Source organism: Ambystoma mexicanum, chromosome 1q, assembly GCF_040938575.1.
Source record: "Ambystoma mexicanum isolate Mex_15411 chromosome 1q, UKY_AmexF1_1, whole genome shotgun sequence".
Classification (NCBI taxonomy): domain Eukaryota; kingdom Metazoa; phylum Chordata; class Amphibia; order Caudata; family Ambystomatidae; genus Ambystoma; species Ambystoma mexicanum.
This window is the reverse complement of record NC_090922.1, coordinates 410,051,556-410,195,734: the sequence shown is the minus strand read 5'-3', so window position 1 is coordinate 410,195,734 and position 144,179 is coordinate 410,051,556.

Below are 144,179 nucleotides of genomic sequence, written 5' to 3'. Positions count from 1 at the left end.
TCAGTATTGACCTTAAATCTGCAAAATCGAAGAAGGCAAACTGAACCTCTGTGCGGTAGCCATGAGAACAAACAAGGTACAATGTTAAGCTCTTCCTAGGGGAATGACTCACTGGCCTGGAAGCGCTTCAGTTTTTCTTTCAGGCTTGACACATCTAGAGGATAAAGTGTCACACCCAGTTACAGAGGCTCGCCATGCGTGTTGGTGTAACATGACATGCCAGTGAAGCATTGCACCATATGCCAAAATCACTTTTACATCAAACAGCCCACCACACGTCTAAACGCAGAATTATCTTAACCTGAGGACGAAATAATAGTGGAGCATATGGTAAACTGACACACGAACGGCTTGGTAAAGAGATAGCGCCATTCTGTCAGTATCGTTTATTCACAGCATGGAAGGAACACATTTTAAGATATATTTGGATTTATGATTGGAAACAGAGATTTTGAAAAAGGGTGTAATATATCAATATTTAAAACTAAATGAACATCAGTTCACGAGAATCTCTGTCTCTCGCTCAACCTCTTTTCATATACATGCATATTATAGGGTGGCGGTAGGCGCTCTATAGTTAAGGTGAGTCAGTGACGCAAGGAGCCCCTCAAAATTCTATTCTTAATAACCTTAGATTCGAGTAACGGGTTTGGCTGGAATTTCGAAAGTGAATAAAATTCTCCCCCCCCCCAGACTGCAAAGTTTCGTAAAGATTTGTTAACAAATGAAAAGATTATTAAGCATCAAAGTGCGGCCTACTTACCATTTATTTTCACAAAGACAAAATAGGTCAATGTATGCCAAAGTGCACAGCCTAAACCGCTTTATGGATTTGGCCCAGGCCCAAAACAACTTGGGCATGAAGCCTTGACTCGCCATCGTTTTGTGGTTTTAGTTATTCCGTGCAGTGGTTATTTTAAAATTTGACGGATAAGTGGGTGCCCCGTCCCACCAAAAAAGATAGTTATATATACATATGGTTTATTGCAGGATCATGGTTTTCAGAAATGAAACAATGACCATATTGTTTTTCTGTTGATGCGAGAGATATTTGCGGCTATAGTCGAGGTTATGGGAAAATGGAAAACAGTAAAAAGCTATTTGTAGGTCAAAGAAACATACAAATGTCATCAGGGGAGAAGTGTGGGGATGGCCAGACGGCACTGAGTGAAATTTGTGAGTTGGAAGGGGCATAGGGACCGAATTTACAGCACAAAGCTTTCCGTAGCCTTGGCTATAGCGGCAAATGGCCGACATCTCGATGCAAATTTTGTCAATGAAAAAGCGTGTGTTCTGGGGTGAAAGGGAGAGGGTAGAGGAGGTGAGGAGGCCGCCTGAAGAGTGGGACAAGCTGGTACAGACTAAGGGGGCAATTGGTGAGGGCCTGGTGGGGTAAGGAAGCATTTTTTCTGCCGTTTTGATGATATTCGCATCTATATTCAAGGCTACAAAAGACCTCAGCTAGCCACGGGCATGTGTAGTTCGGAAACGCGGCTATATAGTTTGTGGTGTCAGTGTTTAAGTTCTTTTTTTTAGGTATTCTCTCATCGGGGGTGAAAAATCCCTGGCCATGACCAAAGGCCAAGGACAGCGACTTACTAGGTATTAGAGAGTCTTTTTTATTTTGGATGTGTGTTTTCAGACTTTTGAGCATGTTCGACTTTGGAGAGAAATAGAAGAAAATAGTTTAACAAAATTAATATGATAAGGAGGAATTGTCATGTAGCTTTAGATGTACAATATAATGTATTTTAGGGTGTGTATTTTCAATTGTGGTTTCATATTGTGTGGCTGTGGAATGTTAGCCAACCTAGTTTATTGTTATATATTTGTATTATTTTTCAGTTATTTGATATAAATTCTGTACTGATTATTCAAGTTGTATAGTAGTATAAAAGTTAAAGTCAGTCCCCTTCTCAACTAACTTTTTGTAACCGCGGCTATGATAAAAGTCAGTGAACTAACAATGAACAGTAGTCGCTGGTATAATAAAACATGTTTTTTTAATTAGTTTTTGGTATTTGTGTATTTATATATGATAAGTAGCCCTTAAAAGGACTGTTTGGGTGAACACTGAGTGTAGAACCTTAGCAAATCAGGCATACTGTTTTGATGTTATCAAGGATCACTGCATTTCCTTCATTGGTTAGGTGTACATCATGCCTATAAAAATTGGCCATGTAGCACTGTATGTTGTTGTTTGAAATCCATAATTGGTTGTGGTCTCTCATGAATGCTGAAACTGTTTTATTAATATTTCTGTGGGATTTCACAATTTTACCATTACATCTGGTTGTCCATCTACATTTTTGCCTCTGAGTTAGATTGGAAAAGATGAAGATGGTGTGAGGAAATAGTTCCATTAATTTTCCCATGTCTTGTTTCATCATTAAAGTAAGGGACACCCCTCGTACATTTCCAAAATCATTGCCTCCACAACGAATTAGTATAATGTCCGGGTGGCCTGTACTTCTCAGACTTAACAATTTTGGAAAAACGTGGAACCAATAACCACCTGTCTCCAATGAGCAAAACAGTTTTGAAAGAAGCCATGATATCTGCAGTATTTGTCTGTTTCCAGGAACATGATTTCTACTTTGAATTTCTAGTAGTTTGTATGAGTAGGGTATGTATGATGTGTGTGTGTTGTACGTTCTAATTGGTCGATGGTGCTATTGTTAGTATTCGCGACTAACAAACAGCGCCCAGCATGCAGCATTGCTAGTCACAGGTAGACACCTCACCCAATTCAGCTAGTGACACGTTGTGTGTTTATGGATGTTGGGTAGTCACAGCAATCTGAAATTTGGGGATTATAAGAGACGTGGGGAGTGGAGGAGGATTTTGAGGAGTGGGGGGTGCTGGTAGGCATGTTGGGGACAGTGTTGGGAGTTTGGTGTAGTGGAAATGCAATTTTGAATTCAACGTTTTTGCGGATAGCCGTGGCTATCAAGAGACGTCTTAGAGGGCCTCTTGTATAGCCGCGGCTGTAAAACATCATGGGCCTAATTCATGGAAGTGTTTTATAATGGCAAATTCCCATAGGAAAACGTTCCATGAATCAGGCCCCATGTCTGTAGGTGCGTCGATACTACTTGTTTCATTATCTGCAGCTGGAGCCGTGGGTATATTTAAGGCTGCGTCTATAAATATACATATTCTGTGCAATAATCATACTTTTATGTGGATGATACAGTACAGATTTTTATTTGTGTATGTTATTTCATGTACTTGGATGTTCACTTATTTGATTCAATGGTTTGAAGGCCAATTTAGTTTGATTCAGGGCTTGCAGAAACATTTACATATACCCGTGGCTACAAGTGAGCTTTGTAGCCACGTTCAATATCCGCTGCCACGTTTGATGCTGAGCAGGATTTGTATGTGTTTTAGTGTTTCTAATTGGGTAGTGTTAAACTTGTTAATGTGTACTTCATTTTGATAGTTTGCAGTGCACATGTCGGCCGTTTGATTTGTTTTCTTTTTGTGGTTTTGATTTTGGAAAGTATGAAACTCCCCTTTTTGTCTACTTTTCTCATTTTCACTGCAGAACTCACACTGTGCAGTTCATGTTACCTCTGATAAAATATGATTGCCATGAATCATTTATTGGTGATTGTTGTGTTGGAAGTTTGATTTGATAATATGTTTATAATAGGGCTCTGTGGTTTTCTTTGTTTTTTGCTGTATTTGGTTAACAATGAAGTGCTGCTGCTGTATGCATAGAAAATGTGTGTTAATAATTATTTTAAGTTGTTTATTAGGAAAGAAATTGAATTTTAGTGAGGTGCATGATATACAATCATGAAGTATGCTTGTTGTTTTCAAAATAAAAAATATTTACCACACAGAAGTAGAAATGTGATTTTATCTGCAATGCTTTTTAAATCACTTTTGGTGTGTGTTAAAGTGATTTTTGGGGTGATATAAAAATGTGTTTGTTTTAAAAAGATTTTTTTTTTTTGCTGGTGTGGTGTGATATTTAGTGGGAACATAGTTAAAGGTTCTGACTACTGTGAGGGCTTCAATAAAGACTTTGGGGCAGTATCAGGAATGCCACCTTGACTTTGGGCTTATTGCTATGCAAACTCATATTATGTAAAATGCAGTATGGGTTAGGAAATGCTATTTTAGTAAAGAAATTAGAGGTTGTAAAATGTTGCCCTGGTTTATTTGAAGTTTAAATGTCCAACAGTTTTAAATGCTCTTGTTGCTGTACTGTTATTTGCTTCAGAAATGCTGGCAGAAATACTGGCAGCTGTCAATGGCAGTTTACGGGGCACACAGTCTTAGACACTCCTGTGATGTCCACAAACATTTGAAAGCATTAGCATTAGCAAGGACCTGCAGGCATGTTTGGGAAATATGTGTTGTTGTTTATTTTTCCAAAGTGTAAGAATGTAAGTATAAAAACTAGTGATATACATTTGGTTTCTGGATATTGGGCCTGACCTTTGGCAAATGCACATGTGTACTCTGATTTGCTTATTGGGGAATGCGACATGGCTGATGCCTATGCTCCATGGATTTGAAGACTTGCCATGGTTGCAAGCAATGAGCAGGGGCCATTGGTTACATTATTATGGTATAGTGGACAATGAACTAGGATGCAGGATAGGTGCAGTGAATAATAGGGGTTGTTTGGATTGGCTGGGGCCATGGTGGAGCCTTATGGCATAGGCAATTGAATGATGATTTCCATCCCCGGCATACACTGCTGATAACAACAGACAAAAGTATGTGTTGCAAAAAATATGTTTCTTAAAGGAGCTTTATAGTTCTTTCATGTAAGTGAAGATTGGCCCATCTAATGTTCTGTTTTAAAGCGTGGGAGCATTGACTATGATCAATTGTGTGGTGCAAGTTTCCTGAAATGATGTGGATGATGAGTATTGGAAATTGCATGAGCACTACAACAATTAAAATGCTTGGGGCTCATGTGTTATGTGTATGGAAATTGGCTGCATGTCAAGCAGGTGATTCACCCAGTGAGATGCCACAAGTACTTAATGAACCGTTGATTTTGACAATAAATTATTATTTACGCGGCCCGTGTCTATTTACATGTTCCAGTTTTTCCGTCTGGTAATGTCTAAGTGTTCTAAACAATAGAAATCCTCTCTTTCAAAAATGGGCTGCATGTTTGAAATATCTAATCCAAGAATAAATATACCCTAAAAATAGCACAATCTCCCAAAACTACACACCACTCTTATCTATATGTAAAATGAGACTAACAATAATATTTTAAGAAAGAAATATTAGTCACCAAACACATAAGGATTGTCTGCCTACTATAAATTGTTTATACAACCAACACAATTATTTTTAAAGTGTATTATATATTCAATTTTTTAAAAATGTTTGACACATTTTTTCAAACCGGTGAAGAAGTTATTGTAGTATGACAAAGAATCAAACAAGAAGCACTACAACTACTCACAAAACTGATCATGGATTAATTAAAACAATTAAAAGGACAATTAATGTTGGAAAAGAAGTAAAATCACTTAAAAAGGATATTGAACATTTAAGAGAAACTATGGGCAGTGAAACTCACATTGAGTTATAAAACATGAAGATGTGGCTTTTTAATGTTCTGTCACAAAAATTGCAAACATGAATTATGATGAATTATGTGGTGCAAGTTTGCCAGTCCGGAAACAACAGTGCATAATCAGACATGATCTAGGTCTACTTTCTTTATATAGTTTTTATGCCTGGGAACTTTGCTCTCTATATAGGAAATGCCTTATGTCCACCACTTCAGAATCCCTATTACAGATTCGATCTCACTATTTAGCATCATACGGAAAACCTGAAAATCATGAGGGAGGCAAATATGTCACCTCAACTTTTAATGAAAAATCTGACACCTGCTAAGCAGAAGCTCTACCAACATGACTGTATCTGAACTCAGGTCCTATGCCTGAAATATATAGATTTCCAAATCAACCCATAGGGCTTCAAAAAATATCAATTTCCTGAATCATACCTAATCAAGTTTCCACTCCCCTCATACAGAAGTGCTTTTCTGAGATTTTGGCTTAATTTATGGAGAACAAATGATGTGCTAGCAAAATGGAAACTCATCCCCAAATCCAATAACATATGCAGATTTTGCACAAAATAGATCATCCAGAAAATCTGCAACATCTATTAACAGCATATCTGAAGCTCGTAGTCGAGCAGACTTCTCACTTGAACATGTATTTCAAAGACCTCAGAAGTGTAACACCTGAAATTCTATGGCATAAAATATTTCATACAGAACTTACAAATGTAAACATTTCTATCATTAGATTTCTTCTATCGTTAATTCTCACCTGAAGAAATTAAGTAACATTATAGCTTTGATTCATTGACAGACTTGGACATTTCTAGAATCTTTTGTATGCAAATGTATATATTTCATCATTACTTTTAAATCACTAAATTGGGATATATAGATTATATGCCCATATGAAATAAGATTTTATTTGATTATTTGATCTTCATGGTACACCTTGATATGTATTCTAGAGGAATACAGATGATCTAATTGATCAAGATGATAATGAAAATGCGAAATGGTCTTATATGTATGTTTTGTTATTGTTTTATATTGATCTTATCTGCAGGTTTTGTAAATACTCCTTTAGAATCAACACAATAAAAAAAGAAAATTAAGCATACACATAATACAAACAAAATACACATAAACCATTCATGAGGAAGATATCAAGAGAGAAAAAAGCTGCAAAATAATGCACTAGCACTGTGTAACTCCACCCAGCTCCAGTTTTGATACCTAAGAACCCTCTGTTTAAAGACTATAGGTCAACTCCAGGTAGACAAAATTCACTCTACTGCTACTCACATAACTGTCCTCTGTCCCAACCTTCACCCTCCTAACACCTTGCAATGAGTCCTTCTTAGTCATACTCATCCAATAACATGCAAAGTCAATTGCCTCACCTGTTTCTATCTATTCAACTATAATTGGGTCAATAGCCAGACCCACTAGCCTGCATTTCACCTACACATGAATCACTACTGCTACTACTCAACAAAACATATCAACATGTATGTCCTTCCTTCACTGCCCAGCCCCACTGCACTAAACTTCAATGGTCATGTCACCTAAGCAGACCCAGAAAATCAAGTTGGCAAACGTCATCCATACTACTGTTTCCCCCAACCTACTATGCACTCCCATTCATTTTACATCTCTCCATGTCAGTGCGCTGCATAACAACATATTGCATTACATAGCATGGAACCCAAACAGATTCCTGTACTTCCAAAGCACATCATTTGCACGCAAATTGGAAGCATGCCAAATATGATTGTTCATTATTCTAAATTATTACCAAGAATTGCATGAGAGTGAAACTTCTGCAATATAAAAAAATGTCCCATATACTATGAGACCCTACCCATTTTACCACTATAACCTCACCTTCTTCACTTCATAATTTCACACTTCCACAATTCTAACACAGTAGAAAATCACCAATATAGGGTCACAAGAAAACTGCTTAATATCAAACTACAAAGCACACACACAGACACAAAAGCTGTCAATGGTAGAGTTATACTGCTTGGTTCACACTAGAATTTCCTATGCACCCTCATTCATATCACATCTTCCAATGTCACTGAAAAACAACCTTTATATGTAAATATACTTTCTGGCAAACATAAGCATAGCATACCATGTCATACTGCTTCATCACTCTCATCAAAGCACTGAAGTAAAATATAAAAAACCCAACTTTGCAAAAAATACTTATAGACTTGACCAAATGAGACACTGAATGATACTTGTTATCTTACAAATACAATAATTGCAACTGTACATAAAGTATATATAAACACACTATCACTCATCTTCAGCTGCTCCAAATAATGAATAGATCTTCACCAGAGCCCAACACAGTACAGTACATAGCTTTCACAATTCAATAGTTCAAAAAGGGACTATAGAAAGCAAACAAGTAAAATGGAAAACACATTTCTGTCAGAAGCTATATCAATTAACTCCAACACAATCCTTCAAAGAATACTTAACACAATATTTACACACTACATTAAAAACGTTTATTTTCTTCCTAATATTTCCCAGTAACATACCCGGGGCACGGCTACACAGAAAATGTTCTAATGCGCTCAAAAACACATATCAGAAAAATATCAAAACAATTCACATTAGCCATCAGGTGACAACATCCAAATAGAAACACATGTACAAATTTGAGCTAAAACATCCATAATATAATATGATAACTGCACCAAAATACAAGCGGCTGTAGTCGCGGGTATATCGGCGCGATAGCGATAGTTGCGGCTGCACCCACCAAAAATACATGGTGTGCCATTTGCCTGGCCATAACCATGGCTATCCTGTGGTTCATACCCACGACTATCAAAGACCGCAACATGCGATTGGTACGTTCATACCCACAGCTAGGGCACAACAGTTGTAGCCTCGGCTGTATCCACCAAAAATAAACAATGTGCCATTTGCCCGTTTGTATCCCACAGCTATCAAAGACCGCAATATGCAATTGGTGCATTCATACCCGCGGCTAGGGGCATGGCATTTATAGCATCGGCTGCACCTGTCAAAATACATGATGTGCCATTTGCCTGCTCGTACCAGTGGCTGTGCCCTGTCATGGTCAGTACCCGCGGCTGCAATACACCTGACATGGCACAACATTTCATTGGCTGATACCGTAGCCACAGCTATTTTATGAAAAGGACAACAAATGCTTTTTCCTTTTCCAATATACTTTAAATGTTCTCTGGGTGGCTCTTAAAAGAGCCTTTGGGTTCTTCTTCCAATGCATCACCAACATTTTCAATCAGAGAAATACTCTTCACCTCTATTATAATTCAAAACATTTTTTAAAACTTGTCTGTACTCTTTATTTAGATGATTCATTAATTTTCTTTTTCCAAGGAGAAAAATACCTGTACTTCTTGTCAAAAATATTTCTCCACAATCGCAGCATAAACCTCTCAATTCATACACTCCATCTAATATAATATTATAAAACCAAGTAAACTTGTAAGCCAATGCTTAGAGAACTCATCACCTATGTACTCAACATCACTATTAACCCCATTCTCCCAAAAGAATCCACAATCCTCTGAACAAAGACATGTCTCTCCTTCAGGAATTGGCACCATGTTTCAAATATCAAACACAACAATATATATATACCTCAGAAACAGCAATGGTTCCTAAGGGTGTACCTCATCTGTCTACAATGTTATTGACATATATAAACATCACTCAGAAAAATACATTCTCTCAAAGGCTCTATACAATTGAACAACATCTGAGGTACTTGAAATCCTATTGGCAGCCACTCACCACACAAACAATGAACAATCACAAAGAAAACACACACATTCCACCTTCTCCCCTCATTAATCTTCCTCCATTCCAAATTCTAACTCTGAACTGACAAGAAGTATTTCTCTGTACCACTAGAACAATGGAACAATACATGGAATGGCAGGAGAAGAATGACCCCACATGAGAAAAGATCAGACAAGAAGAGCCTCAAAACAATGCTCCAGGAGAAGATATGCCACAATCAGGGTATTTTGAATGTGTATTATATATTCATTTGTTTGAAACTATTTCAATTTTTTTAAACAGATGAAGAAGTTACTCAAGCGTCCAGAAGATTCACAAAGGAAGCACCACCACAAGGACCCACCCCTCTGATTATGGATTCCTTGATTGACTTAAAATATATAATGATTAATATACAAGAAGACATGCAAGCAATGAAAAAAACGAATTATGGAGAGTAAAATGCAGAAAATGTGGCTACAGAACAGGATATATCATGTATTATAAATAAAACTGAAGGAACACCTATAACAACATCCCATACTAAATAAACTTGTTTTCAACACACTGTGATTGAATATTTATCTACCCCTTTCAAGTATGTACACCTATATGATTTATTATTGATTACAAAGTATTTCAAATGTTACACAAACTGTTTGCAAACACTACATTCAATAGATATTTAAAACAATTTCCAATTTTCTTTTTTAAAAGTGTATCTTTAGCCGCGACATCCAAAATATCCAATCATGCTGTACCATCGATATTGCATCTGGGACACCCACCACCCCGGTCATTGCTGCGGTTACCTAAGTCTCCAACTGCTGATGGCTCATTGGGCGGGATACTAGCCATGACTATCCATCTATGTTTAAAATAAATATGATTTCCTTCTATCTGAAAAAAAAGAAAACAGAATGGGTTCATTGACACACACTTTAATAAACACAATTTAAAACACACATTTCCATGACCCTCATATTTTATATGTTTTATGCAGTACATTACAAACAGTGTAACAAACACAACACTAGTGCACAGTACACTGTTGCTCTCTTTGTACATACTAATCATTGGGTCATTGGGAAAAAAAATCCAACCTCGATAAAAAAAAAAAACATACACAATATAAAACACTATAAGAAAACACCACTACAAAAAACTAACAGGGATATATAAAATGGATGAAAGTAAACAAAGAACATACTTTTAGAATGCAGAACAAATTATGAGAAGCTTAAGAAAACTTGTGAACAAGAGGAAATAGGGTAGGATAAGTAAATGTAGAGAACAAGAGAAAATGGGGTAGTATAATTAAACTCGGAGAACAAGTCACCAAACAAATGTAGTTTATCAAACTACTTTATTTTCTACTTCATCATTTTTGGTAGCATTGTCTTTTTCATGTTGTCATTTTCATTGTTTTATATGTTGCTCACTACCAAAACATTCCAACATGTGTGAACATGAGAGCACAAGTACCTACAATGTCAACATTTGGACAAACAATCCACATGAATGAAAAAAACAGCAGACAATAGGTGCTTCTTCAAAATCAAGGAATACTGCAAAGAAAGAGGCAGAGAAGATACTCCTCACCTTCTACAATAGAACTCTATGCTGCGGACCTTCTAATGTTCCATTGCAAAGTCTTGGAACATCAATAATGATTAATCCATCATAAAAGAAAAATGCATGGGTCCCATTCCTTACATAGACGGAGACAAGCACCACCTCCATCCACTAATGCAACAACGCCAACAGCGGTATCAAATGCACAGACTCCTCTTTTACCAACTCCCGATCTTTCCATGATGCAAATCATGTGTAAACAATGTCAAATCATTAGAAAGGGTGGAAAGATCACTAAGAAAGCTTTACATACATCTGCTGCTTCCATCTCCAACAGTACCACTTTCTTTTGACTATAGGTTGCCCTTTCACAGGAGTTAACTACAGCATCTAGTGCAAAACCACTGGGATGATGATAACAATTCAGCTACAAGAAAATACAAAAATAAGCACATTACAAAAATGAACTTGCACAACACCACCAACTGAATTACCTCACAAAACACTCGAAACACCTACAAGTAATGCATGGCTCAAAATAAATTAGCAGTACAAGATGTACAATCAAAGAAACAATCAGCCTTAATAACAAATACAATAGCTACATGTCAACATTTTTCAAACTAAATACAGTAAAAAATACTTGCCACTCAAACACAGGAAATGAAGAAAATAATAATAAACACTATCTGATAGCAATGGTCACTACAACTAAAACAAACAACATTGCAAACACACCTTCAAATCCGTAAATACAGAGTTACACTTACTTTCACATCAGCCACACTCCTGCCATGTGCACAGTCAGAGCAGAAAATGGTGGCTTTTATATAGTTTCCAAAACAAACACCAAAAAAGAGGACTATATGCCAATAAAATGACTTAAATGGCTGTCACATTTTCATCACAACCTGTCACTAAGCCCTACACAAATGCAAAAGTAACAACAACCAATAACAAACAATGACACTGACACAAACCCACCTAGCATCTTTCCACCTGCAGCTATTCAACACCGATACAGATATTGATGTGAACCCATTTTTTCCTGCAAGCCCCAAATCAAACTAAATTGGCTTTCGAACCTTCAAATTAAATAAGTGAATAAGTAACTGCATCAAATAACACTCACAAATAAAATTCTGTACTGTATCATGCACAGGAACATATGATTATTGCACATCATATTTTATTTATAGATGCAGCTTTAAATATACCCGTGATTCCATCCGTGTTGAATGAAACACAGCATAGTATTGAAGCGCCTACTCACATATTGTATATAGATGTGACTATACACGAGGCCCTCCTACACACCTGCTGGTAGCCACAGCTATTCACAAAAATGTTGAACTCAAAATTGCATCTCCCATGCAAAATATTCCAAAACTTTCCCCAACATACCAACCAGGCCCCCCAAACCCGCTATCTCCACTTCTCATAGTCCTGCACCTCTCCCCTGGGTCTCTTATAAAGACTCAATACACATAAGATGCCACCCCACCTGAAATTACGGGTAGTCATGGCTACCAGACATCCACAAATGGACGACGTGTTACTTGCTCTAGTATACTTGCAGCTACAATGGGGGAGGTGCAGCACAATGAACCAATTAGAAAGAACAACACACACACGCCATACACCTGCTCATGCAAACTACTAGAAATTCAAACTAGAAATAATTTTCCTGGAAACAGAGAAATACTCCAGATACCATGGTTAATTTGAAAATTGTGTGGCTGGTTGGAGACAGTTGGCTGTTTTGGTTACTGGCTTTTTGTGAGAAACTAAATATTAACATGGAGCTGGGTTTGAGAGATTTTACCATTACATGGTTTGGATTGCAGGTAATGCGTTGGTTCCAGGTTTTTCAAATATTATTAAGTCTGAGAAGTACAGGGCATCCAGACCTCATACTAATTCATTGTGGAGGTAATGATTTGGGGAATGTAAGAGAGGTGACCCTTACTTTAATGATGAAGCAAGACATGGGAAAACTAATGGAACTATTTCCTCACACCATCTTTATCTTTTCAAATCTCACTCAGAGGCAAACATGGCGATGGGCCACCAGATGCAATTGTAACATTGTGAAATCCCGGAGAAATGTTAATAAAGCAGTTTTACCATTCATGACAGACCACAACTAATAATGGATTGCGAACAACAACATACAGTTCCACATGGCTAATTTCTATAGACATCATGGAGTACACCTAACCGATGAAGGAAATGCAGTATTCCTGATGTGCTAAAGTTCTACATTCAGTGTACCCCTAAACAGTCCTTTTAAGCTCTATTCATCACACATAAATACAAAAATACAATAAATAATAACCCAAAACATTTTTCAATTATACCCACGACTACAGCTCATTGACTTTTACCATAGCCGCTGCTACAAAAAGTAATTGAAAGCGGGGACTGACTTCAAGTTTCATAGTCAATCCAACTAAAATGATGAACACAGAACAACACTACTCATGTCAAGTAACTGAAAAATAAGAATCATGAAAAAATTACGGAACAGTAAACTAGATAGGCAAACATTGCTCACCCACACAACATAATACAACATCCAAAAGTAAAAAAGACTCTCTAATACCTATCAGGTCACTGACCATGGATCCAAATCTGGAAACATTATATAGATGATGTCCTCATGGTTTGGACGGGCACAGAAGGCCAGCTACAAGATGTCTTAACTTGGTTCAACCAATGTGACAGGAACATCAGATTCACTATGTCTTGGGATAACCACTCAATAGATTTTCTAGATCTACACATCTGCAAAGCAGGGGACACCCACAAGACTGAGCTCTTCCGATAAACCACTGACCGTAACACTCTACTTCACTTTGAGGGCTACCACCCTATGGGACTCAAGCATAATCTACCATATGGACAATTTCTCCACATCTGCAGGAAATGTACGGAGCAAGAAACTTTCCCCAAACATGCAAAAGATCTGCAGCAGAGATTACTGCAAAGAGGATACCCAAAAAAGACAATTAAACAGACATGCAAAAGAGCAGCTAACCCACCCAGAGAAGTATACCTATCCTCCAAACCTAAAGAAGCTCTGAAGTGACTGGTATCCATGAAAACATATAGCCCGATTAGTAATACCCTAAAGAAGACTATTAACAAGCATTGGCACCTCATTAGGAATGAAGGTACACTGAAAAAGAAACCGCTGTTTGTATTTAAGAAAAACAGGAATCTGAAGGAACAGTTGGTGCATACATATAGGGAAACCAGACCACAACCCACTCTGGAGATATCTTGGAACTTACCACCTGTAACTGGACATCATAAATGCTGCAAATGTGCTGCATGCAATTTTTCGTACAAACATTTGTTTTTGAACATGGCATTATCCATTGGAACTTGAATCAACACACGAACTGTAACAGTAAAATATTGGTATATATCATCCAATGTCCATGCAACCTCATCTATGTTGGAAAAACCAAAAGGCCGGTCAAACAGAGGATTTCAGAACACCGCACTTGCATCCTGAAATTGGTGACAGATAAACCATTGATAGACCATTACAAACATAAGAAACATACAGACAAACAATCACTCCTAATCAAAGAGGCGGTGATCCTGAAAAACACTTAAAACACCTCAAACAGCGATGGATCTATAGATTAGACGGTGTTCGCCAGGGCCTAAATGTTGCCAATGAGTGGAATGGCATGTTGAACAGATGAAGTAGAATATACATAATGTTTGTTCAGACTGCATACATAGAAAGCATGCAACCAATCCCGTACTTACTTGGTTGACTTTTTGAACCTGTTAAGGATGTGCAACAGATGAAACATGAATCCTGTACTGGAGGTGTTGCTATGCATTTGTGGGTTACACTTGTAAATACACTGTATATTGAGACTATACATTTATACACACTTTATGTGCAGACTATATGGATTGGAAGTAGTCTATCAACCTCAGGTTTACTTTGTCAATTAGATGCCCACTGTGAACAAGTCCACTGCCACTCTATCTAGAGACTGCGGTATCCAAGGGTAAAGCAAATATGTGTTATTTATAGATTGTATGCATTTAAAGCAGACAAACGCACCAAGTGCCAACCCAACCAATTCTTGATCATAGCCTCCCTGTGTAGGGCTTGCGGCTATGTTGTTGGGGCAACACTGGCATGCACACTGTTTGTTTGTTTGTTTGGACAGGACAATTCTAGGTATACGGTATCACAATAATGCAGGCATGGATAACTGATGATCATCCCTGTGCGTACCTTGTCAACTAGATGCCCATTGTGCACAGGGGGATATGTGTATAAGCACACGAGACTGGACAACATTGCTCCAGCTCACCGTTAAACTCTACCCAGTGTTTGGAATGTTGTATTATAATTATTCAGCAGCACGACACGTTACAGATATTCTATCTCCCAAAAAAATAATAAAAGCGTTTTTGTTCTGAAATTATGTTGTTCTGAAATTATGCCTTCATCAAACATCCTGCAGGACTGGCGGAGTATCTGGGCCTACCGCAACCAGAGGTTGAGCAGCTGGGGTTCTGGCTGAAGTCCTCACGCGACCCTCCTCTCCCAAAACAGGGATTCCACTGCAAACCGATGTAGTCTCCCTAGCAAAGAAGGGTTGGCTTAAACCCCACTCGGCCCAGCCAGACAATTGATGCCTGGATGCCAAGTACAGACAGAGGGGGATACACTCTTGCTCTCGGCCCATTCTCAGCCACATTCCTCAGTGATCGCTGCAGTATCAGTATACTCCAAGCCTCAGTCACCCTCAGCCGCCTCCTCTGCAGCGCAGCTAGGCAAGGGGAAGATCTTGGAGGCGTATGGCAAGAAACTCTATTGCAACACGTCCTTGCATCTTCGTCAGGCCAACACAGACACCATGCTGGCGGCAGCAAACCAAAGGTTATGGCGGGAAATCGCGGACTTCCTCCCTGAACTCCCTACACAGAGCCAATCACGTTTTAAGGTGGGGCTTGCTGAGGCCCAGCTGGTGGCGCAGAACCTCATGGAATCCACTGTGGCCCATATTGACACCTCTGTACGTGCCATCTGTATCGCCACGGACATGAGGACGATGGCCGTGCCATCTGTATCGCGACGGACATGAGGACGACAGCCTGGCTCCGGCCGATAAAATTCAACCCTGACGTCCAGGAATGCATATTAGATCTACCGTTTGGGGAGAAGGGGGGAGGGATGGACGAGGAGCTGGAAAAGAAGAAAAATAGCTCGCAAACAGCCAAATCTTTATCCATCTTGACAAAGACCGCGCCCAAGTCGTACACCCAGTCACAGCAGCGATCTGACAGGGGAGGGCGTACGTATGCAGGGTTCTGTAGGTTCCAGGAACGGAGACCAGGCAGCCAGACCGCTCGCCGTCTCAGAACCGGCACACACAAAGGGGGGTGAGGGGGAGTAAGTGCATTTTGCAGTCCCCCTCTTCCGTGACAGCCTCCATGGGAAAGCAGGCAGGACATGCCCCTTCGGGTCCACGTGTCTCCACTGGGGGGCAGGCTTGCTCTACACAGGCATTTCTGGCACCAGAATTTCATGGACCCCTGGATCCTCTCCGTAGTATTCACGGGTTACCGCCCCCCTATCCCAGCCTCTCCTCCCTCCCCTCCACTCCCACAGGTTGGGACAGCAACTCTTTTGGCGGAGATCCAGTCACATGTAGAGAGCCAGGCAGTGGAGAAAGTCCCAGCCGCCCATCAAGGCTTGGGCTTTTACTCAAGGATTTTCGCCATTCAGAAGAAGAACCAGGCAGGCCTGAGAGTTGTGCTGGACCTTTCCACCCTCAACCTCTCCTTACTCCTGCAAAAATTCAAGCTGGTTACGCCACCTTTTATAGTGGAGACATTGTGCAAGGGAGACTGGATGTGCTCACTGGATCTGAAGGACGCGTACCTACACGTCCTGTTTTGGCAGCCCCATCATTCTTTCCTACGGTTCATGATCATGGGCTACCATTTTCAATACAAGGTCCTTCCTTTCAGGCTCAACTCGGCCCCAGGGTCTTTACCAGGCTCATGAATACGGTGGCAGCCCACCTCATAGCACAGGGCCTCCACATCTACCCATACCTCGAAGACTGGCTGTTCAGGGCTACATCTCCGGAAGCGGTTCACCACTCTTCCCATGCCCTTATGAACACACTGCACAATCTAGGCTTCTCGCTCAATCTCAAGAAGTCACAGCTGTAGCCCACGCAGACTGACATTCTTGGGCCTCATCTGAGATACATGCTCCGAGAAGGTATTTCCGTCAGAGGACAAGATCTCGGCCATCAAGAGGGCCACCACCCACTTCCTCAGCTGAGAAATGACCTCGGCATGGTGGTACTAACATCTCCTGGGTCTATTGGCGGCGGTCCTATTAGCCGTCCTTCACATGAGATGGAGGATGAGGATTCAGCTGCACTTCGCGGCCTCATGGAACCAGGAGCGGGACGCTCAATCCGGGAGGATCAACGTTCCTCCATCTCTCCACCCAGACCTAACGTGGTGGTCCAGGGACTGCAACCTACGGACAGGCAAGCACTTTTGGCCACCCACCCACAGGCCACCATCACCACAGATTCCTTGCTCGAGGGCTGGGGAGACACCCTGGATGATTTCTCAGTCCATGGCACTTGGACTCGATAGGTGCAGGAATAGCACATCAATTGGCTACAGCTGAACACTATCTAGCTAGCGCTCAGGGCATTCCTACTACTTCTCAAATGCAAGGTTGTCCTCATCCAGACAACTCGACCAGCATGTACTATGTCAACAAGCAGGGCGGCACCAGATCCCCTCCTCTGTGCAGACTGGCAATCAGCATGTGGGAGCGGGCCCTGGAAAATGACATCTACCTCACGGCAGTCCACCTCCCGGGGGAATCCAACCTGGAGGCGGACAGGCTCAGCAGGCTGGGAGCAGACAAATTCGAGTGGCAGGTAAACAACCACGTTATTCAAGAGATCAACAGGTGGGGTCATACCCAGGTGGATCTCTTTGCCAGCTGGCACAACAAGAAGTGCCCTCAGTTCGTCTCCTGCCAGGGGCAGGGCCCTTGCTCCCTGGGCAAAGCATTTCAGCTTCAGTGGAATAGCATGAAGGCTTATGCCTCCCCACCCACGCCGCTGATTCACAAAGTAATTTGCAAGATCAAGGCGTCTCACCAACTCAACGTCATTCTAATAGCTCCATGGTGGCCGGCCAGGCCATGGTTTTCAGAGCTGCTCGGCCTCTCTGAGATGCCCCTGTTTCACCTCCCCATGGGCCCAGCACATCTTCTGGCACAGCAGAGGGGCAGTCATCCACCCCCGCACCACATAAACTAGCCCTCACAGCATGGTCCCTGAGCAGGTAATGCTGCAGCACCCCAGCCTCTCACAGGCTAATCTGGAAATCATACAGGGAGCAACGAGCAAGGCTACCAGGGCCCAGTATTAAAGCAAATGGACCAGATTCTGCGACTGGGCAGACTCCAAGGGAATTGACCCCCTGGCATGTAATTTGGATGACATGCTCTCCTTCTTGGCGCACCTCGCTCACTCTGGCGTGCAGGTTGACACTTGCCGTACAGTATCTCTCCTTTCCCAACAGACTCTCTGCTGTCCAATCAATTGTTATATCAAGACTGGACTAAGCAAACTCCCTCTACCTCGGAGTCCACACTTACCAACTGAATAAACTTCAAAGGGCACAAAACGCCCCAGCTAAACTGCTACTTGCGCTCGGCCCGAGAGACCACATCTCCCCAGCCCTTAAGACGCTGCACTGGCTTCCAGTGGCCCGAAGGGTGACTTTCAAAACCCTATCCATCTCCCATCAAGCATTGCATAAAACCGGACCTCAATAACTCCAAGACAAGCTAAAATCTTATCACCTTCCAGATCAAGCTCAGCCGGCCTCCGAGTCATACCTAAGACAAACTCAGTCAGGCTAGACGGATCTTCATTTGCAGCCTTGGCCCCCACGCTGTGTAACGCACTCCCACCCCACATCTGCCTAACTGAGGATCTAATGTCTTTCCGCAAACTACTGAAAACCAGGCTCTTCCACTAAAACCAACCCATACGCAAACTAAGCAAACAGAATAACAGCATCTCAATGACACCAATCCAACAAACCACCAGATGCGAGAAATCAACACCTAATAATCGCTAATATAAACTAAAAGGACAAACAGAATTGAATGATTAAAGTAATGCAAAGCAGTGAGTTGGACAATAAGAAAAAATCGTACGAAAACAGTAACAAGATTTAAACTAATGAAATGGATGTAATGCATAAGAATGCGTTGAGCAGATGAGTGTGTAGATTGGATGGATGGATAATGAATGAACAAAGTGAATGTAGTGGATGAAATAGTTAGAATGGATACAGCGTGTGGAACGAATTAATGCGCTGAGCGGGGAAATGCACTGAGCAGATGAGTGTGTACATCAGATGAGTGTGTAGATCGGATGAGTGTTTAGAATGGATGAGTATGCTGAGCGGATGAGTGTGTAGAGCGGTTGGGTGTGTAGAACGGACGAGCGTGTAGAACGGATGAGTGCGTAAGTACAGAGAAGTGTGTAGAACAGATGAGTGTGTAGAGCGCATGAGTGTGTAGAGCGGATGAGGATGTAGAGCGGATGAGTGCGTAGAATGCTGGAGCAGATGAATGTGCAGATCGGATGAGTGTATATAGCGGATGAGTGTATAGAGCGGAAGAGTGCATAGAACGGAAGACTGCGTATGAGCGAACGACTGTGTAGAGCAGATGACTGCATATAGCAGATGAATGCGTGGAAAGAACGAGTGCATAGAACGGATGAGTGTGGTGAGCGGATGAGTGCGGTGAGCGGATGAGTGCATGGAGTGGATGAGTGCGGTGAGCAGATGAGTGCGGTGAGTGGATGAGTGCGCAGAGCGAAAGAGTGCGCAGAGCGAAATAGTGCACAGAGCGGAGGAGTGCGCAGAGCGGAGGAGTGAGTAAGAATGCAGAGTGTGTAGAGTGGATGATTGAGAAGTGCAAACTAGTGGGTAGTGCCAACGAGTGTATGGAGCAGACAAGTGCGTATGAGTGAGTGAGTGCATAGAGCGGGTGAGTGCATAGGACAGGTGAGTGCGTAGAGCGGGTGAGTGCGTAGAGCAGGTGAATGCGTAGAGCACGTGAATGCGTAGAGCGTGCGAGGGCATAAAGCAGACGAGTGCCTAGAGCGGACGAGTGCCTAGAGTGGACGAGTGCCTAGAGCAGACGAGTGGCCTAGAGCGGACGAGTTGCCTAGAGCGGACGAGCTGCCTAGAGCGGATGAGCTGTGTAGAGCATATGAGCTGTGTAGAGCGGATGAGTTGCATAGAGCGGATGAGTACATAGAACGGATGAATGTGGAATGCATGCAGAGCAGATGAGTGCCTAGAGCGAAACAGTGCGTAGAGTGGATAACTGCTTAGAGCGGATGAGTACGTAGAGCTTCTGAATGCATAGAGCGGACGGAACAGGTGAAGTATGTGGATGGAATGGGTGATGTATATGGATAGAACGAGTGATATATGGGAATAGAATGGATGATGTATGTGGATGGAATGTGTGACGTATATGGATGAAACGGGTGACTTAAGTGGATGAAATGGGTGACTTAGGTGGATGGATGACGTATTTGGATGGAACGGGTGACGTATGTGGATGGAACGGTGCGACCTATGTGGATGGAACGGATTAGAGTACGTGGAACGGATAGGAGTGTGTGGAGCAAATTGGAGTGTGAAGAGTGGATTGGAGTGCGTGGAGCAGATTGGAGTGCGTGGAGCGGATTGGAATGCATGGGGTGGCTTGGAGTGCATGGGGCGGATTGGAGTGCGTGGGGCGGACTGGAGTGCATGGGGCAGACTGGAGTGCGTGGGGAGGACTGGAGTGCATGGGGCAGACTGGAGAGCGAGAATGCGTGGGGCGGACTGGAGTGCGTGGAGCAGACTGGAGCGCATAGTGTTGCATGACTTGCATGGAATGGTTTGGAGTGCAGGGAATATTTGAAAGAGCATATAACCCATCATATCACATCACCACGCTTACTCTCCTCTTTGCACCACCACTCAACTTGAACACAGAGATACTATGACACCATTCGGTATAACTGTTCTCATGCCAATATCTGCCGCATACTCCTCATCACTCTAAGTAAACACTGCTGGTTACACCCCCCCCCCAACCAGGTGTTCTCCTCAGGCCTAATGCAGCTACTTTCGGTCTGGATAAATCCTGCCAGAACGAACACATACTCCTGCACTCTCAACCACTACACCTACCTCTAAGAAGCAGCTATTACACGAATGCCACGCCAGCCGCACACATATCCGGTGCTCACACGTACATTTTGACTCTTTTTTCTCTCTCTACTGACTTGAACTCCGGTTCCCAAAGGCGTTCAACCTACCAGCGCCTTCAGACCATAGCAATGGTACATAAGGTGGTATATAAATGCAAAGTAACATAACATAACATAACATAACCTAACAGATATACCACGCATGTTAGGTATGAATTTTTTTAATCTTTTGAATCACCATACCCTGGCAGGTCACCGGCATGCCTAATTCAAGTACAGACTAGCCTTCCCCTCCAAAATCGAAGCCTTTCCAAGATGGCCGATGCATTTTCTGCCAGCGCCCCATGTCCACATAAAGTGGTTGCTACGGCAATAGATGCTGTTACAGCACACCAAACATAAATCGCTGGCCGACAAGTTTGGAAGAGTAATGCTGCATGGAGAAGCCAAGACAGTGGCATGTTCATGGCGTCGGTAAGATTCCATACCGCATTTAGTCACAATTCAGTGTCCCAGCCCTTTGACATTAGATAGTTACAAATCTTACATGTATTCTGCACTGTTTTCACAGTCAATATGAATAACGTTGTGACGGGTGGCCAGGACAACGTATGCTCCATCGCTGTAGCTTTCCTGTGAACATCTTGTGATACAGCCCATTCAGAAGTCTCATGCCAAAATGCACACTGGGGAAAGCTCCCAATAGGTAGGATAGCGCTTGGGCGCACACCATACACACGGGTCAACATGCTCATGTCACATAGTGATTTCGTCTCCTGTTTGTAAAGGATGAATGACTAACCACTGAGGTGGATCAATCATAACTCCATGAATCACATTAGGAGGACTGGCTAACCATTATTCTGGAGGTAAGACAATATGCCAGGTGACCTCACCCCCACTATTCCAGGGTAGGGCATGGGTTGTAAGCAATCACGAGTAATAAACATCCACACCTGAGGCACTCGGTTAGGAATGTTAGGAGTATGCATGCATGTTTAAATACTCCAGTATAGATTAATATAGGGTTATATCTTCTGAGAAGTAAACAATATGCCGGTTGACATCACCTGCCCTTTCTTGGGCAGGGGGAGTGGAAGTATTGAATCACTATTAATTAACATTCACACCTGAGATACTGTGTCAGGGGTGTTTGGAGTAAGAACACATGTCTAAAAACTCTGGTAGAGATCAATATGGGGATACATTTTTTTCACAGGTGAACACAAACCCATTTTGTTGGCTGCAGTACAACACACACATGCTGATCGTCCTGGTGGCAACATAAACCTTCCGGGCAACTTCATGGAGCACGGTAAACACCGTCTGTCCCAAATGGGGGCAGTTCTTTTCATCTATTCATTGAGATTTGTTAAGAAATATCCCGGATACAGAAAAAGTACCCACTTTTTATTCTTTAACTTTTATAGATACATATCACAGGCAGTGAGGAATCGCTTCCACTATTATAGCTGATCAAACGCGATAGGCCGAAACACCTTTGTGTCAACTTTCTCGTTTGTTTAAGTGTACCAATAAGGCAAAGAACATCATATGTTTTCTGTATATTGTTTCAATGTAACACGTTGACAACACAAGATTTTGTACGTCCAATAGTCACCAAATGATTGTAAAATATACTCGATGTCTCAACATTTTGTTCTATGTGGAATGTGTTAGGCTCGCTGAGCCCTGATGGTATGTTATGTTATTCACCTCAGGTTATTTTACATTTCATAAATACACAGCTATTGTTATTTTGAGAAACTGACTTAGTAGACAGTCTCTTCTTTCATAGTCTGTGCAACAGGGGGCATGAAGTTAAGGTGGCTTTAACTGAATTTCCAGGGTTTTGTTGCATTAAGTTCTCACCTTAACGTCCAGCAACTAATGTTTTTTCCTTGATTATGTATGTAGTCACTGCCCTATATTTAAGGTGATTGACTGGATCCAAAGGAAATGCAAACATTCTAATGCTAATAACATTTCACCTGCAGAACGGATTTGACTGATACATTCCAAACAAAAGGTTTGTCACAGCCTCCCCCAGACTGGACATTTTGGGAAAGATTTGTTGAGAAATGGGTAAATTATCAAGAAAGCAAAAAAACAATACTCCCATTAATTTTCCCATAGAGAAAAAGTCCTAATTGTTTTAATGCACAGCACAAAAACCTCTGAATGGAAGTGTACCAAATGAGAAACAACTTGGGCACGAAGCGTTGACTCAATTTCCAGGTAAGGTTTGTGGTAAATCCATATAGGACTTTTAAAAAATATTCTACAGCAAAGGGGGTGCCCCCTTCTCCCAAGAAAATAGCAATATCTCCCATAGTACGCTGCAGCAGAGAGGCTTTTCAGAAATGAAAAAGCAACCATTATTTGTCAAAATGCTATTACTAATAAATTTTGACTAGCTGGATGGATTTGGATGACATTTTAAAAACAAAACATCTGTCAAGGATCCCCCAAACTGCAAATATTGGGAACAATGCAATATAAAATGAAAAAGTTATAAAGAAAACAAGACCCCACAGTTTGCAGCCCAATAATTTCCCATAAACAAAAAGGTTGCCAAGGGCACCCTCAATCTGGACATTTTAGGAAAAATGTATTAAAACATAAAAGATAAAACTGCAGTTTTTACTCTACTCCCATTCATTTTCCCATAACAAAAAAGTGCAGTTTTTAACAGCTGTAGCGTGAAAACTGCTTGGCATATTTGGATCAAATAAGAAACAATTTTGACACAAAGCTTGACATAAGTTCCTTGACTGGTTTGGGGTAAATTCATCCAGTAGTTTTTAAAATATTCAGCAGAGAATGGTGTGCCCCATGCTCCTTAAAACCATTATATCAGTCTTTGTGCTTTGCAGCCCAGCGACCGAGAGAGCTTAGTAACTTTTGACTTGCTTGATGGATCTGGATACAATTTTCTAAACACAAGGTTTGTCAAGGGTCTCTCCCCCCAAACTGGATATTTTTGTAACAATTCTTAAAAAAAGGAAAAAGTTATTAAGAAAACATAAAAACACAGTTTTCAGTCTACTACCATTAATTTTCCAATGGAGTAAATGTGCAGTTTTTAAACAGCCATAGTGCAAACACTGCTGGACACATTTGGACCAAATGAGAAACAATTTGGGCACAAAGCAGTGACTTAATTTACTTGACGGGTTTGGAGTGAATCCATCCAGTAGTTTTAAAATATTCGACAGAGCAATGGCGGTGCCCAGAGAAAACACAAGTGTCCAATGTTTTTTGGACTGAAGATAGTTCTTCATCAGGGACCATATCTGTGTCAAAACAACACAACAATAGAAACACAAACCTAATGTAATTATCATGATTGATATAAAGTAATTTATAGAAAAATTGAAAACAAGAAGCATTACTTTACCCATCTGTTTTTTAAACATCAATCGCAGATTCGGATGTCGAAAATCCCATTTCTGTCTGAAGGTCTGGATAATGGCCTGGACTGGAATCTAAGTGATGAATGAAAAGCTTTCTCTAGCACCTTAGTGCTGTGTCTCTATCATGTATGCAACGTGAAACCCAAGTGTCTCTGGTTCCAACATAGTTAAAAGTAATTTACAATATGAATGCAAACTCAGTAGCCAAACTGTCAGTGCATACCAAGATGTGCAAAATGCACCCAATAACATTAAACCACTTACAAAATAAAGAAGAACTTTAAAGTAGGAGGTAAAAATACCTGTATCAGTTCACTGTCCACATGTCAAAACACTCAATCTTGAGATTAAATAAAGCAATCAGTTATAGTCATATTAGGTGCTTCCCCTAACCAGTGGAGAAAATAGATTGTGTATAACAGCAGAACAGCTGCTTTATTTGCAAGGGTACAGACAGCACCAGGGGACTCCTCCCTGGGGTCAAGGGTCGTACATCATTTTTAAACACCCTCTTGCATCAAGATTTTAGATATCAGCTGTAATCTCGTGATGCTACAGTACACAGTCAATCGCTGGAGTCCAATATAGACAGAATTGCTGTTATAACTGTCAAGGTTTGGTCAGAGAATCTTCCAATTTAGCTGAGTATCTTCTGTTGTTAAAAAAAAAAAAAATTGTCAGAGTACTGACCTGAGTTATTGATGCCCATCCACAATCCAAGGTCTTCATTACACATGTGGTAGTGGAGGAGAAAGTGTCAGTAACGTGGTAGCAACTGAATTTCTTTCTCTTTACTACCTTTGCAAGTTGGTATTGGGTGAGAATTTTCCATCACTTTCCATCAAGATGTGATGAATTATCATTGGCTGGATTGCCGCCCATAATAACTCCTACAAATACCCATGAAGCTCTGTTGACTCAAAGAACGGTTACTAAAACTGCCGCTTTGCCACTCACAATCATGTGGCTGTGCCCTAATACGAGTGTCATAATCAGTAAATTAGGAAATTCTGCCAAATTCACAATGCGGCTAAAAGTCTTTGCAGAAGCTGAGGCACCATCATATGAGAATATAGCATTGGGCTCCTCACCCCTCCAAGTATTGCCCCTGCTTGCAAATGTTCAGCATCCTTAAATCTAGACCCATCAGACACTACCTAAAATTCGTGCTCAACGCCCTAACCTCACACAGAGTTAACCCTCTCAAATGTCATGTTTAAATACTATAATGTTGATGTTAGTAGGGGCTTCCAAAATACTATATTAAGTAAACTGGTGGTCCTTCCACAAATAGCTTTTAATTTCCAATAGATAAGTATGCTTGGATTGTCCAATGGACTTCCTGTTGATTTTGGTACAGTTTACCCCTAACAAATAGACACATTAACTTTTGTATGTAAGGGATAACACTACTCACCTTGATCCCAACCTAAGTCCGTAGAGACTGCTCATATTCTATTATGGTCGTGTGGTCAGGTCTGCCTTCAGGCGTTCTCAATCCGCTAATGTGCCTGCTGCAGAAATGTTTGTGCTGCTTATATGTCCAAGTATCTGTTCCCCCGGATTTTTTATATTTTGTGGTTTATCACATTGTAAAAATAGTGATGCTACCAATTAGGACACATGATTCTACCGTGTTCTGAAACCCAAGTGATTAGTATTGTGAAATCAGAAGAAATTAGTGTGTCTGTTATGGAGGGAATGATGGAAGGATTCAGAAAAGAACGTGCGTCCTTTTTGCTTTTACTGATGCAGTAAACTCTACCAGTAAAGTGTACAATTCACTGTCTAATTGATCTAATTAAGTGTTCTTGAGTTGACGCCAAAATAGATGGCACCAGAGTGAGCAAGCTCTTCATAAAAAGCTATTATATCACTTCATGATGGAAAAACATAATGCTCTCATTCCTATATGAGGTGCGATTGAAAGAAGCCAAACTTCATTAGATGGAACTGCTGTCATTCCTGACTCACACCTTAATAATGTTAAAATGCACTGTTCAGACACAGCTTTGAATCAGATAGGTATGGTGCCAGGTGGGTATTCTATTTTTCCAAATATGTGTTCCTGCCCAATGAATGGAGGTTTTACTCATGACATAAGGCTTTTAAGCAGCAGTGGGGAGCGGATGGGCAATCGTATCTCTCCCCAGTGTGTTGCACCACAGTACAATAATTCAACAAGTACACAATACATCCACTGCTGTGCATTTGATGAAGGATCTCATCTTTGTTTTGCTATTTGCAATTCTTTATGTTTAACAGAGGCAATAGTGATAGATTTCTGAAAACGGTTTGCTCCAATAACTCCACAATGTTGTCTTGTTCCAAGGGTTAAGTTTAGTTTAGTTTAGGTTATTAATTATATAGCACATCTAACCCAGGTGTAAATGGGTGCTTGTACTTGAATACATAGTAAGGTACATGATGGAATACAATTGAAAACATATTTACAGTTACAGAGTCATAACACAATGGATGGAGTATTTACAGATAGGTTAAGTCACTCAAAGTCATAACACAATTGATAGAGTATTTACAGGTAGGTTAAGTAAGGCAGTTTTTGACTGACTCTAGAGAAAGAGTATTTACAGATAAGTTAAGTCAGGCAGGTTTTGAATGACTTTAGCAAGAGAAATTGCAGACAATCCAGGTACTTGTAGGACAACAGTAGCTGGGGTACATAATCATAAACAGGATGTTCCGTTAGTGTGTGTAGTATGTATAGTATACAGTGTGGGAGCTAGTCTGGTGTGCTAGTTAGTTTGAGAAATGAGCCAGGATACAGTCTTGGCTCTGAAGGTCCAAAATGGATGTTCAGATCTAATGGCTGGCGGGAGTGAATTCCAGCACTTGGCAGCGAGCACTGGAAAGCTGGATCCTCCAGGCGTTTTTAGGTTTTAGTTAGGGATGGTGAGTTGGTACAAGTACCTGGATCTAGTGGGTCTGTCAGACTGGGTTCTAGAGAATTTGTCATTGAGGTATTTCGGTGCTGTGTTCGAAAGACATTTGTATGTGATGACTAGCGATTGTAATGTGATTCTTTCATGTACTGGTAGCCAGAGTGCATCCTTCCTGAAGGAGGCGATGTGGCTGGAGAGTGGAATGTTTGAAGCTGTTCTGCAGGACTTGGAGTTTGTTTAAGTTCCGTGCGGAGGAACGAAAGAATAAGGTGTTACAATAGTCCCGTTTTGAGAGGATCAGTGCTCTGGATAGTGTTAAGCTGCTATTGGTTGATAAGTAAGGTTTACAGGCATTGATAAGTTTGTTGGTGTAGGCTATGATGGATGCTGTACTGTTCACTTGTTTTTTAAGGGATAAGGTGGAATCCAGGTAAACACCAAGCGATTTTACTTCACTGGATACTTTTATGGTGTTTCTGTCAATGATGAAAGCAGAATAGCGTTTGTCTAGTTGGTTAAGTCGGTCATGGGACCCGATGATTAGGTGTTCAATCTTGTCATCGTATGAACAAAGACAGTGGGTGGCCATCCATGATCGGATCTCTAAGTAGATGTTGTTGATCATTTTGGTGTCATTTATATAGCAACCTGTCAGCATGATGAGGATCTGGGTATCAGCCGCATAAATAGTGTAAGTGACACCCAGATTGTCAAGACGATCAAAGAAATGGTTAGTAAATATATTGTAGAGTGTGGGGGATATGCAAGATCCTTGCTGAACTCCACAGTTGATGAGTTCTGGTGGAGCAGATGCTAAAGTTGAGAAGACCCTAGTGGTTCTGTTTGAGAGGAAGGATTGTATCCAGCTAGCGGCATTTGATGAGAAGGCTGCTGCTGAGGTTAGGTGCTTAGTCAGGATTTTATGGTCGACAAGGTTGAAGCAGCTGAGAGATCCAGGAGTACGAGGATGGCTAGTGTGCCCTTGTCCTTAGATTCATACATCTGAATCTTTAAATCTAATAGGGCTGTCTCAGTGCAGTGTCTAGGTCTGAAACCAGATTGACTTAGTTCTAATAAATAATTTTTTTCCAAGTGTTTCTGAATTTGAAGATATGCTGCGCGGTCTAAAATGTTTAGAAGGAAAGGGACTGTTGTTATGGGCCTATAATTAGTGAGGATTCTAGGATCTAGGTTAGGTTTTTTTAGAAGTGGTCTGACCCATACTTTTGAGATTATCGGGTACTGAGTATTTTTTGAAGGATGAGTTTATTAGCACCATAATGTATGGTGCTAGTTCCCTAGCACCACCCTTGATGATCGAGGCTGGGCAGAGATCACCTTGGCAGTTAGAAGGTTTTATCCCAAGTATTATGTTTTCTGCTTCCTTGATGGTGACTGGTTTAAATTGGAAGGGGGTATACAGTGGACTTTGGTGGATGTGGGTTCCAGAGATGTTCTGGAGTTGTTGGCATTAATAGGTAAGTTGTTTTTTTAGTTTCAATTTTCGTTTGTAATAGTGCTATTTGATCTGATAGGCCCTTCTTGTCATGGTGCTTGCCCCCAGACATCAGGAGCAGACCAGCCTGCCCATGGTACTGGCAACCATGAGGACCTTTAAGGCCCCAAAGGATTGCCTAAGGGCTTCCTGGACTCGGTCCTGGCGCTGTTGGCGCCAGGCTCATACTGCCCTCTCAAGCAAGGCAGGTTACAAGGATGGAGAATCACGTGCAGACCAGTCTGAGGCAGGTTGAAGGGACTACTTTACCTGGGGACTACTTCTTGAAGCTATATAAACTACGCCCTCAGAACAGAACACGCTTCGCGTTATTCTGCACTCCTGCAGCGTAACGCTCACTGTGTCTGCTAACTTCAGGCCAGTCTTCAGCCACGCCCATCCAGGTCTCCACAAACTGCCTGTAAGGAAAGGAAGAAAGAGGAGAAAACAGAACAAGGCTCTTACCTGACGCTCCATCTCGATCGCCCCGGAGTCTCCGCATCTGCCGAGCTGAAAAGGAAGACACCAAGTTAGCCGTGCATAACAAAGGACCACATTGAAGACATTGCAACACTGCGCAATGCTAATACTCACCAGAGGATGCTCACTCTTGTGATCTATCGAAGCACCATCACTCGGTCGCCGCTCCGGAGCTGCCACACCTGCTGAACAGAAAAGAAGGCATCAGGTTAGCTGCTCAAAAGGGAAGGGCCTCATTAAAGACTTTTAAATCTTACACAATGCTAATACTCACCTGAAGGCTGCATTTCCTTGCGGTCCCTCGAGACACCATCACACGATTTCCGCCCCAGAGGCACCGCACCTGCAGGATAGAAAAAGAACAGCAGGTTAGTTGCTCAGAAGAACAATACTGTATGTTAAGACATTATCGCATCACGCTAGCATGGAAACTCACCTTGCAATTCAGCTCAAAATTTCTGGGGAGGAGTTCCGCTTCATCAGTTGCACCAAAGGGGAACCTGAAAAGAAGAGACACAGGACTGAACATTGGCAACTTCAACTCTGAAGCAATCCATACCATTGGTATAAAGACTTACCCACTGAGTCATAGTTGTCTGGAACTCTTCAGGATCAGTGAAGCAACTAGCTCCTTGAACTGCTACGCACCCCTGCATTCAGTCGCAGGATGGAGATTCCGCCATTCATAACACTATGGTGAGACATAGCAGAGGGGTGCATAAGGAGATCACGGGAGGTGGGAGTCGGTCCTCATCCTTACGGTTAGGTAACATTTCATTTTAGCATTTCAGGCACATCTTCTTTCATGGCGAAAGGGCAAACAGAGGGGACACGTGGAACCGTTCAATATTCCGCTACGTGTGACCGTCCAGCTCCGTTCAGCGCCCCTGTGTAGACCAGGTGAGCGTAACAGAACGCAAAGCCTTCACACAAACCTCTACCTTGGCGCCATGGAAACCTCAGAGACTGACCAATTTGCCCAGCTTTTGGGGGAACTCAGAGCAGAGGTGCATTCGGCTCGACAAGAGACAAACGCTCTAAGAAGAGAACTGATTGTGGCAAAAGAGAGCACTGATGACCTACCCAGACAATTACTCCAAACCCAGGCTGGCCACACCCGTTGCCAGGAATGGGGGCATCAGTCCCAATTCAGTCAAGTAACCCAGTGCAGGTGGTCCTTCCAGGAGCTATACCTTTGGCTCCACAAGAACGCTTTGCGAGAGACCCTAAACGGTTTGCAGTCTTTATGAACCAGTGCCGCCTACACTTCCTATGCAAGCCAAGGGCCTTTCCGAACGATCAAGCAAAGGTGGCCTTTGTTCTTTCATACCTCAGTGGCAGTGCTGCAGACTGGTCCATACCACTAGTTAATCAAGATGATCCCCTTCTCTGAGATTTCCAGGGGTTTCAGCAGAATATGGAGAAGCTGTTCGCCCGACACTCCCAAGGCCAAGCTTTAGATAACGAACTGCTGTCTCTTCATCAAGGGAACCGGGATCTGTTAGCATATATTGCAACCTTCAACAGATTAGTGGTGGAAACCAGTTGGCCAGAAGACAAAAGAACTACGTTATGTCATTGTGGGCTGAAAGGCGAATTGAAAGATGTCTTGGCTCAAGTGGTCAACCTATCCCGAGACTGTAGGGAATTCATTGACTTGTGGTACAACTAGACCACAGACTGCAGAACCGGAAGGCTGACCGAGCTAGACTGGAGAATCGGGTGTTTGTGCGTCCGAGAGACAACACCTCCAAAACCACAGCCACGTCTGAGCCCATGCAAATTGGAGGAGTACGGGGGCCACTATCTAAATCCGAGAGGTATAAGAGAAGACAACAATTGTGCTTATATTGCTGGACAGCCGGCCATTTTCTCTGAGACTGTCAGTGAAACCACCAAAGAAAGCAGTCGGGGTCGCCGATAAGGTCAGCACTGAACCAGAGCCGGAAAACTACTCCGCCCAACAATCGTAGAGGTCCGCTTGTCGAGCGAGAAGAAGGACTCTTAGACCTTGCATCTAGCCTTACCAATAATCCTCATTAGTCACCAGCACCCATCTCGTATGCATGCAGTCAGAGCTTACATCGACAGCGGAGCCATATATGGATCAAGAATTCGCTTCAAGGATGTGTCTTCCTCTTTGCCAAAAGGCAACAACTGATTTGGTCACCACCGTCAATGGAACAGAGATCTCTTCTGGTCCTGTAACACACTCGACGACAGAGTTGACACTGTTGTGCCAAGACGGGCATCGTGAAACCATTGAGTTTGACCTAATCAAGGCCCCGCAATTCCAAATAATTCTGGGAATGCCATGCTTAGAAATGCGTAATCCTTGCATAGACTGGCATGATAAGAGGTTGACCTTCTCAGAATGTGCTCATACCTGCTATCCAGAAGAATCCCTGACCAAGAAAATTGCAACAGTCATGAGTCTGGCAAATCAGCTACCCCAGGAATACTAGGATTTTCAGGATGTTTTTCAGGAGGACCAAGCCAATACTTTACCACTCCATAGACCATATGATTGCCAGATCGACCTTATACCTGGCGCTCAGATTCCATGCAGTAGAATTTACGCCCTCACGGAACCCGAAAATCTTCATCTAAAACAATACTTAGATCAATACCTGGCTAACGGCCTCATTCACCCGTCCAAGTCTCTGGCGGCCTCACCCTTATTCTTCGTCACTAAAAAGGAAGGAGATCTAAGAATTTGTATTGACTACGGCGCATTATACCAAGTGACAGTAAAAAAAACGGTACCCCCTGCCTCTAATCCCGGGAACTGCTGGACCAAGTAAATGATGCTCAAATTTATACTAAGTTGGATCTCAGAGGGGCGTACCATCTCGTACGAGTCAAAAAGGGGGATGAATGGTAGACCGCCTTCCGTACTAAGTATGGGCTATTCAAATATCAAGTGATGCCCTTTAGGCTTTGTAACGCCCCGGCAGCGTTTCAATATTTTATGAACAATGTCCTTCGAGAGCTAATTGATGTTGTATATATTGATGTCGTATATATTGACTATATCCTGGTGTACTCAGCTTCCGAGCGGGACCATGTGAAACACGTCCGCGCCATACTTTAAAAACTTCAGCAACATAAGCTGTATGCCAAATTAGAAAAATGTTTCTTCGACGTTACAGAGGTCAGGTTTCTTGGGTTCGTTCTAACTCCATGTGGTGTTCGTATGGATTCAAGGAAGGTAGACGCCATCCTCAAGTGGCCCTCTCCAACTTCAATCAAAGGAGTTCAGAGCATGCTTGGATTTGAAAACTTCTATCGCAGGTTCATCCCAGGCTTTTCGCATTTGGTGCATCCCATCACATCCTTATTATGAAAGAACAAACGCTTTCAGTGGTCGGATGAAACGGAAAAGGCCTTCCAAGACTTTAAAAGAAAATTCACCTCAGCCCCATTCCTAAAACATCCTCGCCCAGATCTCCCGTATGTGGTAGAAACTGATGCTTCCATTTTGGCAATGGGGGCAGTCCTTTCTCAGAAAGACCCCGAGACAGGTCAACTTCACCCAGTGGCCTTTTGGTCACGAAAATTCACAGCACCTGAACTGAATTATGCTGTAACAACAAAGAGCTTCTGGCCATGAAGGCAGCATTCAAAGCTTGGTGACATTATCTCCTAGGAGCCAGACACATCATTACTGTGATTACAGACCACCGAAATGTACAATACCTAAAGACGGCCAAGGCCCAGTCCTCTCGTCAGCTTCGATGGGCGTTATTTTTTGCAGAATATGATTTTGTGATTACTTACCGACCTGGTTGCCGAAACGGCAAGGCAGATTATCTGTCCCGCATAGGAATGGAAGAAGCATACTCGAATCCGGATCCTGTACCCATAATCCCAGGGGGGAGAATCATAGGAATTACTACTTCACTGGCCCTGGACGACATCCACAAGGAAATTTCACATCTCCTCGACTCCGAGGCCTTACAGGATTGGTCGACTAAAAGCAGATATCATTCAGTCACTGATCATTTACCTTATTTCCAAGGGCGTCTCTACTTACCTAGTAAGAAACTTCAGAAACAAGTCATATCAAATTACCATGAGTCGTTGGTGGAAGGCCACCGTGGAATTGCAAACACCAAAGCCAAGATCAAGAGATATTTTTGGTGGCCAACATGGCGTAAAGATATTAAACAATGTATGCTATCATGCAGCATTTGTGCACAAAACAAAGCCCAGAAAAAGAAACCATCGGGTCTACTACAACCTATGGATGTTCCACCTACACCCTGGCATACATTGTCCCTTGATTTTATCACGGATCTTCCCCCCTGTAATGGCTTCAACACCATATTAGTAGTAGTAGACTTGTTTTCAAAAATGGCCCACTTCATTCTGTTAAAAGGTTTGCCCTCAGCTTCAATTCTGGCAAAGTAATTCCTAGAACAAATTGTCTGAATACACGGATTCCCCTCTGTCCTAGTTTCAGATCAGGGCAGTCAGTTTATCTCACACTTTTGGAGAAAATGTTGCCAGTTGGCCCAAATTGACGTAAGGCTTTCGACCAGCCACCATCCTCAAATGGATAGTCAAACTGAGAGAACCAACCAATCATTGGAGCAATACCTTTGGTGCCTGTTACATCAAATTGAAAGCAATTGGAAGGACATTTTATGGATAATTGAGTATGCCTACAATAACTCTTTGCACTCCAGCACTGGGCAGAGTCCATTATTTACAATATATGGAATGCATCCACAAACCTCAGAACTCGACCCATCTCAACATTTGGAAATGCCAGCCATAAGCAGTTTGCACACTACCATTACACAAGCCTTCAAGAAGGTGACGGAACATTTAAAGCAAGCTAAGGAAAGATACAAGAAATCTGCAGATCAACATAGGAGTGAAGCTCCAAGATACCAGATTGGAGATGAGGTTTGGCTAGCCTCAAGGCACATACCACTAAAAGGAACCCACACATTTAATCCCAGGTATTTGGGACCATACACCATTAAAGCCATCATTAATCCAGTGGCAGTAAAATTGGAGCTACCTCCGAACATGCAAGTCCACCCCATATTTTACGTTTCTCTTTTGAAACCAGTACAACCAGGACCTCGGATAACAAAACCACCAAGTCCCATCTTGGTAGATGGTGAACCAGAATTCAAGGTGAAACATATTCCAGACTCAAAGTTTGTCAAATCGAAACTTTTCCATCTAGTTGACTGGAAAGGCCATGGTCCACAAGAAAGGTCATGGGAGTCAAGTGACTATGTTCATGCGCCAAGTCTAGTAAACCAGTTCCATCGAAACTACCCGACCAAGCCTGGACCAGCGAGACAAACCACCTTGGGAGGGGCCTTGGGGGGAGTGCTGTCACGGTGCTTGCCCCCAGACATCAGGAGCAGACCTACCTTCCCAGGGTACTGGCACCCATGGGGACCTTTAAGGCCCCAAAGGATTGCCTAAGGGCTTCCTGGACTCGGTGCTGGTGCCGCTGGCGCCAGGCTCATACTGCCCTCTCAAGCAAGACAGGTTACAAGGTTGGAGAAACACATGCAGACCAGTCTGAGGCAGGTTGAAGGGACTACTTTACCTGGGACTACTTTGATAGGGTGTGGTAGGAGGGACTACTTTACCTGGGGACTACTTCTTGAGGCTATATAAACCACGCCCTGAGAACAGAACACGCTTCTTGTTATTCTACAGTCCTGCAGCGTAACGCTCACCGTGTCTGCTAACTTCAGGCCAGTCTTCAGCCACGCCCGATCAGGTCTTCACGAACTGCCTGTAAGGAAAGGAAGAGAGAGGAGAAAACAGAACAAGGCTCTTACCTGACGTTCCATCTCGATCGCCTTGGAGTCTCTGCATCTGCCGAGCTGAAGAGGAAGACACCAGGTTAGCCGCACATAACAAAGGACCACATTAAAGACATTGCAACACTGCGCAATGCTAATACTCACCAGAAGGCTGCTCACTCTTGCGATCCATTGAAGCACCATCACTCGATCGCCGCTCCGGAGCTGCCGCACCTGCCTAACAGAAAAGAAGACATCAGGTTTACTGCACAAAGGGGAAGTGCCTCATTAAAGTCATTTGAATCTTATGCAGCGCTAATACTCACCTGAAGGCTACATTTCCTTGCGGTCCCTCGAGACACCATCACGTGATTTCCGCCCCGGAGGTACCGCACCTGCAGGATAGAAAAAGAACAGCAGGTTAGTTGCTCAGAAGAACAATACCGCATGTTAAGACATTATCGCATCACGCTAGCGTGGAAACTCACCTTGGAATTCAGCTCAACATTTCCGGGGAGGAGTTCCGCTTCATTAGATGCACCAAATGGGAAACTGCAAAGAAGAGGCATAGGAGTGAACTTTGGCAACTTGAACTCTAAAGCAATCCATACCATTGGTATAAAGATTTTCCCTACTAAGTCATAGTTGTCTGGAACTCTTCAGGATCAGTGAAGCAACTAGATCCTTGAACTGCTACGCACCCATGCATACAGTCGCAGGATGGAGAGTCTGCCATTCATAACACTAAGGTGAGACATAGCAGAGGGGTGTATAAGGAGATCACGGGAGGTGGGAGTCGGTCTTCCTCCTTACGGTTAGGTAACATTTCATTTCAACATTTCAGGCAAATCTTCTTTCGTGGCGGGAGGGCAAAAAAAAGGGGACACGTGTAACCATTCAACATTCCGCTATGTGTGACCGTCAAGCTCCGTTCGGCACCCCTGTGTAGACCAGGTAAGCGTAACACTTCTATATATTTGCACACCTTGCAGTGTCTTTTAGACACGTGTCGGCAGGAGGAGCCGGTGACTCTAGTTCCCTAAGTATAGTAAAGAGTTCCTTAGTATTTGATTTAGCGTTCTGGATTCTTTTGTTATACATTCCCCTTTTGGTGTTATGAATGGCAGTTTTATAGGTTGTGGCCGCAGCAACAAAATTCTCTTTGTTGGTGGTGGAAGTTTTTTTTTTTCAAAATGGATTTGGCAGTTCTCTTTTCGTTACAAAGTGATTTTAGTTCTGCTGTAAACCAGTTATTTAGGTGGGTAGTGGGTTTGGATTTTCGCAGCTTTAGGGGAGCGATTTTGTTTATTGCTTGCTCCAATTTATTGTTATACCTTTCCACTAGAAGGGTGGTGGGGTCCTTGTCAACATTAGGTGAGTTGGTGGTGGGCTGTAGCAGTGGCAGTAGGTGTTCTACAGTTAAGTTGCGCTTGTTCCTAGACATGGTGGGAGGGGCAAGGGTTACCCCTATGTTGATGGCGGGATTCTCCCGTATAGAGAATGTGATGCCGTGGTGGTCTGACCAGGCAGGTGGTTCATTTCTTAGGATGTTGGTAGGGCAGTAAGGTCTGCCAACCAATATAGATTCCTACCTTTATTGTGGATGGGTTCAGTAATGTTGAGTTTGAATCTGAGTTGGGCGATAGTATTCCCAAGGGCAGTTGCGTTAGTATCTTTCGGATCATGTAGTCCAAGGTTTAGGTCACCTAGTAGGATGACCTGTGAACTAGGTTTAGTATTTTGTGTTAGGTGAGTGGAGATGTCATCCTTAAAAGAGGATATTGGCCAGGTGGCCGGTAGATACCTCGGCCGATGGCAATGGTGTGCTGGAGAACTCTCTCAGGCCGAGGTGGGTTTTGGCAATAAAGGCAATGCCTCCCCCTTTACCTGTGGCTCTGTCCGCTCTAATGATGGTGTAGTTATCAGGGAGCGCTATCATTACAGCGGGTCCAGAGGCTGGGTTGACCCATGTTTCATTGGATGTGATATAGTCGGTGAGGTCAAGGGCTTGTGCTGCTAACGATTATGCGTTTATAAGGGCTCCTTTGATGCTTGGAGCGACAGGTGAGTACATTTTCATTATACCTGGGTTCTATTGTTAGCAATTATATGTACACATAATTTAATATTCATAAGTACAGTACTATAATTTCACACCAGATACCACTGATGTGACATGCCAAAAGTGAACAGACATGTCCTCTACCTTCCTAGCTCTCGGCAGAGTTCAGGGCAGCTGACGAAGCTGGAACACAGTCCCTGTCCTGCATTACACTTGTGAGAAGGCTTGTGAGGACACCTAGAAAGGGTGAAACATCTCCCACTGTCTTATGGAGGTGTGATACACTCAGCAGCTGGCCTATCAATGCAAGAGAAGTGCTCACTGACAAATGGACACAGTGGGAACCTCGACAGTGAACCTTTCACTGTAAAAAGCCTGCCAAGGAATGCAGCTCAAGTCCATAAAAAGTTATTTTTTTTTCTTCATTCAAATCCAATAAACGTTAACTGTGCCAGACCTGTCACTGTGACAAACCAGCAGGCCCCACACTTTTAGGTAGAAAGGTGACACATGGAGGTAGGGTGAGTGAAATCATGAGGCGGACGGCGGTACGGAAGGTTGTAGGTTACTGGGTATTCTTTTGTGATGTGTACAAGTCCTGATCCCACCCCTTTCCATACTGCACTGCATCCTGATTCGGACAGTGCAGAGAGCTTTATATTCTAATTAAGCTTTCACAATAATATGATTTTATTCTGAACCACTCAGTGAAGTGCATCTCAGCTGTTGATACCTACTCATTGACAGTTTTATACACTGCAGGAAAATGCCCAGCATGAGGTGCTAGACATGAACAATATGCTGTATTGGCATGTGGGGGTTTATATGGTCTGCTTGAAATCTGAGTACAGAAACTGAGAAATGTCTGGTGTGGTTAGGAACAGGTACTTGTTGTTCCTAACACACTGCAAAGTTGGTTTAGCTTCACGTTATATGTAGTTAAAATGTGGACGAGGAAATAACGGAACTGTCAAGCATGTATTTTTTTATCAAGAGTCAAAGCCAGGCTTGCAAACGAATCCTGAGGGTTTCAGAATATATATTTTGTCACTAGGGCACTTTAACTTTTACGATTTAATATATGTTATATAATACAGATAGCGGAAACCACCCCAAAGTCAGCCCATGCAAGGACAAACCTATCTCTACTGTCTGGGGCAGACAGAATTTATATAAACACATAAAAGAGACAGGAAAAACACATTTCATAACCTCTCATGTATGTTTCAGAAATCACAAGATTTTTTGTATTTAGTATTTGATGAAATAAATTTGAGTATGAGATTTTATTAATTTTACTGTGTCAATTTTTTCAGGACTGGTAAGTAGTTGTAATGCTTAAGCGAAATACGAGCTAAATCAACATGGTGCTGGTGCACGCCCATCTTGGACATTCATCTCTCATCACTGTAAAGAAAGGCTACGTTTTTCGTGGGCTTAGCAGAGTAAACGCACATCCCGGCAGCAAAGGCAAAGCAAGGTCACATAAATATTGTTGCTGAGGGGATTTGCTGTAGAGAATAGTTATTGTATTGTCTGCCGAAGGACGAGCCAGAGAGGGAGTCGGAGCGCTCTCTTGGTGCAGAGATAAGGGTTCTTGGGAAAATGCGAGGAGAGGGAAGCTGGGTTTTTCCACTTCTAGCTGTTTTTTTCCACTCTTTGCTCCCTTCCACCTGTGATCTGCTCTTCGGCCGAGGGCAGTCATAATTGAGAAGGGCTGGGTCATGCCCCCATAAAGAGAAGAGGTTCTTCCTCTGTGAAGACAGTTAGAATCTGCACCCCTGGGTGATGCAGTTCCGATGAGAGAGAAGATGCTCTGCTCCAGATCCCGTTTTTACGAGTGATCTCTTTGCCTACATGCTCTGGGACTAAGCAGTGCTGCATGATCCAAGAAGAAGGTGTCTTCTGCTACATTAATAATGGTGATGAACTCTTTTTCTATGTTTCTATATAGCTGACTATATGTGTCTTTTGTGTTTGATGTGTTCATATACATAAGGTGTGAATAAATGGCCTATAACAAGCCATTTACATGTTTTACAATACCTAATGGTCTAAGTGTGATTTCTTGCCTGTCTGAGTTGAATCACTCGTTTTGCCAGGGGCCAGGGGCCAGCGAGTGATAAGTCCCCACGTGACCAAGCAAACGCAAAACAGTAGTATGGAAGAAGACAGTATCTCCTCATGAAAAGGTTATGAAATTTGTTTTTTCCTGTCTCTTTTGTGAGATGGGTTTCCAGGCTGACACAGTAATTTCCTAGTGAGTTGTGCACAAAATGAAAATAAATAAGTGCCACTATGCTTTCATTTTGCACTCCATTACATTCCCTGCTGTTCCAAGCAGAGTAGGGCAGGAAGGTGGGGTTTGCATCTCCTGTGCCAAATTCAGTGAATTTGTCCCTTCTCCCCAAGCCCCACCCACTGTGTCTATTGAGAATAGCCCGCTCTGCAATGCCCTCCCTAGAGGTAGAGGCAAGTGGGACCTCATAATGTGAGACTCCCACTTTGGGTACAAGGACTCCCGCTCCGGTAAGAAACTCCCTCAGGTGGCACATACTCTGGCCTACATGTGATATTCTGATATAACAAATCCAATACATTATCAAGACTGGGATGTAGAAACCACAATAACAGAGTATCAAGACTGGGATGAAGAGACTCCTATTAGATACTATTATCTTATGGAAAAGATTTTGTCTCTTTGAATCAAAATGTCCAATCAATTGGGACGAGTACGTGGTTAAACATGCATTCAGAGAGAGACGGGGGAGAACGAGAGAGAGAGGAGAGAGGGAACCCCACACGGGTGAGGCTCCAAGTTGCATCAGTCCTCATAGAGAAGAAGATCAGGAATCGTGCAAGTATTAAACTCACACAGCATTACAGAATGGGACACCAGCACTACGGCGCAATAGAACAGAAGGGCAGGAGCACAATAGGAGGTGGTGGCTGGACCATGAAATGGAGTCCATTGTGGACTGTGGGTCCAAACAACAACACCGAAACCACCCAGAGCAGCCTTCATGGTGTTCGGTCATGCAGTAGATGACCGCGACACTGCAATGAAGACACAGGAAAACACAATGAGAGTGATGCCAGGAATGAGAAGACATTGAAGGTCCATGAACTGAGAAAGGGCCTTTGAGGAAGAAGACTCCCAAAGGCATTCCAAAACAAAGGTAACAGGGAGAATGGGAAGCCCAGAAGGACCCAAAGGACTCAAGGGAATCATTGTACCACAAAGTTAACTCGTCCCAGTAGAACATATGAAACAGATTCAAAAGTGAAACAAAGGAGATGCAAGTATTGTGAGACTAGAGAAAGAACTGTTGAAAAAAATGAATGATGAGAGATGAGAAGAATCGATAAAAATAGCCTGGGAATAGGGGAAAGTAATTTGACATCTTGTACAAATTCAACAAACTAGGGATGGCTAAGAGCCTAGAGAAAGCAAACCGTTTAACGAAATACCAAGTAAAGCAGAACGAAGCCCAGAGAGCTGTAACCAAGAAGGACACATTAATAAGAGATCCCCAAGAAGGATCCCCAAAGAGGAGCTCAATAACCCAATTAAGGAACTAAAGTGTTTGATCCAATAAGTCATGAGAGACTATTTATGGAATAGGCACTAAAGAAAGCCCACAAACCCAACTAAAGAACTGAAGAGTTCTGGTTCAGGAAGTCATGAGAGACTATTAGTACTAAAGACTGGAACTAGAACTTCCCTCAGGAGAAGGGCGTCATTCTCCTGATTTCATTTAGTTTTGCATAGTGGTAGTGTCAGTAAGGGTTGTTATGGACATCAGACATTCACTACTGACTGACAAGCACCTTAGTTATTAACAAAGGTAGGGAACACCCATAGTATTCGGGAAAGATAGGCCTTATACTTTTATTTGAATAAAATACTCAACACCATATCCTCAATGAGTCTGAGTCCTTCTTCTGACTTATCACACTCCATTTTGCTTTCCACCTCGGTCTTGAAAGAGCACCCGGTTTTATGTCTGCATGAGCCTTAGTGTAAAGTAGGCATGGGTCTTGTTGTAGGAAATTTTCTACGCCTACCTTTTCCTTAGCATGATCATGTAGCGCTTGCAGTATGGTAAACGTGTCTGTGCAGTGTCGGGTCTGAAAAAGGATTGTCCATAGTTCTGTGAAGAAGTTTGTGGGATCTGCCTTTGTCAGTCAAGGGTGTATTTGAAGGCTACTTCCTCTGCTAATTCTCATGCCCTTGAAGATGTACACTTTGCAGTGTTGTAAAGAAGAATGATTTGCTAAGTGTTTAGTTTCACTGTGTAGTTTCATTGTTTTGCTTGCAGCACAATGTGTTTGCCTAATATTTCCTGCTACGGATGATATACTGATTGTAGGGTTGTAAAAGTGTGCATAGAATATCGATTCCATAGTAAGTTGGTTGCTGACTTTGTAAAGAGGTTTGTTGATATTGACATCATCAGTGCAAGTGAACATTGGGCTCAGGGGCTGCCTGCAGGAGAAGGATCATGAGAAATATAATCCAGAGCACCTGGAGTTATGTTGTGTTACAACCCCCTCAATAGATTACTAGGCTTTCGGTTTAAAGCAAACTTAAACAAAATCATCTGCCATGTTATAGCATTGCATAACCACACCCAGTCACATACGTTCAACACACTCTCAGAAATGTTCAATTATCCTCCACAATCTGTGTATCACTGGCCATTGTTTACATATCCGTGGCAACACTCTTTGTACCACACATCAGTGTCTGGTGTCTGCAGGCCAAACTCCAAGCTCACATTTCCCAGGCACTGATGATGGACTGATTGCAATCTGGTAAGGAAGTAGTCAGTCACAATGTAATGTGGACATGGGTTTGATTGCAACACATGCACAATGTTTTCTTGTACTGACGATCGTCTGTTTGAAGTGTTGTTTAAAGATATGTGGAATGGCAGGTGTATATAAAAAATGTTTTATTAGTTTGATAGGTAGTTTTGTAAAAACAAATGTACGTCTTGTAATCACCTTTGCATGTACAAATGGGTACAAGGGTTAATTTTGTTTAGTGTCAGGTTGAAGTGTTGAAATGCAGTATGACTGTACAGAAACCAAAAATTAATCAGAAGTGCAATGTGATTTGGAGAATGTTTCAAACATCTTTTTTACACTGATCGTACATGAAATGTTTTCACAACATTTATGTGCAGCAAATGTGTGTTGTTTTCATATATTTGTAATCATTTGGTCATGCCAGAAAAATCCTAGAAGTATTAAAAATCATACTAGCTGTTCTCACCGTAACATACACCATTCAAGCATATCTTAAAAGTCAGTATTGGTCAGTAATTCATAGGGTTACTTCTGTCCCACTTCTTAAATATCGGTCACTTTGGCTTATTAATGGTCACTGAAAATGCTAAATGTATTGTAAGGAATGTGAGGTATGCTCAGTATAATAACAGTATCTAAGTTCCATCAATCACACGGGTCTCTATGATGTGAGTTTCAAGGGAAGATGTAAGCAACTGAAAGGGTTAAGGGTGACGAGACGTAGCAGGAGGAAAGGGAGGAGCCTCAGGGAGGAAGAGGCGATAGTTAGATTAAAGTATAAATTGAGAGAAGATATGTCCTGTCATCCTTGCATGCGTGTTGAGCTAATTTAAGTGTAATAACTGGCACCAAGGATAAAGGCATCATCCAGACTGGCGTGCAAAGTAGCAGTCTTTCTGTGAGCAGTACACGGACCACTGCCTTCATCCAGGTGTCCTTCTAGACGGGAGCCAATCCTTGCTGACAAGAGCGCCAGCGTCCTTTCCGCCGAGCAGAGCCAGCATCCTTGCAGTTCCACACACACTAGGGACCTCGAACAACCACAAGTAATCTCCCATCGACAGCAAGCAGTAGGGAGCGGCTAAAAGAGCAACGCATGCCAGGAGACCCACCGAAGACAGGACGCCGGCACACCAGCGATCATGGTGGACCAAGTAGGGCGGCAAGGCACAATTCAAAATACCACTGGCAGAATTGCTTTTTTGATTCAGCCTCCAACCGGTGTCAGACAGAGGGCCCAGATGGACTGCGTGGGTCAATGACTTTGCTGGTTTCATCAAGACGGCAGGAGAGGAGAAGTCACTGGTGCTTAGGATAGCTTCACAAATCTGGCAGGGGTAGAGGTCAATGGCATCATCAAGACCATCCCGACGGAGGACAGGGACATGTACAACGCCCTTGTGGCAGCCCTGAACAAGAAACTAGTAATACAGCCGAACAGGGACTACGAACAATATGTGTTCAATCAGTGTCAACGGGCATCCCATGAGATGGTGGCAGACTTCATCACACGATTCCGCCTAAATTTAGTTCACTGGCAATTCTCAGCATTCTCGGATGAAGATGCAATCTGGCTCTGTGTCACCGAAGGATGCATGTCGTCCGTGCTCTGCAAAAAGCTTCTGAAGAAGCCTCTAATGATCAATAAAGTGATTAAGATGGCAAGAGTTCATGAGAGGGTGGAGATCCAGGAATCCACCATAGAGACCCCAAAAAAGAAAATGGAAAAGGACAATGTGGTAGCAGCCATTACCAGCAGCAGGCACACAGAAAGGGGCACACTGGACCACCAAACCCCACCAAGAGGTCTGCCCGCAGATGAGACCAGTACCACGCCCACAGAGACTATGCTACCGATACAGACAGATTTTTCCTCATGCCCTGCGATGAATCAGTGGTGCTCGAGGTGTGGCAGGGAAGGCCAAGCAGTTTGCCGAGAAGGGCGACCATTCCCGCCAACCCGCTAGCCTGAGGCGGCACAAAACATCTTGATATGATATGATAGTTTATTTATATAGTGCCTATACACAATGTGTTTCAAAGTGATTCAAGGCAAGGGAGGGAACAAGGGAAAATACAATTACATTCTTACAGGCCATGAACAGTAAGAATGTGAAATGAACTATCATACTCAGCCTGACGACATTGAGCAAGAGCTAAGACATAAATAAGGAAGAGAGGGGGAGAGTGTGAAGGAAATGGAAGCAGACAGGCGACTACCATTCTAGGCCTGACAACATTTCTGGTAGAGCCGGAGCAAAACAAAAGGTGAGGGAGAGGGCTACAGAAACGGAGGGGAGGAACAAAACAAGCGACTATCATACTAGGCCTGACGACATTTCATATAGTGCTGGAGGGGGGTTGGGGAGTTAAAAACCAGTAAGGGATGGGGGGAGGGAGACAGACGAGGTTGCTATCATACTAGGTCCAGGGACAATTCTGATAGAGTAAATGCCTAGAAGAAAGTAAGGGGAGGAGAAAGGAAAAGGGAGAAGGGAAAGGAGGAGAGAACAGAGAGTTAGTAGTCAAAAGCGTGGAGAAGCAAAAGGGGTGAGTGAATACAATTGCAGAAGTCAGTAGTAACGCATATTGTTGCAAGTCAGGATACAAGATGAAGATGGGAACAGCATGATTTAGGGCCACCTTGAGTACAAGATGCAAAGGAAGTCCAGCATGAGAGTTGAGAAAGGGTGACCGTGAATGAATGAAGTCCATAAAAGTCAAAACTTGAGACAGCATACAGACCAAATCCGTTGACCTTAACTTTACCCACAACAGCCAAGAAGAATAGTGAAGGCAATGGAACAAGGCATGGATTACGGAGACATACCTACAAATGACCTGCCACCACAGCCAAAATATTATGCGGATGTCTACGGTTACCCGGACAACCCAGATGCAAACTGGGACCAATTCTCATATGGACAGGACCCAGAATTCCCGACGAGTTAGTCAATCTCATACATGGCAAAGAAGACAGCAGCAAGCCATCCAAAGAACTGTTAATGATGCGCATAGTCACACACAGATTCCTAATTGACGCTGGGGCCACTGTCAACATTATGGGGGAACAAGAGTTCCTCCTCTCATGAAGCATTCAAGACTTGACACCGTCAAAAACAAGATTTTTTCTATTAGGAGCCAGCGTGCCACTCCAGTCAATTGGGCAATTTAGAAAAACATTTTCATTCACAGGAAGGACGATCAACACCATCATTCATGTACTTAGTAGCCCGGTTCAGGTGAAATGCCTGCTCAGGTACTGCACAGTGAAAGTACTCGGGTTGATAGACATTAAATTTCAGGACAACAACATAGTTGTATGCAGCGGGGACCAGTACAGCAACAAATCCATATGCCACTCAGAGGGATCACTGTCAACAAAGAGATGATCAGGAACACATTTCCTGAACTCTTCAAAGGCCCGGGAAAACTAAAAGACACAGTGATCCACCTACACATCAATGACCAAGTCAAACCTGTCCCGCAACACCCGAGAAGAATAGGTTTTCACCTGCAGGTAGCCGTGTCATGAGAGCTGCAGCAACTCTTGGACAGTGACATCATAGAATATGCGACAGGGCACATGGCATGGATCTCACTGCTGGATGGAAATAGACTCCGGCTCTGTGTTGACATGAGGGTGGCGGATACCACCATCAAGAAAGAGAGGCACCCAGGGCCAAAGATGGAGGACATGATTGTTAATCTGAACTGTGCAACAACGTTTTCCAAATTAGACCTCAATCAGGGGTACCATCATCTGGAACTATACCCTGACTCCAGAGGCATAACGACATTTGCCACCCATGATGGTCTCTTTTGGTACAAGTGGCTGAAATTTTCAATCTCCTCAGCCACAGAAATCTTCCAGGAGACCATCAGACACCTACTCCTCCCGGTTAAGATGACTTTCAACAATTTCAATGACATCCCATTGTACAGTACCACCCAAGAGGAACACGACCAGGTGTTCATTGACGTATGCACCATCCTGAAAGATGTGGAGCTCACCCTGAATTATAAAAAATGCAATATTAGCAAGTACAAGTTGAGGTTCTATGGCCATATTTTCTTTGGGAAAAGGATGCAGCCCGACCCGGAAAAGGTGCCCACCATCAACGAACTAAAGGACCCCATCCATGTGGGAGAAGTGAGATCCTTCCTGGGGATGGCTGGGTATTGTGCGCGATACCTGCAAAGGTAGACCATCACTGCCAAGCCGCTAAGACACCTACAAAGGAAAGACGAGCCATTCAGATGGTCGTGAGAACGCCAGAAGGTGTTAAAAAAAATCAAATCAGAACTGGCAAATACAACGCACCTGGCATATTTAAATCCGCAATGGCACACCATACTGGTGGTCGACGCCAGCCCGGTTGGTCTAGGGGATATCCTGGCACAATGTGAGAGGCCAGGCGCACCTGCAAGCTGCATTGTAGCATACACAAGCAGGTTCTTATCGCAAACGAAGGGTGCATATTCACAGGTGGAGAAAGAGAGCCTGACAGTGGTGTGGGCCTGCAAAAACTTCAACACTTTCTGTGATCAGATAGAGGTTTATCCTTGTGACAGACCTCCTGGCCCTTATTTCACTATTTGGCAATCCGAGAATGAAGATGCCACCCAGAATAATAAGATGGGGCTTTTGCCTCCAGGAATATGAGTATGCCACCACACAGTGATAAGGCAAAGACAGCAATCCTGCTGACTACATTTCAAGGCGCCCGACGACAGAAGATCTTTCGCCATGGGAAGGTGATGCAGAATACTTGTGCTATGTTACGGAACAGGCCCTACCGCCCGCTCTTACCACTGAGGACGTGACCAGGGCGACACAAGTCGACCCGTCCACCAGATGGGCCAAAGAACTCAGTCAGATAAATGCAGAGACTATAAAAGTCTGTTGCATCATCAAGAAGGAGTAAACAGGCAGGATCTGAAACGCATGGCAAATGTCAGCACAGAACTGGCAGTGTCCTAAACAGGGGATACTGTTTAGAGGATGCTGCATTGTCATCCCACCATCCTTCCAGAGAGGGCTGGTGCAGCTGGCGCATGAAGGGCACTGGGGAGTACAAGCAACCAAGAAATGACTTCAACAGTCAGCATGCTTTCTGCTCATGTATGCAACGGTGGAGGATGTAGTCAGAAGCTGCCTCCCATGGCAGTGTGCAACAAGAAGCAACCCACCACTTCCCATGAAACCTACATGTATCCCAGAGAAGGTGTGGCATGGAGTTGCAATGGATTTCTATGGGCCAATCAAGACAGGGGACTACCACTTGGTAATAGTAGATGAGTTTGCCAGATTCCCCATTGTCATGCACACATTGTCCATGTCTTTCGCCCAGGTTGTCGGGGTCATAGACGAAGTGTTCAGTGAGTGGACCATCCCTGTCACAGCAATATGGACAATGGGCTGCCGTTCAGTGCCCAAGACTTTCACAGGTTTGCGGGACACATGGGGTTCACCCACCAGAGGATAACACCACACGCCAATGGAATGGCAGAACGGTTTATGTCATCAATAAAGAGGACCATCCAGAAGGCAACCATTAAGGGCATGCTGATACAGCAGGCCTTATGCCGCATGCTACACCAATATAGGAAAACACCAAATCCGGTGACCGGAGTACCACCCGGGGACCTGATGAGAGCATACCAGGCCAAGACACGCCCTGCCCAAGGGGCCCATGGACCTCAGAGGCAACCGGAAGACTGAAAACATCTACAGGACGAGGTGAGAGACAGAAACAGCCTCTTTTATCAAGGTAGCTGGTGGGACTTTGTGTCCCACAGAAGTAGGCTGTGTGGTTACAGTATTGGTTGAAGAAGATGAGGTAGAGGAAGACCGGCTACTACTTCCTAAGAAAGGAACAGCCTTTTTGAGAGCATTGCAGTGTTTCGATTTGGTGTGGCAGTTCATGGAGGTGGTAATGTAGGAGTACTGCCAAGGTTGTCTGAGACTGAGTACAACATTGCACTCTTGTGCATTTCACTTTTGTAGCTTTAGCCTTTGGTACATTTCCAACAGTGGTAAAGAACTGCCACACCCATGATTCTCTGAGGGTGCTAGAGGTAGGCACTTCCTCCACCTCATCTTCGTGGTCCTCTTCATTGTCTTTTGAAGTATTGTGCTTCTTTTGTTGTGTAGGTCATCCAGTGGGTGGTGATGTTGGTGGTGACTCTTGGGGAGGAGGGATGGCATTTTTTAACATAATTTACAGTTTTGCTAATATTCTTCCAAGTATGTGATGTCTGCTAGATTGTTAATTGTTAATGAGTAAGAATAGGTGTATGAGCTTCAAAGTTCCTAGATGAGCTGAAAAATGCAGTTCTGAACTGTTCGTGAAGCATGGACCCATTCGCAAAGTGGGGACACGTTCGCAAACATGTCATCATGCCGCATGCGTGTGTGCGTGGTAACGTGACACTGTCCGGAAAGTCCATAATGATGTCAGACATTCGCGAACATCGGCGAACACAAAAACAGTGGGAAAAGTTGCAAAAAGTGTATAGAAATGTTAAAAATGATGCTAGAAGTTGGGGAATGGCAGAGATTTAAGGTGAAACTTTCTGAATTGGACTAAAATGTTCGTATATGTCATCGTGATGTCATCAATGATATGTGATGTCATCTTTCATGTCCAGAGTGTTAGTCTCAGCAGTTCACAGTGGTGGTGCGAGTTATGATTGCTTAGCTTACCACAACTGGTGAATTTCTAGGTTTTTTCAGATTTACTTGTAACCATAACTTCCCTTTAACAACGTTTTTTTTATTGAATAAGTATATAGTTGAATCAAACACACCATGTACAAAAATAACTAACTACAAAACACTGTAAACCCCACCCCTCCAAAAGGAACACATAATGTGCAAAGATACAAAAGATGCAGCACTCTGGGTAATAAGGCAGGGGAGAAATGGCAGTTAAAAGACCACAATGTTCATGAAGCTATGTCTTGAGCATACAAAAAGGGATTACAATGACCTATCCAGTCTCTAGGGCCCAAATATGGACCAAAGGGCAGTTAGCAGTCAATACTGTCTTTTTTCGGGGGGCGTGGCAAGCAGCGCAATGGAGCGGACGTGAGTTTGATCGGCTCCGTGACCGCCGCATATATCCTGTCTTTTATAGCCTGATTCCAGAGAGTTCTATACACTTCTGATACCTGCATCGATAGCTGACGCACTGGGGCACCATCGGATGCAAAATTCAGGGAAAATCGGAGCCCCAAGAGCGAACCCGAGGCGAGTGAAGAGCGAAACGGAGAGGGCTCCCGCGCTCCCAAGATGGCCGGCGCCGGCGCGTGATGCAATGCGGGGCCTGTCGAGCTGCAGGGAGCGACGGTACTGCAAGCAGACTTGACGGAACACGCCGGACCATCTCTGGCCCACGAGGAGCTCGGCGGCCGAGCCGGGAAGACTCTCTTGCCGCGACATCCAGCGAGGCTGGTGAGTGGCCCCAGTCGCCAGCCCAAACCCACGCATTGGTAAACCCGAGGTGGAAGCCCCTCTCCGAGTCACACTTGCGAGAGACTTCGGCTGAAAACTCGCCTGACCAGGACTGCCGTCGCACATGCTGTCCTACCCGATCCACAGCAAGCCTCGGTTCCTCCCGGGCACACACAACGCTGCGAAACTGCCTCTCTCCAAGGATGGGCAAAGACAAATTGAAAAAAGCCTCTACGTAGAGCAAGGTGGACCAATTTGCGGTGGCACAGGCCTCGCAGTCTCACACACCACAGACACCCCCCGCCCCCGAGGACGAGACTGCCCTACTCCCTGAGAGACGTGATGGCTGCCATTGCCAGCTCCCGCTCCTCGATGGAGATGAAAATTGACAGTATAGCGGCGGATGTCTCCTTTCTGCGCCACGACTTGCAGAAACTCAGTATGGAGCTCTTCCTGGAACAATGGTTGGCGGACATCTATGCGCCTCACCCCTTCTCTAAGTTCTTCTCGATGGAGAGAGCTCACAGAATGCCATCGGGCAGGCCTACACCAGGCGCACCAACCAGAATGATCATAGCCAGATTCCTTAACTATCGGGACAGAGATGCACTCCTTCAAATGGCTCGCTCTAATGGTACAATCACCCATAACGGCTCCCGAATCGCCTTTTTCGCTGACTACACCCAGGAGGTGCAGAGGGCAAGACAGTCGTTTGAACCGCTAAAGAGGCAACTACTCCACATGAAAGTAAGATACGGACTGCTGTTTCCGGCCCAACTCAAGATCCATCACAAGGGAACCACAGTTCACTTCACGGATCCGAAGGATGCCTGGAGATGGGCAGAAACGCACATTGAAGGGGACTGGATGGCAAGACCGACTGATCGTGGAAGGAGACCCCGGCCTGGGGTGGATTGCCCCCCTCCCGGAGGCCCAGGAACCAGCGATCCTGGAACAAGCGGCAAATCCCGCCAATTAAATTGAGGGAAACCAACAAACACTAGGAAGCGATGGAAGCGATGGAATATCGAATCGAAGAGAGGCCGACCTCATAAGTGGACCCTAAGAACTACGGAATGCTCAAAGGTGGTAGGAGCTGCGGACCAGAGAGGACCCCCCCTGTTCGCCTGCCAGCCAGGACCCCAAGTTTGAGCTGACACTCTAGTTCCGAGTGCCAACGGTGTTCGGGCGACAGGTACTTCGTGTTGGGGCGGTGTATAGGGAGGGGGGATGGGTTAGTTTATGTTGTTTTTGTTATAGTATTAATAGATGTTTATTACGCATTCACAAAATTAATGAATCACGCCACCCAACACACCCGACATATGGTAACTCCATGAAACAAGCCATAATGTCTGCGAACCTGGTACTGTACACAATAAATGGCGACCACACTGACCCACGCATCAACCCCTGAGCGCCCCAGGTCTCTCAAAATAATCACATGAACATGAACGGGCTGGGGTCCGGAATGAAGCGACGTCTTTTTCTGCAGTTCTTGAACAGACATTCTCCTGACGTTGCCCTGATACATGAGACACACTTAGCTGGGACCAGCTGCACTTTCTTTCGTAGAACCAACTACCGACTGGCCCTATATGTGGGATACACTATGGGATCCAGAGGGACTCTTATCCTGATACATAAACGCGTCCCATTCACATCGCTAATAGTTGAACAAGACCCCCGGGTCGCTATGTGGTGGTTATAGGAACACTGGGACAAGAAACACTGGCCATTGCGTCAGTGTACTCCCCGCCAGGACTGGGAGAGGAATTCCTGGAGGAGTTGGTCACCCTTATGGCAAAACATCAACCTGATACGTGGATTTTGGGGGGCGATTTTAATGACGTCATGTGTAATATAAAAGATCGCACTCACATCAGGGACCGTAACCCGAACACTCCAACCAAACTAGCAAAATTTGCGTCGGCCCTGGGCCTTCGGGACGTGTGGCGGCATCTCCACCCTGTGGACGAGGCCTACTTGTTCCACTTGGGAGCACACAGGTCCATGTCCAGACTGGACTACCTCTTCCTCCCAAACACCGATATACACAGGGTGACCGCTGCAGACCTACTCTCCCGAGGAATCTCAGACCACTCACCCCTCATGGCAGGACTGCGCATACAAAGTGAAACCCCACCCCGATCATGGAGGCTGAATAGCTACTATCTGGGCTCCCCTGATCTGGTTGACCACCTCACGGAAGTAACTAATTATTATTTTGAAATTAATACCCCTACGGTCGATGACCCAGTCACGATATGGGAAGCATACAAAACGGTATTGAGGGGGGAGGCGATTTCCTGGGTAGCGGGTAACAAAAGGGAGCGACTTCGGAAGCTGTTGGAGGCAGAAACTGATGTGGGCAACTGGGAAGCCAAATATGTTCGTGACCCAAGCCCGGAGTCTCTCAGATCCCATAATGGTGCTAGAGAACGCCTTCGACATATCGAACTAGACAACGCCAGGCAAGCACACCAAGACTCCAGGGCAAGGGTATATGAACACGGGGACAAAGCTGGGAAAATGATGGCCTGGCTCGAGAGAAGAGATGAGGGTCAATGCCACGTTAGAGAGATCATAACCCCGCAGAATGGGAAATGCCACTCAGACAGGGATATAGCACAGGCTTTTGCTGACTTGTATGCTACTTTGTACGCCACCCCAGTGTCCCCTCTGGATCCCTCCGTACTAGATAATTTCACCCTGCCATTCCTATCGGAACAACAGAGGGCACAACTGGACTCGGCTCTCACCGAAGCAGTCGGGGAAAACACCAGGCCCCAACGGGTTCCCGGCCAAGACCTGGAAGAAATTGGGTGGGGAGAAACTGGCACCATACCATCACAAAATGTTTCTCGGGCCCGCGACCAGGGCGCTCTCCTGCCAGATCTGCGTAAAGCCACGATAGTCGTTATTCCCAAACCAGGTAAACCACCCGAGCAATGTGCCTCCTATATGCATATTTCATTACTCAATAGCGAAACTAAAATCCTTGTCAAGATCCTGGCCAACCAGTTGCAAGCGGTAATTACCTCCCTGGTCCACCCGGACCAATGTGGGTTTATGCCACATAAATCGACACATATTGTCGGAATCGAAATAATATTATACCTCCTATCGCATTGTTTGAATGTGTGTTGGCCTACACCAAGTTGTCTAAAAACATTGTGTAAATAGATTCCGCGGCAAGGTCTTGACCTTAATGTACTGTGTAAATCGCCATCTTGGATTTAGCCGCCATTTTAGGTTCTCTTGCAATGTGGAAGTCACCCTGAACATCAAAATGGAGGCCGAATGACATTTCGAGTGGGATTCTGGCCGTTGTGACCTCTGCACACATGAATAAGTAATATGCCTGCAGGCCACTTGTTGGGGTTGCGAACTGAGACCTTGTCCTATCCCTGACCTATGTGTAAATGAACAACTGTATCAGTGGAACTGATCAAAATGCATACATCATGGGATCGACCTGGCAACGAACTCTAGGCCTGGTTCTAAGAATGGTTAACCCACGAGGGGGTTGGCCGGAGCTGGATAAAAAGTATAAAAACCTGAGTATCCCAATGTACGGTCTCTCACACTAACACGCCGAACTACCGTTGATAGTTCGTTCTGTTACTCTGAGGGCCGAATAGCTATCCGTTTGTCAATTGACTTTTGGTAATTGTTGTATCTTTTGAATAAAGCGCTTTGTATGTTCTTTGTAACCTGTGTTGGTGTGTTTCCTTTGGGCTTCCCGGCCTCATATCAATTTTTCTGTTTCCACAGTTGGCGCCCGAACAGGGACCCTCAAGATTGATGCCGGATCATTGAAGGTTGATGCAGACTATCGAACCGGGATCGGACGGTGTGATTCTGTGGGCCCGACCGATCGAGACGCGATACCTCGGCAGCGCTGCACGATCCGATCCTTGGACGATAGTCGTGTGGTCTGACACGGCATCTTGACGAGGGTCCAATTTTGAGGCGGGCAGATTTGCCGAAACCACCAAACACAAGGTAAAATTCGTTAGGTAAGTTCTTTGGTAAACCGTACGGTCCTCCTTAGGTTTGGTCAGGTGCAGTCGTGACCCGGCTCTTAATTTAACCCTGACAATTTGAATTTGGCGTATTGTATCTGCAGACACAATTATTGACCAGGTAACACCAATTTTTTGTGAAATGCCTGGGAAATTGTCTAGCTGCTTTAGGGCTCTGTTCCGCAGCGATCGATAATCCTTGGAATTTAGCCGCCCGGCACCACAGGAGGGGTCGCCGGCTTGTACTATGTACTGTAAGTATGGCATTGGAAGTATAGTATTTAATGATATTTGGCACAGACAGACCAGACATGCCTCCGAATTTCAGTGGCCAATCAACGGTAGTTTTGAGATCCCCCGTATTGAATACTTAGAATCGATCTTGTTAAAGAAAAAGGCTAGACCAGAAGCCTTTGATGTGTTACAGAATTGGAAGGAAGAAGCATTACAGCAGCTTAAAAGTAGGGATAAACATGCACGTCGTCATAAAACAAACGCTGAAAGCATTATTATATGATAAAGAAAAGCGGTCAGAATCAGTTAAAAATATGGATAGAGCCTTTTCACTCGGGATCCAGAAAATTTACCCCTCTTAAGATTTCCATGTTTCTGAGGAATTTATTGATAAGTTATTAAATGAACGCAGGCCTGATGCTTCAGCGCCACCTCCGTATGCTCCTATTTTGGGCGCTCTGCCCATGCCTGCTGTTGCTCCTGTTGTTATTCCTGTTCCCCCTATACAATCTATTGTTCCTAGTCCTTTTGTTGTTGTTCCTCCGCCTATCGCACCGCCCCTTCCCTCTGCACCGATAGTTGCACCTTTATTAAATTTACCTATACCTCCGCTCCCGAGTGGCCCCGTATTGACTGAAGTCGATCCAGGTGCAGGATCAAAGATTGTGACTCGTAGTACTGTTTCTGCAGATAAGAAACAGGAATTGTTTGCATGGGCTAAGCATTGCATGGAGAAAGGTGATCAAGTTAATGTTTTTTCCACATTATCTAATTTGAATAGTTTTCCCGAGAAAAATGTTTTTATCGAAGGTTTGGGGACTCATTTATGTGTGATGTGGGGTAGATTACAAAATTCAGATCTTCCACAAGGGGTGAGAGATCTGAATGCTTTGGCACTTTCAAGGGACACGGAGCGGAAGGTATATGGACATGTTGAAAAATTGTTTGAGTTTAGGAAAGATTTTGAAAAATCGCGAGATGAGGACGACGAAGATGATAGAATATATGTACAGACACGGTTCCTTCCGTGCCGTAGAGTGGCACCTGAGGAAGTACGAATTTGTACTAAAGATGTGGTTCGATGGATCTCGGATTCATCGATACCGCCAGACGAAGTGTAAGACACGTATAGACAGTATACAGTAGAAATGCAAAGAAAGGTAATTCAGGTGATGGTACATCACCTGCAAGAGGAATGTGTAAGGAAGAGGGTTAGTTGCCCCATAGAATTATTGGGGATTTGTAAAAGGGCTTTTTTGCCCGACACTTCTACAGCTGCCTTAGCGCTCGACCTGGCTCTATTGCTTAGTAAGCGGCCGGAGGTACCTATATCTCAGTTGCCTATGAGAGAGGTTCCTCCGACCTTTGTCCCAAAAGTTGAGATCCCCGCCAACGCTGGGACTGGTGCCCCCGCTGTGGATATCCCTGCACATTATGTATCGCAATTTGTTCACGTCCCGTTTTCACGACAGGAAGTGAACACAATTAGACAATCAGTCCCCGATATCAGGAAAAACCCGACAGGGTTTTACAAAGAAATAGAGTCCGTTTTACAGTCCTCTGTGTTCACCTTGAGTGACATTGACTTGTTATTCCCTGTACTCCTACCCGTAGATGTATGGAAACAGGTTCGGACAATAGACGATGTGCCGGGGTTGGGAGATACGTGGGCTAATATGATTAGAATTGATGGAGAAAGGCCAGCTGGTGAGAAACCACCACAGGTAATACTTACTTTGCCTGATAGAATTGTTGCAAAACTAAAAACTATAATTCCAGAGAAAAGGATTATTTGGGACAAGCTTACGGCCTGTGTCCAAGGGAAAACTGAAGGCGCCACCAAATTTTTTAATAGATTCGAGCAGGTATTTTCTGACTTCAGTGGACAGGATTTAGCTACAGAGTCGGGGAAGAGGTTGTTCGTGGACAAATTTGTACGTGGGTTGTTACCTGACATCCAGTCACAGATTATGTCCTCTGAGAGCGCTTGGCAGGCAAAATCTCAATCTGAGGTTTTGCACATGGCTCAGTATTATGAGAACCGTGTTAATAATGAGAAGGAAAAAATTGAAAAGAGAAAGGGAGATTTGAAAACCAAAGTATTATTACAGCAAATTGTTAGAAACCCCAGAGGAGGCACGATACAGACTAGAGGTCAGTACGTCCCAAAAGGAAATGCTCCTTTGAGTCCTGTGAATATTAATCAATGTACTTATTGCCGCCAGGAAGGTCATTGGCGAGCACAGTGCCCCGTCCTTCGCCAGAGGTCAAACAGTGCGTTTGGGGGTATGGGTAGACAACCTAGGGGCCGCCCTGGAGCAGGGGGCCCTGACAGAGGTCAGCTTTTACAAGATTCTCAGCAACCTTTTTCATGGGAAAATCAGACCTCGAGTATGGACTCGAGGAACATATTTGATCACCCTTCTGCTGCCTACCTTTCTGAAGAGCTTCCTTCTGACGAGGCTCTATTTCATTAGGATTGCCCGAAGCAGGGTTTGGAAACTTCACCTATTCCCATTAATCAGAAAGGCCCCTACGTTGAATTATTAGTAGGGAATAGGAAACACCAGTTTTTGATTGACACTGGAGCACAGAAGTGCTCCATTGATCATTCTCGGGTTCCAAACATCCCACTGTCAGGGCAAACAAATGTTTCCGTAGGGTTTTCTGGTGTACCAACTGTCTGTCTGGTTTCTGCACCGGTATCCGTTTCTTTGGGTCCCTTCACGGACCATTGTCCTTTTCTTCTCACTTCGAACTGTGGAGAGAATTTGCTGGGGTTGAATTTGTTAAAGAAATTGAACGCAGTATTTCATTGTTCTTCGGATGGAGTACGGCTAGCGGTTTCACCACAGCAACTTCCTAATTCTCAGTTCTTGATTCAACCTTTACCTCCCGAGTTCAGCATTGTCCCGGAATGTTTGTGGGCGGTGGATGACAATGATGTCGGAGTGTTACAGATTGAGCCAGTTAAAATAGTTCTGAAACATGGGGTGAAACTGCCACGCATCCCGCAGTATAAAATATCAGTCGAAGGCGAACATGCTTTGAAATGCATTGTCTCCGATTTTGTACATCGTGGGGTGATCGAGGAGATTACAGGTAGTTTGTGTAACAGTCCGATCGTGTCCGTATATAAGAAAGGCGACAATGCAATTCCATACCGGTTCATAATTGATCTTCGTGCTATTAACCGAGTGGTCGCCCCACAATTTCCAATTGTGCCTGATGTGACGACGATATTGACAATGATCCCTGCTACGGCTACGCACTTCTGCGTTGTGGATCTAAAAAACGCCTTCTTTAGTATTCCTATACATAAAGAAAGCAGATATCTGTTTGCGTTCACCTTGGGGGGACGCTCATTTACATTTACAAGGGCACCCCAAGGGTATACTGAAAGTCCCAGCATATATAGTAGAGCTTTGAAAGAGCAGCTCGACACCCTTGAATTGCCACCTACTTGCACGCTGCTTCAATATGTTGACGATTTGCTTTTGGCTGCAGACTCTGAGAGTGCCTGTAAAGAAGGCACTGTACTGTTGCTTGTTCATCTAGCTAGAAATGGTCACAAAGCTTCGCTAAAAAAAATTCAATATTGTTGTCAGGAGGTTGCCTATCTAGGCTACCTCCTGTCAAAGGAGGGGAGAAGATTGACACCTGAAAGAATAAAACACATTTCTGGCATGTCTGTTCCAAATACACAGAAGGAAGTCAGAGCCCTGATAGGTATGGCTTCTTACTGTAGGTTGTGGATCCCGAATGTCGCACTAGTGATAAAACCGATGTTGGCTTTGACGAAGAAGGGCATTTCTCTGCCACTGCCATGGGAATCGGAACATCAACGATCATATGAGCTTCTCAAAACCGCGCTATGTTCGGCACCGGTTCTGGGTACTCCAAATTATGACAAGGCCTTTGTGTTGTTTGTGCATGAATGTGATGGATGTGCTTTGGCTGTGTTAACACAGGAACACGGAGGGAAGAATAGGCCGTGCGGCTACTACTCCTCCGCCCTTGATCCTGTCGCATGCGCTTTGCCAAGATGGTTGTGCGCTGTCGCTGCTGCTGCCGCGTCTGTAAAACAGAGTGAGGGAATGGTCCTAGGCCATGATTTGATTTTGATGGTACCTCACTCTGTTGATATTTTATTGAACAAAACCCAAACGCAACACCTCACCTCTGCACGGTTAACAAGGTATGAACTACTTCTGTTTGCCCCTCATATTCAAATTAAGAAGTGTTGTGTTCTTAATCCGGCTGAACTCTTACCTTTCCCGCAAAATACTGTTTGCGGTGACGAAGAATTACATGACTGCCTGTATACCACTGAACAAGAAACGAAGGGCAGGATAGATCTCATAGATACTCCTTTGGGTAATGCAGAAGGGGAGCTGTTTTGTGATGGCTCCTGCTTCAAACTCTCGAATGGTACATCTACAGCTGCTTATGCAGTTACTACATTGAGCAAAGTTGTCGAAACTAAGAGAATTTCGCATAACTCTGCGCAGGCCGCAGAGATTATAGCGTTGACCCGAGCTTGTGAACTTTCCCAAGGACGAAGAGTAAATATATATACTGATAGTCAGTACGCATTTGGTGTGGCTCACAACTTTGGAAAGCTTTGGTCAGAAAGAGGGTTCCTGACCTCACATGGGACCAAGATCCAGCATGGCCCCTTGATAGTGCAATTACTTTCGGCACTCTCACTCCCTAAACAGTTAGCGATCATGAAATGTGCAGCACATCGGAAAGTTATAGATGATGTGGGCAAAGGGAACGCTTTTGCGGATTTGATAGCCAGACAAACGGCCACATACCTTAAAACGGACATGTATGCTTCAAGGGAAATGAGAGATGCTTGCATAATGGATGAAGGTATTGGGTCTGTGCGAGATATTCAAACTGATGCCACAATAGAAGAATCTAGAAGGTGGGCTGAAGGAATGGGGAAACTGGATGACTAAGGGTATTGGGTGGATACATCCGAAGGGAAATGGTTGCTTCCTGATTCTTATGTATTGGCAATGGTTACGATGGCACACGGTCCTACGCATGTGTGTGCCCAGCAGATCACGAAAATGTTAGAACAGGTTTGGGTAAATGACAAGATTCTGGAAACTGCAAAGAGGCACGTCCAGAACTGTATGATCTGCCTACAGCACAATGTGGATAAGGGGACAGTGACTCCAAGGGGAAGCTTTGGGCCCCCTTCTGTTCCCTTTGAGGTAATCCACTTTGATTTTATTGAGATGGAACGATGTAATAATCTAAAATATGTTCTTGTAATTATTTGTGCCTTCAGTAAATGGGTCGAGGCTTTCCCCGTCAAAGATGCTACCGCCATGACCACTGCAAAGATTATGGTAAAAGAATTCTTTCCTCGATTTGGGCTCCCGAGGATAATCTGGTCGGATAATGGTCCTCACTTTATCGCAGCAGTAGTTTTGCAAATATGTGCAGCCCTATGTATTGAGAAACGATTTCATTCAGCTAGACATCCTCAAAGCGCTGGGTTGGTGGAAAGACACAATGGTATTCTAAAGAATAAACTTGCAAAAACATGTGCTGATACCAAACTAAAATGGCCAGATGCCTTACCTATTGTGTTATTAGCAATGCGTACCACACCTCAGACTAGAACTGGGCTTTCTCCATTTGAAGTAGTAATGGGGAGACCTGCTAACATTTGGGGTCTCCCGAAACCTAAAGCCCTGAGAGAGGTGGAAAATGTATTGCTTGTAGACTACTGTAACCAGTTAACTATAAACCTGTATTTCATTTATCACCAGGTTTACTCAGCTTTACCTGTACGGTTCACGGGCCCAGGACACGATATACAGTCTGGAAGTTGGGTCCTCGTGAAGGCCTACGAGAGGTCTTCCTGTCTCGTGCCTCGCTGGCGGGGACCCTATCAGGTGTTATTGGTCACCAGGACAGCAGTGCGGGTGGCTGGAAAGAAGAACTGGATTCACGCAACGCACGTCAAGAAACTTCCTCACCCGACGCCACACGTTACAGAAGAAGCAGAACCCCTCGCTGATGCTACAGTCTCTGATCTTGGAGTAGCAAACAGCGCTGTGAGTGCGTCAGAGAAGTTCTCTGAGCCTGAGGAGCTTGGGGAACAGTCCATTCCGTCTCCGCACTCTTTTGAGAAATCACTTCCGGAAAACACTGTTTCGAGCTCTGCGACTTCCGTCGCCACCGACAAGTCGCTTCCCTCAGGAAGTGACAATACTTTGCTTCCGGACCAGACAATTTTGGGTACCATCAGGTACAACCTTCGACCAAGGAAATAGAACTACGGCACGAGTTTCGTGCATCTGGAAAAAGGAAGTGATTGGAAAATTGTCTTGTTATGAGAAAGTTTTGTTGAACAAAAAGGGATTCTGCTGGCTAGGGTTGGGAAGGACTAAGAAATCGCGCGACCGTAGCGTCGCCAGCAACGAACATTGGGGCCGTCGATTGAGAAACTACGATGCCTGCCACCTTCACCGCTGCTCCCAGCACTGGACTTGTAAATAAGGGGGTGACCAAATCGAACAATGAACAATGTGCCTGGGCCCCGAAAACGTACTGTTGTGTTTTGATAATGATTATTGTTATTTTTGCAACTGCTGCTGTAGGACTTTGGTATTTTGAAGAAATCTATCCTTTGAAACCTTTATTACCGACCGAGATCGTACCAACTGTTTTGACTCCCTCTGTACACCTTCACACTCTGTCCCCTAGAGACTCCCAACATAGACAAAAGTATCATAATAACACTCTGATGATAGTAATGAATGCTACTCATGCCATTTTCAATAAGAGTAATTGTTGGATTTGTACTCATTTACCGCAACATGGGAACAAGGGACTGGGATGGTATATACATCCTCTACCTTTAACGACTGCTTGCTATGCCTCTCTTAGAGCACTATTCTTTGGCCGATGGAATGATAGCATCTCAGGGAACTTTAATGGAACTAATCTGAATGATTTCGAGAAACGTGAATTGACTCCCCTGGGATGCTCGCTTTTCACAAATAGAAGTAAACCTAACGTTGCTTCTATTAGCCCGTCTGACAAACTATCTCTTCCTTTTCAAACTCTGATTTCCTTTAAAATGGCTCCGATAGGCAATAAGGACGCTGTACCTCCTTCTTATTCTATAAATCATAGCCCTGACTCAGTTCCCTTCTGTGTACAGAGAAATGGCACTAGGCCAATGGGAGATTTTGAAGCTTGTAAAAACTTTGTAAATTTGACTGGGGAAAGCAGGCCTCTGTATGTAGGGGGGCCTGTTTATTTTGTTTGTGGTAGTTTAGCATTTCCCTGGTTGCCCAAGGATTGGCAGGGAACCTGTTATTTAGGAATATTGTTACCCGGGGTATTTGTAGCAAGTACATTAGAGATTTCTAAGGCTCGCCCGCGGCGAGACGACAACGGAGATACCCCTGGGCAAGTATTGGGAGACATAGCGAAATCAGTTGTGCCCTTTTGGGGACAAATAACAAACTCAGAGAACATTAGGGGATTAGCAAGGGTACTGGAGAGAGCGATCAACCGGACCACGGACATACAAAAAGCAATAAGATTGGTAGCACTTCAAAATCGGATGGCATTAGATGTCATTTTGGCGGAACGAGGTGGAGTATGCAAATTAGTGGGGTTCGCTTGTTGTGTTTTCGTACCAGACTCCTCACCAACAATTTTTAAAGCAATTCAGAACTTGCATACTCTCAGTTCTGAAGTCCATATCCCTGTAGGAGACTGGAACCTTAGTACTTGGTTCTGGGATTCTTTGCGATCTTGGGGTTGGAAGGTGCTTTCCGTTATTCTGGTTATTCTAGGGATCCTGTTATTCCTTTGTTGCTGTTTTCAATGCCTCCCAAGTATGTGTGGAATGATAGGGGGGTGTTGTGCTCAAGCAGTGAGCGCAATAGGGCATAAAATATATGCCCCAGATACAGCATCTAAAGAATTCATGTTACAAGAGGTTTTTATGAACGACCTTATGGCTATAGACATTACAGACAATGATGCAGAATCTATGGATGATATCACATGGAGATATTTTCAAAAGTATTAGGAATGATGTTTAGCACTTGGCATAGGCCAAAAGGAGGGTCTGTCGGAATCGAAATAATATTATACCTCCTATCGCATTGTTTGAATGTGTGTTGGCCTACGCCAAGTTGTCTAAAAACATTGTGTGAATAGATTCCGCGGCAAGGTCTTGACCTTAATGTACTGTGTAAATCGCCATCTTGGATTTAGCCGCCATTTTAGGTTCTCTTGCAATGTGGAAGTCACCCTGAACATCAAAATGGAGGCCGAATGACACTTCGAGTGGGATTCTGGCCGTTGTGACCTCCGCACACATGAATAAGTAATATGCCTGCAGGCCACTAGTTGGGGTCGCGAACTGAGACCTTGTCCTATCCCTGACCTATGTGTAAATGAACAACTGTATCAGTGGAACTGATCAAAATGCATACATTATGGGATCGACCTGGCAACGAACTCTAGGCCTGGTTCTAAGAATGGTTAACCCGCGAGGGGGTTGGCCAGAGCTGGATAAAAAGTATAAAAACCTGAGTATCCCAATGTACGGTCTCTCACACTAACACGGCGAACTACCGTTGATAGTTTGTTCTGTTACTCTGAGGGCCGAATAGCTATCCGTTTGTCAATTGACTTTTGGTAATTGTTGTATCTTTTGAATAAAGCGCTTTGTATGTTCTTTATAACCTGTGTTGGTGTGTTTCCTTTGGGCTTCCCGGCCTCATATCAATTTTTCTGTTTCCACAATATGAACTTGCGGCGCCTCCACCTATTGCCGGAAAGGGCCCCTATCATAGACAAACCGCTTGCACTACTTGCTATAGATTTTGAAAAGGCGTTCGACTCGGTTCGCTGGGACAGCCTCTGGGAAACTATGCCAAGAATGAGATTTGGGGACAACTTCCTGGGATGGGTTCAACTTCTCTACACAGACCCACAAGCAGAGGTGAAGGTAAATGGGTGGCCCTCTGAACTATTCCCACTGGGCAAGGGCACACGACAGGGATGCCCCCTGTCCCCCCTTCACTTCGTCCTCGCGATAGAGACACTCGCCCTGTGGCTCCGCCAGACCAAGGACTGGTTGGGATTCAGGTGGCCAGAGGGGCACGAAGACGGGGCGTCTCTGTACGCGGACGACCTCTTGATATACTTGGGTGACCCGATACGAACCTGCCCCATAGTAAATCAAATGCTCATCTGATCCAGAGAATTTAGTGGGCTGAGAATCAACTGGGACAAATCTATCCTGTTCCCAGTAAAGGGTGGTACACTGGCCGTCCCCCAGGAATGCCCATACAAGGTGGAACCAAGCGGGTTCCGGTATCTTGGGATTTGGATATCGGAGGACCTGACGCGCTACGCAGCCCATAACCTTCAGGCGATCATGGACTGTTTTAAAGACGATGTCCGCCACTGGAGGCTTCTCCCCCTGACATTAATGGGCAGAGCCGCTCTCTTTAAGATGATCACCCTGCCCAGATTCCTCTATGTATTACAAAATGCACCACTGGAGATTCAGGACGCCGAATTTGACCGCCTTGACTCCCTCCTTGGACACCTCATATGGGGAGGGGGACAGCCTCGTATTGCACTGGCTACACTCCAGAGATCGGTTTGGGGGGTTATCGGCGTCCCCTGTCTCCGAGCTTACTACTGGGCCTCCCAACTGGCGGTGGTTAATGACCTACTGCATGGGGATAGGGAACTCCCGCACATAAAGGCAGAAATTGCAGCCATCCACGACACTGACCCATTACCCCTGCTCTACCAGCCCCTCCACAGATCCTTACCCCAAACAATGGCAACACATGTCTCAAGGGTCTGGAGAAGAGCCCACGCCTATGTGGGATGGAAAGACAAGATAACCACGGCACAACCCCTGTGGCACAATAGTAACCTGGCCGAACTGGGGAAACTCAGACCATGGACCAAATGGGTGGAGGCCGGAATCACACGGATTGGGGATGTCTTGATAGATGGGGAAATCGCCTCCTTTGTAGCATTGCAGCAGAAAATCCACCTTCCAGCGACCGAACGCTATCACCATACTCAACTGACTCACGCCCCACGAACACATATCCAGTTGGACCCTGCTATTCCCGAGTACACACCCATAGAACGCAATATACTCCCAGCACATATCCCTACTAGAGTCACTTCTATACTATATAATGCCATGTCCTCCTTTGCTACTCTGGAACTTCCTCGTCTTAAATCCAAATGGGAGGATGATGTGGGAGCCATAGACCCGGAGGACTGGATCCAGATCCTAATGCATCCCAGGGAGATTGCTATCTCCTCCAGACTCCGCTTGGTCCAACTTAAAATCCTTCACAGAATATATTGCCCAAGAACCATGATGCATGGCTGGAAACGTGCCCCAAACCCGAACTGCCCCCGTTGTGGGGGGGAGGTCGGTACATTCATACACATCCTCTGGGAATGTCCGCGGATCCAGACTTTCTGGGGAAATGCTGCAATGAACTATCCAGGGTGCTAGGCCGCAATATAACAATGGACCCAAAGGTGTTGCTGTTGGGCTCTCCCGATGAGAACACTACTGATAAATGGGAAGGATTGCTCCTATCTACGGCCGCAGGACTGATGCAGCAGAACATTGCACAAAAATGGGGAGCCCCAGAGTCCCCAACACTGGAACAATGGGCAGATGATATGGACACGCTTGCAATGTTAGAGCACAGAGTTTATAAAGCAAGAGGCTGCCCGACCAAAGCTTCTAAGATTTGGGACAAATGGGAGGAGAGAGAATCCCAGTAACCTCATGATGCCCTAAGACACTAGACTGAACTGTAGATGGAAAGGGCGACAAATGGAGATCATTTGACTCTTATCGTGCCCTCACTTATTGATTCGTTCCTTGAATGCGTATGTTTTGATTTTGTTTTTCTTGTAGTTTTCGTTGATTGTGTTGTTGTTTAAATTCAATAAAATGCAATATAAAAAAAAAATTATTGTCTTTTTTCAGTACTTGGTGGTCCGCTGTATCAAATCAAACTTCTTGGTGCTTGTGCAAAGATCGGAAGAGTGCAAAAGCCAGCAGCAGCGGGTCATGGTGGTTCAATAGGTGTCAAAGAATTCTGGAAAAATGGCTCCAAACTATTCAATTGTGAAAAACACATGACTCTCGTGGTGCTGTGAGTCCCAAACCAGGGAACCAGGGACAAGATGAGTCCCTTTCTCACGCTCCCAAACATGGGGAGGATGACACACAGCTTCAGCGGTCCTTCAAAGTGGTGAGGTCAGGGTACCGCTATTACTGGCAGAGTGCCAGATTTACTTCAGCAGCAGGTCACTTCTGAGGTTGCTGTGAGACCCATTCCAGGGTCTCAGGGAACAAGACGGGGACTTGTTCTTGGGTTCCAAAACATGGGGTAGTCTGATACCAACTGCAGGGGGACTTATACATGGTGAGGTTCTGGGTACTGCTGTGGCTGGCAGAGAGCCAAGTCTTATTTGTCAGCAGCATGTTCACCCCCATTGGTCCCTGGAGATGGTTTGGGGAAAGAGATTGCCTCTGCCTGGGAACACCTGCCTTCACCTCACACCCGGAGGACTCTGGAAAGGAATGCTCACCCAGCAGGGTCCAAATGAAATCTTCTCCAAGGGTTGAAGTCCAAAAGATGAATCAAAGAAGTGGTATGAGGTCCCTTCTTTTAAAGGCGAAAGCCCACATGTGATTGGACTAAATCTAGCCTGCTATAAGGGTCCAATGCCTTCTCTTGAAATTAGTAGACTTTGTCCTTCTGACAACACAACCAAAGTGATTTGTGCTGCAGGAAGTGGAGATGACAGCAAAGAGAAAAAGAGAAAGCGAGGTAGAGCGAATCCAGATGGCAGAATCCTCCCAAAATTGTGGGACGTATTGCCATTTAGGTGCATGCCGTGTCATATGGCATGTTCAACCCGTCTGGCTAGAATACACATCACCTTCTATAGCTGAGCTTCGCTCAGAGAAGCTGACACATGTGTGAGATCACATTGATGTGGTTGTAGTGATCATATGTAGTGCCATGCACCATGCCTTAACCCAAGCATAGCTTTAGTCTTAGATTTTACCCTGCCACCATAATGGGCTATTTATGATCATCATAGTTTGGTACAAGGATGCATATCTTAAAGCATCACTAAAATTACATAATTCATTAGCATCTTTCTTCGCATACAAGCATCTTTACAAAACATGAAGAAATTGACAATTGTAAACCATCAATTGTTGACAATTTCATGCCCTCACAGCCTTCAAAGGACATACAAATTTGTGATCACATTTTTTACCTACTGCAACTCTTGATTGATTTAAAAGGTCGGGCTCATGTATGACGTGATGCTGTCTATCATCATCTCTTCCCTGAGCGCTCTGTTCCTACCCATACAAAGAACAATCTATCATGCCCACTATTGCAGTAGCCATCTCTGAACATGCTCATTTAATTCAGTTTTTGCCTAATCTTTGAACTGCTGAACCTTGCAAAACTACATGGGAAGATGGTGTCTTCTCAGTTACAATAAGTTACTAAAGCAAAGAGTAAATTTCCCTGACTATCACCAGGCGGATTTCCAACCAGGAATGAGAACACAGTGCATTGTAGTCCATGTCCTAGATGATTTAAATGAGATTGCTGACAATTAGTGGGCTGCAGTGTTGGTTCTTTTTCAGGTTGTAAATCACAGATTTTCAAAAATACACAGCCATTTTGTTTAAAACACAGCAATTTGAAACAAATCATATCACACTTTGCGTGAATGTAGGATATTTCAGAGGAGCGCTTATGTTACAAATCAACATATTTAAATAAAATGTTGATAGATGCTATTTATTTTTGTTTTCATTTTTTTATTGGCACGTAGTTTGATACCAAACCTTTACCATCAAAACATTTGCATCATTCCTCACTGGGCATAGAAAGAGAAAGCTAACGATCATAAAAAAGAAGAAAAAAAAATTAAACAATTATTACTCAAATTAAACAAAAAGAAAATGAAAGAAGAAAAAACTGATTTAAAAATAAACCCTGGTAGAGCATAGTTCAAAGTATCTTGCTTGACATATACTCTCCATTTCAACCGCCCCGTTCTTTCAAGAGGTCCCACAGATTACAGGTCATACTTCGAGGCCCTCTATGAGTTCAAAGACTATCTTTAGAAAGGGTTTTAAGGCCAGTGTCAATGACAGTTTTGCTCCAATTGTCAACATGGACCAGCAAGACTCAGCATCCTATGTCCTGTATTCCGATAGGGATTTTCCCAGTACTCGGGTACGCTGGTCCCTTAGGGCTTGACAAAATATCACTAAATGGATGAGGGATTCCATATCACCACCACACAGTCTGCATTTAAAGTTTCTCTCCACTGTAGAGTCCCTGACCTCTGCAACTGCTCTTGTAGGAAACAAGTTTAGTCTGAAGTGCCTAAATTGTTGTCAGAGATTTGCGCTGGGGAATTTGATCAGATAAGTTGGTAGTTGACCTCTTGCCCTTATTTCCAGAATGGGCCTACCATAGACTTCACATTTGCTCTTCGCCTCCAGTGAGGTGATCCAATCTAGGTCTATCCATTTTTTCTTTACTAGTGTTGGATTTTCCAAAATGACCTTTACAGAGGCATTTACACTCTCCAAATGTAAAATGCATATCCTGCTCCATTCATCTAGGATCGGCTCCGCCTGACCCTCATATGCCTTTTTCAACACTAAAAAGCCACCATCGCCTTCAGCACCCAAACATTTACTGAAGAAAGCCAGAGACTTCCACACCACTTCAACGTTAAGTGAGTTCAGGCCCAGTTCAACTCTTATAGCCTGAATGTGCGTAGCATTTGGCTGCCTAAGAACTTTCCTCCAAAAGAGCCCCTTTAGTTTAGGCCATATGGTATGATGTAGTGCCAAAAGAGCTTCATAGCCATAGGTCAAAACTGGCATTACCTTTTTTCGATAAAAATCGATAACTGGAATCAGTGTAAATTTACAATATCTCCTCATGATCACTGTTGCCTGTGCAGCGAGGGTCTTTACCTTACTCCGCAGCATGTTTACGTGAAACACATTAGTCTTGCTGTTGCTTAGTTCCACCCCTAGATATTTTAGAGATTCCACCTCCAGGATTTTTTCTCCTTTCATGTACCAAGTATAGCATTTAGATTTCCATCCTGACCTTCCACCGAGGGTCAAGATCCTAGACTTGTCCACTTAGGTTTGTAAGCAGTTTAACATATCAGTGCCCTCTCAGGATCTGCCCCTGTACTTAGAGCTGTTTCCTTTACTGTCATACACATACTAATGGGACTGTCATGTCCACTGGCAACTGGTATATTTGGGCACCAAGTGCCAATCGCCTTGTTTGTATGCTAGCTGAAATATGTTAATGTTAAAGGTATTTGTACCATGCACCGTCACCAGCAGCTTCAATGTATAGTTCCAAGTCATTAAGTTGGCGTTGTAGACCAATCTTGGTCTGATCCATCAGAATAAGGTAATCTGCATATAGAATTCGATTTAGAGAATCACCTGCAAGAGATGGTGGAAAGCATGTAGTCTTCACGAAGGCTGTATAGATGTCAGAAATGAACATGTTAAAGATTGCTGGGGCCAACCTACATCCTTGCTTGAGCTCATTCTCTGTTGTGATTGAGTAGGACAGGTTACCAGCGCTATACAATCTTGCTTCTATTGTTGTGTAGCGCCTGGATGGGTTCAAGTGTACTATTCGAGCAGCCCCAGCAAACCAATTTTGACCATAGAATATCTCTCTCCACTCTATCAAATGCTTGGGCAAAGTCAATAGATGCCAAGTATATTTGATTTTTTACCTTTCAATTAGCCCTTAATTTTAGCAGGTTTATTATGAACAAATTGAGGGCTGTGCCTATGCCCTTCACAAAGCGGGCTTGCCAGATGTCACGATGATTTGTAGATGCCCTCCATTCTATCAGGTCTTTTAAAATTACTGCTGCAAAGAGTTTACCAATTACATCCAATAGGGCGATAGGCCTAAAATTAGCAGGGTCAGACCTATCGCCCTTTTTGAAAATTTTGTTTGTAATGCCATCAGGGCAGGCTGCTATAGATGTACTAGCAGTACTATTCAAAGTCAGAATCTCGTCTTTGTCACTGTTGAATAGCCAAAGGTATGAAGATACAGGAGTTTTCGACCGTTTTCCCTGGCCCACAGTGCCTTCTAATACGTAGCCCAATTTTCAGCTGAGACTGCGTTACAAAAAACGGATGATTGAAGATTATTCAAATTATTAAAAACATTCTAAATTTCCCGAGTATTTTTGGTGGCTATCAGCTTTAACATCTTCTTTGCGTCTCTTTGGATCATAAGGCATTTATGTGAGCTGAGCCAATTTTTATTGGATTGCTTCCATTTTTTAATTTCTTTTCTGCTATTTGTTAAGCTGTTTTTATCCAACGGCCTCACTTGCCTACGGAGGTTTAATTTCCTGCATGTCACAAATCTAGGCCTCAGGCCCCAAGATTTTTTTTCAACAAATTTAGAAAGGACAGCAGTGTAGTCTTCTGGCTTCCTTACATCTATGTTCCGACTTGCTTGTTTTTCCTTCATAACCTTCACCATTCTTACAATATTCTCTGGAAATATTTGAAGCCTTGAGAGACCTGTGTTTATTTCTAAATGCTGCCTTGTTTGTGTCAATTTGTTCGTAGAACAATGAACAGATGAGACGTTTAAGATGTTATGGTTGCTGTTCTGAGTTTTCACAACCTACATCAGCTTAAGTTTTTCGTGCACAAAGTCTGAGGCAAAGAAGTAGTCCAGAATCTTCTTTTCTGCCCTCCTCTTCCAAGTTGGTGTTGGGGGAATAGCCCCACACAGGTGACCATTCACCAGTCTTATATTTCAGTCTGCCAGTTCTTCTCTCCATCTGAGTCCTCTTTTTTCAGCTGGGGTAGTATTTATTGGGAGAGCAATGATGAGCTTTCCCGCAAAGAAACATTGGAGGTTCATGTCGCCACACACAATGACATCCAAGTTCAGCCTCTTATCCAATGCGTCATACATAAATGGGAGAACTTGGGTTTCAAATGACAGTGCCATGATTGAGGCAAAGTTCCAATACAGACTTAGAACCATAATAGTTCTAAGGGGCTGATCATAAGGATCATTCAGTTGCAACGTCAGTGCCTGAATCAAAGGCGTTGGCTGAAGGATCTCCATGACGGTCAAACCTCCCATATGTTTAATTGCTGTTAAAAGTCCGCCAAGGGGCTACGCTTAGGGCCCCTTGATTGCAGGATTCAAATAGCACGTAAAGCCCTCCAAAACAGGTACATCCCGCAACCAAGTCTCCTGCAAGAACACTGTATCGAATTCTGCAAAGTCAATGTCTCCCGGCACAAGTGGGTGCCGGAAACTCCTAGTGTTCCAGAATCCAAAAATGAATGCCGGTGATTCCAGAGGCTCTTGTTTCTTTGGGCATTTTGATCTCGAGGGCCTTGATGCTAGGGCTCCTGCCAACCATCTCCAATCTTCTCCCAGTGCTTCTCTAGTTTTTCGCACTGGGTTAGACCTTTTGTCTCTGCACAGGTTATATCCGTCCACCGTGATACTTAAATCAAGGTGACCCCTGTCCAATAACTTGTTGTTATTTTTCAATGGCAGTACAATTGTTCTTTGAGGAGTTTTACCATGTTTCTTCATTTTTAACAGAGTCGTATTTTCCTTGGCGTCCGACTGTTACGTTTAATGGGCGGGCTCCGGTTCCCATCGCCTACATTATGAGTTATTTTTCCATTGGTCCTTGCTGTAGATGGGAGCACTGCTTTCTTTGGGAGGTGTTAACTCCGTTTCACCTGTGTTCCTTGATCCTCCTCACTTGAATTGTAAATGGTGAGTGAGAATCCCATCAACAATAACTTAGGAGCTTCTCTTAGAATCGAATTTCTTATTCCATTAGAGGATAAATTAAGGACAACTTTAAACACTCTTCCTGCAGAAACTCAATCAGATGCAGCTCGCCAGTGTCTATCACTTTTAAGGCAGGAATCTAGTGTAAGAGTCTCAAGACGTTGGCCCTGATTACTTTTAAGGCAGGAATCTAGTGTAAGAGTCTCAAGACGTTGGCCCTGTTGAGAGTGAGGTTATCATTCATTTTTAAAACTCTCTGTAAAAGAAGCCTAAATGTTTCCCTTGTTTCCTTGACTTCATTCTGATCCGCTCTGTTTCCTTTTTTTGGGATGTTTAGGAGGCAAAAAAACAGTTTTGTTGACTTTCTAAACCGCAGGCGTAAAAGTACCTACCCACAGAGGGACCTCGTAGTAATGCGGTAAGGTTTTACCAGTACCGGTGCCCTTACCGGTACCGGTAAACCCTTACTGCCGTCCGTGTAATGAAGCCTAATGTATTTGAAGTCATCTTATAGTTTTATCATCATTCAGAGTATGTTATTGGCTCTGAACCACTTAAAGGTTAAGGGAAAGGGGTTTTAACTACCACACAGTTTTTCCACTTTAAATAGCCCTTTGAAAAATGACAAACCTTCAATTATTACACATCATTTCAAAAGATACAGCATTGAAGGGAATATAGTAAACATGCAATTTAAATAGGGAGTTTTCTTTTTGCAACAATTTACACACAGGAATGCCAAGAGGCCTATCTTCGATATAAATGAAAAGTACAAAGATTTAGAAAAGCTGGGATGTTCTGATTTAATTTTGTTTTCCATGAAATAAAAGCTTTGTACTGAACCCTCATTCACTTGTCAACCCATGGTGAATGTGCACCCAGGGTAAACCAAATGTACATTTGGTTAACGGTGTGCTTTTAAAAAATATGCAGCCAAGCTAAATGTAGCTTTGACAGTTGTAATGTCCAGTTTATTGATCATTCATCATTGTAGTAATCACTAACATCAGGATTTCATAGAGAATTATAAAGATGTATAATTTATTTATATTTTAAATTGGTTTGATTATTTATATTTTCTGAAACTGTGCTGTGTATTTCTTGTCCCAAAAGAGGAGGGAGGCTGTAGGGAATCAATACTGTTAGGCGGGCGTGTCCAAGGTTCATAAATAGAACTTTGTTAAATAAATACAAATTGTGCATGTTTGATTTGGGGTGGGTGGAACGGCCCCCCAAATTAGATGTTGCCCGAATAAATCATTTTACATAGTACACCGCACATAGCAGCCAAATTCCAAGGCCAAAACACAGATGTGATGTTGTGCATGACATTTGTGTGGAGGGAGCATTGCGTGCAGCACATTTGGTTTCTTATCCAGCATGTGATGGTCTCTTTCGGGAGTACATTTGGGATTTAATCCAGGGGGGCCTGTAGCATGCTTAGATGCTTGTGATGCTGGGTTATTGTGGTTCATTGTAAAATCATTGTAGCCTACATGTGCAAGTGGTGAAATGTATGATAGCTCTTCTTTGTTCTTTTGCAGGTGAGGATTTCCCACAGGAGGATTAGGGTGTATCATATACCAGCACAGACCAGCTATCAGTGTCTGGTACACATCCCCGATGCTCTCAGGAAATAGTGATCAGGCCTTATGATTCTTGCTACTCAGAGAATGTAGCTACTGATGTGGATGACACATTTTGGGAACTTATGTATGAACCAGAACTTTCCAAGCAAGGTGAGGCAGTTCATGTCAGAGGCTGAGTAAAAGGTGCAGACACAAATGAGCTTGCCCTTCGGTGGTGTGACTTTGGCACACCAGCCTACACCTGTTAGTGGAAGCAGAGACACTGGGCACATGTGGGCAAAGGCACAAATGTGACATGCCCTGGTGTGTCCACAGCTTCAGGGGTTTCATGTAGGTCAGCGTCATTGCCGACAACTTCTGTGGAGACCGCAGTGGTAGACGGGACCAGTAGATCAGGTAAAGAACATCATTCACAGACTGTTGGCTTGTTTCAACAGGGCAGAGCATTTACAGAATGCCTGCCAATGGAGAAACTGTTGTTCAATGCAAGCAGCAGACAGGGCCATGCAGTTTTAGCCGCCATTGGGGAGCTTCACCAGGAGATGTATGCATTGAAGGAAAACATGAACCAGGACATGTTGGCATTGGAAAAAAGCATGCCTTACGGCATTGTGGCGCTGAGTGAAAGCATTCACCAGAACATGGCCGACATTGGCTTGTTGTTGCATGACTCTCTGTCACGCATTGTCATAGTAATAGAGGATAAGACTTTGGTATTGCATTATTTGAGTGGTCTCCCAGTCAAGAATGCCCCAAAGTGCAGAGAGGGGAGGGGCAGTGACAGTGGAAATATTGCATCTCATGTATTGGCTTATATGTGGTAAGCATGCTATTAATGTCGGCCTGCCCTGTTGTTGTGTTGACTTTAAAGGTCGTATTTGGGATGTCTGCTGGTTTAAATGTGAGGGGGTCTGCTTTTGTTGTGGGCACAATATTTGGTAATGCAGTTATGGTCCTCCTAGAAAATGTGATGTTCCATAGCACAGGCTTGACTATGATCAGTCACCTGTAGGTGCTCATATCCTGCCAAGGAGAGCGGACTGCAAGGTCACCAATAAGGGTGCACATGTTGTCCTTTTGCAACATCTGTGTGAGTTATGGACTCTCACAATAATGAAAAAAGTGTTCTGCCAGTGTGATGTGTGGTTATGTGGATTTGTTCCCATCTTAACAGGTTCTGTGTCCTGGTATTTTTGTCAGTGAGATCTTCAAGTGTTGGTTTCAGTGTGTCATCTCCTGATGTATGTTGGTTTATGAGGTTTCTGAATGCCGGATGATTGTTGTTATTTTGGGGTATTTGTATTATGTGCTGATGTCACTGCATGTTGTCCATATGTTGTGAATGGGTAGGGATGTTGTGAGTTATGTGTTGTGGGTGTCCTGTGTGTTTTTTCTGTATGTCTGCAGCACGTAGAATCAGAGGGGCTTTCAGTGTGTTGTTTCTGTCATTGTGCACACACTCATTACCGCTCCTAAACAGACATTTCTTATGTTGGGCAGACATAACTTGCTCTCTTTTATCATTGAAACCCATTGGGGATGAGGGTTGGGGTCTGTTCATAACGGTGGGTTGCACTACACAGTTGTGTGTGGCCTTTTCCTGAGACCTTTGGCCAACTAGGAATGTGGCTGGGGCTATGGCTGGGGCCCATGGGTTCGGCTACAAGCCCTCCTGCACCTCAACAGGTATGCCACCATGTGTTGCTATGTTGTGCAGGACACAACATGCCAGTATGAATTTGCATACCACTGGTGGTGTGTAAAGCAAGGCAAAATAATTGTGATTTGAGCACTCCAAAAATGTGCTCAGCTATAAGGCTAGTGGCAATGTGTGCAGCATACTAATGAGTCTCACCTCGGTTTGATGAATTCTTGAAGGGTGCCAGGAGGAATAGTCAGTGTGTGTAGGCACTGCGCCCTGCAAATAGGTAATTGATCAATATTGGTTATCTTGGTTCCTGTGGTATGTGGTGCTTGGTTGTGTGTGTTTTATTTATTTAGTTATTGGTTATTTGTAAGGTGCCTAAACACAAGTGTTTAGATGTGCCACAAGACAACGGGAGTGGGGACAAAGGAAAAACAACAACAATAAATGGTCCTACTAGGCCTTGTGACATTTGGGGGCATGCTAGTGCTATGACAATAAGTGCAGGGGGGCAGGTCAGGGCATAAGGGGATCGAGAAGGGAGGTGGAGGGGAGAAGTGCAAGAAGGCTAGGGGTAAAGGTCAGCTAGTACGAGGAGAGGGTGGACTAGATTCAAACTAGTCAGGTCGGGGAGTCTGAGGGCAAGTGCTGGTTAAGAGGTGCTGGTGAAGACTGGACGAGGAGAGCCTGGTCCCTATAATGCACATAAGGGACAAGGCACCAGTCGCAGCAGCAGTGGGCACATTAGCTGGGGAGGGGGAGAGGGAAGGAGGAGGAGAAAAGGAAAGCCTTCAGAAGTTTCCAGAATTTAAGGAGATCCGGCTCAAGTCTGAGAGGGGCAGGAAGGCCGTTCCAGAGGGAGGCTCCTGCCGAACAAACAGATCTACCCCCACTCTCTGCTTTGAGAATCATCTGCTTTGATGAGAGTTGGAGCCAGAGGACTGAAGGACTCTGGAAGAACAGTATTTAGGGAGAGAAAGTTGGATGTAGCAGGGTCCAAGGCCTCAGAAAGCCATGTTGATGATGCAGAGGGTCTTGAATTTGATTCTTGCAGCCACCCGGAGCCAGTGGAGAGATTTTAGGGCTGGAGAGATGCGGGCCCTGGCCTTGAGACCAAGGATAAGTCTTGCAACCTTTTTCTGGTGTTGTTAAATGTTCCAGATGCCACAGCCTAATGGATAGGGGAATAGCAGAGGAGGTAACTGTCATGAGCGCATATAGGAAATTTGGCATTTATGTGCATTACGTGGACATTTGCATCGCAGATGGCCTGCATATTGATAGAATGCCAATTTTGTGTTGTGCCTGTTTATATGCTCAGCTTCTCTGGTGTAAGTGTGTAGAAGTAAGACTCTGACTCTGTGGTTGTTAAAGACTTTTATTAATGTCTGTGGTGGGTCCCTGGCCCTGCTTTGCAGACCTGGTTCCCTTCTCTCCCACAAGGAAGAGTGGTTTGGATACTCCTCCTTTTTGTTGGAGGTCCCCGACCTCTGTGGGCAGGCCTGGTTCACTCTCCTGACAGGTACTGCAGTCCCAAACAAGGTTTGACCTTCTGTTTTTTTCATGCACACCTGTTTGAAAGTTATGCCAGGTGTTATTGTGTTTTCCTGTCTCTTGGTTTTGGTATGGGTCCCTGACCCTGCCCTTCAGCTCCCTGTGACTTTCCCACCTTTCCCAACAACCACAATAACTTTGGGTTGAATGTCGGGTCTCCTTGTGACCAACAGTGTCATCAAGTCGCTCCGTTTGGTCTTCCAAGGTCTCGCTCTCACCCTCATGGGCTCTTTGATCTCTGCGGCGGCATAGCAGCGGTATGAGCGGGATAGCCGGAGGCTCTCTTCTTTCTCTGGTTCTGCACCTGGACTCCTGTAGCAGATATGTTCAGGTATCTTCTCTCTATCACTCTCTGGCTTAACTTCCTATGCAGCGCCTCCACAGTACTGACGTGTGGCTCTACTCATGTACTGCTCCAGTAGCTCCATTCAGATCTCAGCTCTCTCTCTCTCTCTCTTGGGCTTGACTTCCTTTGCGGTGGCTCTGCATTTAGGAAGTGGTGCAGGGCTTGTCCTCACTTGGCCTCTGGTTCTCCTCCCTTCCCACCCGCCTGCCGGTTGCAGATGGTGTCGGGTCCTCAAAGGAGCTGCCACTGCGTCCCGGTCATCAGTCTTCTCCCCACACCAAGTCAGATGGCTTCCTTGGCACCTCCTAAGAGGATCTCTCTCTGAGCGGTCCTTCCTTCCTTTTTATTAGTATGATGTGCCTATTGGGTCTTTTTATCTAGACAATTCATATTGGTCATTATTACTCCACACCTTTTCCTTGTCTCAGTGGTTGTTATCAGTGTGTCTTTCAACTCCTCCTTATTCTTCTTTGTCTCAGTTCTTTCTACTTTATGAGTGTTTTAGAAGTACATGGGACAGGAGGGTAGGGATGGAGAGAGTGTGGGTGAAAGAGAGGTGTAGGTGTTAGGCAGATATTGCGTTCTCCCACAATATTCGTCACTGGTCGCATAAGGGGTATCCCTCTACATGAGATCTGCCCTGCTGACTACCACCCCCAGGGGGACTATCAAGTTGCAGTCTCACCTCCCTGGCCCCATGGGAAGGGGCTCACTCTATGGAAGCAGCAACAACATTCTTGGATTCGCCAAACTGGAGTGTGCTACATGCATGCCGTCAATGGCTGTGAGGACTGGGAGCAACTGTGCCATGGCATAGAACTTGTGGACAACACTTTCCCTTGCATTCAGAGCACAGGACATGGCAATATGTCTATGTGGGTGTACGATGATGGACTGAAACACCTGCTGCAAGATGTCAAGTCAGCCTCCCACACCTCAACCATGTCCAGGATAACACGTGAGGGAAATCTTTATGTGCCAAAGACCTCCTGATTTGCCATTCCAAAAATGGTGGTGTGGTTGTGGAAGACCATGGGCCTCCTGCTCCTACTCCTTGCATTTTGTGTAAGTACAAGTGCAAGCAATGTGTGGCCATTTTCTCTGGGTTTCACTATGCTTGCATGGCACATTTGTACTCTGAACCTACTCCAAATATGCAAAAAGCTGCTGGATGTTTTTAGAGTGTACGCAAGATTGCTATAGTATTTGTGAATTAAGTGTGTTTTGCACTTTGGTGGGTGTGTTTGTGTGTTTGCTCTGTACCACCCTGCACACGCCTATGTCACTCCCCTTGTATCCTGCTATAATTAAGATTTGTGTATATTCATCCCCATTCCCCACTCTTATGTTAGCCCGTCCTTTCCACTAAAGTGGTGCTAGCGCCATGGGGTACAGTATACTTGGGTACGGTGCAAGGGTTGCTGCAAGGTCACTTTGTGCCAAAATTCAAGATGCAAATGTTTTGTAAATCAGGCCCATCGTCGTTAATGCAGGCACTTTTATTTAACGACTGTTCATTTCATTCCTTATTGATCAACACATTGAATTTTAAGTGCCTGCGTTTTAACGACATTCTTTAGCAAGAATTATATGCAGTCAGGTTATTTTTGATAAATAACTTGTGAGTGGTTACACTTGAAACATTACATTACAATCACATGATTCAGAGATTGATTGTGTATGTAGAGTTATTTTTACAATTCAAGCAAACAAACGTACCCTTACAAAACAACCTATCTTCTTTTCCAGAGTGTGATGTGAGATTCTTGAATTTGCAACTATTAGATTTGGGTAGACCCAGTTGGGTAACGTAATTAATAATCTGCTTCTGTGGTTTTCACTTTTGGTGGAATGATACATTATAACAAATAAATGCTTCTGGTTAACATATGCTACAATATGTCAGGCCTTGTCTATGGTAACATGGTCCGGTTAAATTGGGTAATTTCTCCCCAACTCTGTACTTCATGTAAGAGGAAGTAAGGATAAGGAGATTACTTTGTACATTTATGATGTAGACTTCCCTGAATGAATGTCTGAATGCCTCAGTCGTCCTAGAATTATTCAACAACTCTGCTATGAAACTGGTGGACATTCATGCTCCCCTAAAGACCAGCCGCAGTACCCCCCTGAGCTTGCCTGTAAAAACATCTCAATCAAAGCCCTAGGGAAATGATGGCACAAAAACCATAACTGTAACTCCGGAGATCTTGCCAGCCTGAAATCTCTCTGTGCAAGCTGTATAACTCTGCTCACCGAGGACAAAGCTGCTTACTACTCCACCACCATCGCTGCAGCCTCTAAAAGTTTCAAAGCCTTTTTCGAAGTATTAAAACATTGTACCAATCCTTCACCCAACCACAGGCCAGCAACTAAAAACATGTGACAGGATCAACAACGTTTTCATTGGAAAATTTGAGAAAATCTGACAGATCATCAAATAAATCTACCCAAGAGTTAGCCCATACTGGCTCCCCAGAATGTACATTACCCCCTGGATCAATATCTCCTCTCACTCCTTCAACCTATTCAAAACACTCACCTCCCTCACACCTTTTTCCTAATCTGACAGTATCATCCCACATTCCATCGGGGTCATTCGGGGACATCCGCAAGACTGGTTTTGTGCAACCTCTTTTGAAATAAACAACCTTATACCCAGACGAGGCAGCTATGGGCAACTCTGGGCAACTACCAGCTCATTACGAGCCTGCCATTTATCGGCAACAGATAGAAACTCCTAAATGACTATCAGTCACATTTCCGTCACAAGAGTAGCATTTAGATAACCACCATCCAGGTGGTGGACAATGTCCTCCAATTCATGTATAAGGGGGCGACTCATGTCTCCTGATCCTCCATGACCTATCAGTTGCATTCAACACTTCGAACCACTGCACCCAGCTCACCCGCCTCACTGACAGGATAAGATTTACTAGCACTGCCTTCATTTGATTTACTTCCTACCTCTTTGGCGGATGCCAGGCCATCCAGATGAACAGATGGCCTTCTAACTGACTATCTCCTGAAGAGTCCCCCAATGCTCCAATACCTCACTAATCCTCTTTAACCTTCACATGGAGCCTCTGGTAACCTCTTCTAAGATCCTGATATAGCCATCAACCACTGCGTGAACAATACTGAGGGCCTGATTCAGAGGTCCATGTAAAAAGAGAAATGTGTTGTTCCAAGCTGGAACAACACATTTCTTAACTGCACGATTTTCTGACAGGGAAAGAATGTGGTGCAATTACATGAAAGCCTAGGCTTTCAAGTGAGCCTGATTTACGGCTTGACATCAGCTGTAGCAACAATGAGGAATGCAGGGCAGCAACATGGAGGTGATTCTCCTCCCAGCAGCACTGGTTTAGCACGTCAATAAAAGGAGTTAATATACAAAACCTCTGAGGTGCCGTTAAACACCACTGCACACTTTTCTCCTTTATAAACATTGCATTTCTTAGACTGCAGCACCACTTCTAGAGGTTAATGAAAGTTTAAGAAAACCTTCTTAAATTAGAAAAGTGGCAGTCTTTAATTAAATGTTCACTATGCCAGTGGAGCACATGTTTCCCCCACAATGGGTTTTTAAGCATCATTTTGCTGCTGGAAAGCACAACATTTCCCCTCCAATATTCCCACCTATCTCAGAATGTTGATGCTGGAAACTGGGGAGGAGAATGTCGGCTTTCCATGCTATATTTAGCACAGACTCATAATCATCCCTGCAGTTGTACATGACAGAAAAAAGCCTACAGTATATCAGTAATCTCTGTTATTACCTAGGCATCATCCAGTCCTGGATGTCAACTGCCTGCCTCAAACTTAACCCCTGAAAGACTGAAGTTGTCATCCCACAATGGCTAAATGATATGCGCATAGAAGTATTTGATTTGCAATTCGTTGATTCAGCAAAACTCTTAGGGTTCACCATCAACACCAACCTGTTCTTTCAGAAAAACCCAGCCAAATGACCTGGCTCCACATCTCCACTCTTTGCAAAATCTTTCATCTCACCACAGGACCTCTGGACTGTAGTCCAGGCCCTTGTGATGTCGCACCTCAATGGGGGAAATTCCTTCCACACAGGGCTCCAAGCCACTTACTTGCCACTCCTAAAAACAGTCCACTACTCCACAGCAGGCCTTATTCCGGGTGACCAAATATGACTAAATCCCCTCCCTCCTACACAAACTGCATTTGCTGCCTCTCCAAGCCAGAATACTGTCCAAGTCTTCACAAAGCATCTATAAACCAGTCATGAGTAGCACATCAGCATACCTGGAGGTTAAGCTCAACATATCTCGTGGCACAAGATCCCCATGCAGCAAATCGTCCAACCTGCTCGAATCACAACTCGCCTGCAAAAAGAGGCCTCGTGAACAATCCTTCTTTTATCACACATCCACCTTCTGTAACTCGTTCCTGGTATCGGCTCGGAATGCCCCCACAATTCTCCAAATTCACTAATCTTTCCAAACCTGGCATTTTCAACAATACTTGATCAAGGACTAATCCTAATAAACTTTCGGACTGACACACAGACCACAGCTCATAGTACTGCACTACTGTTAAAAGATGCCAATCCATACGCTGGTCACCCACACCCTGTACAGCGCTGTTCTGCTCTCGAGCTAGGTCCACACTTTGAACAATAAAATAAAATGTAATAAATGACAGAGGTACTCAATGATTTAGATATTGCACTAAACCTAATAATATAATTATAATCAATCTGTAGATATAAATATGACTCCAGACCATAAAGTTGTTTTCTGATAGACCCTATTTTAAAGTGTCGTTCAACTGCAGTTTGCAGTTAGCAAAGCACTACCTATGCTTGTATTGGTGAGCACATTTGCTGTAACCATCCTTTGGAAATAACAACAGTTGTGAGTGATCTGGTGGTGTTCACCACAGTTTGGACCATTTCACTTGTGAGCTGGTTACTTTATCTTTTACTTTGCTGGGATCTCTGGAAAAGTCATGAATCCCACAGCATTATATTGTGAGATGACAGTGTTCCCAGAAGGTGGCACAGCCGGATTTGCACAGAGCCAATCTACATTGACTCAAACGTCGGGGCCTGTGTCTTTGCGGTTCGTATACACATTATGGTGAAATGGAAGAATTGTAAACTACATCTCACATAATTCATCATACTCACACAGCGAAAACCTGGAGTATTTCTAATAATGTACACAACTGTAGAGGGAGCAAAGAAACACATAAAGGTCACTCTTACCAAATTAAACCTCGGGAATACAGGGCATTTGTATTATGACCAAAGACACCCGACAGAGTAAAAGGGAAACAGTTGAATGTCACACACTAAATTTCTGCGTAAACTGAAAAAGTGAGATGGTTCCAGGATGTTCCCAAATGGAGTGGAATAAGGAAAGATCATAGAGGGAGGCTAGAACAATTTTAGAGCCCTCAATTGCAGAGAATTACTAAGTGTGGGAAGAATATATCTGTTTCCTGTATAAGAGCAACACTTGCATGGAGAATTGCTACTGCGCCTCAGGACAGTAACATTCTGACATGGATAAAACCCAGCTTCCTCCATCACTCAGACGTACTTCAGTACCTAAGAGATTCCTTCAAGGAAAAAAGTACTGATGACACTCCACCCCTTTGTAATCAACTGGAGAAATAATTCCTTCCCCCCTGTTCCATAAAGCTTAGTGTTTCCACTAGCAAAATGTATTGGAGATCTTTTCATCATGTTCACTGACTCCCTGGGCACTAGGTGTTGCCAAAATCACCTCCTGAAAGCAGGCATAATTCTATGTAAGTCTCAGAGTGGGGCAGTTAGACAACACTCACGGGAGCAGCCTAGCCACAACTGAGTCACAGCATGGAGGCAGAGATCACGTTGTATTCAGAAATCCAAAATGGCAGCTAGCACTTAGGAAGACTTCCATTTCGGTTGCAAAATGAACCAGGAAACCACAGCAATCAAAACCACATGAATTAAAGAGGGTCTACTGGTCTCAGAGTTGGAAGGAGCAGAATGACAACTGTGGAGCATAAGAGCTGGAGAATACAGAAGTAGGACGCTAAAACTGGAGCCTTTCCTGACACTGCAGATTTTGAAACCTGGACTACTGAGACCCTGGAACAGGAAAACAACCCCGTCAGCAGGGGATATTTCTGGACAGCAAAAGGAGAGTACATCTAGTCAAGGATGGTGAACCCTAAAGGCAGAGTGGGAAAGTTCAACCTAACAAAGAAAATACATATCTGTTGCTGCAGTGGTAGGGTTCAGTCTAAACTGGACAACTGAAAGTCATCCTCCCAACAGATAGAAGACATGAGAATCAGGGCACACAAGGGCAATCTTCTCAGAAGGAACAAGAAAGTGTTCCAACATGCACTGTTATTAAAGTACTACTTTCTAAATATTTAATTGCCAGCTCCACTAGGCGTCTCCTTGCCCCACCTGATCGTTTTGAGAACATACATAAAGATTGTCAACTATACCTGATGTGCCAGTGTTCTGTTGTTCCTTACTCACGTGTGGAACATTTCAACAGATGATACAAATCTATCAGAGAAACTGGGATTTTTTCTCTAAAGTATATGTCTGAAGAAAAGTGATATGATCCACAATGTTACTTGTTCACATACTATGAGGGGTGCTGATGCAGCCAGCCTCTGCCAGGAAACTTATATGGGTGGTACATTCCAGACACATTGGCACAGTTCAGCCGAATAACCCTACATGGGTGGTGGTTTAGGATGGACAGGTGTCCTTGGAGGGCAGTAAGCACATTTGCAGTGAGGTGTCATAAAGTCACCATCATTGCCATGTTATTTTAACATTTCTTTCACCTCCTAGAATTGGAAATGTAAAAGAAAATGTGCGTGTCAAGATCAGTGCATCCATTTACCAATGGCTGAGCAGGTGAATTGCGCAGGGAACCAGAGTGCTCCACTTCCTTCCTGTACTCGTACTATTCTGCGATCTCTGGAGGGTGGAAGCTTCATAGTCCAGCAGGATGCTGCACCAGGGTGACACACAAGTTCTGCTTTGGAATGCCACACTGTGGGCTACTCCCCACCTCCCCCACTGTGGGTCTGGGTGTGAGCGGGTTCCCTGCAAACCTGATGACTACAGCTACCGGAAGATCTTGCAGCAGAATCAAAACTGGTTGACAACACCTGCACTGGATATGATTTGCGAGTAAGGACTGCCTCCCTGATGTTGTGAGGAGCGCTGAAACTGGTTGGAGAAGAACACCAGTGGCTGGGTAGGTGCACTGTGCTGAGAACCAGAGTGCACGCCTTCCTTCCTGTACTGTTAATGTTCATAGATCTCTGAAAGGTGGAAGCTTCAGAGTCTAATAGGATGCTGCACCAGGGCGACACATGCCCTGCTTTGGAGTGCCACACTGTGGGCTAGTCTCCCCCCTCCCCCACTGTGGGTCAGTGTGTGAGAAGGTTCCCTGCACACCTGATGACTGCAGCTACCAGAGGTCCTTGCACCAGAATCAACACTGATTGAAAACTCCTGCACTGGCTGTGAGTTGCAAGTAAAGACTGCCTCCCGGATGATGTGATAAGCACTGAAATCCGTGGGAACAGAAAACCAGTGGCTGAGTAGGTGAACTGTGCAGAGAACCAGAGTGCACGCCTTCCTTCCTGTACTGTTAATATTCATGGATCTGTAGAAGCTGGAAGCTTCAGAGTACAATGGGATGCTGAACCAGGGCGACACATGCCCTGCTTTGGAGTGCCACACTGTGGGCTTCTCCCCACCTCCCCCACTGTGGGGCTGGGTGTGAATGGGTTCTCTGCAAAATTGATGACTGCAGCTACCAGAAGACCTTCCAGCAGGTCCAACACTGACTGACACCACCTGCACTGGCTGTGAGCTGCAAGTAAAGACTACCTCCCTGATGTGATCAGCACTGAAACCGGTTGGAGAACACCAGTGTGGTGAGTAGGTGAACTGTGCATCAAACCAGAGTGTGCCCTTTCCTTCCTATACTGATAGTAAACATGTTCATCTATACCTGTTGTGCAAGTGTTCTGTTGGCCCTCACTCATGTGTGGATGAATCCATAGATACAAATTTAACAGAGAAACTGGGATTTTTCTACAAACTGTATTTCTGAAGAAAACAGTGGATATGTTACTAGTTCACATAATATGAGGCGTACTGATGCAGCTGGCCTCTGCCTGGAAACCTACGTGGGTGGTGGTATGGGATAGACCGGTATGTATGAAGGGCAGTTAGCATATTTGCAGTGAGGTGTCATACAGGCCTCATCATTGCCCATGTTATTTTAACATTTCTGCCACCGTCTGGAAGTGGACATTTAAAAGAACTCATTGTAACAGAAGGATGCCGGAATTGCATCCACTTGCATGTGCTTTGTTCACTCACATGTGGAGAGCAATGTGTTGTGACAAGTCCTCAGAGTTTATCCACACGCACAGCAACTGAGAGCAACCTACCTGTGACCAGACTACCAAAACTTAGCTCTGGTGCAAAAAAGGAGAACATTAATTTAACAACAATGTTGCCGCTTCTTTACTAAGGAATGGAACAAAACAGGTTTTGCTGCAATATGTATTATCTAAACACATGTGCAGTAGGGTAAAATGAAGCAAACTGTTTGTGTGTAATATGTTTGCTGCTTTTGTGCTACTCAGCAAACATAGTAAAACAAATGTGTGCATCCTGTTTGCCCTAGTGCAAGCATGTTGAAGATAACATGGATTGGTGCAAAATCTGTTTGCTCCATTAGCACCAGGGGCAGGGGAGCCAAGCAATCAGATTGCTTGGATCACAGGCTGAATCCCACAGTCCAAGTCTGTGTTCCGAGCAGCCTAAAGGCATTATAATCCTGCCCCACCATCTTACCCCCTCCTGCCCCTCTGGTCACCATTTCCCTCCCTCTATACCTAATTGCACCGTTCCCCACTCACCTTATTCTTTCGCTGTCACTGCTCAAGCCTCCCGGGCCTCCATGGAAATGGAAGAGGGGTGCAACAATTATTTTACATGAATGAGCGGAATATTGATCGTTTATTTGTTTTTTATTTTCTTCATTTTACAGTGCCAAAGCCCACAGGCATCACAGAGCACACAGAGACTAAAAGACAACACATGAAGCACAGGACACGGCAGAGGAAGTGGCATGAGCACTGGGGCTTATATAAACAGGAAGGTCTTCAAATGCTTACGAACGTCAAGTGGGGTGACTTGCTGATGGAGAGTCAATGGCAAGGTATTCCTAGCTTTTACTTTAGAACACTTGAGCAACCAAATACCTGAGATTCTTCGAGTTCTGCCTGGTTCGTGTTTCAGTTTGCCTGAAAGATAGACGGACACCGTACTGTGCATACTCTTGTGTGCCAATGTAAGTATCTTAAACTGTACACAAGAATTCTTAGGCAGCCAGTGCAATTCCTTCCATATTTTGGAAATATGGGTCTTGCGTGGTAGATTTTTTGCAATGCGAATGGCATCATTTTGTAGTACTCACAGTTTCCGAATGGTAATCTTCCTCGCACCCCCCCAACAAGGCGTTACAATAATCAATTCTGTGGAGAATGGTGGCTCGAGCAGGGGAAATACGGTTTTTTTAGAGAAAAGGTATTATTTGTCTCAGCAGTTTTAAATGATAATGTGCATTTGTGGAGCTACTATTCACGTGAGAATCTCCACCTAATGCTGCTTCCAGGAGAACGCCAAACGTTTTCACTTTGTTGAGAACCATCATTGCATTGTCCTCCATCCTGAAGGTGTAATAGTTTGCCGAGAGCTTTGACCTGGATTGATGAGAGACACATATTAGTAGCTCGGTTTTATTGTTGTTAAGATACATCCAGTCGTCTGACATCCACAGCTTGATAATGCCATAAACTAACTGAAGGTTCTCCATATCTGTTTTGTATATCCACTTAAACTCAAACAATAGCTCCTTATCATGGAGTAGTGTTTAAAAAACTCACCATGTCAGCCAGTATGTCAAAAAGTGGTTTAATGTACATGTTGAACAAAACAGGTGACAAACTTGCAGCCTGAGGGACACTGTAAGCTATTGGAGTTGGGGGTAGAGACAGCAAATCCCCATTGCACGGCAGACATCCTGTTGCTCAGAAACAACTGAACCATGCAGATAGCATTCTCTGAGCAGTGACCCAACATAGATAGAGTTTTTAAAAGAAGGTCATGATCCAGGAGGTCGAAGGACGCCAAGAGGTTTAGTAGGACCAACAGTCCTGACTTCCCATGGTCCATTATGTGAAACTGGACTGTAAGTCCAAAAAGGCACTCTCAGTCTCATGTTGTGGGCGAATGCCAGAATGCTTAGCATATGAGAGAGTGGCATCTACCAAGTGTTTTTGGAGCTGAAGACAGACCATCTTGTCTATCACTTTAAGTGAGAAGTTTGTAATATGTCTAAGGTTGGTCGAGTCCCTTAGGCTAAGTCCTGGTTTCTTCACTAAGGGTGTCACAGTGACTTCCTTGATGTCATTAGGCACATTGGCATTTGAAAATGAGGAGTTAACAAATCTTGTAAGAAATGGGGAAAATATTTTGGTGTTGTCAAGAATTAATTTTGTCGGGATGACATCCCCGAAACATGAGGTGGGATGTGGCTTCTTTAGCACATCTTCCATTTCAAGCGTGGTTATAGGAGTTAATCTGAATTTTGTGGGATACAATAGATGTTTTACGCCCAGGGTGAGTTTACCCTCACCCCCTATTGTCTCATCTATTCGTACAACTGAACTAGGGAGTCCATCCTTCTTGATTTTTTTTTCCTAAGCATTATTTACTTTATTTGCAAAACTTTGTTGAGCCCTGAATTAGTCTAGATCTCATAATTTCCAAGATGTTCTGTGAGTTCCTTTCTGCATGAGTTATTTACGCATTAAAAATGTGTTTTTTTGCATTCTCTGTAGGTAATTTATAGGTTTTAGCACAGCCCTTCCACTCTAGTTTGTTAACCTCTGTTTCGGATTCTCTTTCTGCCCATCGTTTCACTTTGTTGAGGACCTCTAGATCATATGTAAACCACTTTTTGTGGCAGAGGTCGTCCCTAGCGGTCTTCCATTTCAGGGGAGCTAATTGATCACTTATCGTCTGATAAGAAGCGCACAGAATATCTGGGGGGTCTGAGTCCTTAGTGGCTTTCAGTACAAAACAGATTTTGTAGAAAATACATTGCTATCAGCACCCTGTGTTACCGGATTGGAAAACCAGGGGTGCTAATGGCAATAACACCTGATCTGGTGGTGGATTTGGCCCATAACATGGGCCCTGGGCCGTTACCACCCAATCCTGCACACTGGATTGGGTGTCATTGGCACATTCAACACTGTACATGCAGAACAAATGGTGCTAACTTCATTTGCTCATGTATTTGCAAAAGGGGAGGTAGGCTTTAGAGAATGTCACCCCAGGTGGAACAGGTCAAATGATCTTGAATGGTTTGAAGAATTCCCAGTTTTGTTAGGTTCAAATTCGACTACCTAACCTTTTGTTTCACTGATGTGAACAACATATATGTCTATATTCCTGTGAGGAGGGGAGGAGATTTGGTGGGTATATGCCAGTCATTTGTATTACAAAGTTCAACCAAAGCATGACGTGTGAGAAATGGACATTTTTATTTTTATTTTTTATTGGCATTTTCTACGTATATAAAACATTCCCACTCCCCCCTTTCGCAACCCCTTCCCCCTTCCCCGTGCACAAATTCTAGTCCAGTAAGACTGTGTCTACGTGTCCCCTCCAATCATAGCGTAATGTTTACATTATGTCCAGTATTTTATTCATACATTGAACTGTGCAGCATTTTCATTACTATAACTCCTAAAATCTGAATTTAAATATAGAAACGTATAAAAAACAAGTATTCCAAGTAGACTTTCTCAAAGTACAACCAAAGCAAGTAATAACGTGCACATCAATGTGTCATTCGAATTGGGAAATTTCTTATAAGAGACACAATCTTAATATTTTCGCAAGCACAGTGAATACATGTCTGCTCACAGACCACTGCACTTGCAGTTATGGGATATGGTATTTAACGCACTGCTATATTCCAAATAATTAGGCGACAATGCACATTTCTACAGGCTTTCTTTGTTTTTATGCATACTTTTTGTATCCGTCCAATGCACAAAAAGCTCAGCTGTCGGCTTTCCTTGAAGTACTGAAATATTTGGTTATCAGTGCAATACTGTATAATGCTTATCTTGATGAACAGACGTTTTAAGCTTTCAATACTTTGCTTCTAAAACCTGGTTAAAACCGCCATTAATAACACGATCATTAAAATGCCAATACTTTGAAATGACCATGAGGGTCATTTCGTATACAGGGCACTTGCAGGTTTATAGTCATGCATTTAAAATCATAATTTATTTGATACTAAGAATGATTGATAATCATTGTCCATTTGCTGAGGTGTATCCTGTGAGCAGTGTGTGCTCTTTCATGCTCACTGGCTTTTACTTATAGATCGGTGAGACTGAACAAATATGTTTTTTGTCTGCACTACATGTGTTCAACTTCCATTTAAAATGGCTCTTGGGTGTGAATCAAAAGATCAACGCATATTCTAGTAGGAACTATATATGTAAGTGAAACCCTAATGTTTAGCCCCTTAACTAACCGACTTACCTCTAAATCTCACATCACGGTGCACTGCACAGCAGACCTCACACACAGCAACTTCGGGTCTCCCAATTGCATAAGGGAGATATGCTCAAGCACACATCCTTAGGCCTGGCATCCCGGTGATCTATCAGACCATGGGCTCTTCACTGCAGGTTACAGACATGCCCAAGTTCCATTGCCAAACCACATGGAACCATACTGGCATCCAGGACACAATACTTCTAGACTGCACTCATCAACACGTCATGTTTCTCACCTGCACCCGGCCCTCAGTCCCAGAGATACCTGTCCCATCTCTGTTCTTGCAAGTGGTGTGCATGGACGTCATTGCAATAGCAAAGGCACCATACAAGACCACTTTACATTGCATTGCCTTATCAAACATATGCATGCAATGCTTCCAACCTGACCCCCATTGCAACTGATCATGTTACATGGAGAAGGATAGGCACATCTTGGAGTGTTTGAGAAGCAATGCCATGCTTAGGGGTTCTAATGAGTTCTATACGTAAATGACAACAGTCGGCTGTCATGGCTCCTCCACTAATCATCCAAAAGTTTAAAAAAAAGGAGGCTACTGTGCTGTCTGTTGTTAAAGAAATGTCATGATAAAGGTAGTAAGATTCCTATTTGGAGAAAAGCACCCATTAGAGTTCACCTGTGTTCAACTCTCACCAAGACAGCAGCCACCACAAGGATTACATGCTGGGTCTTTTCTTTGTATATTATTTGTTAACTGTCTTCACCATCACCAATAGTCCTATATCGACTTTCTCATACGAACCCTGAATAACCTGAATTGTAGGGGAATTCGATGAGGAGTAGCATAGTAGGAGTAAGGATAGTGTTGTGTTCCATTTATTTTTCAGTCTGCACTGTGTGACAAATTCAGTGGTTCGAAGTGCGAAACAACACAAGTTCCCCCAGCTGACAATAGGCAAAGGGAGTCCCTGAGAGGCAGAGCCACTTGGGTGACAGTGAGAGACACAGGTAAGCAGCGTTTGCTTTTGTGTGACACCTGCAAGAGTCTCGAGAAAATAACAGCAGTTTATTACGGACGTTCAGTCTTTAAGTGACTGGAAATATACTGTGAGAAGACAAAATACTGTGTTCAGGATGGGATTCACCTTAGGGAGGAGCAGAAAATCCCTTGGGGCAGCTAGGCAAGACACAGGCTCACATGATATGTTTGGATTGAAGTTGCTGACATTCTGAGTGGGAGGAGATACCATTCAGTGAGTGAACAACACATTAGGACATGTTTGCTGCCAGAGGTAGGGTGAAGGGCAACCTGCTGTTCATGAAATTTTACATCAGTGGCAGGACTTTCCATGCGCACTGGGAATGCCAGAATTACACGTGGTATTACACTAAAATGAACATACGGGAATGCCAGAATTACACGTGGTGTTGCACTGAAATGCATACGGGAATGCCAGAATTACACGTGGTATTGCACTGAAATGAACATACGGGAATGCCAGAATTACACGTGGTGTTGCACTGAAATGCATACGGGAATGCCAGAATTACACGTGGTATTGCACTGAAATGAACATACGGGAATGTCAGAATTACACGTGGTGTTGCACTGAAATGAACATTCGCCGAGACCTGCAGAGTACCCTGCACTTTCAGTGTCATGCACTATCCAGCATCACAAGAGGGAGAGGTACATATCTCCCCTGCAAAACATAAAGCAATACCACCACATGGTGCATTTTAACAGCATGAGGGTGGTGATACGCTGGACAGACTGTGGTGTTATTCCCTCTGTTCTCCCCTCCTTGCCTCGTTACGACTCCCCCTGCACTTGCACGATCTCAATGTCACCTGACCTAGTAAGATCGTCGTCTATGCCCTCCCTCTGGGCCCCCTTCCTTAATAGCGCCTTGAAAAACGCGTTTATAAGCTTGTTACAAACGCCGTATCATATCATTAACTCCTTACGGAATCAGGAATCATCATTGTTGATGAGACTACAAGAACCCATTGTCATACTTTTTATTTTATCCCGTGGAACGAAGAAGTTTAAAGGAAAGGCTTTAAACATTTTTTTTTTTAAAGAAAGGGTATTGCAAATGCGTTCACAGAGGGAGGAGCAGTTAAGGGACAGGGATTACAAAACAAAGATGCCACATTTGGACCCACATGGTGAGCATGTGAATGAGCTTCTGGGATTGTAGGCTGTAGGCAGAGCTCTTCAGCTCTCCTGAGTCCACTGAATCTCGAATACATTATTAGTTTGACCCTTGAGTTACAGCACTTAGAGGTTCACATCCTTTAGTTAATTTGCTTCAATTCAATAGTCTTAAGAAAAGTGTTTAATATTTGCTCTAGATGCTCTTGTAACTTATTGTTAATTACCCTCAGTTCCCCCGGCCCCCGGTTTTTGTTGGGCATTTCTGTCCTCCAGATCAACAAGGTGATGCTTGATAATAGATCCTAGATCTTTTTGCTGGTGTTGTGAATGCGTTTTTTCCCCCACATATTCATATTCTGAACCTTGGCCGCATAAATGTTGAACTTGGCATATATGATACAAGATTTACCTGTTAAACTCACTTGCTCGTATTTATAATTTTACAACTGTGACTGACGAAATTGTATCATATTTGGGATGAACTGCGTTCTATTTTGCAGCGATTCGTAAAAGGGTAAATATGGCGATTTATAAAAGTATGATACGACATGCATTTTAAATATTTTTGAAACATAGAACAAATTAATCAAATATTATTTTAATTATTATTCTTTCACTCTCTAATCCTTTAATTGGATTATTATAAGGCGGCAGAATTAAAGAGGATAGTCTTGAGATGCTTCTGGAACCGGAGATGGTTCTGCTCAAGTTTCAGAGAGACAGGGAGGCTGTTCCAGAGGGAGCCGCCAGGGGAGTAGAGAGATCTGCCCCAACCTGTTGCTTGGAAAAGCGACTGACCCTCAAAGAGTTGGAGGGGGAGAAGCGAAGAGCTTCAGTAGGAAGATACCTCCGAAGAGAAAGTTGGATGTATTGTGGTCTCAGGCCACAGAAGGCCTTGTGGACAATTCAGAGGGTCTTGAACTTGATCCTTGCAGCCACTGGGAGCCAATGGAAATATTTCAGGGCTAGAGAGATACAATCCCTGGGCTTGATGCCAAGGACAAGTCTCGCAGTCCTGTTCTGGATGAGTTGCAGAGGACGGAGAGTAGAGGCAAGCTGAATTAAAAAGATGCTTTTTGCAGTAGCCAACCCTAGAGTGATGAACTTTAAGCTAGCAGTCTGTAGGACATCAGTCCTTTAATTGATGAGTACCAATAGAGTAATAATTTCTATTAAAGTATGTTTCATTTTTGTGTTAAAACTTAGTTAATTGTCTTTTACTAGACTAAAATAAATGCAGCAACAATCAAATGCAACCGTTAGTGGATTTGAAGAGACCAACATTGATCTTAAAGAAGTTGCTGTCTCATGTTTTGCATTTACAACTTCTCATCCTTTACGAGACAACCTAGGGCTAGTAGACAGACAGTGGCACACCAGAGTGGCATGGGGGATCAGAAGGGAGCAGGGTGGGGGATGAGGCCATCTAACATTTGCAATAGAAACTACCAAGCAACAGCTCAATGAAGCCCTCCCATGTGTCACTATATCTGTTCATATATCTCTTTTTTCCATGGCGATGGATACTCTGGAGACTCTCAGCCAGCTTTTTAAACTGCGTGCGGACTTCTAGTGCCTGTAGATGGCCCTTTCACACAAGTCACCACTCTCAGCATCGAATTTAGGTTGACAGAGATGTCACTTTGTATAGAAGAGGTAGACCCAAACATGCCCAGTTAGCACCAAGCTTAATTGGATCACTGATTGCTAGGTTTATCATCTGATCCACTTCCTTTCAGAATGCTGAGACTTTGCAGAGGTCCCCCAATATCTGCTTCAGGTTTGCCCAGAGGGGGCAAAGTATCAGCAATTGTCTGAGGGATTTACGTCTACTGTGACTGGGTCAGGGCGATGACCTTGTCAGGTGGGAACAGTCACCACTCCCAAACGGAAGTTGTCCCTCTACCAGGTGGTATCCCAGAGCTGATCATGCCCCAGAGGTGGGGTGAAAGAGTTGAGGGGGCATTGGAAAGATTTGTTATCAATCTTCAAAAGGATTAAAATGAGAGGCATAGCCATCCAGTGTCCTGCCCTGTCACTTGGCTCAGCTGGCTGTCTTACCAGAATACACATAACCCTTCCACAGCTGATCTCATAGTGGTGCCTCAGGTATGATACCACATTGATGTGGTGCCTGGCTCCCAGCAGGAACTGGCCTGAGGAAAAAGAATCAAAGGGAACATGCATCCCAAAATGACTAGCCTCACAAAAGGGTGCTTCATACCAAAATGGCTTTTGCTGCTATTGACAAAGAAGGGGTGGTGTTAGTGTAAACAGCGGAAGCTCAGACCAGCTGGAAGGAGATTCCACAATCTTTTTTTTCTCTTTATTTCTCTTCCTTCCTGTCCCATCCGATTCCTTTAATACAAAGCACTTTGACTATCCTGTCAGAAGACAAAGTTCACTAGTTCCAAGGAAAAAGATCAGACCCCTAAACAGGCAGGCTTTTGTCAAATCACCTGTAGACCTTTGCCATGACCCTAGAGCCTGATCCGAAGGTGTCTGCTCGAGACATGCTTGCTGTACATTACACTGGGTGAGGCAACAAGACTCGTGCCCCATCACCTGGGCCATCCCCTAGCTGACGGGCAGTGAGCCAGCCCGATTGGTGAGTGGGGGCACCGATTTCTGGAGGAGCATACCGATCCCCAAGGACAACCCAGACTTCATGAGCTTCCAGACATAGCTTGCTGGAGACCTCCTGATTGACGTCCCATTGTGCCAGCCAGTGATCTGGCTGCTGGTGTGGAGCCCTTGTCTGGCCCTCGCATGCTCCCTGAAATGTTGGAGAATGGGTGGGTGCTCGCAGCAGGACCCCTTCACCTGGCTTGTGTGGCAAAGAGTCATTTGGAGCAGTGGCCCAGGAGTCCCTGGGTGCCCAGCGCAGATTGGTGGCTTCTGGCTGTGATACATAGGCCTGATGAGTCACACTGTGGATGCTGGACCGCATTTCACCTTTTATCAACCTGGGCTGTGGATGGTGTGACTTGAAGTGGCGACCTGATGCTGGCCTCCTGCTCACTTACATAATTGGACACAGTGATTGGTCCTTTCATCGAGATATATAGTTGTTGGTCTACGTATTCTACAACACGAAATTGTCCTCATTTACCACCTATAACTCGTATGGTTATATCTGAGAGCACAGTACCAGAGGCAACACGCTGCAATCTATTCTGTCCTTCTCCCATAAAGATCCCCCAAGCCCCCGGGAAGTGCACCTCGACCTCCAGGATGCCTTCGGTGGGAATGGTCTGCTCAGGGGAGGCTCCCCTGCTCCAGCCCCCTCGGGGATGAGTGCTCAGGACCTCATTCTTTATTTTCCATCACCTTGGCCCAAATGAAATATAGGTTCAAGTCGGTGAATGGCAACCTGGATTGTTTGATCTACAAGATAGACAGAATGCAAGAGTGGATTGAGAAGGAGAGGGGTTGGATGTCGGATTTGGAGCATAGAGTGAGAGTCCTGGAATGTACTAGCTCTGAGGTGACTCTGGCCATACGCACACTGAATCAGGAGGGGATGGGGATCCATGTGAAAAATTAGGATTTGTAAGCCAGATCCAGAAGAAATAACATACAAGTCATCAGAATTCCTGAATCTCTCCTTCTACTAATATGGAACTATCAATGGAAGAATTCATCAAGAAGGTTCTGTTGGGACCACGCTTTTCGGCTCACTTTCTGGTTGAAAGAACACATCCAATATCAGCCACAACCCCTATACTTGGTCAAAGGCTCTTTGCTCAATTGTTGAACAACAAGGACTGTGATCTTATCCTGCGTTGTGACTGGGAATTGAGTGAAATATGCTACCACAATGGCAAAATATCCTTTTATCTGGATTTTACATACACTGTCCAGAAGGACCCTTTTTCATAGCCTCCGTCAAACTTAAATTGTGTGAACAGGGCTTCCACTATGCAATGTTGTACCCCTCTAGGCTGCAGGCTATGCCCAACAACAAGACTCACAACTTCGATGACCCTAGAGAGGCTCATTCTTTCCTGTGATAACCTTTGGCTGGTGGAAGAACACTATGTACCTAGTTCCAATGTTTAGGGTGCGGGGGACTTTTCTCTGTCTGATGCTGTGTGGAGTACCCTTAGAGAGGAGTTTGTGGAGTTGATTTACCACACTGTTTACAGTGTTGTATTCACAGAGGACATGTTTCGGTTTTTTTACTCATGGCTTGTGATGTCTTCCACCCTCCTGATTTTGCTCTACTTCTGCTCTGGGGATTTTGCATATGCATTTCAGAATGTAACACCTGAGTCAATTGTTGGTTGTTTACCTATGCATCAAGTGCCTACTCTCCTCCCCTTGGTTTTGGCTGGCAGCATCTGTGGTCTAACGACGCCCCCAGGCTATTGCCCAGTGTCTATGGTGTGCAGTGTTTGTTGGGGTGGGGTTGCGCACTGCATGTTGGGGTAAGGCGGTGAGGGGAGGATGCTGATTTGGGGTTTTGTTTTACAATTTGAAATTGGTTCACATCAAACACTTGGGACACTTGTTTGTTATTTCCTTTGGCATTGGTGCAGAGTTTGCCAGGGCACCATATGGCTCCACCAAGAATGATGGGCTCTAAGCCTACACCTTGAGATGTCTGTAACCTGATCAGCTGGAATGTGAGGGGCTTCAATAACCTGATGAAAGCCTGTAAGATATTGGCTTTTTGTGCGCAACCTGGGGCCAAAATGATCCTTCTCCAGAAAACTCAATTCTCTGGTGCAGCCAATGATACCTTTGTCAGGACCTTGGGTTTCTCTTGGGTTAAACACCTAATGTTCCACCAATTCATAAGATGATTTAACTCTAGTTCACAAATCCCTCAAGTTCAAGCTGCTGGGGAGTGAACAAGATCCTGATGGCAGATACGTCATTGTCATGGGCACTTTGAACCACACCCACTTAACCATTATCAACACTTATGCCCCTAATGTTGATGATCCCACGTTTCACAGGATTTTGATTGCCAAATGTATCCAATATCTACACACTCATATTGGTTGGGCTGGTGTTAGGAATGCCTTTCCCCTTTGATGCAATCCTGGTCACCTCCTTCCAGGGAACTTATGGCAAAACAGATGGGCATGGTGATACTTTGCTGGTACCTGTAGTCCCGTTATAACAACACACATTATATGCACCAATCAGAACAGTACATCTATCCCACACCAAGATGGCCTTTGCAAACATAGCATTACATCTTTAGGACGGGCTACAGCATTGCAGAAGTACAACATGTAAGTAAGTAAGTCCAGAGGACGAGTGTCTTGCAAACATAAGTTATCCAGGACCTGAAGCTTTTCAGAGTTCCATCCACAGAAACCAATCTCAAGATTACGAACATTTGTTGGATTAGATAATTAGCCTTTACTGTTTTGATTCTATTTTTGCTTTTGGGACTTTAATCATATACAGGTTCCAATGTGTCCAGTTTTTAGTTTGAATGGCTGAGCGTGTTTTCCATGAACATAAGATAGTCGTTTCAAGGAACTGCTTTACTATTCACAGGCAAATAATCTGCATGAAGGGTTACAGTGATACTTACCTATAAGGAGACAGAACACTCACTCTATTCTTCTTGTTTCTCTCCAGTCCCCACCACAACACTGTTAAATAAAAAATACGGGAAATACTCATTACTTCCAATGTTGGCTTTCTTCAAACAGAAGGCAACTCCACCATTAACGTATGGAGCAGAATGTGCGTTAGGATGTCCATCTGACTTATGGAATACATTGGAAAATATTTTCTTGACCAGGGTACTTGCATTACCCAGGGGCACCCGACAGAGTGCCTGTGCTATGAACGTAGCTCAACCTCCATTAATGCGTGAGTATGCTGGAACACATTAGCGCTTTATAGGAAAATTACTTTGGAAGACAGCCTACCACAGTACAAAATCTTTGAAAACCCAGGACACAACAATGAGTCCGCTGTGTTGGACTTATGGGTAGAACGTTGAAAAGCATTACTTTGGAACTAGATACCAGCATTGACATGTTGCATAACTATCCGGACCATGTCAAAAAAAGATTATAGAGAAGAGATTGGTGCGAGACAAGTGGCAGAAGAAGGACGTACACTCTTATGGAAACCGCCCCTAGTGAAAAAGGGGGCTTAAATGAGATTCACAGTGCATGGAAACTATCCCTGATCTCCATAGAAGATGACTATATGTTGTTTCGTTTAAATCTGTTTAAAATGAGAGAAAGGACAAACTTGCGGTCAACTGATAAAACACTGTCTGAACAATGTAGACTGTGTAATATCTCCAAAGAAACATTAAACATCTCACGCTATATTGTGTAGCACTCAATGACCAAAGAAAACTCCACTTTGGGAAATTTACTATGCATAGGACTACAACAAGCGTTGAAGATTGGTGGCAGTTAATGTTCGATGAATCTGACCGCAAACTAAATATAGCACTGACTTTTTTCTTAGAAGCGATGGTCCTCGCCTAGAGAGTCATGTTGACATTGCATGAAACATTGAAATGAATTCACTACCTCTTGTTACTATAGACCACTGAGTGCAGGTTTACTAAGTGCTACATAATGCACTCATTGATTTTCAAAGAAAATAAGAGTCGTTTGAGAATGATTAGTAGATGCATGAATGTGTTTGTATTTCTCTTTTATAAACTTTAGGTTTTTAAAGGTTTGTAATAAACCAAATAAAAAAATAAATAGATAAATAGCTGGGGATTTTAATACTATCTTACGTATGCACCTGGATAGATTTAGTAATGCAAAGCGCACCCTCTCGCTGTCTGCACAGAAATTAATACTGGTATAGATGCCTTGGAGCCACTCAAATTGCAGAGGACACTGCACCCCTCCGACAGAGAGTATTCTTATTACTCATCTTTTCATGACAGGCAGTCACGCATTCATTATATTCTGACATGAACTGGTCTCCTGCATAGAACAAAGGAGCACATATTGCTCCCCAGAACCTTCTCGGATCACTCACCAATTCTATGGAGATTTGGTGTCGCAGACTCTCATACGACCTTCGTGGAGGTTCAAATCAGATGCCCTTTTAGATATTGCTTTCAAAAGTGACATTAAAGAGATTATAAACTCTTTTTTGCAGTCAATGTTAGCTCTGTCCCTGTGATGACTACAGTCTGAGAGACGTTTAAGATGTATCTTTGAGGAGTCTGTATAGGTATTGAGAATGGCATTCTAGAGGCCATTCGTTCAGAATTGTCCAGACTTGAGTCGGACCTTAGATGTTGCAAGCTGTGATCGGAGTAAGCAGAAGAGGAGGGACTGCTGTCAACCAATAAGATTAAGCTGGATCAATCCCACTCTGCGGCCGATAAGGAGTTCCAATTTCTTTTGACACGAAGGCAGGCTCGTAAATATGGTGAGGGAGGAAGACCAGCAAACACCTTGCTCGACTTTTATGTCCAGAGGGTGGTCCTCCTGGTGTGCCCATTATAAGGAATACGTAGGGGAAATTGATTTCAGACTGAGTACCCATCGTTGACACCTTTCTCACATTCTATGAGAATTCATATGCCAAAAGGGATTCTTTCTCCTCCACAGATTTGCAAGCTTACCTGACGGATATACCGTTGCCTACGTTGTGTCAGAACGTGTTGGACCTTCTTAACATCCTGATTACACCCAAGGACATCATTTCTGCAATATCGGCTCTACCCACTTCTAAGGGACGGGACTCTGATGGTATCACTGCTGAATTTTTTTTACAGAGTTTGAGTTCACAGTCACACCACATTTGTTACAGTTTGGGCAGGAATCTTTACATTCTGGGGCCCTTCCACCTACAATGCGAGAAGCAGCGATTGCATTAATCCTGTAGCCTAGTAAACACCCGGCCGATTGTGCCTCCTATATACCTAGATAGCAAGTTCTAAAATATTGGCTGACCACCTCCGGCCTTATGTGTCATCACTGATCCATACAGACCAAGCCAGCTTCATGCCTGGTAGGTCCGCTGCTTTAAATCTTCAGCGGTTATTCACCAGCATTACTCAAGTTAACCCTGGGGTAATGCACTGGGTGCTCTATTGGATGCTGTAAAAGCATTTGATGTGCCCTGGGATAATTTATTTGGAGTTTTGGAGAAGATGGGGTGTGCGGGTAATTACTTGCACTGTGTAAAATGTCTTTACTCTGGGTCCAGTGCAAGGATTGGCCACTTTGGCAAACCTCTTACTCCTCTTTTCCGTTAGGGTGGGAGACAAGACAAGGGTGGCATTTACCACCTTTGCTTTTTGCCTAGGCGATCGAGCCGCAGGCAATTTGTATCTGTATTTTGCATCATGGACGTGGACTGGCATTGGGCAGGGTGAGGGAACTGGTTTCTCTGTACGCTGGTAATATTATACTGTACCCACTGTTGAAAAGTTGCAGATGCTGGGAATCCTGCGCCCCCTTCAAAGGATTGTCCTTTGTTGCTCCCTGTTACTCCATCTAAGCCCCACCCACAAGGAAGAAAAGCCAGGCCCTGTGAGTGGACGGGGCAAAGCCCACAGATAAAGGGCATGGGTGCTGGGAATCCCGTGTCCTGTCAGGGGATTGTCCTTTGGTGCTCGCCATTACTCCAGCTAAGCCTCGGCCACAAGGAAGAAAAGCCAGGCCCTGTGAGCCCACAGGGCAAAACCCACAGGGCAAAACCCACAGGGTAACGGGCGCTGGTGCTGGGAATCACACGCCCCACCAGAGGATTGTCCTTTGGTTCTCACCGTTACTCCAGCTAAGCGCCGCCCACCAGGAAGAAAAGCCAGGCCATGTGAGCCGACGGGGTGAAGCTTGCAGGGGAATGGGCACGGGTGTTGGGCACCCTGCAGTGTGTTTGGTGCCCGTGGGTGCACTGGAGCAGGTGCAAGGACCCGCAGAGTTGTGCTACATGCAGGAGGTGTTAAAGACTATCAGTTGACAGAGTATTTTTATTTTTTTAGGTGAGGTGAGAAGCTTCAACATAGGAGGAGCGGGCGGCACCCACACTGCCTACCTGAACTGAGTAGAACCAAACTGAACTGAACTGCAACTGAACTGTTATTGCATTGAATTGCCACCGAAATTGCTATCCATCCACGTGTTTTTCCCGATCAGCACAATCACCCCGACCCTCCAGTGCTTCCCACTCCAACTCCATATTGATCCATACTGATATGGCTTGGCAGCAACACCGGCCCTTGTGGCAGAGACCAGTTTGCTTTGCGGTGCCCTGCATGATTTATTACGCAGCTTCCTGACATCCGGGCAGCCAAAGCATAAAATATTGACAGTTCGACGCAAAATGCACCCAGCACAAGCACCACACATTTCTAATATCTCTAACAACCCTGGCGGTGCTAAAACGTGGCCCACAGCTCTATTAAATTTACTGTTGAAGCCTACAAACTGTTTAAGGAGATAAAACAGTTCTTGGAGGGTGACTTGACTTTAATGGTAGATAATGCCACAAGCTAAGCAGGAGATGCCCTTCTCAATAAAGATACCTTAGAAACCGCAGTTTGCGGCGGAGCGTCTGCCCATAGCCCAGAGAGCTACAGTCACGCCAATAGAGGGCTAGGGAACTGTTCTGCCTGTAGTACCAGGATCAAGGACATGCCTCCTCAGAACATGGAAAACCTAGGAGGGGACAAGTAGATGTCCCGTCGATGTAGTCCCGGTAACCACTGAGAATACTATTGGTAGTGACACCCTGGAAACATTTATCGACAGCCCAGATGCAACATAGTTTATACAGGGAAAAACCTGCTACATTACGTTTCGTTGTGGTCCATGTGACCGACATGATCAAAGGCACTGAAACTGAGACCCAGACTACAGAAACTACCCCCCCAACCCCTCAACAGGGAAGCAAGAAGGGCAAGGGGAGTGGTTGCTGATATACAGGATTAGCATTCCCCTATTACCAATAGTCACCAAAGATGCGGCGGAAACACACTCAGAAATTAAGTTACAAATGTGCCCCACCTCTCCCTGTACCATTTCCTCTAATAGAATGCCCATTAGTATCAACCTCAATTACACACACGTGGATTCTCCGACTGGATGCAAATGTAATTTAGTACTTGTAGAACTAACAGCTTTAAAGAAGCCAAACAAATGACGAATCCCTAGGAGAGGGGCAGTTTAATATGGGGGGCACATATGCGCCCCCCAGTCAGTGGAGGAAGCCCATAGTAGATTGATGCACCATCCCAAGCCGCCTAATAAAACAAGCAGAAACGCTGGTTATATAAGCATTCAGGCTGAAATGGGGGCCTTGTTCCCAGCTAATTTAGGCACATGCATGCAAACCTCAAGCCCCTGGAGCAAACATGCAATGCCACTAGCGCTGACAACGTGTGGGTGGGCAGACCGGGGGTAAGACTATTCACCCGGATGATAAGGCGTAGCCGACGTTGAACCCAAACATGTCCCCTGTGAAACCAACTATTGGGTTTCGAGACGGCAGCATGAGTGCAGGGCAGATCTTGGAAACATGAAAGAGTCTCTCAAAGGGGGTTTGATCTTTCTGCACAGAGCACCCAAAACAGATATTGCCCTATCGGAATCCCGGGAATCACTAATTAACAAGTGCAGCCACGGGTTCAGAATGGTGTCTGGCTGGGTATACCTAGTACAGGAAGACACTGTAGATTGCAAAATACTACATCACCAGGGGGGGAGTGCCTTCCATTCCAGACAAATCGAATTGAGGGAGAATAGAGTGGCTTATGGCATTTGGGAATTGGGAAAAGGCACTGTTTACCAACTGGGAGCATGATTATTGTTAGTGCCTCACTCTTAAATAACGACGCCCATCGAGCAGGAATCAAGCCACAATATCCATTGCTCTCTGGAACTAATACAATCCCACCGAGGAAAAGAGCCTGGGGCACCACCTGTAGTTGAGGGCCAATAGACAAGAACTCATTGAGGCATGGGGGGCCAATAGTAATTAAGGTCCTGGGGTCGCAGATATCATTCCTATACTCCCAGGAGACTTTGTTGGCAATTTAGAGAATTGTAATTGTGTATATGTTGTACATTTTTGTTGCACTTTGATGGCCTTATGGCCGATTAAAGTTATTGATGATGATTATACTATGGAATTAATCCCCATTCCAAGGGCTGGAATGGGAGGTTATTGCCGGGCAGCCCAAGATATCGGCCTGAGCGAAGCCGCTGGGTTGTCGCTGAACTCGTAACACCGTTCCGCCACCTGATATCCTGGCCTGGGATATAAGGCGGCAGAAAGTGTAAGTGGCAAGTGTAAGTACCAATTACCGTGGAATCCCATAGGGCTCCATGGGAATGGGGACATGGAAGCACCGGCACTGTAGCTAACAATGCTGGTGTTTCTGTGAAGACCATTCATGCAGGGGCTGGTACCTCCCACAAGTCAGATCTGCTGGGAGCAACTGTCCATGCAGGCATACTCAGAGTCTGATAATCCAGAAAGTGTGCTGGTATGTTGCTACCGGCACCCTTATTTTTGGACCGCCAGGCTTGTAATGAGGCCCATTCTGTTTAACAAAGGTGATCATTTTAATATGCAGCTTAATGTAACAGTTTCACAATCTTCATGGAGCCCAGGGAAACCACTGCAGGTAATAATCTGCTTCTTTGTATTCAGCCAATTAGTGGTAGCACTCCTAACAATCTATTTTTAGCATGGCCATTGTAATCATCTTAAACAAATTAGACCATAAAAACCATAATCCTGGAATTCCTTGTGACAATTTTTTTTTTCTCTGATTTTAGAAACAAACTTATTATCACTAGTTAATACAGCTTGGTCCGTGAAATCTCTTACATGTTGAGCAAAGTGAATGGCACTGGGGTCTGAACATTCCTGCTTCACAAAAAAAGTGAACTTCTGCAAAAACAGATCTTTTGGTTTATTTAGAGTTCACAGGTTAAAATGAAACATAATTGATATATTCAAACCGATGTCAAAGAAAGAGGCAATTGAGCCATGTTACTCATATTGGCAAATTGATAATACATTGTTATGTTCATAAATATACTTCATCGCTCATGTGATTTGTACTCACTTTCTGTGTATCATTTCACTAAAGAATACTAATATTCAAGTTTAACAAGTTACTGAGTTCTCCTTTCACTTTGCAGCAAGCATGCAGAAGCACCTGTTAAATTACATGTCTTTAAATAAATCCTACACAGATAGCATATTTTTCTTACTCAAAAATGACAGGTCAATATATCACATTAGTTATGTGATATGTCAACATAAAGCATGTTTCTGGACAGGCTATGCATCATTTAATAGAGAGTAATATATTCAATTAAATAATGTACAACAGTCTCCAGATCCTACCCAGTGCCATCTTCTAGACACAAGGATAGGACTTCAACGCAATATGCTCAATGGAAACTATTTTTTAAGGGAATTTATGGTAGCAAAACAAACCCCAATATCTTACATATTTGCATGTTCTGGTTACCAAAGTACCTATAACTCAACCACCTCTTGATGTAACGTGTTGAGTTAATTAAGATAACAAATAACCATTTGGAAAGCATTGCTTTTTGTGACACACTGGGCAGTAGCTCTGTGCACATTGGAGGATACATTTTTACCCATTGTGCATTTTAAAGAAGACTGATTCAGAACAATTTCTCATGAGTGAATAGGATTTAGAGGTACATTTGCCCAAAACGTTGTCATTGTGCCAATCACTGAGCTGTACTTGAAGCCTCTCACCTGGATCAAGGAAGCAGCTTTCAGGTAACCTGCAATGCATGGGAGCATCGCAAAGTACTCCATTTATCTGACCCTGTTTTCTGAAGCTTGCATTGCCCGGTTTCATCAAGAATAGCCCATACAAAAATACCTCATAGGATTCTTATAAGTAGCTTACAAGTACTTGTAAAAAACGAATTCGGAACACCAATAAGAACTCATAACACCAAAATACATATTTAATACCTACAACATCGAATACTTTTGAAGTAGGATTTATACATGATTGTATAAGATTATGATAAGATCCTTATAAGAAAAGCAATAAGAAAGTGTTGTAGGGAAATGCAAAAAATAAATAACACATCCACTAAAACCTCCATTCAACAATAGGACACACTACAGTGATCACCCCATGTTCGAGGTTCTACAGGGACATTAATGGCCCAAAAGCCTGAATCCTAAGTAGGCCCAAGCAAAGCTTACCATCCCTGCACACCACTGAATGTGATGGTGATCGCTATTCACAATCTGGGGTTCCCTCTGGGGTGTGAATACTTTATAATTATCAATTTCTCCACAGGAGATGGGCTCCATGCAAATTATGTGTGTCCAATCACCCATACAAAAAGACAGTTAAAGGTGGCCACACCATGGAAACTAGAAGGAGTTACTAAGAAGAAAATGGCTGTATGTTGCCCGAAAGGGACAGGAGGAATTACTATTTTGATCATTTGAAGTCCTCTGAACATTCCAAATCAGTTAACCGACAGGTGAAGGGGCAGAACGGGAAGTACAGGAACCAGATGGCATTTGCAAGTTATGCTATGTTGCATAGAGCCTAACTACCAAATTCATGGCCTCAAATCCCTTTAGGTTGTCCCGGGGTTCAGCAGACCATAGTCTGAATACACAGAGTAAATGGTACATTGCATTGCAAAAGAAGGACATCGCATAAAGTTATGCAACCTTAAGACCCTTCGCTAATGCCCCAATTCTTACAAAACGGCTGCTATTCAGTTACAAGAGTTCTAGAATGCAATTCCATCTTACACCCAAGGCAATCTGGCTTTAGGCCAAATCGTGGCACAGAAACCACTTTACTGGGTCTTCAACCACAAATGCTTAACATTGTGGATGAAAGTACAAAGGATATAATAGTATTACTAGACTTTTCCTCTTCTTAACCACGAGCAACTGCTACATACCCTAACCACCACAGATTGTTGTTCTGAAAATGCAGTAAGTTGGCTTCACCTTTTCCCAAACAATAGGATATCCCGGTTGCAATGGGATAATGCTATATCTGACCCAGAGGAGATAACCTGTGGAGTTCCACAGGGGGCATGTCTCTCTCCTGCCCTATTCAGTTTTTATAGCAAACCCCTCTATGATATGCTCACAGGTGTGGAAGTGCAATTCCCCAACTACGCAGACGGCACCTAGCTACTAATGGAACTGAGCCGTGACCATATCAAAGTCCTTGACAGACTTACACTTATTTACAAATCTATTGGTCGCTAGAGGTCGTCCAACTGGATGTGTTGGAATCCATCAGAAACCGGGCTCCTGATCTTTGGATCCACACAAGCAAGAGCAAAACTAGACCGAATGTACTTGCACTTCATCATAGATAACAACAGGGCAGCAGTAGCATAAAAGGTGAAAACACTGGGCATGCACTTTGAAGCCTCTTTGAGCAGAGAGCTCCACGCTGCAAACACTATGAAAAGCACACAATGTCACCTCAGATTGCTGATGCAAATCAAACCTTATGTCTAGCAAAAATTGAAACATTTTGGTGAGGGCAATAATCATGCATAGAATTGAGTGTTGCAACGTTCTTCTGTGCAGAACCAAAAAAGGCATCATCCAAAGACTTCAAATACTACAGAACAAAGCTGTAAGGATTGTTAAAAGCATCCCTAGTTGACAGTGTGTGTCTAATGACAGAAAGGATCTTTATTGGATCCCTGAAGCAGCCAGAATTCCATTCAAATTAAACACCCTGATCCATAAGGAACCTCTGCCCGGACCACAGGAGTGGAAGCCCCTTTCAACACTCCTGCAGCATTGTGCCGCACAGGAGTGAAGCCGGTGCTTCCTCCCTCTTTTAGGTAAGCCATCGGGCTTATTCTACACTCGCACAAGATTGCGTTTTTATTTTCACCTCGTGAAGTGCTTTTGAACGCACATTGCTTTGCTCTGGCTGCTTCACCTATTTCATTCCGACACGATCTAACACTCAGGAATGCGTGGGCACCTTTACATTGTGCCTGGACCTTCCCAAACCTGCTACGCTCCCCATTGGCCACTACTAATGGGCCAATAGCCAACCGGGAGGCATAAACCGGACTCTGCACGAAGGCCTGTCTTCCTGTCCCAGCCTGTCGTGCCTTCCCAGCCGACGGCCAGAAACTCTGCTCAGCTCCGGACTACACCTTGAGCCTTACAGTACCTTTTGACCCTGAATCTGTGGTGACTTGCGTTATTTGCCACTTCGTGGTGAGCCCTGGACGATCACGCCTTGCTGGCTAGTGCATCATAAAGGACCCGCTTAAGTTAGCTGAACTCTGCCTGCTCCCCTTATATCGCTATTTGCATAATTCATTTATGTACTGCTATCACTCGACCGATGCGCTTGTAAATGCCCCAACATACTTTGGCGCATACCCTGTATTCGTTGTACTGTGAGCCGTGCCTCATCGCTGCCTATGCTAACTCTAACACTACTGCCATTTATGTATCGTGCCCCTACACAATCCTCACACTTAACGCTGATGTGTACTATATTGATGCTGTTGTAAATGCTCACCGCCTGCTTCCTTACCTCTGACTTTATATGCTTCTGGAATTAAGTCTGTGCCCCCTTGTGTGTGCTCCCGATCACAGCTCTGCATAGTCCTGATTATCCACACGGAAATCACAGTTTTTTCATTGCAACTTGTCTAAATGGTTTGAAATGTGGAGCTCGTATTATGTTGACCAGGTGCGGACCCTGAGTTGTTATTTTAGTCGAACACTGCTAATGTTCACACCTGCAATGGTCCCTGGGCTCCCACTGTACTGTTAACTATTGTGGCCACACTCTAGCAGACCCTCACTTCATTTGAGTCTTGCAAGGTCCTACGTGCCCTCTAACTACTACAGTGGTAGAGCTTAAAATGCTGCGAACTCCAGACTCAAACTACCTACTGCATCGGTCTCTCCCATTGCAGTTCACTTACTGGCACTCATTGTACTTCAGATCATGGGCCTTACTTTCTCTTCTGTTCCTGATTTTTCCCTCAAGCATCATTATTGCTCAGCTGCACCTCTTGCCCTCACCTGATTCTCGCCCTTCACTTTCACACAATCCACTCATCCTATCCATCATGATTGCACCCAACCCTTATTTAAAAGACCCAGCCCTCTGGATCCGACACTTTGCCACTAAACCCACACCGAATCATCCTTTCACCACCGACACTAGAAATGTGAGACTCGGCGCAAGACGTTGTCGTGCTACCATTAATCAGTCTCCCAGTATAGCCAGCAAAGCTACACCACCCACTCAGCCCACCTCCATCTCCGCCCGCAATCTGAGGCTAGGCTCGAGACTCCACCTGACTCCTACTCATACTCTTCCTCACGCTAGCAACTTCTATCGAACCAAACTGCCGGCACTCACTGTAGTCAACCATGCACCTCACATGCTAGAAACCAGAGACTAGCATCTAGGCTCCCTTTGGGGACGCGCCACCAGGGCCATTATCCTAACATCACATTCCCACAACCACACTCCTACACACAACCCAACCTCAGCACCGGTTGCAGACTTAAATCCATCACTGCTTCTGACTACAGGCCATATCAAGGCAAATTACATGAAGCTCATTGGCGCCCTGATCAATGCCTGTTCTCTTTCAGCACACGCCCTTGATATTGCAGATATGATTACTTCTGGAAAGTTAGACTTCCTGGCCATCACCGAAACTTGGTTGCATAGTGCATCTGGACCTTCACTTTCCCTAGCTGTTCCAGACAACTATTCCATCATTAGACAAGACAGGGACACCAATCAAACTCAGGGTGGAGGAATAGCCATCACCTTCAAAAGCTCACTTGAACTTAGGATGGTCCCTAACGTCCAGCTACCATCTGCTGAACTTCTATCCATCAAGTTACCCCTCTCCCCCAACCAAACTATTACAGTGCATCTCTTATATAGGCCCCCGGCCCCATTATTACATTTATCAATGATTTATCATCCATTCTTGCCGCTAGTACCAAGCCCAACTTGCAAATCCTTCTACTTGGTGACTTTAACTTTGGCTACCAAGATGCAAATAATCCCAAAGCCACAGACCTCCTAAACATACTAACTGACTATGGCCTCACCCAACACATCAAGGAGCCTACTCATATCAAAGGCCGCACTCTTGATTGGGTTGCTGACCTGAACTGCAAGCTTAACCTGATCTCTGTGATTCCATGCCTCTGGTCAGACCACTAAAAATAACCTTTGCAATTAACGCCAGTCCTCTAACTTGCAAACCCAATCTAGCCCCTTCCATCCAAACACGTAATAAGAAGGATATTTCGACTGAGAAACTTCTTTCCATCATTCTCCCTCTACTACACACCACCCTGACCACCTGCTCAGACCCTACAGTTTTAGTGGATATTTATAACTATGCTATGCTCAAAGCCCTCGATACTATTGCACCGCTAAAATTGCATAAACAAAAACCTTGTTCTCATTTGAACTCATGGTTCACCCCCCATCTTAGAGACTTATGTAAAGAAAAAAGAAAGGCAGAGTCCCTCTGGAAAAATATACCTTCCCTTGTTAACAAAAACAACCTAGCTCTGGCCTCCTCCACTTATAAAGCTGCTATTTTTGTAGACAAAAAAGATGTATACAACAAACGTATCAAACAGGCCCAATCAAACACGAAGGAACTTTTTAAGATCCTCAAGGAACTAGAGTCCCCTGTTGCCCCCTTGGTGACATGCTCCCCTGACGCTGCCTGGTGTACTAATATTCAAAAGGCTCTTTTAGATAAAATTGCCTTACTTCAAACAAAAAGAAATGCTAAAAAGAACAACCTTACCGATTCTACCCTGAACACACCTCCGTTCAATCTCGCAGTCCCTAATCACCCTCTAAAACCTTTCAGCTTTTCTTCACTAACCATTGAAGAAGTGGAAAATATTATGAAAAAACTCAAACCATCAAATTGTCAAGGAGATTCTTGCCCTGCACCTATTATCAAGGAAGCTGCACATGACCTTGCGCCCTTTATCACTACCTTTATAAATGCCTGCTTCAGATCTGGCATTGTCCCGGATAAAACCTTAAGGATGCCTGGGTTATCCCATTAATCAAAAAACCTTCCCTTGACCCAAGTAACCCTGCCAACTATAGGCCTATCACTACGGTACCATACCTACAAAAAATTCTGGACCACGCTGCCTACATGCAAATTCAGGACTATCTTGAATCTCACCAACTACTCCGTCAATCTGGTTTCCATCCTAGACACGGGACAGAAACTTCTCTGATTGACTTAAAAATTCAAATTGACGATCTAAATGATGAGGGCAAGATGGCACTCCTCCTACTGCTCGATCTGTCAGCGGCATTTGACTTGGTTGATCATAAAATTCTCTGGCACCATCTCAAAACTGCTGCTCACTTTTCGGATTCAGCATCATCCTGGATTAGCTCCTTTTTGGCGAATAGAACTATGAGGGTCTTCTCTCCTTTAGCCTCTGCAGAACCTGCCCCTGTCTCTTGTGGAGTCCCTCAAGGGTCTTGTGTCTCTCCCACATTATACAATGTATTTACCAAGCCACTCTTTGACATAGTTGACTATCTGGGTGTCTCATACACCAACTACGCTGATGACACCCAGATACTTATCCCTATCACTGGTGACTTGGCCCTTGACACAAAGGCACTTAATAATGTCTACTCAATCATTCAGGCTTGGATGGCGCATCATGGGCTTTGGCTCAATGATGAGAAAACAGAGCTACTCATCCTTGGATCACATTCAAAACTGGCCCAACTTGACCCAGCCTACAAATCATTTACCATAGACGGCAATACCATTAAAGTGTCTAATGTAGCAAAAACTCTAGGCATTTATCTCGACGCTACTGTATCACTAACTAGACAAACAAATGCCATAGCGTCTGCCTCGGCTCATACTTGCAAACTCATTACAGCCTGCAGGCCCTTCCTGAGCACTGAGAACTGCATCATCATAGCTAGAACTCTAATCATGGCAAAAATAGACTATTGTAACGCTCTCTACCAAAGAAATTGACAAGTTACAAGTCACAGAGAATAATGCATTCAGGGCAGCCCTTAATATCCTTACAAGATCCCACATCTCAGACACTAGACTCAACCTACATTGGCTCCCCGTCGTGCAAAGAATATCGCTTAACACCTTAGCCTTAACTTACAAGGCTCAGAACAATCTGGCACCAGCGTATCTGGCCAATCGTTTCACGCCGCATGCCGCGAATAGACCGCTCAGAACAGCCTGTGTCAACACTCTCTTCATACCTATATTTAAACTGCAGGCTTCCCAGTCCTCGCAGCTAAACTCTGAAACAACATCCCTTCCACACTCAGACCAGAACCTACGTTCCACTCCTTCCAAAAAAAAAATCAAAAAAAGCTTACCCGAGTCCCCAGCGGGGGGCGAAGGCAGCCTCTCCGCCGCAGGGAGGCTCGGAGCAGGGATGGCCCCGCTTCGAGCCTCCTCATTGGCTGATAGGCTGTCACGCCCCCCACCAGGGACAAGGCGGCTGGAATCCCGGCTGAGAATCGAAGGATTCTCGGCCGGGTAATGACCCGGCGAGAGCCAATCAGAATGCTTGTTGCCTTCTGATTGTCTCTCGCTGGGTACTAATGTGAATTATGCGCCCAGAAGCCTCAGTGCAAGGTTGCGCTTTACAAATAAAATAAATACAAATACAATAAGTGCCTATATGGCACAGCCCCCTCCTACTTAAAAGATATGACTGGTGCAATACTAACCCAATAGAGCCTTACGCTCCAGTAACACATTCCACCTGATGTGCCCGCATACTAAACGGGTGAGAGGGAATGGCCGTTCCTTCTATGCTCAAGCAGCACTTGTATGGAACTCACTCCATTTGAATCTGCAACAGGAAAGAAATCTCCCCACTTTTAAGAGATGATTGAAGACTCACTTATTTGAAAAATCATTTGGCCTTTGGACCACCTGTTGCCTTTTTTTGGCTTGTCTCTTTTCTATGTTGTCTTATGTATATGCTGTGCCCTGATGCCCGTGGGCTGTGGCGCATTACAAACAAGCAAATAAATACATAAATATGCATTTACAATTGTGTACAGATAATCATTTCTGAAAGAGATGATGAGTACTTTAATGAAATGTTTAGCCTTTTCATTTGTTGGGCGTGGGGTGCTGTATGATTTGCTATGTCAGTGACTATGTGGTTGCTGGCATGAGTATCCAATTTGGTGTTGAACTCAGTCAATTAATGAAGAAAAACTAAAATAAAAGGTGGAGTGAGCACTGTAGGCATATGTGACTATTTGTCCCTAGAGCTAGTTTCAGTTGACAGTTCTGAAATGCTACACATGCATATTACGTGTACATTTACCAAACTTTGCATAGCACATGTTACATTATATTCCATTCTTCCTGGCAGACCGAGGTTCAATCATATATTTGCAGGAAACGACTTGTTGAAACTTGCATGACTTTTTCACTGTACCATTCCAATCCATCTATCTTTAGCAGACCATGGACTGGTCTTGATGGGTGGAAAGTACAATAAGGAAAAAGAAGTTGCGCCATCATTTCATGAGAATGAAATGAAACAAAAAGTCCTATATGTGCAGCCTGTAAGGTTATATAATAGAATTATGCGGTACACACATATATTACTAGCTCTAAGTGTACGTAAGGTTATGCCACCAGAATGTGCCATTTATTTTGGCAATGGGTACATAAAATTGGGCCGTACATTAGGTGACATAAGTACATCTGTGGTTAGGCAACAAAGATTTTGCAACTTATTTGGGAAAGTGCATTAAACTGAGCAAGCTGCATCAAGATGAATTTGAGGCCAGGCCTCTGGTTCCATCTATAAAGTGTTGTTCAAACGAGGAGCCAGAGTTGGTGGTATTTGTCCTGGTAATGCTTTTTTTTCCGGATGGAATTCTCTCAGTTCCTTTGCAAAATGCATTTGCAAGAGTTTTTTAAAAATGGTGTCACTTATGAATGTGATAATTTTTCTGGCTTGAGGAATCCATTGTCATTTTGTCCTCCAATGCATACCCGCTCACCAGAATTGGTGTTGTTTGATAGGAACATATTGACCGATCTAGCCTGACTTGAGACACAGTCTATGTCCAAGCATACAAATTTGAGCCGCCATGAAGTGAATCTACTCAATAAATTGGGGCACAAAACTGACATCATTATACGTCAATCTGATAAGGGCTTTGGCATCGTGATTTTGGATCGGGTGTTTTATATGGAGGAATGTGAACACTTACTGGTTGGTACCATTAGTTACCGTAAACTTTCTAGTGATCCTACTAATGAATTACTAACTTTGATTCAGTCTAAGCTACAGAGTAGAATTTCTGGTTAGGAGAGGGGCACGTACCCACATTTTTTATATCTTATCAAAGATCCACAAGAATCTTTTCAATCCACCTTGTCGTCCAATCGTGTCATGTGTTTCCTCTGTGTTAGAAATGCTGTCCAAATTTGCCAATATATATTTTAGACCCTTTATATCCAAGATGGAGTCATATGTACAGGACCCCAGAAGTGTCATCAACAAAATAGAAGGATTACCTTTTGATTTCAACAGTCAGATTATGATTGGATTAGCCATTGAATCCCTTTACACATCGATACCTGAGCAGGCTACTCTGGAAGTAATTGATGAGGTTTTCTCTGCTAGGACTGATGATCATCCAGTTGCTTACAGTTTGATTTTGTGGTGTGTTGAAACAGCATTTACCAGGAATATTTTTTTATTCAAAGATCGGTTTTTCCAGCAGATAGAAGGAACGGCCATGGGGGAAGCTATGGGCCCTAACCTGGCAAATTGATATGTCCATAAGTTTGAACAGACCAGGTATATCAAAGCCAACCCACATAATAACAACATAGGCAGTTGGCTATGCTACATTGACAATATTTGTATTATCTGGTCTGGTACAAAGGAGCAATGTATTGAATGACTGAACCAACAGAATCAATATTTGAAGTTAGCAACTCCTTGAGCTATATTGATGTGATTTCTCTGAACATTTCTGTGTATAGTGCCAATGGATCTCTACTGGTGCGGCCATATTATAAGTTGACTGATAAAAATGATTTAATTCAGTACCAAAGCCACCATGTGGAACATGTCAAAGAACAATTTGCCATTTGGGCAATTTCTACATCATAAATGTAACAGTAGCAGTAGACAACATTTCAAAAGTGAAGCCATACACTTGAGTAACAAATTGAGAAATAGAGGTTACCCCAATAAACTTGTGAAACAAACCATGAAGAGAGCCTATAATAATAACCGTGAGGCACTACTTGATGAAGACCCTAAAGATAGAAGTACTTCCAAGAGTTTAGTCTTTGTTAATACATACACAGATATGTTGTATCAAATAAAATTGTGTATTAACAGAAATTGGAGGACATGTTTTGATAATTCTCTACCTAAATCTCTCGTGGATTACAAAAAGAGCACTAACATTAGAAAGTTGGTGATTCACAACGATGCACATTTTGGTGTTAACAAACCAAGTACTATCACTGAGGTTTGGGCTTTGAAGTCTATTGTGGGGGACCATCGGTGTAGGTGCTGCTCTGTGTTTGACTTAACCATAACTGCATTAACTGTTGATTCTGCCAGATGTCCGTGCTATATGATTGATGTAGGTAAGACCAATCATAAATGCAAGATACGCATCATTGAACATAGGAGGCGCTTTAAGAACCAGATCGAGATAGCCCCTTTGGTTAGACATTTTATGGACAAAGGCCACTTTTTCATGGATTTCAAATGGATGATCCTGATGAAAATAAAAGGCCCAAATCAGATTATGATTAATGAGAAATTGATACAAGCGGAACTGAAACGTATTTACATGACTAGAAGCCACAAGATGGGCCTCTATGAGAACATTAAGTGGCAGCATGTGTACATTGTTTTACTGTACTGTTAGATGTTGACAATGAGACCTATATGTGTTTTTACGTTTTTGATGTAGTCTATTCTGGTGAAGGCCTTATGCAGCTCTAGGTTTCAATGCCCGCTCCATTTTTTCATAGTGTAGGTGTGTTATCAATTGTAGGCACCCCTTCTAAGGAACAGCATAATTGGTTAGTGAGGGGTACTCTCCTCCGACAGCCAACATTCCCTCCTTATGAAAATCAGCCTGCATTAAGCTGGACATTCCTGTCCCTGCACTCAAATAAATTCCTCCATGGACTCTTAAATGCAGCTGTGTGAGATGCCAAAGTCTTCATGAACAATGAGGGTTCCTGTGCTAAACTTGACACTATGTCAGAGGCCTGTGTGAAAAGGATAGTAGCAAAGCCTTGCCTTAGGGAAAACACAGTGGCAGGCACAGTGGACTGGGAAAGGTAGTAGTGCATTGAGTCGAATTGGCACCTCGGCCTGATCCAAAGATGAATAGCTGCACATTTCAACTGCCAGTCACTAACCCAAACAGTCTTGTCATGTTCAATCTGGAAGGAAAGGAAATAAGGCTACCCACTTGGCAATATGAGGTGGATGCGAACATACACATAATGGCATGAAAGTTAATGGATGTTGATCAACCCTCAATGTAGGGGTGAGGGAAATAGACAAGCACCAGTAAGGGATTCCATTGAATTATGCAGCCAATCATTCCCACTATGTATCCTCCCAGCTCGTGGGAGGGGGGGTATTATTAGGTTTTATTTGTAAATAGAGAAGACTGTCATCAGGAGCAAGCAGTAGGGACCAGGTTCAGAGATGGAAAAAAGTCTAAAAGCCTACTCGTGGCTGCCTCCCAGACATTGACTACGCCCAAACTCTGAGCAAAGGAGAAGATTAAAATCTTTGTGGAGCTATAATCCAGACACTGGATGAGACCTGACCCATTGAGGAGAAGATTCAGATCCTACTAGGGTTTATATACCATACATTGGCAATTACCAATATGCCAAAAGAGAGATAAAAGACCAAGGACCTGATTTACAGAATGTTTTGCTTGGCACAAAGGGAAAAAGTGCACTTTGCCCCATGCAAAACCAAAGTTTCCAATTCATGGATAAGATTTTGCGCAGGTCTGCAACTATTTTGCATTGGTCCTTGCCTACTTTGCACTGTGCTGAGCGCTTTGCACGACACAGCGCAAAGTGTGGGAAGGGCCAGCGCTAATAAACAAATAGGGGGCAGAACATGCATATTCATCATTCTGTGTGCAAAATGAGGAAGTGCTAGAAATACTGTGGGCGTGTTGAGGGACGCAGCATGCAAACAACTCTTCAAGCACAAAGATAACATGGTTTATGGATTTCATCATGCAGTTGTCCGGAGTCCAAAGAAGGACACAAATCTCACGTACTGACCACCACGTGATACGTGTTGCAAAGAAAGCCCAACTATAAACGCGCAATGCAACCCCAGACTAAATAGGACTTCCTGGATGTCGGACCCCGCTTTAGTGGCACTAATCGTTCATGGAACGGGGAGGCCTAGGGTTTTCCATCTGCGCACAATGCTATTTGGGATGCCAGACAAGGAGGTGTATGCAAGGTACAGAATCCCTCCCCATGTCATTCTAGACCTGGCCAGCATGTGAGAGAATGACCTTGCATCACCCACCATTTGTACCCATGCACTGACACCCCTGGAGATGGTGCTAACAGCTCTACATGTTTTGGTAACAAGTTCTTTTCAGTGCACCACTGCCATTGTTTGCATAATAGCATGTGTGCGTAGGCACACATACATGCCACGCACACTGCAAGCAATAAAAAGAGTGTGTGCCAGGAGTTCTTTGTCATTGCACAGTTTCCATGGGTACTGGGAGACATCGATTGTACCCATGTCGTACTACAGCCCCTTCGAGAGAGTTAACTAATGTATCGGAACTGAAACATTGGCATTCCATCAATGAACAGGTCATCTGTGATGCCAAGGGAGTCTTCATGCATGTGATTGCCAATTACCCAGGATGCATGCATGATAGCTACATTTACTGCTGTTCCCCTTATACCAGGCCCTGGCATCTTGGAACCTATGGTAACATCTGGCTCATCGGTGAGTATCAACTATCACGCAAGCAGTAACACAACACACAGAAAAGCAAGTCATGACAACCAATGTAAACAATAACCATGTCCACCTTTGCAGGAGGCAATGCCTACCCGCCCTGACCATTCCTGCTCGCACCATTCAGGAATCCAGCCACTGCATGTGAGGTAAGGTACAACGCAGCACACATAGCCACAAGGGCATAGTGGAGCACATGTTCGGGGTACTAAATTCACGCTTCAGCTACCTTGACCACTCAGGTGGTGTATTGCTATTTGCCCCAATAGTAGTATGCCAGATAATCGTGCCAAATTGCGTTCTCCACAATATTGCCACACATTGTGGCATAGTAGTGGAGCTGCAGGAGGGATAACACCTTCTTCCACAGACACCACCAATCCCCTAGGCACTACAAAGGGCACAGAGATAGGAGACACTTAATCCGGTCATACAAATTGCCCATTTGCAGCATACAGAGTGAATATCTCGGATGCCCTTTAATGATGAAATTGGGTAGATGCAGCATGCCCATAACAACACCCTGATAATGTGCATCTGGCAGAGGCAAACTTTGTGCCCATATACATCAAATCAAGTGCACAAACCACTAACACAGTCATAGCAAGTGTAAACAACACTATCCGTGTCGCTGGCACAACTACACATAACACAATCAATACATCCTGTCACTAGTTTTACCTGCTACCCACCAGAAACCGTGCACTCAACACCCAATAACACACAGGAGACCAGAAGTAGAAAGCCACAGCATATAATGCAAGCAGGACCCAATGACGGGGAGGACGGCTTCACCCACCCTAGACATGTCCCACCCTAATATACAGGTGGAGTGGCTACTCCATTCGCTTCCAAAAATACAGCCCACAAAACAATACTATAAGGAGCGATAAAGACAGACAAAGGCTGCATAGAAGAAGAATGTCCCCATCATGTGGCAGCCTCTGCCATTGAAAGCCTGCTACAGCCGTCCTCAGTCACGTAGCAATGTACTTCCCTGGAGGGTCCCACACCTACACACACTGCCTGAGGTGAGGCGTGCTGGCATTCCAGGGTCCTGTGACCTTGCTTAACAGCAACCGTTTACACTTGCTGAATGACTCACAACAAAGGAAAACACAAGTCAGAGTAGGTAGCACATCCCTGCACCCAATTACACCATACTGTGTGCACCTGTGAGTTCCATGCAACATGTGCAGAAACATACTATTCAGTCACCCATCTTCATCATGTCATCCTCTGCACCATTGCTGCTGGACGTGCTCACCTCAGGCCAATGCACTTCGAAACACTGCACACAGTGATCACGTCCCCACCCACAACACCACCATGCCATGTGCTCCCCTGAGAGCCATGCAACGAGTGCAATAATTGACACACCTGCCTCCCATATACAATAGGGCCTGCACAATCACCTTGTCAGCTTGCATAGACATGCAGTGCATGAATCAAAAACAACTGGACAGCCTTGAGGTGTCCTGCATGGAACAATGAAACATGGCAACAATGGTCGACCCAGCAGCACCAAAGGGTGGGGTTGCAGCCCTCGCCGTCTAATGTCCTGCCCTTGATGACTTTGAGCCTTGGCCACCACATTGGGCTGTGCCCCCCTGGGGAATACTGCTGAGTAATGTGGCTGCTACACTGCATTAGGGGCTGGTGCATAATGGCTGGGATAACACTAATGGACACTGGGGCTGTGGCTGGGACACCTTGGAGCTATGCCCTCCGGAGAGGCCTGGCGACCCTGACTGGCTGTGCCAGTCCCAGTAGCACTTCCCTGTGACACCCACAGGACCCTGGCTCCCACCTGGGCCTACAGCTCCTGGGCTTGCAAACCCTTTCCCTTTGTAGCAAGGCCCGTTAGTCCCTACCTGCTTTGGTGACCTAGAACGAGTGTGGAGTAGCCCGTCCATCTGCCCTGACATGTCCCACAGGGAGACACTTCCAACCTACTATCATGAAGCCTGACTGCAGACAAATCCTGGAGACAGCCATGTCAGCTGCAACTCAAGCTATCTGGTTTGACTGCTGCACCCATTTGTCAAGTTGGGCCCAGCTGAAGGACCAGATGTGTGGGGACAGCCCACACGGTCAAGATTGCCACAGCTAGCTCTCAAACATTAAACCTCTTCCTTATCTATAGACCTCCAGTCCCTATTGGAACCTTCGCTGAGGATCTCTCTACAACCCTGTCCAATAACTTAAAAAACACCTCCCAAACAATAGTGCTAGGCAACTTCAACCTAGGCTATAATGACACCAAGGATATCCAGTCTACAGCTACTGCCTCGATCCTAAAAGAACTGGGATTCTCCCAGAAAGTCAACCTTCCTACGCATAACAAAGGTTGAATCCTTGACTGGATAGCGGAACATAACTGTGAAGTAACCATCACAGATACTGTACCCCAGATCTAGACTGACCACCATCTACTACTATTTACAGTAGCAACGAACTGTGCCACGGCCCAGTCCTCACTTGCCCCTCCTATGCCCACGAGGAACAAAAAACTTATGACAGCGGATAAATTGTTGCCCATTATACTGCCACAACTTAACTCGCTCCCAGCCAATATGGATCCCAATGGGCTAGTTGAACAATTCAATGAAACTATGAATACAGCCCTTGACCACATAGTGCCACTTAAACTACGGAATAGTAAACCAAAAAAACATCTTAACTCATGGTTCACTCCTCATCTAAAAAATCTAAGGCTAATTAAAAGAAAACTTGAAACTTGAGACTCTCTCCTTCAGCCGAATACAAACTTAACCTCGCCAAGGCATCATCCCAATACAAGAAAGACATCCTACTAGCCAAACAGGAAACGTATATTATTAGAATATCTCAATCTAAATCTAGTGTCAGAGAACTATTCAGCATTCTGAAAGAATTGGAAACACCTATTGCTCCCCAAGAAAACTGCACCAAGGATAGAAAATGGTGCTCTAGCATACAGTCTGCCCTAACCAACAAAGTAGCCAACCTACAAACTAAAATTGCCATCAAAAAAGCATCCCTAACGCCTCATATCCCGCAGATTATAGCACCACCACCAAATCCCGAACAAGAACTGCGTTTCTGCTTCTCCAAAGTATCGACCATTGAGGTAGAAAAGGTTATTCTGGGACTTAAACCGTCCAACTGTAAAGGGGACCAATGCCCTGCCCAACTGATTAAGGATGCTGAGAGAGAATTATCGCCATTCATAACTAAACTCATCAACTCATCCTTTACCACAGGCACTGTACCGAATAACTTAAAAGAGTCCTGGGTACTGCCACTTTTAAAGAAGCAAATCCTTGACCCGGCCATTCCCACTAACTTCAGTCCCATCACGACCGTGCCCTTTCTCTTAAAAATTCTCGACAAAGTGGCATACATGCAAATACAAAACTTCCTTGAAACCAACCACCTACTCGGAACCCGCCAATCCGGATTCCGCCCACAACACGGGACTGAGACAGCCCTAATCGATCTTAAGGCCCAAATAGACCAATGCAGAGACAACGGCCAAGCAGCCCTACTCCTCCTGCTAGACCTCTCAGCTGCATTTAATTTAGTTGACCATACAGTCCTATGCAGCCACCTAGACTCTGCAGCCCACTTCTCTAAAGAGGCCATAATATGGATCAAATCCTTCTTGAGTAACCGAACTATGAGAGTCTTCTCTCCATCAGCCTCGGCAGACCCGATTCCCATAACCTGTGGTGTACCTTAAGGATCTTGTGTGTCACCTACCCTTTACAATGTATTCACAAAGCCACTCTTCGACGAAATGGATCATCTGGGTATCGCCTACACCAACTACGCAGACGATACCCAGATCCTCCTTCCGCTTTCAGGAGACTACGTCGAGGATCTAGCCCTAGTGAAAAAAATCTACAGCATCGTTCAGGCATGGATGGCCACACACGGCTTATGCCTGAACGATGACAAAACTGAGCTTATTATCCTAGGCACCCCAACATACATATCCAAACTCAGCCCGGATTATGCCAATTTCATTATCGATGGGAATAAAATAAAAGTAGCAAAGGAAGTGGAGACCCTAGGCTTTTACCTAGATGCCACCTTGAACTTTGCTAAACAAGTTAACTCTCTAGCCTCAACTACTGCATACACATACAAACTTATCAGAGCCAGCAAACAATTCCTCTCTACAGACAGCTTCATCATGCTCGCCAGAGCCCTTGTACTTTCCAAATTGGATTTTTGTAATGGACTATACATTGGGGCTAACAAACAGACCATACATAAAATCCAGGTCCTCCTGAATAATGCCTTGAGAGCAGCTCTCAAGATTAACAGAAATGAGCATATATCCTCGGTAAGAAGAGAATACAAATGGCTATCCACTTCTGATACAATTCAACTCAAAATTGCCTCTCTTACCCACAAGTGCCTCAACAACAAAGCACCACTCTACCTCAAGGAAAGGCTACATCTAAGAACCTCGACCAGACCCACAAGAACAGCAAACGCACACTGCCTACAAGTCCCGCGGTTTAAACTCGCTACTATAGGATGGCACAGCTTCCAAGTCAAGGCTGTGCAGCTGTGGAACTCACTACCACATGGCATTAGAGAATCCCAGTACTTTGTGAAATTCAGACAGAACTTGACCAATTGGTTGAGAGCTAACGACACCTAACTACCCTGACTTGCTTGTATCCGCTGACGATCTTACCTGAAATTCGACTTGCACCCCTTCACCAGGCTATTTGTATCCAACTTTCTTCATGCACTGGAATGTTCAGGGTGCCTGTATATTATTACTGTATATATTATTATTTTATATTCCTCTCAAGAATACCTGCAATGTAAAACTTTGGACCTAGATCCTGCCTTGTATATATCTGCCTAATGTAAATTGTCTGATGACCATGTACTGCCTACTTACCATGTACCTGTAACTAAGCTGAGCATATTCTTGTTGTGTGCACCCTGATGCCCCAGGGTCTGGCACGCTCTATAAATAATAAACTAAACTAAACTAAACACAACCACATGCCTTTGCGACCATGAGTCTGTGCCTGCCTTATGGGCACTGTCCACAGTCCAAGGGCCTGATCCCAAATAGGGTCGTAGCCCTTAAATGCAGTGGTAATGCTAATACTGCTGCATTTAAGGGATGGTCTCATCACAAGTTGGGTGCTAAATGGGCTGTGCTACCTTAAGCTTTTAATGGATGTGAAACTTCCATTTATTGCCCCCGTTTTCGCAGCAGTTACTACCGGCGGGATAATCGTGCAGTAATTGTGCTGAAAATGTCCCATTGGGTCCAATGGACCCAATGAGGATTTCCCGTTATAGCCCAACCAGTTATCCAGCAGTATTTGCGCCGAACCAGGTGGCGCAAACACAATTAACGTTGGGCGGTATACCAGCAGTATTACTGCTGTGATAGCGCCCAACTTGTGATCAGGCCCCAATGCTTAAAGTACCATATGCAATCAAGGCCCAGCCTCAGTGCATGGAACCTGGGGGCCTGTGGGGTACCCTTGGATGCAGGGGAGGGAAAGGGACACCAATGGAGGAGAGGGAGGATCAGAGAGTGAAATTTCAACTGGGGTGGCTGCTGGGAAGGAGGAAAGAGGGTGAGAGAGACAAGAGAGGACATAATGGGCAGCTGGTAGTGGGATGAGAGAAGGAGTGGGGATCGAGGAGGAGAGTAGCGGTGGCAGGGCCGGTCTTACACCAGAGTGCACCCCAGGCGGGAAGCATCGTTGGCGCCCCCCACCCACAGTCCGACCCCTAAAAATGACAACCAAAACATGTGTTGCAGTTGTTGTAAATAGGGCACTTCATTAAAAACCTGATAGAAATACAAATGCAATAGAACATGCATGCACGAGACATTAGGTGACAGTCTTAGAATGTTACCTGTATTATGTGTTCAAAAAGCAACTTTTCTTGACTTTGCCCTTGCGAATTGAAGCACAGCGTCGGATACCAGCGCTTTGAGATCATACCAATGATACATAAGGCACTATACAAATGCCAAGTAACATAACATAACATTTCATTAAATTGGCTTTACATAACCACCCAAATTGCACAGGACCATTGGCATTTGCTTTTTCATAAAATCAACACACACAAAACCAAGAGAGGATATTTTCTTCTAATAGCGTTTTTGAAAACGTTAAAAGGTGTGCCTGTTTTAAACTCTAAGAACCAATACAGATGTTTTCCCAGGAACTTGCAGTACCGAAATGGGACATTTCACCTTTAGCTGTATTTTTCATCAGATTATATAATGCAGTGTGGAGAAGTGTCCGGCCTACAAACCTGATGACTGTGGTCCTTTAATTCATAAATTCAAAGATGACATTCAATGTTTCTCATTTTAGCTGGGGGTGGGGGTGACTGAGTCTACCCTTTGAAAAAAGTGTCCCCGCGCGTCCCCCGTGTACCCTCGACTTCAGCCCTGCTACTCTCAGTCCATGTGCTAGAGTGCCCTGTTCCACGGACGCAAGCAGTATTCCTCAGCCACAACTCATTACTGGTTCAAATTAAGGTTGCCTTTTCAAAAATCAAATGAATCACCCTAAAGTTGTTCTCATGTTCCTGTGGACCTGCACATGTTTGCAATTTCCGAACTCTTAACACATTTCAAAAACATTCAGGAAAGCTATTGCGTTCATAGGTCAGGCGGCATTGCAATGATTGTCTCTGAGATGCAAGTTTACCACGTTCATGGGTTCGAACCCCTGGTGCTGTGCTTAGAGGCTGGTCCCCTCCCTCTCCTCTTGTATCCCCTTTATCTCCCCTCCCTCCACTCCCCGTCCCCCCCTCACCGCCCCTTCCCTGTTTGCCTCCTTCTGCTGAGTGGCGGGGTGTTATAGAGAGCCGAGGACTCCCTGACATCACAGATCCAGGAAGAGGCACTCCTGCTCCTGGTTTAAAAGCAGAAGAGACCCAACTCTCGTCAGCAGCAGCAGTCCCAGGCTCTCTCGCGGTTCACAGGGCAGCCCCCGCACCGTGCTGTCCCTGCTTCTCCCATACTGTCAGGGTACGTGGGATGGAAAAAGGACGTGGGGAGAGATGAAAGGAAAGAGCGGGTGGAAGGGTCTGTGCCCCAGTGAGAGGCTGCAGTGTCCATGCAGGGTGTGTGTGCTGGAGCAGTCTACCTCTCACACACATGCTGCAGCAGTCTGTCTACATGGGATGGAAGTAATACCCTCCATAGCCTGGGGCAGGGGGTGCATTCTACCTTATCTGGGTGCAGACAGTTGAATCCATGGTCTCGTACCATTACTCCACCGCTCCGGGTATACAGGATGGATAATGGAAGCAGGACCCGTGGTACTGCAGTGGGTAGAGATGGCCAGAGTGCGTTAAAGAAAGGCTGGCTGTGTACTTGGCCGGGCTTTCACCTGCGTGTAAGGGATGCAAGCAGGATTCCCATAGGTTTGTAGTGCGTGGAGGGGAGTGTACGCAACTGGGGGCCGGCTGGCGGTCGTTGGGGGGGGGGAAACTGTATTCACCTGTGTCTGCGCAGGGTGCAGCTTAGCACTCATAGAAAAGACCTAGAAACCTGGGTATCTGGCACGGAAGCAGGATTCCCTCCAACGAGTAGTTTAGTGGTGGTTCTTGTGCATCACTGCAGGAGGTTGTCTTTGTGCCTCTTGAGCCTCGGTAGCCAGCAGCAGAGTGTATATATGTCTCGCAAGCCCAGGACTCTCACACGTGCTCCAGCATCTATTCTAGGTTATATGAAATGAAAGCCTGACCGTTTGGTGATATTGCGGTGTGAGTCCCACTAAGGGGAAGGGAGCTGTGGGCAGCATTCACTGCTGTGTTCTTTAATATGAATGTAGATGGCTTCTTGCAGTTCACGTCGGATATTGAAAAACCCAAGAAAAGGGGTTCTGTGTCAACTAGCCACCCAGTGCTAGACGAGGAACCGTAGACTAAATCAACTCTGGGGAAGGGGATGAGGGGATCCTTGGAAGATACACTACACCAATGTCTACTACTCGCTGGGTGCATGTAGAACCCTTTTTTGGATATGTAGTTGAATATAATGCAGCTCGGGCTATGTCTGTGCTAATAGCACGAGTGGCTCTGAATTTTTAGTGTAGATGAGAAAATGCAGGTGAATATGGCCCCTGCCATATACCTGCTCGACTTGCATGTTTTGCCAGAGGCGTTCTGGTCAGTGCAAGGGATGTTTATTGTTGAGAGGTCTTCTTGTGTGTGGTTGATTTTAAAATAGTAATCTGTGAACATTTTAGTAATGATTTGTTATTTACATAGCAATTATACCTGAATGCTGTTCATAGAACATAGTCAAATACATCATCGTCCTCCCAACCGAAGTTGGTATTTATCTACCTCAGGGGGATGACGGGGTGAGGTGGCCTTGCCGGGATTCAAACCTTGCTACCTGTGGATCACACACAGATCGCAGCAGCAAGGGCTCAACCTACCGAGCTATCTTATCAGCTTTTAAATGTTCACGTAATCCAAAACATTTCTTTGAATTGATTGTTCGAGGAATAGATACTTGGCGTACCTCCTCTGCCGTGACTAGTATTGGTTTGCTTTAAGCAAGGGCACTTCTTATTGGTTGATTTTCCTTCCAGATTTGCTTCTAAAACTACTTTGTATTCGTAAGGTCTTGGCTGATGCACGTTTCATGGCTAAAATGTGCTTTTTCAAGTGCACACTAGGGTAAAAAAACAAGCTTTGTAAGACTGGTGCTGGAGGGGCATGCTTACATGATAATGCCACGTTATTGCCTGACTACATTGGACATGTTTCTTTTCCAAAGTGAACATGAGCCACAGCCAGCAGCCCCTCTTCAGCACAGCGCCTGGGCCTTCCAGCATCACCTGCCCCCGGCAGTAACTTTTCATTCTGAGGACCAGAGGGGTAGCAAGAGCTGGGATGAACACTGGGGCGACGAAAAACATCCTCGGAGTGGAAACGGAACGAGACCCCACGGAGACCCCGAGCTGAGAAAAGAGAGGAGTCCACAAGGGGATGAGAGGTGACGAAGATGAAGATCCTAGATCTGGCGAGAGATGAGACACTAGCTGACCCTGCTGCAAACTAAGCAGAAGACCCCCGAGTGGGAAGGGGATGCCGCGCACTTCCTATCACTGAAAGCGCAGAGCCTGGGCCCGAAAGAGTTCCCTGCTGCACCACCTGACCACCGTGAAGAAACGCTCTCAAATGAGAGATTTCAGGACAGAGGGAGATGGCAGTCAATGCATACTGGGGAAATCCGGAGGCAGGTGAAACACCCAAGCCAGTAGACCTTCATTTGTTTTTACGTATTTTTAGTAAGCAGGAGGCCGCACTCTGTGTCTGCAATGCTCGGACATGCACCACCTCTCCGCCTCCTGCAATGCACCCACCTCTCCGCCCAGGCTGTCCCTGCAATACTCTGCAATCATGCACCAACCTATCCTCCTCCCGTTGCCCCCCTTTTCTTCACCACCATATTTCTGGTTATAATCCTGCCCTGCTCTCCCTCCCTCCAATCTCCCATGCCACTTTCCAGCTCTGCCCGTGCCCCGGCCCCCACCCCTATCCTTCCCATTTTGTTCAATGGGACCGGGCCCAGCACTTAAGTTCACGACTTGATAACGGGACGATGGGCCCGCCCCGCCATACTGCCCACTGCCCAAGGTGTTATCTGAAACGGGGGCAGAAAACTGGAAGAACTTGGCTTCGATGTAACCAGACGCAATCACGCTGCACGCATACATGAAACTGTCAACTTGTGTGTCCACACGTCGGCACATGTATGGCGTGTTTGCACATCTTGTCCATGTTACGTATCTGGTGGCCCACAAAGATATGTAACATGGATAAGATGTGCAAGCGCGCCATACATGTGCCGATGTGTGGACACACACACACACACACACTTGAAGTTGACAGTTTCATGTAGTATGCATCGCATGATTGCGTGGTCTTGGGCATGTTGTTCCATGTATGCAGCAGCAGCACCCTGCACCTGTGTCTCATGGCTTGGTGCTGCTGCTGGTCACAAGGAATCGGGATGGGATGCACCTGTTGCTGCATCAACATCTAAAATGTTGCATAGTCGCCCTCGCCCCCAAACACAGTACACTTGAATTACCTGATATTGTGCTGTGCATGATGCATGCATCCTCTCCACTCACTCCTGTTTTCAAAATGGTGGGGGCCGACGCCAGCCAGGCCAGCCCCAATCATCAAGCTATCAGTGCACAGGCACACATAGCCTGCTGCATGTTGCTAATTTATTGTCAATTGCTGCTGCCCTGCCCTGCCTGAGCGCAAAGGCTGCAGCCTGAAGCAGTGCTTACTGCTCCTCCTAATACACGGTGACGGGCGTCAAAATCAAGGCCTGGCTGGTGTGTGGCGAGCCTGTCCTGGCTGGTGTGTGGCCAGCCTGGCCTGGCTTGCACTGGCTTGCACTGATGCAGAGCACCGCCGTTCGGCGCCCCCTAGAGGCGGCTTGACGTCAGGCAGCCGCCTGAGCGGCCTTACACAAATACCGGCCCTGGCTGGTGGGGAGGTGAGGGGAGAGAAGGGGGCTGGTACAGAGGGTGAGGATTGACAGAAGGGGAGAAGAGAGAAAGAGAGAGCGAGACAGAAGGAGAGAGACAGAGAAGGTTGCAGGGACAGAGAAGCCGGGAGGCAAACTGATGGAAAAGCAGAGCAGGTCACAGTGAAGGAGGACACAATGCAGTGAAAGGGAATGGCACAAGGGTACCTGCTGAAGAGGGCACTTCAACCTCTCTGTCACAAACCCACATGGTCAGCATACATGGGCAAGCAAGCCAGAAAGAGATCCAGGTTCTCACTTTCCACATATATACGTCTGTGGCCCCCACTACATAGTCTGCCCTCCCCCTGATGGCCACAATAGTTCAGGGACAGGTCCTCTCTTCCCAGCTGTCATGTCCCACTCATTCAGAGCCCACCCCCAGGAGGAGCTGTTCCCAGGAAGGGGGCAGGAGTCATAGTGTGTAGTGCAAACACATGCAGGGACAACATTTGCTGTGGGAGGGAAGGAACTTTCTCAGGCATGCACCCACAATATAAAGTCACATACAGTGCAGCCACTGACAGTGCAAGTTGAGAATAACATGTGTTAACTGAAAATGCAGGCAATACATTGAAGAATAAAAATATATACAGAAAACCACAGTAAACAACAAGTGATAGATATGGGACACACAGGTAAAGGTCGTAAGGAGTCCACACGTGCCAGGCAGTCAAGACCTAGGTGGATCAAGTGCACTAAATAGGTTGAGTGGAGTGCAAGGAGGCATATGGATAGGCTGCCTGCCGTCAGCATACAAGTCAGCTGAGGGACACCTTTTGGCCATGTACCCTGCTGGTCAGAGAAATGCAGGAGTCCCTGGAATCTACCACCGGCATTACATACACTACAACACTGCCATGGGCTGGCAGGGTGTCCCAGGCAGGTCAAGCTGTGCATAGAGATTGCATGGGCTGTGGCCTTTGTTGGCCTTAGGGAAGGGAAGAGACAGGTATTGAGTGTGTTCTGGAAGGAAAGGATGTCTGCATTGTGTTGAAGCTCGGAAGGACAAAGAGGGGCTTCCTAATGAAGTGGACGTGAAGGAAGGGATCGCAAGAAGGAGACTGCAGACTGATATATGGTAGCTGTTGGATTGGTAGCCTTTGAGTCAGTGTCAGAGAAAGTCTGGGCCTCTTTTGTGCAGCGCACAATGGGTGACGCACATGGACTTGAAGGTGGCGTGTCGGATCATGGCAAGCCAGTGGAGCACCTGAAGGGTATGTGAGATGTGTTCCCTGGGGTCATAGCAGATGATTTGTGGATCCGTTGAAGCTTTCTGAGCTGATAGGCAGGGGTATCCAGATAAATAGAATTGGTGTAGTCTAGGTGGTGAGGATGATGTGTTATATTCCTGTGGGTCATTGAGGGTAGGAGAGATAAGAGAAGATAAATGTAAGGATGCAGAGGTGTAGACAACATGATCCATCGTTGATGTGGTGAGAGATTGACCTGTTAGAATCCCTGGTGCATCCCAGGTTCTTAACTGAGCTGGATGCTGGGGTTGGGGGGCCTAACGAGGATGGATAGGGGTTGCACTGGGGGAACAGTGCTGTGCTACCGCAGATCAGGATCACATTATATCAGGATTCAGGATGAGGTGGTTAGATGTCATGCAGTGGCCAAATTCCGTGAGGCATGAGGTGAGGTCAGGATGGGAAGAAGCCCTGCTCTTGAGGATCTCAAAGATGATGTGGGAATCATCTGTGTGCTTTAGCTTCTTGGGTCTTGTAAGTGGAGAAGGGTGGGTTCGGGCCTCGGTAGTGGTAGAAGAGTAGGAGGAATAGAAAATCCCCTTGTGGGACCACATTGCAGACATGGCGGAGGTGGAGAAGAGAAGGATGGGAGGATAGTGTTCATGGAACGGTCAGTGAGGTAAGATGAGATCCATCCTAATGCAGAGTCCCAATCCCTAGTTAGTGCAGTCTGTCTGTGAGGATGCAGGGGTTGGTGATGTGAAGGCCTGGCATTAGGTCAAGGAGGACAAATTCAGCACAACCGTATGAAGCCACAGTTGACATGGATATGCAACTAGAAACACAAAACACATGCATGGCTGATCAATTAGACATGCACACACACAGACATGTAGGCCAACTCACATCTGCTGCAACTGTCAACATCACCCACACGTCACAAAAGCACATCATTCATGTAAAACCTACATGTGCTTCTGCATGGCACTCTTGAGATCCAAATGTCACCAGCCATGTACATGATCGACTGTGTACAAACTTACCTGCTGGTACAGCTGTTCCGCGGTTAATTCCTCACACATTCCACCTAACACTTTGCTGCCTCCTTATTGGGGGCATGGAGGGCTAGTGTCCAGAGGAGGGTATGTGCACTAGGGTGGAAAAGGAGTGCAGGATGGACCCCCGGGAGAGCAGGCACAGAATGAGTCAAGATACCTGTAATAACATAGGACAATGAATTGGAGCCGGTAAAGGAGTCACTTGTGCAAAGTGTGCATGTGAATATCACTGTGTTAGGTATACTATAATCAATAACAGGGCTTGAGTTAGTCAATCCCTGTTTGTGTCTGACCTCTGAAGTTAAAACACAAGGTCGTGCAGAAATGGGGAAACAACCTGAATGGCGGGCAACCCCTGGGGATGAGTAGTCTTTTCCTGCTGATCCGGTTTGGAACACAGAATGGTAGAAGCTGAATTCTTCTGTCTTTGCAGGAGGTGTTGGTGTCCGTGGGAGTAGTCAGATTAAATGTTGTATAGACTGTAGTGGTAGTCACCTGTAGGGCATGGTAAGTTGATAGGCGAGGAACACTGAAAGCAGAGGGCCAACCACGTCAGAGACCCATTGCAGTCCACCAAAGGCATACTGCAGTGTGTTGGCATGGAATTAAGCCACCAGCTGGAATGCGAGGAGCAGAGAAATGAACCAGCAACCATGGTGGAGACCTGCTACGGAGTGCTGGAGGCAGACCGTAGTGTGGGCCTGGGATTATGCTTTGAGAAGTAGACCACCATGTAACCCGGTCAATTGCACTTACTTTTATTATCTTGTATGTCTATATTCTGCTATAACCTCCTCTTAGTCTCTGGCGCCCAGTTACAACAGTGTTCGGCGCACAGTATAAATAAAGAAACTAAACTAAACTAAATTAGCTAAGCGAGCAATGCGAGGAGCGTGAGAAATGAACAAGCAACCATGGCAGAGACCTGCTACGGAGTGCTGGAGGCAGACCGTAGCGTGGGCATGGGATTATGCTTTGAGGTATAGCGAGGTAAGCAAGCAATGCGAACAGCATGAGAAAGTACTCAGAGTAAGTTGTTAGACAGTAGCAGGAGGGCAGGACTGCGCTGATAGAATACAATTTCAGAAAAAACGAAAAGTCAAGGTGAAGAGAAGCAGATATTCTGTGGGAATAGGAAGGAAAGGGTAGAACGGGAGTGTGCAAGGGGCATGAGAAATAGATATCGTTAAGGAACGGGCAAGTAAAGAGAAAAAGTGGGAAAGTGTTACTAGGATTGGAGTAGCAGGGATTCTGTGTCAGAAATGCCGAGTAGAATGTAGAAGTAACAGTTCCAAGAAGTAGCAGTGCAGCAAGCCATGCTTTTTTACGCTGTGGCTCCTCCTGTGGGAAAGGTTGACATTTGCTGCATTATTTCTGTAAGGTTCACACAGGCGGCCATCTTGGGGGAGGTGGAAGGATGGGAGATCACTGTAATCTCCATTGGTGACAGAGTTTCCAGGATCTGGATCGGTGATTCCTGACAGTATGCCCCCTCTGGGTCTGGGTTGGCCCAGTTTTCCACGGATGAATCCGATGATTCTTTTTTAACAATAAACGGGCATGAATAGAGGATGCAGGTTCCCAACTTCGGTCAGCGTGACCGGATCCCTTCCAATCTAGAAGGTAATGTAGGCGCCCTCTGTAATAAGAGGAATCACAGATTCCTGACACCTATTTTCCAGTCCTTCATTGGTGTCAATGGGGTGTGGTCTGCTTTGTGCTTGGCAATGGAACGATCTACAATATGTGACTTCAATTGGGAGACATGAAAAACGGGGTGTATCTTGGACCATGAAGGTGGCAGTGATAGGTGATAGGCAATTGATACCACTTTGGCCGTAATAGAAAAGGGTCCAAAGAATTTTGGAGAGAGTTTGGATGGTGTCAATAGTCAATAGGGAGAAATCGAGAAGCTAACCATACTTCATCTCCTATGTTCTAGAGTGGTTCTTTTCTTCTTTTGAGATCTGCCCTACTTTTGTCTTGTGCTCATGAAGCTTCAAGGGTGGTCAGGGCTTAAGCATGACCTAAATCTATATCTTGACATAAGGCAGTCACAGTGGGAAAGGTACCTGAAGATTTTATTGGGAATGGCATTCTGGAGGATGGACCCCATAGGTGCATCAGAACTGACTCTTGCCTATTGCTGTGTGTAGAGAGTTATTGTAAGCGTATTCTGCCAGGGGAAGTAGTAAAGTCCAATTGTCCTGGGTGGATGAGACAAAACATCTGAGATAGTGTTCTAATGTCTGGTTCAGTCATTCTGTTTGACTGTCTGTGGATGATATCCTGATGAAAGTGCTTGATGTACGCCCAAGATTTTACATAACTCTTTCCAGACACGTGACATGTATTGGCTGCCTCTATCAGAAATGATGGATTCTGGTAGACCATGCAAATGGAAGATGTTTTCCAGGAAGTGTTGACCCATCTGGATGGCAGATGGGACTTGTGGTAGGGCCAAGAAATTAGCCATTTCGGCCATGGTGTCTATTGAGACCATGATGGCGGTTTTACTGGTTGAAATTTAGTTCAACTAAAAAATCCGAGGAGATGTTTTGCCACAGTCTTGTGGGTAGTTCTGGTTGTGTCAAGAGCCCTGCTGGTTTGGTTTGGGAGTCTTGGTCTGGAGACATTCTGCACAGGCAGCTATATTCTCTTGTCTATCCGAAACCATGCAATGCCACCAAAAATATCTGCGCACTTGTTCCTAGGTAACTCGTATCCCTTGATGTCCTGCCACCAGGGAATCGTGACACATCCTGAGGACTTCCATACGTAAGGAGTAAGAAGGTATGAACACCTGCTTTCCATAAAAGAGAAGGCCTTCTTCTAGTTTTAGAGCAAAGTTTTCAATAAGCTCCTGGAATTTGGGTAGTAGTCTTTCAGTTTCCTGGATGAGATTTTGTACAAAATCGGAGATATGGTAAATGAAGGCTGCTTAGGGAAGCAAGGGTTCGGACAAAAACAAGCCTGTTTTATCTTCTTGGGTGCGTGAAAGGGTGTCTGCGAGCAGATTGTCTTTCCCTGGCAAAAATGTTAAAAGTAGCCTGGAGGAGGAGAAAAAATAGGCCCAGCGAGCATGTCAGCTGTTTTGAGCTTCTGCTAACTGTGGAACTTGTAAGTTGCAGTGATCACTTCGTACAGTAATGGGGTAGTGGATGCACAGAAAAAGTTGTCTCCATTCCTTGCAGGCTCTTTCAATAGCCAGCAGTTCTTGCTCCAGAACGGTATAGTTCACCTCTGAAGTGGACAATGTTTTGGAAAGGTAGGACATAGGATGTTCTGTTCCTTTATTTTCAGTTTGCTTCAGAAATGCCCCTATAGCAGCATAAGAGGCGTCTGTTTCTAGGATGAACCCCCCCTGTTCTGGTCAGGTAGTTTCAAAATGGGTGCCATGGTAAAGGCCTCTTTTAGGTCCTGAAAGACTATTTGTGCCTCGTTGTCCCAGTGGAATCTCGTTCCCTTCTTCAAGAGCGATGTGATGGGTAGAATGCGGTGTGAGAAATTGGAGGTGAACTTGCGATAAATGTTTGCGAAGCCTATGACTCTTCGTATCCCTTTCACTGTTCTTGGGGGTGGCCAGTCCAGAACAGCTTGTATTTTACTAGGGTCAATCATGGTTCCTTGGGAAGAAAGTATGTATCCCAGATAGGAGATTTGGGTCTGGTGGAATGCACACTTCTTATGTTTGGCGCATAGATGGTTTTCTCGTTGTTGCAGAAGTACTGCCCGGACATGTTGGACATGTTCGTGCATCGTTTTGGAAAAGGCCAAAATATCATCCATATATACGATGACGGTGTGCAGCATTAGGCCTGAGAAGTAATGATCCATAAAGCGTTGGAAGACTGCTGGGGCATTGGAGAGACCAAACATTCGTAATGCTCAAAGGGGGTACGGAAGGTGGTCTTCCACTCATTGACCTTCCGTATTCGAATGAGGTTATAAGCCTCTCTCAGGTCTAGTTTTGTAAAGTAGACTGCTCCCTTGACGGCTTCTAAAATGTCCGAGATGAGAGGCATTGGGTATTTATCAGGAACAGTGATTTGATTGAGGCCCCTATACTCAATACAGGGTGTTGCTTGGTGTCTTTCTTTGGTATAAAAAAAGAGAGGCCCCTGCAGGTGACTTGGACTCTGCAATGAGACCCTGATGAAGATTGGTCTGAAGGTAGTCTCTTAGGGCTTCCTTCTCGGGAATAGACAATGGGCCTCATTACGAGTTTGGAGGTAGCGTATAGCGAGGTGAGCGAGCAATGCGAGGAGCGTGAGAAAGTACTCAGAGTAAATTGTTAGACAGTAGCAGGAGCGCAGGACTGTGCCAATAGAAGACAATTTCGGAAGCAACAAAAAGTCAAGGTGAGATGGTATGCTCAGTCAGTGATGGAGGTCCCTGATCCTCTCCTGCGGATCTCGCTATGTTGTGTGGTTGCTTGCATCATATGCTGCTCCCACTTAGTCTGTCCGGAAGGGAAATGTCCACCACATGTGGAGGGTCTACGAAGCTGCGATGCAGGAGCCCAGGTACGTCTCAGTGAGTGCACCATTATTGGCTGACAGTCGGCAACTCTTCGAGGGATCACCAGCCTCAGCTGTTGGTCCAATCATGGCCGTTGGCAATCTTGCAGAGGCCACCAGTGATGCAGGGCTTCCCAATGCTGGCCTCATGGTCTCCTGGCTCTCTTTTGACTCTGCAGACTCAAGGAACTCTTGGAACTCCATGGCATCCGGACTTCCCATTTGGGAATCCTCTGTATCCCTCATTATGTCCTGCACATCAGATTCAGCAGCATCATCTGAAAAGTCTGCAGTCCTTATGACATTTGACTGCATCAGGAGGGGATTTTCAGTGGACACCACACCCTGGGCTACACTGGTGGATGGTTGCGTATCCTGCTCCTCCCTGTCCTCTTCCTCCTCCTCCCCTTCTGCTGGGTCTTCACCTGCACAAAGACAGAAAAAAACATACTGAAGTAACTGGAACAAAATGCATATGAGAATTGCAATGCATACAGACACGAAAATGGCCATTCACACATTGATACAGAGCACACTGTGACGTGCAAGTCACAGATGAATGGCATTCTACGACCTATGCAATCATGTCAGGGTAACTAGGCTGTGTGACATGCCATGATTTGTGGGATCAGGAGAACATACATACACACAGACATAATTGAGAATGTGATTCCCACCAGTGGATGGATGGAGGTCTGTGCATCATTAGTGAGCCGCTAGTCTACTCAACCTTGTCTTATTGCAACATGTGGAAGTCTGACCTGTATATCTGCTGACCAAAAATGCATGCTGTCATATGTGTTGCCATGATCTCCCTAACCCCAATCGCCACATTACCCTCGGCCACATATGTGGTCAGTCACAATCACATGCATCTCAACCATGTGTGAGGAGAGTGTGACACTGAAATAACCAGTGCACGCTTCCATGTCCACCACTACATTGACACTCAAAAAGTGAAATGTACTACACTGAAACATGTATTGCCCATCCACATCTACTCCGGTCTGGAAGATGGCCTCATGCATCTGTGCACTGACATTGTTTCTCATCCATGTCCACCTGCCAGGGCCAGGGAATGCATGAGTGTGACATCATCCACACTTTTCTGTTGTTCCCTGTGAGTCATGACTTCCATTGACAATAAAATATATGCATGCATGACATTGTGTCCATTGAGATTTGTCTTACATGCCATTGCCACACATAGGTGTATTGGCACAGCAGTGAAATCCTGTATACAGTGATGTGTACTGTAAGATTAATGTGAACTGCACACAGTCACCACACAACCACCTCCCTGTGCAGATGATGTGATATAGGATCATATGGTGGCATTTCTGCTCTAACCATGAATGGCTGCCAACTCCAGCCATCTCTACCCCGACATATGTGAGCATATCAGTATTAATAAAGCCTTTTTAATAAAGCCGAAAACAAAAAACGATTTCTAAATTGAACTGTTAGTCCCTGTGACACACACAAGTGCAGCAGGGGCTGACAGGCATGCCAGGACCCGGAAGGAGCCACGAGGGAGATTGGGTACGTTTGTGTGTGTGTGTGTGTGTGTGTTTGTTTAATTGTGGGGTGTAGGTGTATGTGTGCGCTTTGGGGGGGTGGGAGGGAAGGGAGGTGGGGTGAGATGAGGGAAAGGATTTGTGGGGTGAAACCCCCCATTTTGGACTAAAAATGGGAAGAGAGGTTGGGGGAGTTGGAGGGGGCCCATCAGGGTGGAAAAGATTTTAGTATTTCCATTTTTGTAGACCACCTAAATCGGCCAAAAAAATCAGTCTTTTGGTTAAGCGACCTCCAAAATATCAAAATAATGGCATAGAATCAGCATATCATGCGAAAAATGGAAGCTGACCTTCCCTCAAGAATGCGCTGACATCTGCTACCATAAAAGGGTTAAGAGTCGGGAACTCAAGACAAAATCTATCCTGGGGCTCTTTGGTTCCCTACCGCCTGAATATTTGGATTACCAGGATGTGTTCCAGAAGGAGCAAGCAAACCGAATGAACCAACCAGACCTTGGAGCAATACCTGAGGTGTATGTTACAACAAACTGAGGAATCCTGGACAAACATCCTCTGGTTGACCGAATTCGCCTACAATAATTTCATCCACACTAGCACAGGACAGACCCCATTCTACACCATACATGGTCGGCATCCTAGAACGTCCACTTTTGATTCACTTGACGAATTGGAAATTCCAGCAGTTACAACCTTGCACAAGACTTTCAAACCCCTAAAGAAGCAGCCGAAAACCTGACCAAAACCAAAGAACAACAGAAAAAATGTGCAGACTGACACTGAAGAGAGGTTCTGCATTAGTCGGTGATAAGGTTTGGTTGGCGTCCAAGAACATTCCCTTGAATGGACCACAAGCCTTCCGTTCCAGGTATCTGGGAACTTACCCCATCAAAGCCATCATTAACCCTGCTGCCATGAAATTGGATCCATCTTGTGTTCCATGTTTCTCTCTTAAAACCAATGAAACTAGATACTCGAATTGAGACACCACCCGAGCCCGACATCATAGAAGGAGAACCGGAAAACGAAGTCAAAACCATTCTGGATTCTAAGATAGTTCGATCTCAACTGTACTACCTTATTGACTGGAAAGGTAATGGACCTCAAGACCGTACATGGGAACCTAGTGAATTCGTCCATGCCCCACGACTAATCAGACAATTCCATTGTAACAACCCCGCAAAGCCAGGACCAGGAGGAAGAGCACCCGTGAGAGGGACCTTGAGGGGGAGTGCTGTCATGGCCACAAGGCAAGGACCACAAGCTCCACTACATAAAGGGTCCAGTTGGACCCAGTCCTGGTGCCTTTGGCGCCAGGCTCATGAGAAGTGTTCTCTGCACACTTTTATTCTGGTTCACGTGCTATTTTCTCACCTGCAGGGCCTCCATGTGCCTCCAGTTCGGGTGTGGCCATAGGAATACATTGGGCTGCATGTGCAGCATGTTCTGGGAGTGGCAGGGTGGGGCCACAAGTCAGAACAAATGGGCTGTGGGATGTATCAACCCACTCATTCAAGCCCTGCAACATCACTGTGCATTTCTGGCAGCAGAAACATCATAATGGCCACCGGAAAGCATGCTGCTCGTTAGAAATCACCAGAAAGTGCGCAATGAAAACCTGAAAAATAGGCCACCATCTGCTTTTGCCTATGTCAGTGGTAACACAGGAGACCACTGCCAAAAACCACCATTGGGTCAGCAGCCTGAAACCACTTGGAAATAGCAATGCTGATTGAAAAAGAAACACAGAGCTGTTTGAAAATCCGTTTTCTTGATTGTCAAGAATTGCTAAAATCATGGCTCACAAATCACCTAAAAGATCCAACCTCTTTGTTGGGTGTTCCACATTACTCTACAGCAAGAATCCACATCAATACAATATCAGCAAGAATCATATGTTTTCAGAGCAAAATCCCCTTTTAAAGATACTGATGGAAAGACAGCTGTCAAAAATGGGTGTAGTACCGTTACTCACCTCTGTCAGGTGCTGGCGATTTATAATTCTGACAGGAGAGCTGTGTTTCAGAAGTTAAATAGGCAAAAAGAAGAGAATTCCATCAAAATGCCATATAGAGTGCCACACATTGATTTAATGTTGAAAAAGACTGGAATTAAAGATATGTTGCTTATTTCAAATGTATACATTTATTTTTTTACAAGGAACTATGTTACAATTGATCAGAAAGTAATCTGATGCAGTTAAAACTCCAAAAGGCTTGCTTCCCCTGAGAACCCTTCACACCTTTTCTCTGGACAAAGGAAGATTCCCCTGCCCTGGACCAAGAGATTGACAGGCTGATCTGAACAGGAACTAGCAAGAGGCATCTTGGGCTGTTGCTTTCAGTCAAGACAATGGATTCTTTGGATTGACTAGGAATATGCTAAATTTGGGTGTAACTGTCAACAAAGTGTTGGCAGGAAACAAGACATGTGACCATCTGACTCAGCCCAGCTCTAGGGGCGGACCAGACTGAGATATGAATTGAATTGAAAGCAAATGTATGTTTTATAACAATGCTTATAACAAAGTGTACCAAGCTGACAAAAATGGGAAACTTTGAGGTTCTTAAAATGAAAAAATCACTCACAATTTAAGACTAAACCCCGGAATTATTCATCTTGTAGCTGCTATGTTGATGCTAGGGACAAGACAAATTACAGAGATGTGATCAGATGGAGTATTTATGCCTGTGTAAAATTTGGTGCAGAACCAATATTGGGAAACCCACCAAAATCGCAAATAAGTGGTCATTTCTGAACCCAAGCTCGTAGGAACATGGGACTTGAACAGAGACATGCCTTAATTAAGCTGTGGTGTGTATATGTATTAAGAACAACTTGTGTATCTGGGAAATATGTTTTTTGGGAAAAATAGAGTTTCTATGAAAAAGCAAAGGGGAGGGATTTCAGTTAAGCCATAAAACACAGCATCACTCTGACACACATGACACACTGCTCCTGTCTCAAATCAGGGGACAGGAAATCCTTTGACCAATCCAATCCTTAGAGGGTTGGGCATAGGGAGTCAGACATCCCCACCCACTTTGGAAATACATAAATAGGGACTGCTGAGACCCAGAGACACACACTCTTTTCCACTACTCAACTATTCTTGGTGCAGCACCCTGCCGGAAGACTCCAGAACTTAGACTCCAGACTCCAGACTCCAGATCTAGAACCAACTCTAGAACCAAACTCTAGAACTTAGAAGCAGAGAGGCCTAAACCAAAAGCTGAACCCTTCTCAGCAGGCCTGCAGAATCTAGCAACCTGATTCTAACCCCTAAACTGCCAAGGGCATCTCACATCCAACAGCTGGGATGTGCTGTTTTGCTATTCTAGCCTAGAACTCTGTGCTAGAACCAAGGTCCAGACCCAGAAAGCAGCGCTGTATCCAGAACCCATCAGATCCTGTTCAAGAGGCTGTGCAGACCGCAATGCAGTGCTGAGAACAGAACCCAAAGTGCCTGAGACCTGTCTGGTGGTGAGTAAAGCCAAACCCTTGACCAGATCATGACGGGGCCCCTTCTATTCCCAAGCCTATAAGTGAGTATCTAGTCTAGAACTGTGCATAGTCATCTCTTAGTTTAAAGTAATTGTATTCCAACCATCTCAACTTATTCAGAACTGCATTATAGAATCCTGTGTCCATCCTGTTGATTCCAAATCTGTAAAGCGCAATCTGTCATTTTGAAATCTTGACTTTATTTCTGAAAATCTACCTTCACGAAAACCTCTGTAACTTTTGAACCGCACATCCTAGAACCTGTCATTTTGAAGCTAAATTCCTAAGCTTTCCAAAGAACCTAAAAACGACATTCCAATTCCTTATGGTTTTTCTTTAATCGCGTTTTACGCACGCAGAAAAATTGCCACGAATTGCCATTTAGCTCCATTTCAACACATGTCAGAATAGCTGTTTCGTGTTTACAATTGCTGAATTTCGGTTTCCATCTGATAATCATTCATGAATCATTACTAGTGTGGACCTGAACCAATCTGCCAGGTTCTCTTGTTGGTCCTCAGCGCAGAAGCAGCACGAACACCTACCTCCCCCAGGCGGTCTTGGCGCCTGGTTTATATGAAGCACAGGCCTCCGCGACCCCCTGAGGGAAAGAGGGTTAGGGTTCTTGGACTGGATAGGTTTCGGGAGAAGAGGATCACCGGATAGAGGGTTAGGAAGTTGGTTAGGGACAGGTAGGGGGAGCTAAGGGAAACATGCTCGAGGGCTCTTGTCCTGAGAGCCTTGTTAGAACTCTTACAATTACAAAATCACTCTTATTTTTTTGCTGAGGTTCTTGCACTCAGTTGAGCATCTGCACTGAGTTTACCCCTTGCCAATTAGTTATACTGTACAATGTTCACACCTGTAACCTATGAGGGACTGCTCCCAGTTGTAGACAGCACTGAGTTGCCCCTTCACAGTTCGTACATATAAGTGTAATATCAGTATTCACACCCACTAAATCATAGCATGAATATAACTGCTGGATTGTGTTGCACAAAGTTAAAACATAAATCACATAAAACAGAATGGTACACTTAGCTTGGTGTTCGTGTCCAAATGGTTAATGGCAATGTTCGGAGGTCGGGGCTCGCAGCCTCGGGGTGCCAGAAGCGGCGTTAATGCCTGCCAAGAAGGAAATAATTAGTATGGCATTTCTATCATGCTGCTATCCAAGCACACGACTTTCACATTAGTACCAGTGCACGAGAAGCGTGCTGCACCACATGCGGTTAGTGTTTTATAGCACCGGGTATCATGCGAGAACTCCCTCGGATCTCCCAACGTGTCATGCGGGGTAACCGGGGTCCCTCCCACACTCGTCCATGCACTGCGGGGTCAGATTGACGGATATCGTTACAGGTTTACTTATCTCTTTTCTCGCGTGGCCGCAACAGGAGTGCAGGCGAGGTCTGGCCCCGCGTAAGATGCTGTGTCCGGAGGTCGTCGGAGATGCGTCCACCCGGAGGAAAGTATGAGCGCGAACAGATTCGGGATGTTCGCGCATGCGCAGGAGTTCCTGCGCGCATGCGCGTAAGTCTGGGCGTCGGCTCCAGCCTCAACAGGCCCTGTGTGCCTGTTTCTTGGAGCTGAGGTTTCTGGGCTGCCGGGGCTGTAGTTCTGGAGGCTGAGCATGCTGGGAAGTGTGGTTACTTCCTGTCTTGGCTTTCTCCTGACTTTCTTTTCCGTGTGCAGCACCAGTGACACCTGCAATGGGGACAAACATGACATCTGGTGCTCAAAGTGGTTCCCACCACCCCAATTACCTTTCCTTGCCCACGCTTTCTGACACAATCCAAAGTGATTCTTACTTAACCTGAATCTCATTTAGTGAATTAAAATCATTTTAGCATATTTTTCACCTTCATTGCAATCACATTCAAAAGTATTTTTGCCTGTTTTAAAATCATTCCTGTGTCTCTCTAAGCTTGCTGGGGGGAACTGGAATTGAACTGCATTATTGACTGTATTCTTGAAACCTGTGTGCCCTCATTTCCATCTCTCATATTGCATAATAGTGGGGGGAGTGAGTAGTCACAGGGGAAAAAGTGACCATATTTTCTTTTGATTGAAATCATATTAAGTTTATTTCTGTGTTGCATTCTTTCCTATCATTGCATTTCCTTGAATCATGTAAAGTATTCCCTGCTACCTTATCCTTCCTATTCCTACTCCTAAGTGATTAAAGAGATTGTTGATTTTGTAATATTACCCATTGTTGATTACCGTCCATATTCATAATTGTGCTATTCAGATATTATTTTGTTAATAAAAGTGTGATATATATATTGTTTAATTTTTCAAATAAACCTTTTAATTTGCAAAACAAACCTACTTCTTGGCTCAGTGAATTCAGGGGGATTCAAAGAGAGGGGCGTTATATAAGGGTTCATCATCCAGATTTAAAGAACTTTGACATAAACATATATAAATAAGGGCTTCCATTGGGCATCCCATCCTAAGCATCAACTTAGTTGGAGTGCTGGATTGAAGTCACTTACAGGGCGGGGCTGGGACAAGGCTATTTAAGCGTGCCCCTGTCATGATCTCTGCTTCCAAAAGGTCAGGGTTTTCCCAACTCCCTTGGAAGCAGATCCATAACCCAGGTTCCGAGTGCCAACCAGTCCCAATTGGGACCTTTTGGACCCAGTCCTGGCGCCAGTGGCACCAGGCTCATAAATATGCCCAGTCCCATCGCTGGAAGCGCCGGGCTCATAATGCTTGGGTGGACTTACCTTCAGCAGACCATGCTGCTTACTTGCCTGCCAGTTGAGCCTCTGATCCTCTTCTGTTTGGAACTACTTTTCCTGTTGGGTGGGGCTGGAGCCACTCCCTAGATTCAGAACACTGGAACTCTTCTGGAAGGCAGGAACTCTTTTCTTACCAGGAACTCTTTTCTTACTTAGGCGTGGCTGTGGAAGGAGACACCTAAGCACTACAGGAGGCTATTTAAACCACACCCGGTGGATGAATCTTGCTTTGCGTTATTCTGCAACCTCTGCAGCAGAACGCTCATCGTGTCTTCTGCATCCGGTCCTGGGCCTAAGGAAAAAGGCTTACCATCCTGAATCCAGTCTTCAGCAACACCTATAAAGACAAGAAAGAACAGGTTAGCATTCCGGCATCTGAAAGGCAAAGGCTTACCATCCTGAATCCAGTCTTCAGCAACACCTATAAAGACAAGAAAGAACAGGTTAGCATTCCGGCATCTGAAAGGCAAAGGCTTACCTACTCTTTGTGCGCTCCGGAGGTCTTCACACTGCATTCCGGCATCTGAAAGACAAAAGTTTACCAACTCTTCGCACGCTCCGGAGGCCTTTGGCGCTGCATCCCGCATCTGAAAGACAAAACAAGGTGCGTTTAAAGACATTGGGGAACTTTAATACTCACGTGCCATTACTCCTTTCCACATCTAATCCAGTGGGTATTCCGGCACCCTGCAGCCGCTCCGAACTCGTACCTGCAAAATAAAAAGACAGTTAGAGCGCATAGTGAAGCAGGCAACAAGCGCTTACTTACGTGCTTCCAGGCGCTTCTATTCATCACACGGGCTCCATCTTCAACTCACTTCAGCCCGTCATCCGCCATCGCCGGAACCCTGCAAAACAAAAGACATCATTACTAAAGACTTTAAAGACATTTGAATGACTCGAAACTTACCGTTCGTGCAGTAAACGACGGACAGCAGTCCTCTGAAGTCAAGAGGCCTGCGCTACCTATCCAGTGAAGAAACTGGTTACAGCACCCTGCCCCGAGGCAGATGGAGAGCTCGGCATTCACTTACCTAAGGTGAGAGCGTTAACCTTTGGGGGTCTACAGGAGAGGAGAAGAGGAAAGAGATAGGGACACCCCAATAACCCCAGTTCATTAACCCCATATTTTCTATCTGCAGACATCTTACTCTACACGTCAGGCATACAGTGCACAGAGGTCCAGCCCAAAGAGCCAACCGGGTGCTACACATCACCTTTGAAGATACGGTAGTCGCCCAGTCAAGACCGGCGCCTCTGCGAGAATCAGGTGAGCGTTACAGAACGCAAAGCCTACCGCAAAACTCTCGCCCAGGCGCTATGGAAACCTCGGATACTGACCCCCTAGCCCGGTTACTTGGGGAACTAAGGGCAGAAGTGCATGCAGCTCGTCAGGAAACGAATGCTCTAGGAAGGGAACTAATTATTTCCAAGGAGAGAACAGACAATCTTGCTAGACAAGTGCTACAGTCACAAGCCGGACAGACCCCGTTACCCGCATCAGGGGCAAATCTTCCTTCAACATCCTCTATGAATCCAGTGCAGATCAACCTACCTGGGAATGTACCTCTGGCTCCGCCCGAACGATTTTCTGGTGACCCAAAGAGGTTTGCAGTATTTATCAATCAGTGCCGGTTGCACTTCTTATGCCGGCCAGCAGCCTTTCCAACTGATCAAGCAAAAGTAGCTTTTGTACTTTCGTACCTTAGTGGCAATGCGGCAGACTGGTCGATCCCTCTAGTTAATCAAGATGATCCGGTTCTCCATGATTTTCAAGCCTTTCAGCTTAGTATGGAAAAACTGTTCGCAAGACATTCACAGGGGCAGGCCTTGGACAATGAGCTTCTTTCGTTGCGACAGGGTAATCAAGACCTTTTGGCTTATATTGCATCTTTCAATAGACTAATAGTGGAAACTCAATGGCCTGAGGACAAAAGGATTACGCTGTTTTATAGAGGTCTACGTGGAGAGCTCAAAGACGTTTTAGCCCAAGTAGTGAATCCCCCACAAGACTGTTCGGATTATATAGACTTGGTCGTTCAAATAGATCACAGGCTGCAGAACAGGAAGGCCGATCGTTCCAAGTTTGATGCTCGAGTATTTTCCAAACCGCCAACTCCTTCCAAAGGAGTAGACTCCGGGGAACCCATGCAAATAGGGGGTCTGAAAGGTCCTCTAACACAAAGGGAGCGGGAAAGGAGGAAACAGTTGCAATTATGCCTATATTGCGGAAACTCAGGGCACTTTCTTCGAGACTGTCCGGTGAAACCTGCCAAGAAGGCAGTAGGAGCTGCAGTTACCAAAGTTACAAACTCTGAGCAGGGAAACGACCTCGCCCGACAAGAATAGAGGTCCTCTTGCCGAGCGTGAAAACCAGTTCCGTGACCTCGCATTTCGTGATACCTATGGTCCTCATTAGCCCTGATAATCCGGATCGATTACATGCAATTGAAGCTTACGTCGACAGCGGTGCCATCGGCAATTATGTGGATCATGAAATGGTTTTGAGGATGAATCTAACTCTTTGTCCCAAGGCTGTAAAGGACGTCATTACTACGATGGATGGTACGGAGATAGACTCCGGGCCAGTAACGCATACCACTCAAGAGGTGACGCTAGTAAGTCAAGATGGACACCATGAGAAGATCGTGTTCGATGTGATCAAGGCCCCTCAGTTTCAGATTATTCTAGGAATACCTTGGTTAGAGAAACACAATCCTCTGATCGATTGGCGAGCAAGAACGGTCCAGTTTCCAGAATGTGTCTCTACTTGTCACCCTCCACCTGGTGTTGCACTGGCCGCAATTTCTTCAGAGACTCCCCAGTTACCTCCCGAATACCTAGAATACCAAGATGTTTTCCGGAAGGATCAGGCTAACTCTCTACCTCCTCATAGGTCTTATGACTGCCAGATAGACCTGATACCTGGATCTACTCCTCCTTGTAGTAGAATTTATGCCCTCACCGAGCCTGAGAACCTTCACCTTCGACAATACCTGGATCAATACCTGGCAAATGGGTTTATTCGTCCTTCCAAGTCCCCTGCTTCTTCAGCTTTGTTCTTCGTTCCAAAAAAGGAAGGAGACCTTAGAACTTGTATCGATTATCGCTCCCTGAACCAGATCACTGTTAAGAATAGATATCCGTTACCTTTGATCCCTGAACTCCTGGACCAAGTCAGAAAAGCATGCATATATACAAAGCTGGATCTTAGAGGAGCTTACCACTTGGTACGAGTAAAAGAGGGCGATGAATGGAAGACG